Raw genomic sequence first — 144,179 nt, 5'->3', positions numbered from 1 at the left:
GAGACACGTAGACATGACCGAGACACCTCTCTGGCCAATAACCATCAGCGGGGTGTGGATACCCATGGTGGCTCCCACTTGCTCCACCATGATATCATCGGATGAACCACGATGTCAAGGATTCAATCAATCCCGTATACAATTCCCTTTGTCTGTCGGTACAGAACTTGCCCGAGATTCGATCGTCGGTATACCTTTACCTTGTTCAATCTCGTTACCGGTAAGTCTCTTTACTCGTTCCGTAGGACGTCATCGTCTGACTAACTCCTTAGTCACATTGAGCTCATGATGATGTTCTACCGAGTGGGCCCAGAGATACCTCTCCGTCACACGGAGTAACAAATCCCGATCTCGATTCGTACCAACCCAACAGACACTTTCAGAGGTACCCGTAGTGCACCTTTATAGTCACGCAGTTGCGTTGTGACGTTTGATACACCCAAAGCACTCCTACGGTATCCAGGAGTTGCACAATCTCACGGTCGAAGGAAAAGACACTTGACATTAGAAAAGCTTTAGCATACGAAGAATACGATCTAGTGCTACGCTTAGGATTGGGTCTTGTCCATCACATCATTCTCCCAATGATGTGATCCCGTTATCAATGACATCCAATGCCCAAGACCAGGAAACCATGATCATCTATTGACTAACGAGCTAGCCAACTAGAGGCTTGCTAGGGACACATTGTGATCTATTTATTCACACATGTATTACTCTTTCCTGTTAATACAATTATAGCATGAACAATAGACGATTATCATGAATAAGGAAATATGATAATAACCATTTTATTATTGCCTCTTGGGCATATTTCCAACATAATGTTGGGGATATTACCTACGGTATGACCCGTCCTATTGGGTCGGGTCTGGTAAACGACAATTCTACAGTCATGATCAAGATAAGCCTTGGCCCAGGGTCTGAGATGCGTTAGGAGAACTTCAACGAAGAGCCGGCCAGGGCCCATGAGCCAGATGGTGGTTCAATATTAATGGAGAAGATAAGTCGCCGAGGAGGTTTCCTAGCTTGGAAGACACGGCGTCTTAGAGATATGGAAAGCCACAATTTGTAATGTGGCCAGAACTTTGTAAACCCTAGGACCTCGACCTGTATATAAAGGCGAGTCTCTAGGGCATATAGGTTAAGTTAGAATCCATCGAGAGCTAGGTCAGGCGAGTTACACCCTCCTTGTAATGGAATCCACCATCAATATAGACAAAGCAGGACGTAGGCTTTTACCTCCATAGGAGGGGCCGAACCTGGGTAAATCTGAGTCTCACTTCCGCTCACCCCCTTTGAGTCACCACCAAGGTGCGATGACTCCAACACTAAGTCCTTTCCCGAGGACATCTGCTGTGAAAAAACCACGACAGAACCATTCATGGTCCAGGCTGGATTCATGGAAGAATTTTACGCGTACATACGAAATGTTGGCCTTGAAGATTTTGTTTCAGACCAATGCAAGCAATATTATCAACTCACTAATTCCTTCGTGCAGAGGATTGAACTTTTATCCAGGCGTAATATGCATTCTGTTCTATTTAATCTTTATGATGAATCTTATACTATGGACCTAGAAGATTTTAACCATGCATGCAAAAATCCACAATGGGGTAGCCATAGTGATCCTCACAAAACCGAATATAATGATTTTCTTGCTAGCATCACTGTGGAAGAAACTAGAAATATTACACAGGCTACCATGGGGAGCATTCACTTTCCTACCTTACTTTATCTTGCTCTCTTCATAGGTAGATGTATTAACGGCAAACATGAGCATATCCACCTTTGCGTACTTGACCTTAGTATTCTTAAGAGTGCGGTCATGGGTGATAGAAGATATAACTTGGGAGCTATTATTGCTAGGTGGGTACATAAAATGCTAAGGACAAAGATTTCTTTGCTAGAATTTATGCCACCCGTGTAGCTAATTATCTTGATATACCTATAAGGGAGAATGATATGGAGTTACCACTTGCTTTTCTTGATTATGAGGCTATGGTGCGCTACCAGTTTCTTAAGAGAAATGAACAACTCCTCCTATACCGACTAATTTTGATAGACAACATGATGTCCATATTACCCTTCCTGCTCTTGCCTTCTTTAACTTTGAGGAAAAACTGAGGTACTTTATAACCAAAGAGGAGGCAGGCGAGTACGAGAGAGGCGAAAGCCGCTCGCCTCTACGCTGAAGCCGTTCAGGCAGCAGCCGCCATAGCCCAGTACAACCCCAACTATGACTTTGGATATTATCCGGGCGAGCCATGGCCTTAGACCAACTTAGGCCAAAGGCCTAAGCTTGGAGGAGTACGTATTTCTCACCGACATTACATTCATGTTCACACACTCATTCCAGTTGTCGGTGTTAATACTTTTTCATTGTACCATCCATGATAGTTTATTTCTTCTTTTTGTTTTCTTCTTGTGTGTTTTATTAACCTTGAGAAAATCCAAAAAAAAATTAGTTCTAGCTTTACCTTCTAGTTTGTTTCAGTTGTAGTGTTAAAAGAGAACCCAAAAATATTTTCCGTTCTTCTTTTGCTTGTTGGGGGCTTTCCCGTGTAAATAGTTTTTCTTTCTTCTTTGGGTCGTAAGGAGAAGACCACGATGACATGCTGAGTGGATATCATATACAGTATTGTTTGTCTATTAAAGAGCCCATATTACCTTGTCTTATCCTTTGAGTATTGCATGTAGATTCCAGCTTAGTCCAGTGCACGTGCACTCTTATTATTATTATTCACACCTTTCCATCGTGCAAGTGAAAGGCAATAATGACGATATTTGATGAAGTGACGGAGGTGGAGAAAAGGTGGTATGAAGCAAACCTATTTTGTTTTTGTGAATATGATTAGCTCATCGTTCTGGATTCAGCTCAATATGAATTGAACATGTTTGCAATGACAATTAGAGATTATAGTTACTTATGTCATGCTTAATTAGCTAGGAGTGAATAATGGTTTGTCTTGAGTGCCAACATGCATATTAAAATGGTTGTGATGTAGTATGATAGAATGGTATCCTCCTCCGAATGATTCGAGTGGCTTGACTTGGCACATGTTCACGCATGTAGTTGAAACAAAACCAAAATAGCCTCCACAATGTTTATGTTCAAGGTGATTTATATCCTACTCATGCTTGCATTCAATGTTGGTTAATCTCAAAGCATGTTTATGACTGTTGTCGCTCTCTAGTTAGTTGGTTCCCAGTCTCTTGCTAGCCTCCACTTGTACTAAGCGGGAATACTGCTTGTGCATCCCTTTCCATTAACCCAAAAGTTGTTTCATATGAGTCCGCCATACCTACCTATATGTGGTATTTACCTGTCGTCCCAAGTAAATTTGCATGTGCCATACCTTCAAATAAATATTATGTTTTGTATGCCCGAATCGCTCATGTAGTGACTAGGGCATGTCAGTATCTTCCATACTAGGTGGGTTATTCTCAAGATATGTGTTGATTCACTATCATTCACGAGAAAGTTGCTGGTAATCAGGATGCCCAGTTCCATGCTCAAAAGTCAAATCCAAATATAATGAAACAAAACTCCCCCAGGATTGTTGTTTGTATGGACGGTACCCGTGGATTCGGCCCGCCGTGGAGTGTGATTGATTGGTGGAGGGGAAGCAAAAACTTTACTATTCTGTTTGGGAACCGCCTATAATGTATCTAGCATGGAAGATATTGAGATCTCTTAGTTGTTATGTTGACAATGAAAGCATGCCACCCAAAATTTTGATTCATCCCTATTTTAAAAGCTCGAGCTCTGGCACCTATGTAAATCAATGCTTCCCTCTATGAAGGGCCTATCTATTTTACTTTTCTGTTGAGTCATCCTCTTCTTATAAAAAGGCACCAGTTAGAGAGCACCTCTGTCATTTGTATGCTTTGTTATTAATTGATATTGAGTATGAGTATGATTGGATCTCTTTTACCATGAATTACAATGTCTAGTCAATCCTTGTTCTTGAGAGGTGCTCTGCATTTATGTTTTGCGGTCTAAGAAAGGGCTAGCGAGATACAAGTTTATCATATTGTATTATGATTGTTTTGATAAAATTGTTGTCATTCGAGACTTATTATTATTGCTCGCTAGTTGATTATTCCGTTGATATAAGTAAATGTGAGACCTAAATATTATTGTGAATGCGATTAGTCTATAATCTTAGCTGAAGATGTGAACATCAGTTAGACATATTTACAACACCAAGATCAAACAGAGTTTTTAAAAGTTTTTCTTTATCACTTTCAGTTTATCAACTAAATTTCTTGAGGACAAGCAAAGGTTTAAGCTTGGGGGAGTTGATACATCTCCATCGTATCTACTTTTCCAAACTCTGTTGCTCTTGTTTTTTACTCTAATTTGCATGATTTGAATGGAACTAACCCCGACTAACGCTGTTTTCAGCAGAATTGCCTTGGTGTTATTTTTGTGCAGAAATAAAAGTTCTTGGAATGAGCTGAAAAATTATGGAGAATATTTTTGGAATTAATAAAAGAATATTGGAGAAAGAATCAACCGGAGAGGGGCCACCACCTGGCCACAAGCCTGCAGGGCGCCCTCCCTAGGGCGCATCCCTTGGCTTGTGGGGCCCCTGGTGGCTCTTCCGACCTCGTTCTTCTATATATTCCTATTCAGGGAGAAAAAAATCATAGAGAAGAGTTCATAGCGTTTTACGATACGGAGCCGTCGCCACCTCCTGTTCTTCCTCGGGAGGGTAGATCTGGAGTCTGATTTGGGCTCCAGAGAGGGGAAATCGACGCTGTCGTCATCACAAACCATCCTTCAACATCAATTTCATGATGTTGTCCGCCGTTCGTGAGTAATTCTGTCATAGGCTTGCTGGACGTGATGGGTTGGATGAGATCTATCATGTAATCGAGTTAGTTTTGTTATGGTTTGATCCCTAGTATCCACTATGTTTTGAGATTTATGTTGTTATGACTTTGCTATGCTTAATGCTTGTCACTAGGGCCTGAGTGCCATGATTTCAGATATGAACCTATTAAGTTTTCATGAATATATATGTGTTCTTGATCCTATCTTGCAAGTTGTAGACACCTATTACGAGTTATGATCCGCATCCCCCAGGGTAACAAAAGATGGGATTCTTTCCGGTGATTACCATAGTTTTAGGAGTTCATGTATTCACTAAGTGCTAATGCTTTGGTCCGGTTCTCTATTAAAAGGAGGCCTTAATATCCCTTAGTTTCCATTAGTACCCTGCTGCCACAGAAGGGTAGGACAAAAGATGTCATGCAAGTTCTTTTCCATAAGGACGTATGACTATATATGGAATACATGCCTACATTACATTAATGGATTGGAGCTAGTTCTGTATCACCCTATGTTATGACTGTTGCATGATGAATGCCTTCCGATATAATTATCCATCACTGATCCATTGCCTACGAGCTTTCCACATATTGATCTTTGCTAAGTGTAGCGACCCGACTCAAAACGAGTCAAGCCTCTGTGTTTCTGTGCCATCCCTGGATCAGTATGCTGGCACACACAGTACATCAATGTATATATCAAAGTGCAATCACATGTAAATAGCGTAAAACTGATATATACCTTAAATATCTCAGCGGAAGCAGTCAAGGGAGTGGAGTCCCAATAAACACCAACGACAAGTTGAGTGTAGACCGTAACCCTGAATCGTACTCTTACTCGTCGAAGAAAAATATCTGCAACATAAGACGTTGCAGCCGTGTAGGTCAGCATATTGAATATGCTGGCAAGTCACATAAGAGAGGGGTAAAATGTCATCTATACTATATGCATATATGGCAGGTGGGGTTGTAAGCTTTAGCGTAAAGCAAATTTTTCTCCTACAACAAGAGAGGGCTAAAAGCAAAATGTTACTACTTTGTTGGTTCTTAACGAGATGGTTTCGCCAACCAGTTCTCGTACCCGAGTTGTCAATAATTACCCTCATCAAATATATTTAATGGTGTTGAGAAATCCAGATAACTTCAGTTCCTTTGGCTCAAGTTGTCCATGACCGTGGACACGGCTAATCGATTAGGTTTGAGTACTCTGCAGAGTTTTGCACACGTTCCCACAAGATTTGATCGCCTCCGAGTATGTCCTCGCACTTCAAGGTGTTTGAAGACCGGATGATCAAAACATGGTCTTTCAACGGGTCCCTCTGAATCCCTGTCGGTGCCCATCCATTCCTACCGTTCGTCTACATCTGCTAGCACCGCCTGTCCAGAGTCGCCGCGTTGTCCAACCAAGCCAGAGCCCATAATGACTTGTGGCTGTGTAGGTAAGCCTTGGGTCTTGAAAATATCCGTCCGTCCCTTTGAGCCTGGGTGAAGCTTTCCGCAGGACGTCATGGCCGTTCCCAACATCCCGGGCATCCACTGGGTTCTCCAGGGAGCCGATCAACCGTCCTTCACCCAGAGTTGCATTGCGTCCAAGGTCTTGAAAATCTTGTCTTAACCGGTCTTGATTATTTAATCAACCTCGCATCACTCGTGTTATGCACTCAACCGAAATCCCGTCTACTCAAGCATAGCAATATGAAATTTGTCGTCCCGGGGCCAAGTATCGGGGTTGTTGTGTGCCTACCACATGATACTACAATCTATACTAGAATTTCCAAGTACCTACTCAGCATGCAATTGGGCATAGGATGGTAGAACTACGATGCATAAAACATAGGTGATAGTATGATCAAAGTGACTTCCCTAGTGATGTTGACGAAGAAGAATTTCTCGAGAAAATAACTTGATAGACTACTCATCACTCGCCGATGAAATCTATATAACAAACATATCATTCGCATAAGCACTCATACTAGCAATCATTCTAGCAATCAAAACAAAAGAGAGAGCGAATAGGGAACCGAAGGAAACTTCAAATACGACTAGGGAGTCTTCTACTACGTCAAACACTAAATAGTTTTGCCTAACAGAAAATAATAACAAGGAACTAAGGTATAAGTTTAACTAAGATAAAATAAAATATTTTTCACAAAACTATTTGAAAGGATTTCCAAACGGGATTTGAAACAATGCGGAAACCAATTGCAAGTTACTAAGGAACTAGAATTGATTTCATGATAACAAATAAAAATAAAATCAACACTTGTTGCAAAACTACTGTTAACTAACATAAACAAAACAATAATCTTTCTGAAATAATAAAGAAAATATTTTAAAACAAAAATAGAAAAGGAATTAGCCGAAATCCTAAAAGAGGTGAAATAGAAATTGTTTCACATGAAACACTGAGCTAAAATACTCAAACAAATCTTAAATTTTTACCACTGATAAATAAGATCACTAGTGATCAGTACCAAAAGGAATCAAATTAAAAGCTATTTTTAAACTCCTGGAATAGGCAAAACAAGGTTTAAACTAAATCTGATCTAACTTATATTTGAAAATTTCAAACATAGACAAATTATATGTTTTTAAAAACTACAGACAAATTGGAGTCTACTGGAACACGAATCAATATCATTGGACTTCGGGATCAATGGTTATGGCCAAAACAAAACAGAAACTTTTCTGTTTTTGCAATTAGACAGAAAAAATGAAGCTAACTAGCTAACTAACAGGGGGTATACGTGGCGCGCTACGATAGGCTGCGGAGTTGTTTGATGCAAACGTTAGGAGCAAACGGCCTAGTTCTAACCGAAACTACTGGCTAAAGAATAAGTGAAATAAAACCGACGGTTTTCTAATCTAAACCGAAGGGGTATTCTAAGAACTAATCTAACCCGTAGGATATGGATCTAAGGGCTAACAAAACAAAAGAAAAAAAACAGAGAAGAGGAGGGAGTTACCGTGGCTGGGAGGTTGCCCCCGTGGCTGGCAATGGTGGCCGAGGTAGGGGTGGGGTGCCGGTGGGGTGGGGGGAGGGTCCGGCGGGAGGAGTGGTGGAGGGGGGGCGAAGGGTGGGGCGCTCCTGGGAGGGGAGGGAGGCGAGGGGAAGTGAGGGCTGCAGGGGGGGCGAGGTGGGAGGCTGCTGGTGGTGCTGCTGCTGGTTCCAGAGGGGAGGCGAGGTGTGCAGGGGGACGGGGTGGGGTGGTGCGGCAGGGGTGCCAGTAGGGCGAGGTGGGAAGCACTGCGAGTTCTCTGGTTAGTTTCCGGTGACGACTCCGGCGAGGTGGGGCGCGAGTTAGAGGCGAGGAGAGGGGAAGTTTTCAACGGGAATGGAACGAGGAGGTGCAGGGCGTTCTTATAGAGGCGACGGGAGGCGCTGGGAAGGGAAGAGCTTCACGAATCCCGGAGGTGGGGATCTCCTCTCCATGGAAGGAAAACTTCCTGTGACGTGGGGAAGAGAGGGGAGGTAGGAGATGATCTTGTTGGGCCAGGGAAAAGGAAAGTCTTAATGGGCCACCTGGAGTTTCCTAATAAAAATGATTTGTTTCCTATTTTTAAAACTAGGAAACTAAAACGATAAAAAGGAAATCGAATCAATTCGAAATAAAGAGTTTCTATATACTAAAATTATTAGAAAAATAAAATATAAATGATGGGCATTTTTCCACGGTAAAAATAAAAACTTCAGAAAAAATTATTTTCACAAAATTGCCTAAAAGGTTTATTTTCTTTTGCAAATAATTTTCAAATGTCCCTCTAAGTTTTAGGGTTCAAACAACTTTCAAAATGCCCGTGGGTTTGAGGGTCATGTTCCTCCTCTCTTTTCTGTTTGACAGGAAGTATTTCCCGGCATTTCTTGTACGAAGAAAACAAATAAAAATGCAAGAGAATTTCAAATGCAAATATCTCCGTTCAAATTCTTTATAGTTGAAGAAGTCATGTCATCTTCTCTCGTTTCTTTTAAAAGATTGAATTTGAATTCACCGGAGAAGGGGAAAGTCATTTTATTCCCTCTCATTCAAAAGTTTTTGAAAAGTTTCAAATTTCACACAAGTTTCAATCACTCAAGCAAACAAACAAACAATCAATCTAATAATTATATTAACATTCCAAAATTTATAATTTTGGGATGTAACAAACTACCACACTTAAAATGAATCTCGTCCTCGAGATTCGAAGAGGCTAGAAAGAAAAGGTTATGGTTTGGGGGGTTCTTCTAACAAATATAGTCTCCGGCAAGGTGGGATGCTACCACACTTAAAATGAGAGATACTGGTCCCTCAAAATGCTTTAACGATCCTCTGGGGTTTTGACAACTGACATCGCATAGTCTTCATATTAAATCCTTTGGTGATGCTCTCCCGTTGATATAAGCTTCTTCCGTCACTGGGTCTTCTTAACTGACAGTCTCGTGGTCAGTTCTAAATAACATATCGATGGTTCTCATGGTGGTCTACCATTTGTGGGTATCCTGCAGAGAGAGGGGTCTTGGTTTCATTCTCACCGTAAAATTTCCTACGTGTGACAACATGTGCCATGTACATGGGGCTTTCCTAGTACCATTCTAAGGCTTAAACAAAAGCTTCAAAGAACGTCGTCTCTCTATATGGGTAAGTCTCTCAGATTTACCATTCCGAATAGCAAGATAAATGATAAGAGTAAGTCGTCATGGTGATCAATCCATTCCGCACCCAAATCATTTCTCTGTATAAGGTTTAGCGAATCTCGCATTCTAACACTTGGGCATCCTCACAAGCGTTGCAGAATTTCTCTTGCCCACGGACGAAGTTCGGATAATCCATTGGTTCTGCAAGCTGAACAAAACATCTATCGTATCTTCACAACTCTCTGGCTTTCGTATGTTCCTAAGAAAACGTTTGCTGATCCATCATAGCTTCTTCCATAAATCATATTCATTTCATAATCAATCCTTTATTACATCCTTGCTTTCTTCTCAAAAACTTCAATTCAAAAGTACTCTATTACAAATGTTGCCATCCACATTGTTCAGTATGGTCGAGCATTTCTGCCAACTTTATTCATTCGTCTCCCTTGGGGATACTTTAGTTCCACTTGAACTTTCCGAGGTGCTCCTTGAAATCATCCATCTTTTTCTTCATCATGGTGGTCATGAGCTTTATCTCCATCATCTCCGCACGTACTTCACTCAGGTATTCCTGGTACATTCCTACTCAGTGGATCCTGTGGGTTTACCGATTACTACCACATTTAAAATGAAGTATACTCATGCCTGCATAGACCATATTTTCTCATATCCTCATAAATGTTCAGAGATCTTGTTCGAAGAGAAACAACGCATACAGTTTCAACATAGGCAATCATGAGACAATAAATTCCATTTATTCATGATGTTATTACAATCTCAGGGACTTCTGTTACAAAAAAAATTCTCCATGATCTCAATGAAAAACAAGAGTGCTTCGGATCACACTTATTGCCCTGGTCAAAACTTAACTACTCCATTCTAGCTTTCTACCTTTGCGGACAATCGCTAGCAAAATGTCCTGCTTCCTTGCAACGAAAGCAAATGAGTTCTGACAAGTCTCGAGACTTCTTAGCTTTTTCTTTTGCTCCTTGGATTTCCGGCTTCCTTCCTGAGCACATGTATTTGTGGTGGCCAAATTCCATACACTTGTAACATCTGACATGACTCAGGTCTATATCTGCAGAGATTTGGCTCTTCCGAGGGTACTTTTTCTTCTTTCCGGACTCCTTTATTTTGGCCAGTTCTTCTATTTCAAGTGGATCAAACTCCACTTCTTCCGTCGGGAAGTTTCCCAGATACTCTTGGCTTCCCTTCGTGCAATCCCGTGAATAATGTCCTTCTTCTCCACATGAGTAGCATGCATTGGAGAAAAATCTGGTCAGACCTTGTCCATCAGGGTCTTCAATATATTCGTTCATCACCGGTTCTTCTAGAATCTTCTTCTTGAGTGTTTCCTTCATTGCTTCTTTCTGCTGCTGGACAACTTGTTGTACCTTGGGGTAAATGTGACATTGAGCTGGGTAGTGGGTGGTTCCTTCACAAAGGAAACAAGTCACCTGACTACTTGGGCACTCCTCATCTTGGTGATTTTCTTCACAATGAGTGCATCCATCCTTGTGTTCTTCCTGGGTGTGTCCTATTTCTCCACAGACCTTGCATGCACAAGTCTTCCCCTTCGGATTGTCATAGCACTTCTGAATAAGTCGGGATCTTAACAGAGTGTTCTTGAATTCGTCCCAAGTTTCTGCTCCACTAAATCCTTGTATGGCATGGTGCATTTTCCACCAGATTGCAGCACTTTGTGTAAAGTACTGAAGAGCGTGTTCCACTTCATACTTCCTTGAGATCAAGTTGCTCCCGAAGTGGTTCTCCATGTTCTGAATCCATATTTCAGCCTCCAGTTGGGTCATTGGTCCAGAGACTACAAGTCCAGCTTCATACTCCATCTGGTAGGGTTGAGGTTTTGGGGATGAGACGGGTAAGAGAGGGAGGAAGATACACACAATACAAACAATATTTTTGAGAATAGGTTTTATTTGTGGCTATCGGAAAACACACACCAATGACGGCTCACAAATCATCGTATCTAACGTGGGTACATAAAAGGGGTTTGGACTTCTAATGGTCATATAAACATTCGAACGCTTCAGGGTCTTCGAATTCTTCGCGTCTTGAGAGTCTTCAATTGGCGCAGCTTCAATTCTTCAAATACATGATGAAATCCTCTTTACTTTGAAGTAGAACTCCGTTGATTCTTCATGAGGTCAAAGGGGTAAGGGTATTGTCTAACTATTGGAGGTGAGGGAGAACAGTTGATGAAGTCAGAAGAGATGAGAAGTAAAAGGTGTTGTTGAAAATAAAATTTTTGAGAGATCCTTTCCTAAGCAATTTCCAGTTTCTAGGGTCACGTCCTACAGTCAACATGTGCTCTGATACCATTTCTGTAGCGACCCGACTCAAAACGAGTCAAGGCTCTGTGTTTCTGTGCCATCCCTGGATCAGTATGCTGGCACACACAGTACATCAATGTATATATCAAAGTGCAATCACATGTAAATAGCGTAAAACTGATATATACCTTAAATATCTCAGCGGAAGCAGTCAAGGGAGTGGAGTCCCAATAAACACCAACGGCAAGTTGAGTGTAGACCATAACCCTGAATCGTACTCTTACTCGTCGAAGAAAAATATCTGCAACATAAGACGTTGCAGCCGTGTAGGTCAGCATATTGAATATGCTGGCAAGTCACATAAGAGAGGGGTAAAATGTCATCTATACTATATGCATATATGGCAGGTGGGGTTGTAAGCTTTAGCGTAAAGCAAATTTTTCTCCTACAACAAGAGAGGGCTAAAAGCAAAATGTTACTACTTTGTTGGTTCTTAACGAGATGGTTTCGCCAACCAGTTCTCGTACCCGAGTTGTCAATAATTACCCTCATCAAATATATTTAATGGTGTTGAGAAATCCAGATAACTTCAGTTCCTTTGGCTCAAGTTGTCCATGACCGTGGACACGGCTAATCGATTAGGTTTGAGTACTCTGCAGAGTTTTGCACACGTTCCCACAAGATTTGATCGCCTCCGAGTATGTCCTCGCACTTCAAGGTGTTTGAAGACCGGATGATCAAAACATGGTCTTTCAACGGGTCCCTCTGAATCCCTGTCGGTGCCCATCCATTCCTACCGTTCGTCTACATCTGCTAGCACCTCCTGTCCAGAGTCGCCGCGTTGTCCAACCAAGCCAGAGCCCATAATGACTTGTGGCTGTGTAGGTAAGCCTTGGGTCTTGAAAATATCCGTCCGTCCCTTTGAGCCTGGGTGAAGCTTTCCGCAGGACGTCATGGCCGTTCCCAACATCCCGGGCATCCACTGGGTTCTCCAGGGAGCCGATCAACCGTCCTTCACCCAGAGTTGCATTGCGTCCAAGGTCTTGAAAATCTTGTCTTAACCGGTCTTGATTATTTAATCAACCTCGCATCACTCGTGTTATGCACTCAACCGAAATCCCGTCTACTCAAGCATAGCAATATGAAATTTGTCGTCCCGGGGCCAAGTATCGGGGTTGTTGTGTGCCTACCACATGATACTACAATCTATACTAGAATTTCCAAGTACCTACTCAGCATGCAATTGGGCATAGGATGGTAGAACTACGATGCATAAAACATAGGTGATAGTATGATCAACGTGACTTGCCTGGTGATGTTGACGAAGAAGAATTTCTCGAGAAAATAACTTGATAGACTACTCGTCACTCCGCGATGAAATCTATATAACAAACATATCATTCACATAAGCACTCATACTAGCAATCATTCTAGCAATCAAAACAAAAGAGAGAGCGAATAGGGAACCGAAGGAAACTTCAAATACGACTAGGGAGTCTTCTACTACGTCAAACACTAAATAGTTTTGTCTAACAGAAAATAATAACAAGGAACTAAGGTATAAGTTTAACTAAGATAAAATAAAATATTTTTCACAAAACTATTTGAAAGGATTTCCAAACGGGATTTGAAACAATGCAGAAACCAATTGCAAGTTACTAAGGAACTAGAATTGATTTCATGATAACAAATAAAAATAAAATCAACACTTGTTGCAAAACTACTTTTAACTAACATAAACAAAACAATAATCTTTCTGAAATAATAAAAAAATATTTTCAAACAAAAATAGAAAAGGAATTAGCCGAAATCCTAAAAGAGGTGAAATAGAAATTGGTTCACATGAAACACTGAGCTAAAATACTCCTCAACTACGAGGACAGGTACGGAACTGCCATCTAGCTCTGCTCTTGATTTACCGTCTGTTATGAGTAAATTTGCGACACCATCGTGTGCTACTGAATCTAATATGTCGCAAGTAGTTGATGATGCTACTTCTGCTATGCATGTTCCTTATGATGATACTTTCCTTGATACTATTGTGCCACTTGGTGAATTTCTTGATGAACAAATTGCTAGAGTGAATGCTGAAACTAATGATATTTCTGAATCTGGTAAAATTATTCTAGTGCTAGAGGCTTTGATATATCTCCCCCTTTGACTAAAGCTTATCGGAAGCTTTGATATTTCTCCCCCTTTGGCATTAATTTCAAAAATAGGTCAGAGGGTAAGGGATCATTTGAGAGAAAAGAGATCCTTGATTATTCTCTCTTTGATAAGGGTTCCTTGAATTTGACTTTTTCTCCCCATTAAGAATGGATAAGAGTTCCTTGAACTATCTCCCCTATGTTAGGGATCCTAGATGTTTCTCCCTCTTATATTGTGGGATCACTGAGGATTTCTCCCTCTAGAGAAGTTCTCTCCCCCTCAAAAAATTTGGGAAACAAGATTATATCCTCGTTTGGCCAAAATGGAAATGTTCAATATGAGCTTAGGAGGTAATAAAACATGGTATCATTGACAACCGTTCTCCCCCTTAGGCAAAAGGTCCAGAAATATATGAAAATCATAGGAAGTGATAAATGTCGGATTCACCGAGGCAATATGGTTCCATAGAACCAAGTATAATACCAGGCCTCTAGAAGAAATCAGTTAGACCGAGTTTCCCAGATCATGAGACCGGGTTGCAATGAAAATCAATTCCTTAACTCAAAATAGACACAAAATATCCACACAGACTTTGAAGAAGGAAATATCCAAAGATTTGAAAAGAATTAAGAGAAAACATTTTTTGTGTTTTTTTGTCTGAAATATATATATACATATAGATGAGAGTTGAATGGTTCCAAGAAAACATGCAATGAAAAATGTGAACCATACAAGAATCTCCATCTAGATGTAGGATGGTGACTAGGTCACCTATATTAGAGTATATTGACTTGAGGAGTCGAGCAAGAATGCTTGATCATAGGTCATACTCATTGTTAAGCGCAAAATGGGGTTACCATTTTATGATTAAGCTTTTAATGTTTTCATATCACTTGAGTTGCTTTACCTCATGACTTGGTGCAAAGCATTATCAAGGATATGAGTACATACCTTCGAATGACATGGCATGTAGGTGAACTTCTCATGTATGCTCAAATTTGATGATCATCATCTTGAGTTGGGATCAATCCTGGTTTTTTTGGTTCACTTTCCACCTACATTGGTTAAACATGCAAGGAAGAACATAATATATCCAAATGACATGAGTGAATTTCATCATCATATAATTGTCAAGGATATGATTTTGTTGTCTTCTTCCTTCATCTCCCAAAGAGAAGGGGTTGTTGATACTTGGACATGTCAAGATTACTTTTGATGTGAGTTGATGGCAATGTTATGGAGTGTAGTTCTTCCAAGTACCCACAAAAGGTTAGATGCAATACAAGGGAGCATAGTTTTCCAAGATATAAGATAGTGTCATACCAATAGCATCATGGATTGACAATCAAGCTCATGCCATTTGTGGGGACCCCGACTTATAACTCATGATCACAGAATGCACATGTACAGTGATCCCAGAGATCGATGCTCACTGGACACATAGAAGCCGAATAACAAGAGTCTTACATCCATACATATCATTTGATACAAATAGAGACCATTAAGGTCAAGTCTTACACATGTAGAGCCTCGAAAGCCGGCACACCAAACATAACTAGCAGCGAAAATATTGATCAAAAGTATGAACCCAGGCTATCTGCCTTAACCTACAGGCATTCTCACTAGGAAGCGTCCTAGTTCGCGTGTTCACCTTCAACGAACTCTTCTCCATATTCCTACTCTTCCATGCATGGTCAATAAAATAACCAGTGGCAAGCCAATGAGTACTTTGAATGTACTCGCAAGCAACCCATGATGTGGAACAAGGCAGTAACAATGTGATATAGCACTAAGTAGGTAAGTTTGCGGAAAGCTAATTTCCGCAAACTTCTCATGGCATGAGCTTTATCAAGGATATGAGTACATATCTTTGAATGATGTTGATGACATGGCATGTAGGTGAACTTCTCATGGATGCTCAAATTTGATGATGATCATCTTTAGTTGTGATCAATCCTTGTCGTTTTGGTTCACTTTCAACCTACAATGGTCAGACATGCAAGGAAGAACATAATATATCCAAATGAGATGAGTGAATTTCATCATCATATAATTGTCAAGGATATGATTTTGTTGTCTTGTTCCTTCATCTCCGTAAAAGAAGGGGTTGTTGATACTTGGACATGTCAAGATTACTTTTGATGTGATTTGATGGCAATCTTATGGAGTGTAATTCTTCCAAGTACCTACAGAAGGTTAGATGCAATCCAAGGGAGCATAATTTTCCAAGATATAAGATAGTGTCATATCAATAGCATCATGGATTGACAATCAAGCTCATGCCCTTTATGGGGACCTCGACTTATGAGTCGTGATCACCGAATGCACGGGTACAGTGATCCCAGAGATTAATGCTCACTCAACACACATAAGCTGAATAACAAGAGTCTTACATCCATACATACCGTTTGATACAAATAGAGACCATTAACACTACTGGAATCCAATTCTTTGTCGTCAGCCATCCCTTTGTCGTCTGCTGGCTGATGGCAAAGAACCTCTTGGCCGTCAGTTAACACAAGGCGGACGGCAAAGGGATGACAGATGGCAAAAATACTATTTGCCATGTGTCGGTCCTTTGTCGTCTGCCAGCGGACGAGAAAGGGACCAAGGGCAGACGACAAAGAGCATGGGTGGGTCCCATGCCTGCCGTACCCGACGGAATGCTAGCTTTGTCGTGTGTCGGCCTTTGTCGTCTGCCTTTGGGGCCTTTGCCGTCGGGGGGCGGACGGCAAAGGGACCGACCGTGTAACGGCCGTCTTCTCCCCCTCGCGCTCACTGTCACTCGCGCCCGCCGCCGCCTCGCTCCAACCGGCGACCCCCTCCCCGCGGTGACCCCCTCCCCGCGGCCACCCCGGCCCCTCCCCGCGGCCACCCCCTCCCCGCGGACACACCCCTCCCCGCGACGACCCCTCCCTGCGGCGCCCTCCGCCGCACCGCCTCGCTCCCACCGGCGACCCCCTCCCCGCGGCGACCCCCTCCCCGCGGCCACCCCCTCCCCGCGGCCACACCCCTCCCTACGGCGACCCCTCCCTACGGCCACCCCCTCCCGGCGACCCCCCCTGCGGCCACCCCCTCCCCGCGGCCACAACCCTCCCTGCGTCCACCCCCTCCCCGCGGCCACACCCCTCCCGCGGCAACTTCCCTGGTGAGTCCAATTTTTTTCTTTCTTTTTTCATTTCAGTGCATCTGACAATGAAGTTTCCTTGTACCTGACTCTAGATAATTTTACCTTAACCAAAACAGAGGCTATATATCATCTGGTCAACCCCGAATTTTTTGGTTGAATGCTTATGTGCTTTGATCCAAACAGCCCCCTAGCTATTTATATTTGGTCATTCTTCAGTAAACAAAATAAAGATTACATTCCATATTAATATGAAATTTTATTTCCAAGTATTAGTATCAAAGATCAGTAATTTTCAAGCTAATTGTTGATGTCTAGTTCTACCATTACACTGTTATGGTTTGAAAGGCACAATAGTGGGCTGATCTCCTTTTAGGGATAACTATTCGTATGGTGTACTAGGCTGGCCTCTTTGCTTCCATAATAGTGGGTTGATCTCCTTTTATATTTCCTAGAATTTGGGCCTTTTGCGTCCAGTCATATGTAAAGCAATCCACGGGCCTGGTTAAGGGAGGCACAAGGGGGGCAACGCAAGGAACGGACAGTTCCGGTGGAACATATAAGAAATGAAAGTTATCCCGAGATATATGCATCGGTTGCTTCTTTGTGCTTTTGCAATGGTGGTCTCTTCTTTCAAGGAGGAAAGCAAAAATCTAAAAGGTTAATAGAAAGTTAGAGTTATGGAGGCCGAGTGAGGTCACAAGGGATATACAAGAAGAAGAAGAAAAAGAGGAGAGAGGAGAAGAAGAAAGAAAAGGACCCCGACCCCCCCCCCCCCCCCGCCCACGACCCCCGACGCCCTACGCCACCAACCCCCGAGGCCCGATGCCACCAACCCCCGACCCTCGACCCCGACCCCCGACGCCACTGACACCCGACTCCCGACCCCCGACACCCGACACCACTGACCCCCGACACCCGACTCTCGACCCCTGACGCCCGACGCCACCAACCCTCGACGCCTGACGCCACCAACCCCCGACCCTCGACCCCCGACCCCGACGCCACTAACACCCGACTCCCGACCCCCGACCCCCGACGCCCGACACCACTGACCCCCGACCCCCAACTCCCGACGCCCTACACCACTGACCCCCGACCCCCGACCTCCAACCCCCGACCCCCGACGCCACTGACCCTCGACCCCCGACCCCCTACCCCCGACCCCCGACCCCCTACCCACGGGGTCATAATTTTGTAAACTATGAGTTAGGTCACATATTTTCCGATTATGTTAATTATAAAACCATCATATTTGTGTTGATCGGGTGAATTTCAATGTGCAGTTGTTCGACGACCTCCACGTGCGTTGGACGAGCTTAGCCCTTGCGTTTGTTGGTGAGCACAAATGACTTCTCCTCCTACCCCCTTAATTTGCTCTGTCAAGGTCTTCGTGCCGATGAAACTTGCTAGCTATAGGTTTCTTCAATCATGAGTATGCATGACCAGTATGCGTCTCCCGTTCGAAAGGGCAACATCTATAAATATGCATTTCTTTGCATATTTATAACCGCCATCCTTTCGAATTGTCCAACATTATCCATGGACAGCCCGAGTATGTGTAGATTGGGTTTGTTTTCCCGTATGCTGTGCTCCGGATCCGATGCAGAATTTCGTCAGTGCCTCCCCTGTTGTTCTCCGGGTACACATCCTCTCTGCTTATTGCCGAGACGTGTATCAGGAGAACAGCGGGGAGGTGCTGTCGAAATTCTGCGTCGCATCTGGAGCAGAGCATGGGAAAACGAACCCAGTCTACACATACTCGAGTGGGATTAGGACCTATCTTTACCTATTAGCGTGTAGGTTGCATGGACGTAATAAAACTGACAAACTTGATTAGCGTATGAATATAGATGATGAATTATATATTTATTTCTTGTGCCCCCATAGGTAGCTAGGCAACATGAGTGATCGTGCTTGGATGTACACTGGTCACCCTAGTCAGAAAGACATGACCATGAATGGTTAACAAAAACCAGGGGGTTTGTGAGAGCCGCATTTGCAAATGGCCAGCATAAAACATGGTGCCCCTGTCCCAACTGCGACAACTGGAAAAAGCAGACAGAGTTTGAAATGGGTAAACACCTGCATAAGTGGGGTTTTACGCCTAATTATACGGTGTGGACTTTTCATGGTGAGTCTGTGTTGGAATTATGCCCTAGAGGCAATAATAAATGTATAGTTATTATTATAATTCCTGTATCAAGATAATAGTTTATTATCCATGCTATAATTGTATTGAATGAAGACTCATTTACATGTGTGGATACATAGACAAAACACCGTCCCTAGCATGCCTCTAGTTGGCTAGCCAGTTGATCGATGATAGTCAGTGTCTTCTGATTATGAACAAGGTGTTGTTGCTTGATAACTGGATCACGTCATTGGGAGAATCACGTGATGGACTAGACCCAAACTAATAGACGTAGCATGTTGATCGTGTCATTTTGTTGCTACTGTTTTCTGCGTGTCAAGTATTTATTCCTATGACCATGAGATCATATAACTCACTGACACCGGAGGAATTCTTTGTGTGTATCAAACGTCGCAACATAACTGGGTGACTATAAAGATGCTCTACAGGTATCTCCGAAGGTGTTAGTTGAGTTAGTATGGATCAAGACTGGGATTTGTCACTCCGTGTGACGGAGAGGTATCTCGGGGCCCACTCGGTAATACAACATCACACACAAGCCTTGCAAGCAATGTAACTTAGTGTAAGTTGCGGGATCTTGTATTACGGAACGAGTAAAGAGACTTGCCGGTAAACGAGGTTGAAATAGGTATACGGATACTGACGATCGAATCTCGGGCAAGTAACATACCGAAGGACAAAGGGAATGACATACGGGATTATACGAATCCTTGGCACTGAGGTTCAAACGATAAGATCTTCGTAGAATATGTAGGATCCAATATGGGCATCCAGGTCCCGTTGTTGGATATTGACCGAGAAGTCTCTCGGGTCATGTCTACATAGTTCTCGAACCCGCAGGGTCTGCACACTTAAGGTTCGACGTTGTTTTATGCGTATTTGAGTTATATGGTTGGTTACCGAATGTTGTTCGGTGTCCCGGATGAGATCACGGACGTCACGAGGGTTTCCGGAATAGTTCGGAAACGAAGATTGATATATAGGATGACCTCATTTGATTACCGGAAGGTTTTCGGAGTTACCGGGAATGACGAATGGGTTCCGGGAGTTCACCGGAGGGGGGCAACCCACTCCGGGGAAGCCCATAGGCATTTGAGGGGGTCACACCAGCCCTTAGTGGGCTGGTGGGACAGCCCACCAATCCCCTATGCGCCAAGAGAGAAAAAATCAAAGGAAAGAAAAAAAAAGGAAGAAGTGGGAAAGGGGAAGGACTCCCTCCCACCAAACCAACTAGGACTCGGTTTGGGGGGGAGAGTCCTCCCCCCTGGCTCGGCCGACCCCTTGGGGATCCCTTGGACCCCAAGGCAAGGTCCCCCTCCCTCCTCCTATATATATGGGGCTTTTAGGGCAGATTTGAGACGACTTTCTCACGGCTGCCCGACCACATACCTCCATAGTTTTTCCTCTAGATCGTGTTTCTGCGGAGCTCGGGCGGAGCCCTGCTGAGACAAGATCATCACCAACCTCCGGAGCACCGTCACGCTGCCGGAGAACTCTTCTACCTCTCCGTCTCTCTTGCTGGATCAAGAAGGCCGAGATCATCGTCGAGCTGTACGTGTGCTGAACGCGGAGGTGCCGTCCGTTCGGTACTAGATCGTGGGACTGATCGCGGGATTGTTCGCGGGGCGGATCGAGGGACGTGAGGACGTTCCACTACATCAACCGCGTTCTCTAACGCTTCTGCTGTACGATCTACAAGGGTACGTAGATCACTCATCCCCTCTCGTAGATGGACATCACCATGATAGGTCTTCGTGCGCGTAGGAAAATTTTTGTTTCCCATGCGATGTTCCCCACCAGTGGCATCATGAGCTAGGTTCATGCGTAGATGTCTTCTCGAGTAGAACACAAAAGGTTTTGTGGGCGGTGATGTGCGTTTTTCTGCCCTCCTTAGTCTTTTCTTGATTCCGCGGTATTGTTGGATTGAAGCGGCTTGGACCGACATTACTCGTACGCTTACGAGAGACTAGTTTCATCGTTACGAGTAACGCCCTTTGCTCAAAGATGACTGGCAAGTGACGGTTTCTCCAACTTTAGTTGAATCGGATTTGACCGAGGAGGTCCTTGGATGAGGTTAAATAGCAACTCATATATCTCCGTTGTGGTGTTTGCGTAAGTAAGATGCGATCCTACTAGATACCCTTGGTCACCACGTAAAACATGCAACAACAAAATTAGAGGACGTCTAACTTGTTTTTGCAGGGTATGATTGTGATGTGATATGGCCAATGATGTGATGTGATATATTGGATGTATGAGATGATCATGTTGTAATAGAAATATCGACTTGCACGTCGATGGTACGGCAACCGGCAGGAGCCATAGGGTTGTCTTTATACTAACATATGTGCTTGCAGATGCGTTTACTATTTTGCTAGGATGTAGCTTTAGTAGTAATAGCATAAGTAGCACGACAACCCCGATGGCAACACGTTGATGGATGATCATGGTGTGGCGCCGGTGACAAGAAGATCGTGCCGGTGCTTTGGTGATGGAGATCAAGAAGCACGTGATGATGGCCATATCATGTCACTTATGAATTGCATGTGATGTTAATCCTTTTATGCACCTTATTTTGCTTAGAACGACGGTAGCATTATAAGGTGATCTCTCACTAAAATTTCAAGACGAAATTGTGTTCTCCCCGACTGTGCACCGCTGCTACAGTTCGTCGTTTCGAGACACCACGTGATGATCGGGTGTGATAGACTCAACGTTCACATACAGCGGGTGCAAAACAGTTGCGCACGCGGAACACTCGGGTTAAGCTTGACGAGCCTAGCATGTGCAGACATGGCCTCGGAACACATCAGACCGAAAGGTCGATCATGAATCATATAGCTGATATGATTAGCATAGGGATGCTTACCACTGAAACTACTCTCAACTCACGTGATGATCGGACTTGGGATAGTGTAAGTGGATCATGAACCACTCAAATGACTAGAGAGATGTACTTTTTGAGTGGGAGTTTAACATATAATTTGATTAAGTTGAACTCTAATTATCTTGAACATAGTCTAAGTCCACTTTGAATGTATTTGTGTTGTAGATCATGGCTCACGCAAGTGTCATCCTGAATTTTAATACGTTCCTAGAGAAAGCTAAGTTGAAAGATGATGGAAGCAACTTTGTAGACTGGGCTCGTAATCTTAAGCTAATCTTACAAGCTGGAAAGAAGGATTATGTCCTTAATGCTGCGCTAGGAGATGAACCACCCGCTACGGCTGATCAGGATGTTAAGAACGCTTGGTTAGCACGTAAGGAGGACTACTCAATAGTTCAATGTGCAGTATTGTATGGCTTAGAACCGGGACTTCAACGTCGCTTTGAGCGTCATGGAGCATTTGAGATGTTCCAGGAGTTGAAGTTTATCTTTCAGAAGAACGCCCGGATCGAGAGGTATGAGACCTCCGATAAATTCTATGCTTGCAAGATGGAGGAAAACTCGTCTGTCAGTGAACATGTGCTCAAAATGTCTGGGTACTCAAACCGTCTAGCTGAACTGGGGATTGAACTCCCGCAAGAAGCTATCACTGACAGAATCCTCCAATCACTGCCGCCAAGCTATAAAGGCTTTGTGTTGAACTACAACATGCAAGGGATGAACAAGTCTCCCGGCGAGTTGTTTGCGATGCTGAAAGTCGCAGAGTCTGAACTCCGTAAAGAGCATCAAGTGTTGATGGTGAGCAAGACCACTAGTTTCAAGAGAAACGGCAAAGGCAAGAAGGGCAATTCGAAGAAGAGCGGCAAGCCTGTTGCCAATCCGCCGAAGAAACCCAAGGCTGGACCTAAGCCTGAAACAGAGTGCTTCTATTGCAAGGGTATGGGTCACTGGAAGCGCAATTGCCCCAAGTATCTGGCAGATAAGAAGGCGGGCAAAGAAAAATCAGGTATATTTGATATACATGTTATTGATGTGTACTTAACCGGCTCTCGTAGTAGTGCCTGGGTATTCGATACCGGTTCTGTTGCTCACATTTGCAACTCGAAGCAGGAACTGCGGAATAGACGAAGGCTGGCGAAAGACGAAGTGACGATGCGCGTAGGAAACGGTTCCAAGGTTGATGCAATCGCCGTCGGCACAGTGTCACTTCAACTACCATCGGGATTAGTGATGAACTTAAATCATTGTTATTTAGTGCCTGCGTTGAGCATGAACATTATATCTGGATCTTGTTTATTGCGAGACGGTTACTCTTTTAAGTCTGAGAATAATGGTTGTTCTATTTCTATGAGTAACATCTTTTATGGTCATGCACCGAATGTGAGAGGATTGTTCATATTGAATCTTGATAGAGATACGCATATACATAACATTGAGACCAAAAGAGTTAGAGTAAACAATGATAGCGCCATATTTTTGTGGCACTGCCGCTTGGGTCATATTGGTGTAAAGCGCATGAAGAAACTCCATGCTGATGGACTTTTGGAGTCACTTGACTTTGATTCACTTGACACGTGCGAACCATGCCTCATGGGCAAGATGACTAAGACTCCGTTCTCCGGAACAATGGAGCGTGCAAGTGACTTGTTGGAAATCATACATACCGATGTGTGTGGTCCAATGAGCGTGGAGGCACGCGGCGGATATCGTTATTTTCTCACCTTCACTGACGATCTAAGTAGATATGGTTATGTCTACTTGATGAAGCACAAGTCTGAAACATTTGAAAAGTTCAAACAATTTCAGAGTGAATTGGAAAATCATCGTGACAAGAAGATCAAGTTCCTGCGGTCTGATCGTGGGGGTGAATATCTGAGTTTCGAGTTTGGTACTCACTTAAGACAATGTGGAATTGTTTCGCAGTTAACACTGCCTGGAACACCACAGCGTAATGGTGTGTCCGAACGTCGTAATCGTACTTTATTAGAAATGGTGCGATCTATGATGTCTCTTACTGATTTGCCGTTATCGTTTTGGGGTTATGCATTAGAAACAGGTGCATTCACTTTAAATAGGGCACCATCGAAATCCGTTGAGACGACACCATACGAACTGTGGTATGGCAAAAGGCCAAAGTTGTCGTTTCTTAAAGTTTGGGGATGTGATGCTTATGTCAAAAAGCTTCAGCCTGAAAAGCTGGAACCCAAAGCGGAAAAGTGTGTCTTCATAGGTTACCCAAAAGAGACAGTTGGGTACACCTTCTATCTCAAATCCGAGGGCAAAGTGTTTGTCTCTAAGAACGGAACTTTTCTCGAGAAGGAGTTTCTCTCGAGAGAATTGAGTGGGAGGAAGATAGAATTTGACGAGGTTGTCGAACCTCTCATCCCTCTGGATGGTGGCGCAGGGCAAGGGGAAACCTCTGTCATTGCGACACCGGTTGAGGAGGAAGTTAATGATGATGATCATGAAACTCCAGTTCAAGTTTCTGTTGAACCACGCAGGTCGACGAGATCACGCGCTGCTCCAGAGTGGTACGGTAATCCCGTCTTATCAATCATGTTGTTAGACAACAATGAACCTGCAAATTATGAAGAAGCAATGGTGGGCCCAGATTCCAACAAATGGCTGGAAGCTATGAAATCCGAGATAGGATCCATGTATGAGAACAAAGTGTGGACTGTGGAGATGCTGCCTGAGGGCCGCAAGGCTATTCAGAACAAATGGATCTTTAAGAAGAAGACGGACGCTGACGGTAATGTGACCGTTTATAAAGCTCGACTTGTGGCAAAGGGTTTTTCACAAGTTCCAGGAATTGACTATGATGAGACTTTCTCTCCCGTAGCGATGCTTAAGTCCGTCAGAATCATGTTAGCAATAGCTGCATTTTTCGATTATGAAATCTGGCAGATGGATGTCAAAACGGCGTTCCTTAACGGTTTCCTTAAGGAAGAGTTGTATATGATGCAACCCGAAGGTTTTGTCGATCCTAAAAATGCTGACAAGGTGTGCAAGCTCCAGCGATCCATTTATGGACTGGTGCAAGTATCTCGGAGTTGGAACAAACGCTTTGATGAGGTGATCAAAGCATTTGGGTTTATACAAGTGGTTGGAGAATCTTGTATTTACAAGAAAGTGAGTGGGAGCTCTGTGGCGTTTCTAATATTATATGTGGATGACATATTACTGATTGGAAACAACGTAGAGCTTTTGGAGAGCATAAAAGGTTACTTGAATAAAAGTTTCTCTATGAAGGACCTAGGAGAAGCTGCTTACATTCTAGGCATTAAGATCTATAGGGATAGATCAAAACGCCTGATAGGACTTTCACAAAGCACATACCTTGATAAAGTTTTGAAAAGGTTCAAAATGGAACAGTCCAAGAAAGGGTTCTTGCCAGTGTTACAAGGTACGAGATTGAGTAAGACTCAGTGCCCAGCAACTGATGAAGATAGAGAGCATATGCGCTCCGTCCCATATGCTTCAGCCATAGGCTCTATCATGTATGCAATGATGTGCACTAGACCGGATGTTAGCGTGGCCATAAGTATGGCAGGTAGGTTCCAGAGTAATCCAGGAGTGGATCACTGGACGGCGGTCAAGAATATCCTGAAGTACCTGAAAAGGACTAAGGAGATGTTTCTCGTGTATGGAGGTGACGAAGAGCTCGCCGTAAAAGGTTACGTCGATGCAAGCTTTGACACAGATCCAGACGACTCTAAGTCGCAAACCGGATACGTATTTATTCTTAATGGGGGTGCAGTAAGCTGGTGCAGTTCCAAGCAAAGCGTCGTAGCAGATTCTACATGTGAAGCGGAGTACATGGCTGCCTCGGAGGCGGCTAAGGAGGGTGTCTGGATGAAGCAGTTCATGACGGATCTTGGAGTGGTCCCAAGTGCACTGGATCCAATAACCTTGTTCTGTGACAACACTGGTGCAATTGCCTTAGCAAAGGAACCAAGGTTCCACAAAAAGACCAGACACATCAAACGACGCTTCAACCTCATCCGCGACTACGTCGAGGAGGAGGACGTAAATATATGCAAAGTGCACACGGATCTGAATGTAGCAGACCCGCTGACTAAGCCTCTTCCACGGCCAAAACATGATCGACACCAGAACTGTATGGGTGTTAGATTTATTACAATGTAATTCACATGGTGATGTGAGGGCTAGATTATTGACTCTAGTGCAAGTGGGAGACTGTTGGAATTATGCCCTAGAGGCAATAATAAATGTATAGTTATTATTATAATTCCTGTATCAAGATAATAGTTTATTATCCATGCTATAATTGTATTGAATGAAGACTCATTTACATGTGTGGATACATAGACAAAACACCGTCCCTAGCATGCCTCTAGTTGGCTAGCCAGTTGATCGATGATAGTCAGTGTCTTCTGATTATGAACAAGGTGTTGTTGCTTGATAACTGGATCACGTCATTGGGAGAATCACGTGATGGACTAGACCCAAACTAATAGACGTAGCATGTTGATCGTGTCATTTTGTTGCTACTGTTTTCTGCGTGTCAAGTATTTATTCCTATGACCATGAGATCATATAACTCACTGACACCGGAGGAATGCTTTGTGTGTATCAAACGTCGCAACATAACTGGGTGACTATAGAGATGCTCTACAGGTATCTCCGAAGGTGTTAGTTGAGTTAGTATGGATCAAGACTGGGATTTGTCACTCCGTGTGACAGAGAGGTATCTCGGGGCCCACTCGGTAATACAACATCACACACAAGCCTTGCAAGCAATGTAACTTAGTGTAAGTTGCGGGATCTTGTATTACGGAACGAGTAAAGAGACTTGCCGATAAACGAGGTTGAAATAGGTATACGGATACTGACGATCGAATCTCGGGCAAGTAACATACCGAAGGACAAAGGGAATGACATACGGGATTATACGAATCCTTGGCACTGAGGTTCAAACGATAAGATCTTCGTAGAATATGTAGGATCCAATATGGGCATCCAGGTCCCGCTGTTGGATATTGACCGAGAAGTCTCTCGGGTCATGTCTACATAGTTCTCGAACCCGCAGGGTCTGCACACTTAAGGTTCGACGTTGTTTTATGCGTATTTGAGTTATATGGTTGGTTACCGAATGTTGTTCGGTGTCCCGGATGAGATCACGGACGTCACGAGGGTTTCCGGAATAGTTCGGAAACGAAGATTGATATATAGGATGACCTCATTTGATTACCGGAAGGTTTTCGGAGTTACCGGGAATGACGAATGGGTTCCGGGAGTTCACCGGAGGGGGGCAACCCACTCCGGGGAAGCCCATAGGCATTTGAGGGGGTCACACCAGCCCTTAGTGGGCTGGTGGGACAGCCCACCAATCCCCTATGCGCCAAGAGAGAAAAAATCAAAGGAAAGAAAAAAAAAGGAAGAAGTGGGAAAGGGGAAGGACTCCCTCCCACCAAACCAACTAGGACTCGGTTTGGGGGGGAGAGTCCTCCCCCCTGGCTCGGCCGACCCCTTGGGGATCCCTTGGACCCCAAGGCAAGGTCCCCCTCCCTCCTCCTATATATATGGGGCTTTTAGGGCATATTTGAGACGACTTTCTCACGGCTGCCCGACCACATACCTCCATAGTTTTTCCTCTAGATCGTGTTTCTGCGGAGCTCGGGCGGAGCCCTGCTGAGACAAGATCATCACCAACCTCCGGAGCGCCGTCACGCTGCCGGAGAACTCTTCTACCTCTCCGTCTCTCTTGCTGGATCAAGAAGGCCGAGATCATCGTCGAGCTGTACGTGTGCTGAACGCGGAGGTGCCGTCCGTTCGGTACTAGATCGTGGGACTGATCGCGGGATTGTTCGCGGGGCGGATCGAGGGACGTGAGGACGTTCCACTACATCAACCGCGTTCTCTAACGCTTCTGCTGTACGATCTACAAGGGTACGTAGATCACTCATCCCCTCTCGTAGATGGACATCACCATGATAGGTCTTCGTGCGCGTAGGAAAATTTTTGTTTCCCATGCGACGTTCCCCAACAGTCCGACAAACGTGCCAGAGCTGAGGTGATTCGTCGTCGCACCGACGAGCATGGTACCGGGATTGAAGACATGGTGCAAGACTTTGATGATGCTCGTGATTCGGACGATGAGATGGAGGAATCTGCAAAGGCCTTCTATGAAATGTTGGAGTCTTCAAAACGTCCTCTCCACGAGCAGACTGAGCTTTGTCAGCTGGATGCCATCGCGCAAGTAATGGCTCTGAAGGCTCAATTCAACCTAGGCAGAGAATGCTACGACGCGATGATGACGATATTTGGACGCTTTCTACCCAAGGGCCATGTATTGCCTGCAAACCTGTACCAGTCAGAGAAAATCCTCCGTGTACTTAAGATGCTCTATGAGAAGATACATGCATGTGAGAATGGATATGCCTTATTTAGGCTTGAGTATGCAGCCTTGAACTATTGCCCCATTTGCAATTCTTCCAGGTATATTGTGGTAGACAACGGCATGGGTGAGAAGAATCAGACCAAAATCCCCATTAGTGTTCTTCGATATCTGCCAATCGTACCAAGACTTCAACATCTTTTCATGGTCGAAGAGATGGCCAGACAGATTACATGGCACAAATTGGGCAAAAGAACCGAACTAGATGCGGATGGGAACAAGATGCTGGTACACACTTCAGATGGTTTTGCGTGGAGGCACTTCGATGCATTACATAAGGATAAATCGGAAGATCCAAGGCAACCTAGAGTTGCCATCAGCACGGATGGGTTCAATGTGTATGGTATGACGGCAGCACAATACAGTTGTTGGCCTGTATTTGTCATTCCACTAAATTTGCCACCCGGAGAGATTATGAAAAGAAAGAACATTTTCCTGACGTTGATAATTCCAGGGCCCAACTATCCGGGGAAGAATATGAATGTGTACATGCAGCCGCTTAAGGATGAGTTGCAAGAAGCCTAGGATAATGGGATCAAGACCTACGACGCGGCTACCAAAACAAATTTCAAAATGCATGTGTGGTATATGTACTCGACGCATGATTATCCGGCGTTTGCGCTATTCTCTGGCTGATGTGTGCATGGAAGGTTCCCGTGCACCACATGCAAGGCAGCTCTTTAGTTCAGTTGGCTGCAGGCTGGTCGCAAGTATTCTTGCTTCGACATGCATAGACAATTCCTGGATCCTGACCATAAGTTCAGAAAAGACAAGAAGAATTTCATCAAAGGTAGAGTTGTCAAAAACACTGCACCAGCTGCGTTGACAGGCTAACAGACCCATGATCAGTTAAACGCTCTTGAGCCTGATCCTTTGCGTCCAGGATACTTCAAAGGGTATAATACGGAACACGCCTGGACTCACAAGTCATGCTTATGGGATCTCCCTTACTTCAAAGACCTCCTTTGCCCACACAATATTGACGTGATGCACACTGAAAAGAATATTGCGGAGGCCATTTTTGGTACATTGTTTGGCATAGAGGAGAAGTCAAAAGATAATCCTAAGGCTAGAATCGACCTGGAGGCTCTATGTGATAGACCGTTGCAAAACTTGCGACAACGGAAAGGAAGGCAAAGCATAGCGAAGCCAAAGGCATGGTTCAATCTTGAAAGGCCAGCTATGAGGGAAATGCTATTGTGGGTGAAAATGCGGTTGATGTTCCCCGATGGGTATGCTGCGAATCTAAAGAGGGGAGCGAGTCTTGAGAAATTGAAAATATTTGGGCTCAAGAGTCATGATTGGCACATATGGATTGAGCGGGTAATGCCGGTGATGTTGCGTGGCTTTATCCCTGAGGATGAATGGCTAGTACTGGCAGAGCTGAGCTATTTCTTCCGTTCTCTTTGTGCGAAAGAACTATCGCCTGGCGTGCTAGATGAAATGGAAGAGTTGGCGCCGGAGTTGATCTGCAAATTAGAAAAGATCTTTCCACCGGGCTTATTTAATCCAGTGCAACATTTGATTTTGCATCTCCCGACCGAGGCAAGAATGGGGGGCCCGTTCAAAATCGATGGTGCTACTCAACTGAGAGGATGCAGAAGACGCTTCGAGCTAAGTGTAAAAATAAACATAAAATTGAAGCATCGATGGCCGAGGCATTCATTACTGAGGAGGCGGCAAACTTCGTGACAGCACACTACGAAGCCAAAAATCATCATTTGCATAACCCGAAGCCTCGGTACAATGATGGCGATCGAGAAAAAGTTCGATCCAACCTCAGCCTATTCAAAGGTAAGCTCGCACCATCCGGTGCTTCGAAAGGGAAATCATTGGATGTCGAAGAATGGCAGACCATTTCATTGTATATCTTCACCAACCTAACAGAAGTGCGGCCGTACATCGAGTAAGTTCTCGGTAATTTATTGTTCCACAACTTCTAATTGCTTTGATCTACTCTTATTCCCGGATATTTGATATAGTCGATACGTCGCCGAATTCTCGGATGGAGCGGTCATCGAAAAGGATTCTGTCAAAGGGTATGAGCTTCTCGCAAAGCATGGAGGCGACTATCCCGGTTTCATCTCTTGGTTCAAACAAAGGGTAATTTATTACCATTAAGGGCCCATTTGATTTATTGGTCTAATTTGTGGCTAATGCATCCATTCTTTCGTATTAAAATTGTAGGTTGATGCAGAGTCTATGGACGCCGAGTTGAGACAAGTCGCTAATGGTTTTGACTATAAGGTCCGTTCATTTGACAAATACAACATCAACGGGTATCACTTTCGTACCTTTGGCAAAGAGCTATCTATGCCTGACCTAAAGACTACAAACTTTTCTGTCTCTGCTATCGGCGAAGGAGACACCGTGTATTATGGAAGAGTTGAAGCAATTTATGAACTTCTATTCTATGGTGAAAACCCACCGACCGCCGTAGTCTTCAAAAGTTATTGGTTTGAGCCAAGGGAGACTAGAAGGACTCATGAACATATAGGACTAGTCGAAATCAACCAAAACACCCACTTAGATGTTCCCGATGTCTATATTACGGCTCAACAGGCGACACAAGTTTTCTATCTACCGTGGGCCTGCCAAACTGATCCAAATCTCAAAGGTTGGGATGTCGTTTATGAAGTGCCACCACATTTTAGACCACCTACCCTCAATGAAGAGGATTACGAACCTCACATTAACCCAGACACATATGAAGGGGAATTCTTCCAAGAAACACGTATGTCCAAGAAACGTTTCAAGAATCGCTCTACTTCACCCCAGAACATTGAAGTAGACAGCGACAGTGAATCCGTCTTAACCCCTGATCCCGAACAGGAAGAGCTGGAAGAAGAAGAGGTTACTGCTGCGGATGACCTGTCACTTCTTGACCGATTACATAATGGTGGCCTTCCACATGTTCTTCGTGATAGTGATGATGATGATGCATTTATTGATGATAGTGATGATCATGATGCATTTATTGACCCCGAAGCATATATAGACGAGGATGATTGTTATTAGTTCATGTCAGGTATTCAACTATTATACTATATATAAATTTTGAGTTCATGTTAGGTATTCAATTTTTATTAGTCATGTTGGTATTTATGACGATGATACACTTAAATTATATACATTTTATTACTCCTGTTGGTATTTATGTTGTACTCATTTCATTTACTCTTTGTCATGACAGGTGTTGAAAGATGGTGGGAAAGGGTCGAAAGCACTCCGCGGCTGCTTCTTCGTCGGCGGGTGATGGGATGGGTACTTCCATTCCTGCCTCACCTCTTCGGAGAGTGTTGCTCTCTACTGTGCAAGGAGCGCCCCCCGTGACAGGAGGTCGACCCCCCGCGAAGCCGAGAGGCACTAAAGGTACACGTTGTATTCATGTTGGTATTTATGTTGTACTCATGTTGTATGCATATTGGTATTTATATACATTTTATTACTCGTGTTGGTATTTATGTTGTACTAAAGGTACACGTGGCCGCGGGAGAGGTAGGGCTACACGGTCTCCGCCACCACCCCAAGCTGATTCACCTTAGCACAGGACTTCTAGGGTGGATTCGTCTAAGGTGGAGGCTACACGGTCTCCGGTTCACGAGCCTCGGGTCGACGAGCCTTCGACCCACGAGACTCGTGTCCCAGAGGCTTCCTTCCAGGCGACTCCGGAGCAAAGCAGGGATGAGGGTACGTCCCAAGAGACCCAGTGGGATACCTGGCCTGAGGCAAGTGGCCATGCTGGTAGCGACGAGGAGCTGGGTGAGGGGGCTACCGTCTACCAGCGTGGTAGTTCGGGGCTCCCGCTCGTGACAGCGACCCCCGAGCAGAGGTGGTCGATTAGGCCAAATGGGGACAAGTAAGTTAATTTACCCTTATTTAACCTTTTTCCTTCGCATTTTCTCAAATATCTAATGTTTTGGCTTTAATTTGTCATACTGTAGGGGTTGGATTGTTGCCAAGGGTGTCCGCAAGCCCAACAGTGTCCTTGGTGTTCTTTGCCGTCAAAACTTCCCAGGGTTTGTTACGTTGCCCGGTCGGGAGCGAGAGGTAGGAATGACCTGGGAGCACTACTTGGGTGCCCCGGCCCCGCCGGAGGTGGAGATCGACGGTGTTTTGTGTGACACGAGGGCGGACATGGTGATCCGAAAGTTCTGGGTAATTTCTCTTTCACACAATTATAAATCAACCATAGCTATTTATTGTACTAATCGGTGTTGTCTCGTTTGCAGACCTACTACAGGTGTGAGGAGGGATACGAGGAGGACGCGACAAAGGTTATCAAAACCGAATGTCGCCGCGTACTTCAAAACTTTCGGCACGAGGCTCGGGTGCAGGCTGTTCGAGACTACTATGCCACGCGGCGTATTAGGCTTGACAAGGTGAAGTGTCGTGATGCTAAGATGGAGAAGGAGCATTACATGAAGGTAATTACATATTATTAAGGCTTTGTAGTTAGTTTCCTTGATTTGGTTCTTACGCGCTCAAATTTCTCTTAATTAACTTAGGTGCCCCCGAGATGGTGTGTGGATAAGATGGATTGTTGGGAGGCCTTGGTGGATCAGTGGTGCTCCGAAACGTGGGAGGCCAGCCACAACAACGCCAAGGAGAGGCGTGGCACAATGGTTGGCGTGCCACACCATCAAGGGAGCGTCAACTTAATCCAATTTGGCGAGAACTGGGTATGTGGTTTGCTTCATGCCTCATGCAATTCATTCTTAATGCTATCTTGAGCCCTTTACTAATACAATTTTCCTCTCTCTCTCTTTTAGGCGCGTCACAATAAGATGGAGGCGCCACAGATGTACGACCTGTATGCGATGGCCCATACTGCCTCGTACAAGAAGGTCAAGGCATTCTCTGAGTCTGACCTCGAGCATCCAGAAAACTTCACCAACATCTCCTCCCACGACAAGCTCGTGAAGTACAGAGATCACGGGAAGGCGAGGAAAGGGGAGGACTTTAACCCGAGCGAGGGGCCTATTGATCCAGAGCTGGTGATGATAGCTGGCAATGGGAGGCCCCATGGCTCGATCGCCATTGGAGACGGTCTTATACGTTGTCCTAACTCTCTCCGGCAGATAAAGGCACGCCAAACGAGCTCTTGTCCGGAGATAACACCTCGTCCACGGCCAGTCGAGCTCGGCATTGAGGTTAGTTTAATGGACTCAACTATCTTTCCACATTATGTTGTGCGTTGGAACCAATATGATTACATTGCTAACAATGAGTTGTGTTGTAGGCTGCTATTCAGAAAGAGAGAGAGACAATGCAGATGGCTATGGCAGAGAAGGATAAGGAAATTAGGGAGCTGGAGGAGAGGACGACGGCATTGGTGGAGGCGGAGAGGGCACGGAATGATGCGTCTACCAAGGCCATATATGAGCTCTTCGTGGTAAGTTTCTTCTTCATGTTATTTCAAATCTTGCATTTGAATGTCCGTTTCATTAATAAATAAAAAGTTTGACTTGTCGAAACCAAATGTACCGTCTATGTGCGAGAAGAACGGCCAAGTCCCTCCGCCGATGCCAGTCATTAACGTGGCGGGGACAGTGAGTTTCATTTCAGTGGAGTGATCTTAAGAGTGTCCTCATGCTAACTACACATTGCAAACGATCTTTGGTGCAGAATATGTCCCGAAACGCATCGCACGACCCTTCTACAGTCGAGCCTTCTCCAGGTGAAACAAGCCAGAGCCACCGTGCTTGACCCTAACTTAGGTATGTTATTTCTAGTGTTTTAATAAAAGATAGCTAGATGACATAATTAGCTTAGTTACCTCCAAAATGACCTATTTAATAAAAAATGATCTATACTTAGCTAATGATCCTCGAAATGACATAATTAGCTCCAAAAAGGCATTCTTAGCCAATTTAACCCAAAGAAGGGGACAAGAGGAGAAGAAAGAGGAAAAATGAAAGGAAGGAAGAAGAAGAGGAGGAGAAGAAGAAGAAGGAGAGGGAGGAGGATAAGAAGAAGGAGAAGAAGGAGAAGAAGGAGAAGGAGCTCCTCCTTCTCCTTCTTCTACCTCCTTCTTCCTCCTTCTCCTTCTCCTTCTTCTTTTCTTATTATTCTTCTCCTCTCCTTATCCTCCTCCTCCTCCTCCTCCTCCTTCTTTTACTTCTTCTTCTCTTTCTCTTCTTCTACGTAGCTTAGACTCATCCAAGAAAGCCTAAATTGGCTAATTATCCATCTAAATGACATAATTAGCTTAGTTAGCTCCAAAATGACCTATTTAATAAAAAATGACCTATACTTAGCTAATTATCCTCGAAATGACATAATTAGCTCCAAAAAGGCATTCTTAGCCAATTTAGCCCGAAGAAGGGGACAAGAGGAGAAGAAAGAGGAAAAATGAAAGGAAGGAAGAAAAAGAAGAGGAGAAGAAGAAGAAGAAGGAGAGGGAGGAGGATAAGAAGAAGGAGAAGAAGGAGAAGAAGGAGGAGAAGAAGGAGGAGAAGAAGGAGAAGGAGCTCCTCCTTCTTCCTCCTTCTCCTTCTCCTTCTTCTTTTCTTATTCTTCTCCTCTTCCTTCTCCTTCTCCTCCTCCTCCTCCTCCTTCTTTTACTTCTTCTTCTCTTTCTCTTCTTCTACGTAGCTTAGACTCATCCAACAAAGCCTAAATTGGCTAATTATCCATCTAAATGACATAATTAGCTTAGTTAGCTCCTAAATGGTATATTTAATAAAACATGACCTATACTTAGCTAATTATCCTCGAAATGACATAATTAGCTCCAAAAAGGCATTCTTAGCCAATTTAGCCCGAAGAAGGGGACGAGAGGAGAAGAAAGAGGAAAAATGAAAGGAAGGAAGAAGAAGAAGAGGAGAAGAAGAAGAAGGAGAGGGAGGAGGATAAGAAGAAGGAGAAGAAGGAGGAGAAGAAGGAGAAGGAGCTCCTCCTTCTCCTTCTTCTTCCTCCTTCTTCCTCCTTCTCCTTCTCCTTCTTCTTTTCATCTTCTTCTCCTCTTCCTTCTCCTTCTCCTCCTCCTCCTCCTCCTCCTCCTTCTTCTTTTACTTCTTCTTCTCTTTCTCTTCTTCTACGTAGCTTAGACTCATCCAACAAAGCCTAAATTGGCTAATTATCCATCTAAATCACATAATTAGCTTAGTTAGCTCCTAAATGGTCTATTTAATAAAACATGACCTATACTTAGCTAATTATCCTCGAAATGACATAATTAGCTCCAAAAAGGCATTCTTAGCCAATTTAGCCCGAAGAAGGGGACGAGAGGAGAAGAAAGAGAAAAAATGAAAGGAAGGAAGAATAAGAAGAGGAGAAGAAGAAGAAGGAGAGGGAGGAGGATAAGAAGAAGGAGAAGAAGGAGGAGAAGAAGGAGAAGGAGCTCCTCCTTCTCCTTCTTCTTCCTCCTTCTCCTTCTCCTTCTTCTTTTCTTCTTCTTCTCCTCTTCCTTCTCCTTCTCCTCCTCCTCCTCCTCCTTCTTTTACTTCTTCTTCTCTTTCTCTTCTTCTACATAGCTTAGACTCATCCAACAAAGCTTAAATTGGCTAATTATCCATCTAAATGACATAATTAGCTTAGTTAGCTCCTAAATGGTCCATTTAATAAAACATGACCTATACTTAGCTAATTATCCTCGAAATGACATAATTAGCTCCAAAAAAGCATTCTTAGCCAATTTAGCCCGAAGAAGGGGACGAGAGGAGAAGAAAGAGGAAAAATGAAAGCAAGGAAGAAGAAGAAGAGGAGAAGAAGAAGAAGGAGAGGGAGGAGGATAAGAAGAAAGAGAAGAAGGAGGAGAAGAAGGAGAAGGAGCTCCTCCTTCTCCTTCTTCTTCCTCCTTCTTCCTCCTTCTCCTTCTCCTTCTTCTTTTCTTCTTCTTCTCCTCTTCCTTCTCCTTCTCCTCCTCCTCCTCCTCCTCCTTCTTTTACTTCTTCTTCTCTTTCTATTCTTCTACGTAGCTTAAACTCATCCAACAAAGCCTAAATTGGCTAATTATCCATCTAAATGACATAATTAGCTTAGTTAGCTCCTAAATGGTCTATTTAATAAAAAATGACCTATACTTAGCTAATTATCCTCGAAATGACATAATTAGCTCCAAAAAGGCATTCTTAGCAAATTTAGCCCGAAGAAGGGGATGAGAGGAGAAGAAAGAGGAAAAATGAAAGGAAGGAAGAAGAAGAAGAGGAGAAGAAGAAGAAGGAGAGGGAGGAGGATAAGAAGAAGGAGAAGAAGGAGGAGAAGAAGGAGAAGGAGCTCCTCCTTCTCCTTCTTCTTCCTCTTCTTCCTCCTTCTCCTTCTCCTTCTTCTTTTCTTCTTCTTCTCCTCTTCCTTCTCCTTCTCCTCCTCCTCCTCCTCCTCCTCCTCCTTCTTTTACTTCTTCTTCTCTTTCTCTTCTTCTACGTAGCTTAGACTCATCCAACAAACCCTAAATTGGCTAATTATCCATCTAAATGACATAATTAGCTTAGTTAGCTCCAAAATGACCTATTTAATAAAAAATGGCCTATACTTAGCTAAATTCTCTCCTAAATGACATAATAAGGCTTACGTAGCTGCAACATGACCTATTCCCCCTAACTTAGATATTAAATGGCCTATAATTAGCCTAGCTAGATCAAAAATGGCTTAATAAGCATAGTTTGCTCCGGAATGACCTATTTTACCCAAGTTAGCTCCGAAACGACCTATAGTTAGCTAGGGTTCCACCTAAATGACATAATTAGCTTAGTTAGCTCTTAAATGGTCTATACTTAGCTAATTTATCTCCGAAATAACCTATATATACACTACTTCATCTAGTATTATTCTTCTAACTTTCTTATTTGTCATTTTGCAGATTACCTTCACTTCACGGGAAGCTTGGAAAATATTGATGGAATGCTTGAAGATGATTTCTTGTACCATGGGTTGTATTGAAACTATTGTAGTATATGAATATATGAAACTTTGTATGCACGTGGATGAAACTGGTGTAATATATGAAACTTTGTATGCACGTGGATGCAACTTGAAAGCTGGATATAAGAGGTTATTTAAATATGGTTATGAGTACGCAAAGAAATTTATTTATGTCAAATATATATATATATCCTGATTATTGTTAAAAATGCTGGATATAACAAAAAAAAAAGGGGCTGGTTCCCCTCTTTGCCGTCTGCCCCCACATGGCAAAGGGGGGAGGCAGACGGCAAAGGGGGGGAATCTGCCCCCTCTCTCTTCCCTCTTTGCCGTCTGCCCCCACATGGCAAAGGGGGGGAGGCAGACGGCAAAGGGGGGAATCTGCCCCCTCTTTCTCCCCTCTTTGCCGTCTGCCCCCACATGACAAAGGGGGGAGGCAGACGGCAAAGGAAGGAGGCCTGCCGTTAACACTTAACGGGGACGTTGCAATATATGCCGTCCCAGTTAATTTGTCGTCTGCCCCCTCATGGCAAAGTTTCTTTGCCGTCCGCTTTGGGAAAGTCGACGGCAAAGAACCTCTTCACCGGATTTTTTTTACCGTCTACTTTGCCGTCTGCTGACTGACGGCAAAGCCTTTGCCGTCCGTGGTTGCACCCTTTGCCGTCCGCTTTGGCAGACGGCAAATTTATGAATTTCAGTAGTGTAAGGTCAAGTCTTACACAGGTAGAGCCTCGAAGGCTGACACACCAAACATAACTAGCAGCGAAAATCTTGATCGAAAGCATGAACCCGAGCTATCTGCCTTAACCTACAGACATTCTGACTGGGAAGCGTCCTAGTTCGCGTGTTCGTCTTCGATGAGCTCTTCACCATATTCCCGCCCTTCCATGCCTGGCCAATTAAATAACCAGCGGCAAGCCAATGAGTACTTTGAATGTACTCGCAACCAACCCATGATGTGGAACAAGGTAGTAACAATGCATGATATAGCACTAAGTAGGTAAGTTTGTGAAAAGCTAATTTTTGCGTGTTATGACATGATTAATCTTGTAAAAGCATGCATCCACATGTTGCAGATATCCATATGAACAAATTATAGTTATCATCATAAGCAGGGGTTGAACGTCCCACGTTCATTTCCCATACCAAGTCGTCTGACTTATCTCAAGTATCATCTTCCTCATACCATCGCATTTTCCACACACGCACGCTTGGTTTATGTGAAAACATCTAGACGTTGTTTAAGCAAGATTACCCAACTATCTTTGACCGTGGATACAGCTATTCAAATAGTTTGACACTTTGCAGAGGTTGCGCGTTGTACCCATGAGACTCGGGGAACTCCCGTGTCATCCATGACTCGTGGTATATTACATTCCAGAGGTAAGCACCCGAACTATGCCATCCCCTCGCGACAGTAAACAAAGAGTCCACTCGTTTGGTACCCAGCCCACATGATGTACATCATACGAGCTTCGCTCTAGATCGTATCATCCATGAAGGGACCAACGGTGTGCCCGGTGCCTGTGAAAACAGCTCATGGTCGCGCAACCTCGCACGACCCCGTATCGAGAGTGATCACGCCACTCTCGCCACTAGTAATGTGGGCTATTCAAATAGTTTTTGTAAAAAATACACAACTGGTATTATTAAATACTACTCCCTTTGTAAACTAACATAAGAGCATTTAGATCACTAAAATAGTGGTCTAAATGCTCTTATATTAGTTTACGGAGGGAGTACACATTATTCCAATATTTGTGGTGGAAGAATAATTGGATTTGGATGAATATTGGTTTCTATGGAATTTTTGCAAAACAGAGCAAAAAAGTAAAAGGAAAAATGGTCATGCGCCCCCTCGGCTAGAGGCTGCTGACCAAACCGGCCGAGCTAGCGAAGCCAGCCCAGGCAAGGCGCGGGGCGCGCGCTATCAGGTTTGAACCTGACGCGCAGGGCCCAGCGGTCAGTGACACAGAGGGGGAGGCGGGAGAGAGGAGAGGCAGGGTAGTGGCTGACGACCGGGCCCCACTGGCAGGTCGCCGTCAACTCGTGTCCACGGTGATTCTGACGCTCACCTGTTGACCGCTATCACAATTAGACAAACATCCATCCTCTTCTACTATTATTACTCCACCCGTTGACCGCTATCCAGCATGCATCGCAAGGTATTAAGATCATAACAAATAGAATAATGTCTGAAGCATGATGACATAACTCATACATAGTAAGATCAATTCATATATTCGAACCCGTAATTTATCCTTAGTAGCAACAATAAAAATATGTGCCTTGCAACTCCCCCTGTAACAGAGTAAGGACACCACAATTCTGAACCTACTACTATGCACCACTGCCTCTAATGATCTAATCATTAACTTGGCAAAATAAAACACATAGATTGGAAATCATAAATAGCTATAAATCACACATAGTTGACCTGAAAAGACTCAATTAATTTCAATGAATAATCTGATCATAAACTCACAATTCATCGGATCCCACCAAACACACCACAAAAGTTACATCAAATAGGTATGTGAAGAGATCTTTGTATTTCAAATCATCAGAGAGAGAGAGAGAGAGAGAGAGAGAGAGAGAGTCATCTAGCTACTGCTATGGACCCGCGGATCCATTGGGAACTACTCACACATCATCATGGAGCAATAAGGTTGATGAAGACGGCCTCTGTGATGGACCCCCCCCATCCTTAGAGTACCAAAAAAGGCCTCCTGATGGGATCGCAGAAGATCACAGACTTGCAGCTGCGATAAAATTGTTACAGGACCTCCTTCAAGGGTTTCTGGATAGATGGGAATTTATAGTGCTAGAATTAGGTCTTACGAAGCCACAAGGGGGCCACAAAGCACCTAAGAATGCCCTAACCCCCAGGACCCACCCCTGCCTTGTCGCTCCCTTGTGCATCGTCTGGTCTCCTCCCAAAGCTTCCAGGGCCTTCTTTTGTCCAGAAAAAGTCGTCACGAAGTTTCATCGAGTTTGAACTTCGTTCGGTATGGATTTCCTCATAAATCAAAAACTTGTAGAATACAGGTACTGCCACTTGGCACTCAGTTAATAGATTAGTCCATAAAAACATTATAATTGGTTAGTCCATAAAACAATATAAATCATACTAGATTGATAGTACAATAGCATGAAATCAAAAATCATATACACGTTGGAGATGTATCAATGCTCATGTCATGAAGATAGTAACAGTGAAAGTTGCATGGCAATATATCTTTGAATTGTTATGGACATGCCATAATAGATAGATATGGTGACTATTTCGAGGAAGGATATATAAGGCTTATTCGTGAAATAGCGGCTCATTTCATGGGGTTTGGATACCCGACAAAGTTTACACCAAGTTTCAAAGTGAGAACGGACAATGCACGATACGGAAGAGGATAGCAAAATATGGATAGATGGAAGTGCTTATAGTCTAAAACTAGTACTAGTCATAAAGACCTCAAGTATTTATGTGGAAGCCTAGAAGCCCTCGAAGCAAAGGACTACTTGCATGCTCTAAGAAGGAAGGTTGGGAGGAGTTAACTATCGCGAGTCCCCAATCTAGACTACACAAATGATATGAATCAAGGATAAATTATACTCCAACTTCCTAGTCATGCCATACCGATACATTAATGAGTGGGAGATCACAATCCTTAACATCGATATTTTTACTAGACCAAGATTATCAATTAGTAAGCCTTCATATTATCATCTTAATATCGTTTATCAAACACAATATATTCAGTGATCCACATGCAAAATTTTATTATACCACCGTTGTATACCTATTATTTTTGGACCAAACATATTACTAATGCAAATTATCACTACATATTTAAGTCTCAAAAAGACATAAGTGAAGAAAGAAGTGCAATTGATTTCTATAAAATGTATGTATCGCCGTGCTCAAAGGGTATAAGTGAAGTACATAAGCGCTTGTGAGAAAAGATGTAAGTGAAGTATATGAGCATTTGTCTCAACTCAAAAGAGATAAGTGAAGTTCATTGAGCATTCTATAAATTGTGATGAATATGTGTCTCATAATTTGTGTGGTCAGAAAATAATGATCATGAAAACAAGCAAGCAAATAAAACAAAAATATACTATGCTCCAAGCAAACACATATCATATGATGAATAAAAATGTAGAAACATGTGATATAGTTTGATTTTTTAATTTCTTCATCCAAGAAATGACAGTTTGCAATTAGTTTTTTATTTGCAGGACGAGTTGTTAATTTGTACAGCTTATCCACAAAAAAATCCACTGGCATACTGCATGGCACCATGAGCTAATTTTTTAATTGTTTGTCTGTCACTTAATTTTCAAGCCGCTCCATTATGTTACCCAATATATTGAATGGTCTGTTAGAGTAAGCAATCTTTGTTGATGGAGAGAGTGAGACCGGGAGCCCTACAAAATAATCATGAGACTATTATATGTAGCGTCTGAATTTAATTTTGACAGGCATATCATATCCGACTGTAGAAAGAAATATCCCATGCATTCCTGTCTCTAGGTAGCACTCGTACCAACCAACCAGTACGTGCCTTCATTACCCATGTATCCACGCTTGCAGGTAGGCAGCTATTGATCCATTTGACTTGGCATTTCTTGTAGGAGTAATTAGAATCGGTGTATCATATCTGAGCTAGCATTAGTTTATCATGACTGATTAATAATTAAGTTCAGATTGACCAAGTTGATGATTGTCTGTGTACTGAACCTAGATAGAGCCTACCTAATCAAACAAGACAAGATGACAAGTCTGGCATATGTATTGTCAGTAGTTAATTGAATGAGTTGCATGAGTGCATCGAAACAGCAGTCATTGGTTAGCTAAAACAACCAGCTGCCTACACGATTTGAGCCATTGGGGGCAGCAGAAAGCACGTGCATCTTTCCCTATCTATGTACAGTATATGAGCATACCAGTAGTTCTTGTACTATGAGGCTACGAGCATAGTATTACTAGTATCTTGCTTGTGCATTCAACAAAGTGGTGTGGGCAGCTTTATTCTCCCAGGTGAAAGAAGAAGAAACACCCGAAAAGCCAAAGCGCTAATCACTAGCATCTGTTCCCTGATGAGAAAGATGGCCTGTTTGCTTCCATGCCAAGCCACAGCCACAGCGACAGTGGATGAGAATACGTTGCTGACCACCGCTCGACAAGTCGATACAGTTCTGTTAGTAGTAGGTACTGTTGTGAACTCAAGCAAAAAAACTGTGTTATTCGAAAGTAGTAAGTTAATTAGTTGGCCGCTGTGCTGTAACAGTTGCATGATGAAGATGTGCAGTGCAGGGGTGATGTGAAACCGTTTCCTGACCAGAATGCCTTTTGCCCAGGCCGCATCTTTGCTTGCTTGATCTGACGAGCATCCACGTTTTGCTCGAGACGATTACAAGAGTAGCAGAATGGTCAACAGTAGTGCCGGCCGACGTCTCCATCGGCATCTCTCTGTGTCGTCTCGGTCGATCTCTCCACCAGTACTTGTAAGCAGGGTACTACTCTACTAGTAATTGCACCAATCAATCAGGGCCGAGCGAGGCGCGATCTACTCCGTTCCGTCCCCGCTGCGCCTTCCACGCCACTGCTTTTTCCTCGCCGTCGAATCTCTTTCCTGCTCCTCACCGGTCAGGATCACGCCGTTTTTGTCACCTTGCTCCCCTCGATTCTCCCTGCTCCGCTCTTGTTCTGTTTCTTGGAGTTCTCCATCCTTCCGATCGTATGGCTAGCCGATGGGGTGGAGCTCCTGCCTTCCTGCGCTCATATATCTCGCGCTCTCAGGCGATAGCCGTACGCATATACTAGATCCTCGAGAGACGAGGCGAGATGGGCTCGGCTCTGCTCCGTGTCCTCTGCCTCTGCAGCCTTGTGGCGCTCGCCCGGCCGGCCAGGCCGGCCAACGTCTCCATCGGCGCCCTCTTCACCTTCGACTCCGTCATCGGGAGGTCCGCCAGGGCCGCCATCGACCTCGCCGTCGCCGACGTCAACCGCGACGCCGCCGTCCTCAGGGGGACGCACCTCAGCCTCGTCGCGCAGGACACCAAGTGCAGCGGCTTCGTCGGCACCATCCAAGGTCACTGCTCTCTTCTTCTTCTTCCTCTTCTTCTTCCAAAAAATATAATAAAAAATCCTCCTAATACCCCCAAATGTTTGCTGCGATCAGATTAGCAAATACGGAGTACTACAGTAGTCGTCATCACGAACTTTGATTCCACGATTAGATTTTTCGTGTTCTTTACATATTGATATCTTGGCCTGTATGCATCCACTTTCTTCTTCATTTGGTTTGGTTCTCTCTCTCTCTCCTCATTCAGTTGACTCTCGTGGAGGTGGAGGTGGAGCCTGCCTACTGCCTTGGATCTCTCCACATGAACTTTGCATGACGATTTTTTTTAAATAATAATGATAATCTGTTTTTTTTCCTTGGCAACGGATTAGTCAGAGACTACCCCGTCCCGTGCTCTCGCCGTTGCATTTTGTAGCTATTGTCCTGTGCTAATCGACCGGCCGGTATTGATATTGGATCAAAAGAACGTTTCACCTTTTTCTTCGTATAAATGAACAAATGACTAGTACGTACTCCCTCGATCGGTAACAAAAATTACTCCTTTACGGAGGGAGTTATCGCAGTTGACACTGATGTAAGTACGTGTTGATGCTGCAGCGCTGCAGCTAATGGAGAAGAAGGTGGTGGCGGTTGTGGGACCGCAGTCGTCGGGGATCGCCCACGTGGTGTCGCACGTAGTCAACGAGCTCCACGTCCCGCTGCTCTCCTTCGCCGCCACTGACCCGGCGCTCGCCTCCGCCCAGTACCCCTACTTCGTGCGCGCAGCCCGCGGCGATGACTCCTCCCAGATGGCCGCCGTCGCCGACATCGTCGCCTACTATGGCTGGAGGGAGGTCACCGTCATCTACGTCGACAACGACTACGGCCGCGGCGGCGTCGACGCCCTCGGTGACGCGCTCGAGGCCAAGCGCGCCAAGCTCTCCTTCAAGGCGCCCTTCCCTCCGGACGCCGACCAAGCCGCCATCGCCGACCTGCTCCTGCAGGTCACCATGATGGAGTCCCGCGTCTGCGTCGTCCACGTCAACCCGGACTCCGGGCTCGCCGTCTTCGCCGCCGCGCGCTCCCTCGGCATGATGGCGTCCGGCTACGTCTGGATCGCTACCGACTGGCTCGCCGCAGCGCTGGACTCGACGCGCCCACCCAATCCCAAGGCGATGAGCCTCCTACAGGGCGTGGTCACGCTTCGCCAGTACGCCCCGGATTCCGGCGCCAAGAGGTCGCTCACCTCGAGATTCGCCGCCGGCCAGCTGAACCGGAGCGCCACCCTGTCCCTGAATGCGTACGGGCTCGCCGCGTACGACGCCGTGTGGATGGCCGCCCGCGCCATCGACGAGTTCCTGGAAGACGGGGGGAACGTCACCTTCTCGGCCGACCCGAGGCTGCAGCAGGAGGTGAACGGGACCAGCACGCTGCGGCTGGACGCGCTCAGAGTGTTCGACCAGGGGGAGCAACTGCTGCACAAGGTGATGCTCGCCAACTTCACGGGCATCACGGGCGACGTGCGGTTTTCTGCGGACGGCAGGAGCCTGGCCGACCCCGCCTACGAGGTCCTCAACGTCGGTGGCACGGGCGTCCGGCGGGTCGGCTACTGGTCCAACCACTCGCATTTGTCAGTGTCCGCGCCCACTCCATTCCAAGCTAACAGCAGCCAGCAGCAGCAGCAGCAGGAGCGGCGGCTGTACAGCATGATCTGGCCTGGGGAGACGACATCGCCGCCGCGCGGGTGGGTGTTCCCCAACAACGGCCGGCCGCTGAGGATCGGCGTGCCGTACAGGACGACGCAGAGGCAGTTCGTGTCCAAGGACAGCGGCCCCGACGGCGCGAGCGGGTACTGCATCGACGTGTTCAAGGCCGCCGTGGCACTGCTCCCGTACCCTGTCCCCGTGTCCTTCATCCTCTTCGGCGACGGCGTCAAGAACCCCAGCTACAGCGACCTCGTGAACAAGGTCGCCAACAATGTGTTCGACGCGGCGGTGGGCGACGTGTCCATCGTCACGAACCGGACGCGGGTGGTGGACTTCACGCAGCCGTACGTGGAGTCCGGGCTGGTGATCGTGTCGCCGGTGAAGGAGAAGAGCTCCAACGCGTGGGCCTTCCTCAAGCCCTTCACATTGGGCATGTGGGCCGTCACCGGCGCCTTCTTCCTCTTCGTCGGCTCTGTCGTCTGGGTTCTCGAGCACCGCTTCAACCCGGAGTTCCGCGGATCCCCACGCAAGCAGCTCGTCACCATTTTCTGGTTCAGCTTCTCAACAATGTTCTTCGCGCACAGTAAGCTACTGTATATATATATATACTATCTGGCTTCTGCTTCCGTCGCTCTGCATGCGTTCCCAAGAGAAGAAGCTCTGATAAATGGCGGTTTCAATCATTTGCAGGGGAGAACACTGTGAGCTCGCTGGGTCGTTTCGTGCTCATCATCTGGCTGTTCGTGGTGCTCATCATCAACTCGAGCTACACGGCGAGCCTGACGTCCATCCTGACGGTGCAGCAGCTGTCGACGGGGATCCAGGGGCTGGACGGCCTCCTCGCCAGCGCCGACCCCATCGGCTACCAGATTGGATCCTTCGCCAAGAGCTACATGATGCAGGAGCTCAACGTGCCGGAGTCCCGACTCAAGGAGCTTGCCATCGACGACTACGCCGCCAGCCTCCAGCTCGGCCCGCGCAACGGCGGCGTCGCTGCGATCGTGGACGAGCTGCCCTACGTCGACCTCTTCCTCTCCACCAACTGCCAGTTCAAGACCGTTGGACAAGAATTCACCAAGAGCGGATGGGGATTCGTAAGATCCAAACTAAAACTCTGCATTTCTATTCTTCCCATCAATGGCTCTCTTCTGTGAGTTTCTGTTGCTGAATGGATCGATCGATATTCATTAGGCGTTCCAGCGGGACTCACCTCTGGCGGTGGACCTGTCAACGGCGATCCTGACGCTGTCGGAGAACGGCGACCTGGAGCGGATCCACGACAAGTGGCTCAACCCGGGGCAGTGCGACTCCTCGCAGGGCGGCGACGTCACGGCCGACAGGCTCAACCTCAGCAGCTTCTGGGGACTCTTCCTCATCTCCGGCATTGCCTGCTTCATTGCATTGGTCATCTTCTTCACCAGGATACTGTGCCAATACGGCAAGTACCACCAGGGCGATGGCGAGGGTGGAATGCCGCCGGAGGAGTTCCCAGTGCGGCGGCCCGAGCGGCTGAGGAGCATCAGGGATCTGATAACGTTCGTGGACATGAAGGAGGAGGAGGTGAAGAGGGCCATCAAAAGGAAGTCGAGCAACGACCGACGGGACAGGTCCATCGCCAGCTCCGGCGGGGCATCCTCCTTCTCCGCATCCACGGTGTAGCCAGCTTCTTCCTTCTCTTGATTGATCTGGTCGGGTGCATGGATGGATTTCTAACAGCATAGACCGATTGACCGACGATGTCGATCTGAGAAGCTGCACGCCACGGTAAGCTAAGCTAGGACACTGTAATGTAATTAGGCAATGATGATATACATATACAAACAGGACTGCCATGTTGGAGATGGCATAGATAGATTAGATAGATTAACTGCTACTCCCTTGATTCTTAAATATAAAGCTTTTTAAAGATTCCGCTACGGACACATAGAGCTCATTAGCAGAAAGATACTTTCATTCCACCAAAATCAATACTTCAAAGTATTGTCTGTCTATAAACATCCTTATAATGAAATATCTTAAAAGATTTATATTTAATAACGGAGAGGAAGTACTACAACAATACTTTAAGGGAAACGCTACGACGTCCACAGGCGAATTATTTCCAATGATCCGCCACCTTCACAGCCGTTTGATTATCTCCATCCAGTCGATATGTGCGTGGGGCTTCGGTCGGGCATCCAGTAATTTCTGAAACGACGTTCGAGTTTCTGAAACAATCGCTTTGTTGCAGTTTTTTTCTCTTTGCGCGCGCTTCGGCTGGGCACCCGGTAATTCCTGAGACAATGCTCGAGTTTCAGAAACAATCGCTTTGTTGCAGTTTTTTTCTTTGCGCGCGCTTCAACTAGGCATCCGGTAATTCCTGAAACAACGTTCGAGTTTCTGAAATAATCGCTTTGTTGTAAAAAAATCCTTTCTCTTTCTGCAATAGTGGCCGTGTTGCGGAAACAACAACAGAAATAACAGAATATGCATACGAAAGTGTGTGACCAAGCATGGATCAAGCAATCCAACGGCTGCGCGGGTGGCGGAGCTCTCTGCGCGATCAGCCGGTAGAGCGTTAGCGTTTTTCATACTTCAATATGTGGAGAAGGAAGACATTATTTTCTATACACAAGAAGGACCGCAGTTGAAATTTTTTCAATACGCATCTCAATAGAAATGATCAAAAGGCGATAACAATGCTTGATTTTTTTTTCTTTTAACACACTATAGACACAAGGGCTTGTATATATGTACATGCACTCATTTTTATGAACATATATTCACATATTTTAAATTTTACAAAGTCGCTGTAGGCACCTCTTCATCAACGGCGATGTCTCTTTCCACTGAATGCGCGTCGCCGAAAATCCTAAAATAAATCCAGAAATAAATACGAGCATCAGGATTTAAACCTTGATGGAGTAAGGATATCACGGTCCCTCTAATCATCCAATCATAGGTTGGTATGCTTGCTTGATTTCAAGCTAACGTGGTAAAAACAAACAATTTTTTGAGTGAATCTACCAAAATATATCTGGAATCTCGTGTTTTACAAGGAAACTTGGTCATTCTTCATAGAACTAAAAGGGATGGCACGCTCCGCCCCTACCGGCGACAAGAGTATCTCCCCTAATCCCTCCCTAATAATAAAGCAAATTCGGTTTCTGTTCGTCCGTCTTGAAAATTACCCCTAAAATTTGCATTAATTACCCACCATGTCACCGGTAAGTAATAGAAAACGTTTCACAAAGCGAAAAATCTTGGATTGGACCGGCCCATGTAAAAACCTCCTATATTACGCTCTGCACGCTGGGAGAATATCCAGCACACCGTATGGGCCGGCCCATGCACAGGCGCCTGCTTTTAGTTCCGTTTATTTTTTTTATTTTCAGTTTCGTTTTATTTTTTTATTTTAAATAATTTAGAACTTTAAATAATCTTTAAAATTTTAATAAGCTGATAATTATAAATCAACATATTTAATAAATTAAAATGTTTGTGACTTTAAAAACTGCTCGGAGTTTTGTAAAAAACTGCTCGCATATACAATAAAATGTTTGCAATTTTATAAAAATGTTTGTACAATAAGAATAGTCCATGATCTCAAATACAATTCCATGTATTAAAAACTATTAAATGCATTTAACAAAATGCTTTCTAATTCAAAATATGTCCTAAAATTTTAAAAATAGCTAATGCCTGTTTTGATAGTTTCTTTTTTTATTTGAAATTTTCCGTTCCATTTTTGTTTATTTATAATTTAAATAATTTAGAATTACAAAAAGTTTTGCATATTAAAAAATAGGAATTTGGATTAAAATGCTGACGAATTTTTATTTTGAATTAAAAATAGGATTCAAAAAAAGCCCGGGATTTATATATTTTTTTGCAAATTCCAGAACAATGTCCATGAATTTAATAAATATATTATTGATTTATAAAAATGTTTGTTTATTAAGAAAAACTTCATGCATTTCAAAAAATGTTTGTGAATTTAAAATAAAATCCTCCAACATAAAAAATTATGTTCGTCTTTTCTTGAATTGGTGGCCAATTCAAAAAAATATATTTAAATCCGTTCGAAATATAGAAAATATTCACGATTTTTAGTAAATATTTGTAAATTGTAAAAAATGTTCTCGATTTTAAAATCGTTCTCATATTTGTAAAATTGTTCACGGAAGATCTAATATATATAGTTAAACATTAATGCTTCTAAGTCTTTGTGACAATATACCTGTGTGAATTTTGAAGAATTAACTGTTGGATGGATCGGATTATTATTATATGTTTTCTACAAAAAATTCTTGAAATTCAGAATAAATCTTTGAGTTACCAAGATTTCTGACAACAGTGATATATATTTTTTGAAAATGTAAAGATTGCTTCAACTTGTGAATAAATTTAAAAGAAGAAACATTTTTTGCGTTTGTGCACAAAATTTCTAAATCAAGCGATGATATATGAACATAATGTGGTCACCATCATTGGAGATTATGTTTTTTTTCTTCCGTGGTATAGCACGGGCCATTTTGCTAGTAATAATAAACCACGAATCGCTTCTGCCGTACGTTGCTGGCGGTTTTGCAAAAAAGTCCTTCTGTTTTCGGGTATTCAACCCACGGTCCTTTTGTGAGTTAAAAAACGTTTCGTTTTTACGTAAACCCCCTCGCAATCACCATCGGGCACCATGGCTTATCTATTCCTGTCCTTCACAGAGGGCCGCTGAGTGGTGGCGCGGACGACTAGGACGGGGGCGCGCTAGCATCGCCGCCGCCGCTGGACGTCGCTCCCGTCTCCGATTGTGGTGATGGCCTCGCCCCGCGCAGCTTCGCGATGACCTTGTCCCTCGACGCCCACCTCTGCAACGTCGTCTCCCACCTCCCCGTTAGGGACGCCGCCCGCACCGGCGCGCTCTCGCATCGCTGGCGCGGGCTCTGGCGCGCCACCCCGCTCGCCCTCGACGACGCCCACCTCCTCCCGTCTCCGGTCCCCACCGCCGCACTGGTGTCCCGCGTCCTCGCCTCCCACCCAGGCCCCTTCCGCGTCATCCGCATCGCTGAGATCCCCATCGACGGGTCCAGCGAGGACGACTTTCCTCGCGCTCGCGGAGTTGCTCGACCACCTCGCCGACAAGGGCGTGGAGGACCTGACCCTCGTCAACCGCCCCTTCTCCTTCGACGTGCCTGTGCAACATCCCTTAACCCTCCTCCGCTGCGGGGTCTCGCTCCGCCGCCTCTACCTCGGCGTATGGCTCTTCCGCTTCACCACCGACCTCCCGCCCGGCCCCGACGTCTTCCCCAACCTCCAGGAGCTCGGCCTCTGCCACGACATTACGGAGGAGCGCGACCTCAAGTATGTGCTAGCTTGCAGCCCCAAGCTGGAGACCCTGGCGCTCATCTCCAACTACGGCTACCCTGACCGCGTCCGCGTTGGCAGCCGCAACCTCCGCTGCGTGCTGCTCTAGCATTCCCTGGCGGACGAGGTCGCCGCCGTGTCTGCCCCAAGCCTGCAGCGTCTCATTATCTACTGCACGCACACCAGTGAGGCTGACGGGGTCATCAAGGTCAAGATAGGCCATGCTCCCCAGCTCGTCGTGCTCAGCTACTTGGACACGGCCACCCACCAGCTTGAGATCGGCAACACCATCATCAAGGTAGTCCATCCTATTCTCACAAATCTTTCAGCGCTATCCTATATATCTGGTTTGATTTGCTGCATTTGCATGATTGTCTGATTGATTTTGCGATGATGTGCAGGCTGGGGTGACAAATGTTTGCCCGAATACAGTGCTTCCAAGCGTCAAGGTGCTAGCTCTCAAGGTCCGTTTCAGAGTGCCTAAAGAAGTCAGAACTTTGCTCTGTTTCTTGATATGCTTTCCTGGAGTAGATATCTTACACATCATGGCTGTGAGTTTTACTTCTACCCTGTAGCTCTATCTCTCTGCATTCAAAATTAAATTTCCAATTTTTACAGCTTGCATTCCAGCATTAGCTTGCTGAATTGAGTTTTATTGATTTTGCAGTCTAACAACGACACCGACCACTACGATGACCCGGGTGAAGTCAAGCCAGGGGACAAGCTCAACTACACATTCTGGAAGGGGGTCGGTCCGATCAAATGCTTGAAGTCGCGCGTCAAGAAGCTGGTGTTCGACCATCCAATTCAATCTTCATAGTGAATCCCACGTCTTCTCTGAGATTGTGTTTGTTTGCATGAGTGACAGAGATATTCCTGATAATTGGGCATAAAGCCTCATTGCGCAGTTGGAATGAAACTATCTCCATGTTGTTGCCACAGCCTGGAGGTGTGATAGTGGAATCAAGATTGTAACGCGCTCGGCCTCCTTTGATGATTCTATAGGTCTCCTTTGATGATTCTATAGATGATGTTTCATTTTACCAACTTGATGGTGAATTCCATTCCATTCAGGATAGACAAAACTATGAGATGTGCAATTTCTTTGGAGAATCTAGCACTTAACAGCTTGCTTCTATTGTGAGAGAGGCAGTCCTCCGCGCAGCTCCATTGTACACTTCCCTCATGGATCTCCTTAGGTTGGATCTTTTGCAAGAGCAAGATATTGTTTAGGGTCACCACCTGTTCTCTTCTATCAGATATCACGTCTCCATTTTCTGTATTGTCAGGATATTGATTCTTGTAGAGCATAATAACAAACAAGCAGAGACAATGATCTTCAATATGATTTCTCTTGATTGTGATGAGCCTTGCATCATGACACACTAACATCTGCATGTATATAAGAGAATAAAATAATCAAGAGATGATGCAGTTTTCCTTTAACAGTTTATTGATAGTTTAGCCTCTTAGTTCCTTCCTTTGTAGTAGGTTTTTTTTTCATCTTAAAGTTCCTTCTGATACAAGAGGCACACATTTGGGTCTGTATTTCAGAAAAAAGACTGCTATTAAATGACGTGTGGAACAAACGATGGTATAACTTTCGCATCCAACTCTTCATATTCAGCGCATTATGTTTTTTTTTGTTCCTAAAAATCCATTACTATGTACCTTTTGAAGATAAAACAGAATGGGTATGTAAACCTTTTACAATAAATCATAAATAGTAGTTGTTGGAACATTAAAAATAAATGTTTGGCAAATAATAAAATATTCATGATTTTTTTAAAAGTTCATGTGTTAAAAATGTTAATGAAATTGAATAAAATTTTAACAATCCAAGAAATTTTTATCGATGGAAAATATCCTAAAAATTCAAAAACTGTTCGTGACTTACAAAAGAGTTTATTCATTCAAAAAATGATCATGCATTTCGAAAAATGTTTTTAAATTTAAAAAATATTTGTTAAATAAAAAAAATGTTCGCGAATTTCAAAATTTGTTCCAATAAATTTCAAAAAAATGTCCGTCGATTCAAGAAATGTTCGTCAATTCAAGAAAATTGTTTAATTTTTCCCAATTTCGAAATTATCTTCCAATAGTCTTAGATATTCATGAATTGAAAAAATATTCTTACTTATAGAAAATGGTTATGAATTAATAAGTGTTCACTAATTTTAAAAAGTTTCACGCTTTCAAACATGTGCACGATTTTAAGAAACTGTTCAAGATTTCATGAAATTGAAAGTAATAGTGTATCTTGATGATGTAGCAAAATTTATTCGCCCATTGAAGATTATGATTTTTTTCTCCCGTTGCAACGCACGGGCCCGTTTGCTAGTAGGAATATAAATCTCTTATGAGGTTATAACATCGATTGTGTTTGAACTTGCCACACATGGTATGGGGATCCCGACTCATAAGTCGTGATCAAGGAATGCACGTGTACAATAATTCCAGAGATCAATGTTCACTGAACACACATAAGCTGAATAATAAGAGTCTTACATCCATACATAACGTCTCATACAAATAAAGACCATTAAGGTCGAGTGTTACATAGATAGGGCCTCGAAGGCCAACACATTAAACATAACTAGCAAGGGAAATCTTGAACGGAAGTGTGAACCCATGCTATCTGCCTTAACCCTACACGCATTCTGACTGGAAAGCGTCCTATTTCACATGTTCGTCTTCAACGAACTCTTCATCATACTCATGTCCTTTCATGCCTGACCAATTAAATAACCAGTGGCAAGCAATGAGTACTTTGAATGTACTCGCAAGCAACCCATGTTTTGGAATAAGGTAATAACGATGCAAGATATATCACTAATAGGTAAGTTATAGAAAGCTAATTTGAAGTACAATAACATGATCAATATCTCATGAAGGCATGCATCAAGAGGTAGCCGATATCCATATGAACAAGTTACATATATCAATATAAACATGGGGTTTAACATCTCATGTTCACTCATCGTGTCAAGTCATCTGACTTAGATCAAGTATCACACTATCATCTTTCTCTCTCACACACACCAAGTTGTGAAAACATATGGACATAGTCTAAGAACGACCACCAACTGTCCATGATCGTGGACACGGCTATTCGAATAGTTTTACACTCTAGAGAGGTTGCATACTTTACCCACAAGACTTGGGAAACATCCATGTCAATCCATGACTCACGATATTTTCCATACTCGAGGTAAGTACCCGAACATTGCCTTTCCCGTGATGATACTAACAAATAGTCTACTCATTGGTGCCATCCCTCGTGATGTACATCACTAGTATCATCCACGAGGGCATGTAACAGCGTGCATGATGTCTGTGAAAACATCCCATGGTCATCCTTTCCGGCACGACCCCGTATCGAGAGTGACCACGTCACTCCCGCCGCTAGTAATGCGGGCTCTCTGCTAGTACCGACCAAAGTAATCAACAAAGCCCCGTCCCATAAGGGGTAGCGTGGTTGTGCATGTAAGGTTGGGACGGTCAACACATTTTAAATCTAATCCATTTTCGAAAACACACACGCATCTTGCCTTGGTACAACACTTCTTTCTCGAGTGGTTACCTAAATCAACACCATGTGCCTCCGGCATTAGTGACACCCGATGAGGTTTTCGAAAAGTCCTTGAAAACACCATTCTTTCCAACACATGCATAATCCCATCCCATTTGCGTAGCAACAACATAGCATCCTATCTACTTCCCACCCGCACAACCGTCATAGGAAGGTAGTGCCATGCTCAAGTGGAAGTATCAACGAGGAATTACCGGGACAACCCCGTTGGAAATATGCCCTAGAGGCAATAATAAAATAGTTATTATTATATTTCCTGTTTCAAGGTAATCGTTTATTATCCATGCTATAATTGTATTGAATGTAAACATAAATGCATGTGTGGATATATAGACAAAACAATGTCCCTAGTGAGCCTCTAGTTGACTAGGCTGTTGGTCAAGGATGGTTAAGGTTTCCTAGCCATAGACAAGTGTTGTCACTTGATGACGGGATCACGCCATTAGGAGAATGATGTGATGGACAAGACCCAAACTAACGTAGCATATGATCGTGTCATTTTGTTGCTATTTTTTTCTGCATGTCAAGTATACATTCCTATGACGATGAGCTCATGTAACTCACTAACACCGAAGGAATGCCTTGTGTGTATCAAACGTCGCAACGTTACTCGGTGACTATAAAGGTACTCTACAGGCATCTCCGAAGGTGTCCGTTCAGTTAGCATGGATCAAGACTGGGATTTGTCACTCCGTGTGACAGAGAGGTATCTCGGGGCCCACTCGGTAATACAACATCACAAATAAGCCTTGCAATCAATGTGAATAAAAAGTTAGCCACTTGATCTTGTATTACGGAACGAGTAAAGAGACTTGCCGGTAACGAGATTGAAATAGGTATGGCGATGCCGACGATCGAATCTCGGGCAAGTAACATACCGAAGAACAAAGAGAATAATATACGGGATTGTGTGAATCCTTGACATGGAGGTTCAACCGACAAGATCTTCGTAGAATATGTAGGATCCAATATGGACGTCCAGGTCCCGCTATTGGATATTTACCGGAGAGTGTGTCGGTCATGTCTATATAGTTCTCGAACCCGCAAGGTCTGCACACTTAAGGTTCGATGACGTTTTCGGTATAGTTGAATTATTGATGTTGGTAACCGAATATTGTTCGGAGTCCCGGATGACATCCCGGACGTCACGAGTGTCTCCGGAATGGTCCAGAAACAAAGATTGATATATAGGATTGTTGCATTTAGCTTCCGGAAAGATTTCGAGCATTATCGGTAAAGTACCGGAAGTGACAAATGGGTTCCGAGGTTTTACCCGGAGGGGCCAACCACCCGGGAGAGAACCAAATAGGCCCATGGGTGGCGCACCATCCCTTAGTGGGCTGGTGAGGCCAGACCAATAAGGCTATTTCTACCAAAGCAATAATAAAGAAGGAAAAAAGAAAAACAAGAGAAGGAGGTGGACAAGATAGGAAGGAGTCCTCCACCAAACTGAATTGGAGGAGGACTCCTCCCTCCTTGCCTCGGTCGAAGCTCCTCCTTGGTTCCTCCTATATATAATGGAGGGTTTTAGGGTTTTTGCAACTCAAGCCTTTGTGCAAACCTCTATCCCTCCCCTACTTCGTGACACCTCGTAGCTAGATCGGTACGGCACGGCGAAGCCCTGCCGGAGTAGCTCCACCATCATCACCGCCACGCCGTCGTGCTACCGGAGAATTCAGCTACCTCTTTGTCTCTCTTGCTGGATCAAGAAGGCAGAGATCGTCATCGAGCTGTACGTGTGCTGAACACGGAGGTGTCGTCCGTTCGGTGCTAGATCGGGACAGATCGTGGGACGGCGCCGATTTGGATCGCGAAGACGTTCCAGTACATCAACCGCGTTTCTTAATGCTTCCCGCATAGCAATCTACAAGGGTATGTGGATCCGATCTCCCTCTCGTAGATGATCATCACCATGATAGGTCTTCGTGTGCGTAGGAAATTTCTTGTTTCCCATGCAACGTTCCCCAACAATGGCATCATGAGCTAGGTTCATGCGTAGATGATATCTCGAGTAGAACACAAAAGAGTTTGTGGGCGTTGATGTTCAATTTGCTGCCCTCCTTAGTATTTTCTTGATTCGGCGGTATTGTTGGATTAAAGCGGCCCGGACCAACTTTACTCGTACACTTACGAGAGACTGGTTTCATCGACTGACATGCAACTTGTTGCGTAAAGATGACTGGTGGGTGTCTGTTTCTTCAACTTTAGTTGAATCAGATTTTACCGAGGCGGTCCTTGGAGAAGGTTAAATAGAAATTTGCATATCACCTTTGTGGCTTTGCGTAAGTAAGATATGACCATGCTATATAGCCATAGCAACCACGTAAAACATGCAACAACAAATTAGAGCATGTCTAACTTGTTTTTGCAGGGTATGCATGTGATGTGATATGGCCAAAGACATGATATGGTATATTGGATGTATGAGATAATCATGTTGTAATAGTTAAATATCGAATTGCACGTCGATGCTACGGCAACTGATACTTCTTGAGCTTGCGTTGGTTTTTCCCTTGAAGAGGAAACGGTGATGCAGCAAAGTAGAGATAAGTATTTCCCTCAGTTTGAGAACCAAGGTATCAATCCAGTAGGAGTATCAAGATGAGGCACCAAGGCACCTGCGCAAAGACAAACAAACTTGCACCCAACGCGATAAAGGGGTTGTCAATCCCTTTACGATTACTTGCAAAGTGAGATCTGATAGTGATAATAGGTAAATATAAATAAATAAATAAAAGTGCAGCAAGGTATTTTTGTGTGTAGATCTGAAAATATAATGTGTAAAATAGACCCCGGGGCCATAGTGTTCACTAGAGGTTTCTCTCAGGATAGCAAGTATTACGGTGGGTGAACGAATTACTATCGAGCAATTGATAGAATCGCGCAAGGTCATGATGATATCTAAGGCAATGATCATACATATATGCATCACGTCCGAGACAAGTAGACCGATACTTTCTGCATCTACTACTATTACTCCACACATCGACTGCTATCCAGCATGCATCTAGTGTATTAAGTTTATAACAAACAGAGTAACGCCTTAAGCAAGATGACATGATGTAGAGGGATAAATTCATGCAATATGATATAAACCCCATCTTTTTACCCTTGATGGCAACAAGACGGTGCATGCCTCGCTACCCCTTCTGTCACTAGGTGAGGACACCGCACGGTATGAACCCAAAACCAAGCACTTCTCCCATTGCAAGAATTATAGATCAAGTTGGCCAAACAAAACCCATAACTCGAAGATAATTACAAGGTTACGAAATCATGCATATAAGAAATCAGAGGAGACTCAAATAATGTTCATAGATAATCTGATCATAAATCCACAATTCATCGGATCTCGACAAACACACCGCAAATGAAAGTTACATCGGATAGATCTCCATGAAGATCATGGAGAACTTTGTATTGAAGATCCAAGAGATAGAAGAAGCCTTCTAGCTACTAGCTATGGACCCAAAGGTGGTGAACTACTCACGCATCATCGGAGAGGCAATGGTGTTGATGAAGAAGCCCTCCGTGTCCGAATCCCCAGGGCACCAGAACGGCCCCCAGATGGGATCTCACGGAAACGGAAGCTTGTGGCGATGGAAAAGTATTTTCGTGGCTCTCTATGTTGGTTTGGGTATTTTAGGTAATTTATAGGCGAAATAGATAGGGCAAAGGAGGCACGGGGGGCCCACGAGCCTTTTAGGTGCGCCCCCCTGTGGCGCGCCTAGGGGGCTCGTGGGCTCCTCCGTGGCCCTCTGCCTTTGTTCTCAAGTCTTCTGGTTCCCTTCTGTTATGGAAAAAACCATACCGAAGGTTTTATTTCGTTTGGACTCCGTTTAATATTCTTATCTGAAAAAGATAAAAAACATGGAAAAAACAGAAACTGGCACTGGGCACTGAGTTAATAGGTTAGTCCCAAAAATGATATAAAATAGCATTTAAATGCACATAAAACATCCCAAGTTGATAATATGATAGCATGGAACAATAAAAAATCATAGATACGTTGGAGACGTATCAAGCATCCCCAAGCTTAACTCCTGCTCGTCCTCGAGTAGGGAAGTGATAAAGACCGGATTTTTGATGTGGAATGCTACCTAACATATTTGTTCTTTGTAACTTCTTTATTGTGGCATGAATGTTCAGATCCATAAGATTCAAAACAATAGCTTAATATTGACATGAAAACAATAATACTTCAAGTATATTAGCAAAGTAATCATGAACTTTTGAAATAACAAGGCCAAAGAAAGTTATCCCTACAAAATCATATAGTCTGGCTATGCTCCATCATCCCCACACAACGAATTTAAATCATGCACAACCCCGGTATTGGCCAAGTAATTGTTTTCGCACTCTTACTTTCTCAAACTTTTTCAACTCTCACGCAATACATGAGCGTGAGCCATGGATATAGCACTATAGGTGGAATAGAGTGTGGTGGAGTTTGTGAAGCAAAAAAAAGAGGAGATGGTCACATCACCTCGACGTATCAATGGGCTATGGAGATGCCCACCAATAGATATCAATGTGAATGAGTAGGGATTGCCATGCAACGGATGCACTAGAGCTAAAAGTGTGTGTAAGCTCAAAAGGAAAACTAGTGGGTGTGCGTCCAACTTGCTTGCTCACGAAGACCTAGGGCAATTTTGAGGAAGCCTATCATTGGAATATACAAGCCAAGTTATATAATGAAAATTCCCACTAGTATATGAAAGTGACAAAACAAGAGACTCTCTATCATGAAGAACATGGTGCTATTTTGAAGCACAAATGTGGAAAAAGATAGTAGCATTGTCCCTTCTCTCTTTTTCTCTCAATTTTTTTGTTTGGGCTCTTTGGCCTCTTTTTTTTCATTTCATTTTTTATTTGGGCTTCGCTGGCCTCTTTTATTATTTCCTCACATGGGACAGTGCTATAATAATGATGATAATCACACTTTTATTTACTTACGACTCGATACTTAGAACAATAATGACTCTATATGAAATGCATCCGGCAGCGTACCGGGATGTGCAACGATCTAGCTTAGCGTATGACGTTGAAACATCTCGCTAGCTATCTTACGATCATGCAATGGCAATATGAAAGTGATGGCACATGTCATGAGACGGAACGGTGGAAGTTGCATGGCAATATATCTCGGAATGGCTATGAAAATGCCATAATAGGTAGGTATGGTGGTTGTTTTGGGGAAGGTATATGGTGGTTTTGTGCACCGGCAAAAGTTGCGCGGCACTAGAGAGGCTAGCAATGGTGGAAGGGTGAGAGTGCATCTATACCATGGACTCACATTAGTCATGAAGAACTCATATACTTATTGCGAAAGTTTTATTAGTAATCGAAACAAAGTGCTAAACGCATACTCCTAGGGGAAGGGTTGGTAGGAGTTAACCATGCGCAATCCCGACCTCCACACAAAGGATGGCAATCAATAAATCAATTATGCTCTGACTTCCTAACATAGCAGTTCACGATACGTGCATGCTACGGGAATAACTAACCTTCACACAAGTATTTCTAGATTCACAACACCCTACTATCATAACACTAATATTACCATATCCATATCTCAAAACTAATTGTGAGGAATCAAACTTCTCTTTACTAATCAATGCACTTGAATATGAAAGTTTTTATTATATCCTCTTCGGATGCCTATCATATTTAGGACTAATTTCATAACACACGCCAATTACCAAGTTACTTAGAGAGAGCGCTCTCAAAATGATATAAGTGAAGATCGAGAGTTTTTATTTCTACAAAATGTGACACCGCCATGCTCTACAAAGATATAGGTGAAGAACTAGAGCAAAATTATCTAGCTCAAAAGATATAAGTGAAGCTCATGGGAGCAAAACTGCCTAACTCAAAAGATATAAGTGAAGCTCATTGAGTATTCTAACAAATTCATGATGCGTGCATGTCCCTCTCAAAAGGTGTGCAGCAAGGATGATTGTGATAAAACAAAAGACAAAGACTCCTATAATACACGACGCTCCAAGCAAAACACATATCATGTGGTAAATAAAAATATAGCTCCAAGTAACGTTACCGATGGATTGAAGACGGAAGAGGGGATGCCTTCCCGGGGCATCCCCAAGCTTAGGCTTTTTGGCGTCCTTGAATTTGGCTTGGGATGACTTGGGAATCCCCAAGCTTAGGCTCTTTCCATTCTTTATTCCATTGTCCGTAAGAACATCACCCAAAACTTGAAAACTTCACAACACAAAACTTTAAACCGAAACTCGTGATATCATTAGCATAAGAAAACAAACCACCAACTTTTTAGGTACTGTACTAAACTTAATTTCCATTTAGATTGATGTTATATTACTGTATTATCACTTCTCCATGGCTCGTACCCCCGATACTAACCATAGTTTCATCAAAATAAGCAATCAACACAACAAAAACATAATCTTTCAAAAACAGAACAGTATGTAGCAATCTGTATATTTCGTATACCTCTGCTATCCCAAATATTCTGAAACAATTATGAAAATTAGGGAAATTTGCATATCAATCAGCAGAAAAAATAATCAACTCAAAAGATCTTGCTGGATAGGAATTAAAAATAATTTCGTGAGCACAAAGTTTCTGTCTTTTTCAGCATGATTAAACAAATATCACTAAAACTAATCATAAAGGTTCTACTTGGCACAAACACTAATTAAAACATAAAAAACACAATCATAACAGAATCATGATGGTGTGGACTCAACAAAACAGAAAGTAAAAAAGCAAAAATAAATTTATTCATTGGGTTGCCTCCCAACAAGCGCTATCGTTTAACGCCCTTAGCTAGGCGTAAGGCAATAGAATCAAGTTTGTCATCTTTAGTGCTCAAACCATAAGTAGCTTTAATAATGGATTCATAAGGCAATTTTATTTTCTTTCTAGGAAAGTGTTCCATGCCCTTCTTTAATGGAAACTGAAATTTAATATTCCCTTCCTTCATATCAATAACAGCACCAATAGTCCTAAGGAAAGGTCTACCAAGAATAATGAGACATGTCGGATTGCAATCAATATCAAGCACAATGGAATCTATGGGCACATAGTTCCTATTTGCAATAATAAGAACATCATTGATCCTTCCCATAGGTTTCTTAATAGTAGAACCCACAAGATGCAAATTAAGAGAGCACTCATCAATCTCACTGAAACCTAGAACATCACATAAAGATTTTGGAATTGTGGAAACACTAGCACCCAAATCACACAGAGCATGGTATTCATAATTTTAATCTTAATTTTTATAGTAGGTTCCCACTCATCATGAATTTTTCTAGGAATAGATATTTCCAACTCAAGTTTCTCTTCAAGGGATTTCATCATAGCATCAACGATATGTTTGGTAAAAGCCTTATTTTGGTTATAAGCATGTGGAGAGTTTAGCATGGATTACATCAAGGAAATACATTCAATCAAAGAGCAACCATCATAATTAAATTACTTGAAATCCAAAGTAGTAGTTTCATCACTATTCAAAGTTTTGATATCCTCTACTCCACTTTTAGTATTTTTAGCATCAAGATAAATAGCCTCCGAATCATTGGGGTGTTTCTCAATCAAAGTGGATTCACATCCAGGCCCATCATCATTAAGATTGACATTAGAAAACAAGGATTCAATAGGAGTCACACCAAGCATTTTAAGATCTTCGTGATTCCATCACTTATTTCAGGTTTAGCAGCCATTTTATTGACCAAGGTAGATTGTTTATCAGAAATCTGGCCTACCAATTTTTCAAGACGAGCAAATTGAGAATTTAACGCAAGGAATTCTTCGGCCATATCATCAACCTCTTTATTCATATAAGCCATAAAAGAATTTTGCTCCCTTAGTTCTCTACGAAAGTAGCTATTATGATCAAACTGGGTAGACATGAAGCTTTTAACACTAGTTTCAATTTCTTCCAACTTTTTATAGTAAGCATCATAATCATTTGGTTGGGCCACGAGGATAAATAAGATAGCACACACGAGCAAACCGAAAGCAAACAAAAGAAAGGGGCGAACGAAAAAGGCAAAATAAAGAAAGGCAATTTTTTTGTGAATTTTGTTTTATAAGTGGGGGAGAGGAAAACGAGAGGCAAATGGCAAATAATGTAAATGCAAGAGATGAGTTTGCGATAGGTACTTGGTAGATATTCTTCACTTGAATACTCCGCGGGAACGGCGCCAGAAATTCTACCTGCTCCTTCTTGAGCTTGCGTTGGTTTTTCCCTTGAAGAGGAAAGGGTGATGTAGCAAAGTAGAGATAAGTATTTCCCTCAGTTTGAGAACCAAGGTATCAATCCAGTAGGAGTATCAAGATGAGGCACCAAGGCACCTGCGCAAAGACAAACAAACTTGCACCAAACGCGATAAAGGGGTTGTCAATCCCTTTACAATTACTTGCAAAGTGAGATCTGATAGTGATAATAGGTAAATATAAATAAATAAATAAAAGTGCAGCAGGGTATTTTTGTATGTAGATCTGAATATATAATGTGTAAAATATACCCTGGGACCATAGTGTTCACTAGAGGCTTCTCTCATGATAGCAAGTATTACGGTGGGTGAATGAATTACTGTCGAGCAATTGATAGAATCGCGCAAGGTCATGAAGATATCTAAGGCAATGATCATACATATAGGCATCACGTCCGAGACAAGTAGACCGATACTTTCTGCATCTACTACTATTACTCCACACATCGACCGCTATCCAACATGCATCTAGCGTATTAAGTTTATAACAAACAGAGTAACGCCTTAAGCAACATGACATGATGTAGAGGGATAAATTCATGCAATATGATATAAACCCCATGTTTTACCCTTGATGGAAACAACATGATGCGTGCCTTGCTACCCCTTCTGTCACTAAGTGAGCACACCACACAGTATGAACGCAAAACCAAGCACTTCTCCCATTGCAAGAATTATAGATCAAGTTGGCCAAACGAAACCCATAACTCGAAGAGAATTACAAGGATACGAAATCATGCATATAAGAAATCACAGGAGACTCAAATAATGTTCATAGATAATCTGACCATAAATCCACAATTCATCGGATCTCGACAAACACACCGCAAAAGAAAGTTACATCAGATAGATTTCCATGAAGATCATGGAGAACTTTGTATTGAAGATCCAAGGGAGAGAAGAAGCCATCTAGCTACTAGCTATGGACCCAAAGGTCTGTGGTGAACTACTCACGCATCATCGGAGTGGCAATGGTGTTGATGAAGAAGCCCTCCGTGTCCGAATCCCCCTCGGGCAGGGCACTAGAATGGTCCCCAGATGGGATCTCGCAGAAACAAAAGCTTGCGGCGGCGGAAAAGTATTTTCGTGGCTCTCTCTGTTGGTTTGGGGATTTTAGGGAATTTATAGGCGAAAGAGGTAGGGCAAAGGAGGCACGGGGGGCCCACGAGCCTGCTAGGTGCGCCCCCCTAGGGCGCGCCTAGGGGGGGCTCTTGGCCTCCTCCGTGGCCCTGTGCCTTTGTTCTCAAGTCTTCTGGATCCCTTTTGTTATGGAAAAATCATCCCGAAGGTTTTATTCCGTTTGGACTCCGTTTAATATTCTTATCTGAAAAAGGTCAAAAACACGGAAAAAACAGAAACTGGCACTAGGCACCGAGTTAATAGGTTAGTCCCAAAAATGATATAAAATAGCATATAAATGCATATAAAACATCCCAAGTTGATAATATAATAGCATGGAACAATAAAAAATTATAGATACGTTGGAGACGTATCAGCAACCGACAGGAGCCATAGGGTTGTCTTTAAACTAATGTTTGTGCTTGTAGATGCTTTTACTATATCACTAGGTTGTAGCTTTAGTAGTAATAGCATAGATAGCGCGACAACCTTGATGGCGGCACGATGATGGAGATCATGGTGCGACGCCGGTGTCGATGGAGATCATGCCGGTGCTTTGGTGATGGAGATCAAGAAGCACAAGTTCATGGCCATATCATGTCACTTATGATTTGCATGTGATGTTAATCCTTTTATGCACCCTATTTTGCTTAGAATGATGGTAGCATTATAAGGTGATCACTCACTAAAATTTGAAGATAAAATTGTGTGCTCCCCGACTATGCACAGTTGCGACAGTTCATCGTTTCGAGACACCACGTGATGATCGGGTGTGATAGACTAAACGTTCACATACAACGGGTGCAAAACAGTTGCAGACGCGGAACACTCAGGTTAAACTTGACAAGCCTAGCATGTGCAGACATGGCCTCGAAACACAAGAGACCGAAAGGTCGAGCATGAATCATATAGTTGATATGATCAACATGGAGATGTTCACCACTGAAACTATACTCAACTCACGTGATGATCAGACTTGAGTTAGTGAATTTGGATCATGAGACAGTCAAATGACTAGAGGGATGTCTATTTGACTGGGATTTTATTGGTAATATGATTAGCTAAACACAATTGTCTTGAACATAGTCTAAGTAATCTTTGCAAAATTTTATGTTGTAGATCAATGGCTCATGCAGTAGCAACCCTGAATTTTAATACTTTCCTAGAGAAAGCTAAACTGAAAGATGATGGAAGCAACTTTGTTGACTGGGCTCGAAATCTGAGGCTTATCCTCCAAGCTGGCCAAAAGCAATATGTTCTTGATGCTGCGCTAGGAAATGCACCACCTGCTATGGTAGACCCAGATGTTTTGAACGCTTGGCAAGCGCATAAGGCTGACTACTCACTAGTTCAATGTGTAGTTTTGTATGGCTTAGAACCGAGACTTCTAAGACGTTTTGAACATCATGGAGCATATGAGATTGATACGTCTCCAATGTATCTATAATTTTTGATTGTTCCATGCTATTATATTATCAACTTGGGATGTCTTATATGCATTTATATGCCATTTTATATCATTTTTGGGACTAACCTATTAAATCAGTGCCTAGTGCCAATTTCTGTTTTTTTCGTGTATTTGACCTTTTTCAGAAAAGAATATTAAACAGTGTCCAAACGGTATAAAACCTGTGGGATGAATTTTTCCATAACAGAAGATACCCGGAAGACTTGAGAACCAAGGCAGGAGGTCTCGTGGGAGGTCACGAGCCCCCTAGGCGCGCCCTAGGGGGCGCGCGCCTAACAAGCTCGTGGGCCCCCTTGCCTACTCTGCCCTACCTCTTTCGCATATAAATTCCCAAAAATCCCGAAACCTCGAGAGAGAGAGCCACGGAAATACTTTTCCTCCGCCGCAAGCTTCTGTCTCCGTGAGATCCCATCTGGGGACCGTTCTCGTGCCCTGTCGGAGGGGGATTCGGACATGGATTGCTTCTTCATCAACACCATTGCCTCTCCGATGATGCGTGAGTAGTTCACCACAAACCTTCGGGTCCATAGCTAGTAGCTAGATGACTTCTTCTCTCTCTTGGATCTTCAATACAAAGTTCTCCATGATCTTCATGGAGATCTATCCGATGTAACTTTCTTTTGCGGTGTGTTTGTCGAGATCTGATGAATTGTGGATTTATGACCATATTACCTATGAATATTATTTGAGTCTCCTCTGATTTCTTATATGCATGATTTCGTATCCTTGTAATTCTCTTCGAGTTATGGGTTTCGTTTGGCCAACTTGATCTATAATTCTTGCAATGGGAGAAGTTCTTGGTTTTGGGTTCATACCGTGCGGTGTCCTCACCCAGTGACATAGTAGGGGTAGCGAGGCACGCATCGTGTTGTTGCCATCAAGGGTAAAAATATGGGGTTTATGTCATATTGCATGAATTTATCCCTCTACATCATGTCATCTTGCTTAAGGCGTTACTCTGTTTGTTATGAACTTAATACACTAGATGCATGCTGGATAGCGGTCGATGTGTGGAGTAATAGTATTAGATGCAGACAGTATCGATCTACTTGTCTCGGACGTGATGCCTATATGTATGATCATTGCCTTAGATATCGTCATGACTTTGCATGATTCTACCAATTGCTCGACAGTAATTCGTTCACCCACCGTAATACTTGCTATCATGAGAGAAGCCTCTAGTGAACACTATGGCCCCCGGGTCTATTTTACACATTATATATTCAGATCTACATACAACAATACCAAAAATACCTTGCTGCACTTTTACTTATTTACCTTTCATCACTATCATATCTCACCTTGCAAGTAATCGTGAAGGGATTGACAACCCCTTTATCACGTTGGGTGCAAGTTTGTTTGTCTTTGCGCAGGTTCATTGGTGCCTCATCTTGATACTCATACTAGATTGATACCTTGGTTCTCAATCTGAGGGAAATACTTATCTCTACTTTGCTGCATCACCCTTTCCTCTTCAAGGGAAAAACCAATGCAAGCTCAAGAAGTAGCAAGAAGAATTTTTGGCGCCGTTGCCGGGGAGTATTCAAGTGAAGCATATCTACCAAGTACCTATCCCAAATTCATCTCCTGCATTTACATTATTTTACATTTGCCTCTCGTTTTCCTCTCCCCCACTTCCAAAAAACAAAATTTACAAAAATATTTGCCTTTTTCGTCTGCCCTTTCTTTTGCTTGCTTTGTGTTTGCTTGTGTGGGTTAGTCTACTTATCCTTATGGCTAGCCCTATTGCTACGATCGTTACTCCCGAGAGAGAAGTTCTTAATTTTAAACAAAATGAGGGAGAAACTTAAAAGATGCTTGGCATATAATTTGCAATGCTCAGAATAGATCTACTCGTAAGCAATCTACTACCGTTCTACTTCGCAATTTTTATGTGGGTATTTCCCCTTGGAATAGGTATGTTCTTGACACCATCGTAGGCAGAAATTTCTTGGGCAGCCATACCATTGATTCTTATGGTGCTTTAATAAATTTGGTAGGCTCACCCCACTCATGGTTAATGGAACTACTTTAACTTTGGAACATGTGATGCGTAGGCTGGATATTATTGAAAATAAATTTGCTACGATAGAACTCATTGAAAATTTGGATAAAAAGATCCACAATCAAATCACTAAATATGGATCCAAGGTGGGAATGACTTTGAAAAATTTAAAGGAGAAGGAACCCAAAGTTAACGAAAAACTAGATCATGATTCCGCTAGAATTGGCAAAACTAGAGGATGTTATAACCAACTTGGGTTCCGCTTTTGCTGTTGTTCAGAACACTCCAAATTTTGCCGACAATAAGGCCACTAAGTTTGTTTACGTTCCTAGAAACAATCGTAAACCATTTATCAAGAGAGATGAAGATCTTAAAATGTTGAGTGTTCACTCTATGAGTGGTTTGAGCACTAAAGATGACGATACTTGATTCTATAGCCTTATGCCTAGCTAAGGGCGTTAAACGATAGCGCTTGTTGGGAGGCAACCCAATGAATAAAATTATTTTTGCTTTTCACTTTCTGTTTTTTTGAGTCCACACCATCATGATTCTGTTATGATTGTGTTTTTTATGTTTTTATTAGTGTTTGTGCCAAGTATAATCTTTATGATTAGTTTTGGTGATAGTTGTTTAATCATGCTCAAAAAGACAGAAACTTTGTGCTCATGAAAGTATTTTTAGTTCCTATCCAGAAAGAGATTTTGAGTTGATTCTTTTTTCTTCTGATTGATATGAAAACTTCCCTAATTGTCATAATTTTTCAGAATTTTTGGGGTAGCAGAGGTATACGAAATATACAGATTGCCACAGACTATTCTGTTTTTGACATATTCTGTTTTTGTTGTGTTGATTAGTTATTTTGTTGAAAGTATGGTTAGTATCGGGGGGGTACGAGCCATGGAAAATTGAGAATACATTAAAATAACATCAATCTAAATGGAAATAAAGTTTACCACAGTACCTAAAAAGTTGGTGGTTTGTTTTCTTATGCTAATGATATCACGAGTTTCTGTTTAAGTTTTGTGTTGTGAAGTTTTCAAGTTTTGGGTGATGTTCTTATGGACAATGGAATAAAGTGTGGAAAGAGCCTAAGCTTGGGGATGCCCAAGACATCCCAAGCCAAATTCAAGGACACCAAAAATCCTAAGCTTGGGGATGCCCCGGGAAGGCATCCCCTCTTTCGTCTTCAATCCATCGGTAACGTTACTTGGAGCTATATTTTTATTTACCACATGATATGTGTTTTGCTTGGAGCATCGTGTATTATAGGAGTCTTTGCTTTTTGTTTTATCACAATCATCCTTGCTGCACACCTTTTTGAGAGGGACATGCACTCATCGTGAATTTGTTAGAATACTCAATGAGCTTCACTTATATCTTTTGAACTAGGCAATTTAGCTCCCATGAGCTTCACTTATATCTTTTGAGCTAGATAATTTTGCTCTAGTGCTTCACTTAAATCTTTTTAGAGCACGGCGGTGTCATATTTTGTAGAAATAAAAACTCTCGATCTTCGCTTATATCATTTTGAGAGTGCTCTCTCTAAGTAACTTGGTAATTGGCGTGTGCTATGAAATTAGTCCTAAATATGATAGGCATCCAAAGAGGATATAATAAAAACTTTCATATTCAAGTGCATTGATTAGTAAGAGAAGTTTGATTCCCCACCATTAGTTTTGAGACATGGATATGGTAATATTAGAGTTATGTTAGTAGGGTGTTGTGAATTTAGAAATACTTGTGTTGAGGTTAGTGATTCCCGTAGCATGCACGTATGGTGAACCGCTATGTTAGGAAGTCGGAGCATAATTGATTTATTGATTGTCATCCTTTCTGTGGCGGTCGGGATCGTGCGATGGTTAACACCTACCAACCCTTCAACTAGGAGTATGCGTTTAGCACTTTGTTTCGATTACTAATAAAACTTTCGCAATAAGTATATGAGTTCTTCATGACTAATGTGAGTCCATGGTATAGATGCACTCTCACCTTCCACCATTGCTAGCCTCTCTAGTGTCGCGCAACTTTCGCCGGTGCACAAACCCACCATATACCTTCCTCAAAACAACCACCATGCCTACATATTATGGCATTTTCATAGCCATTCCGAGATATATTGCCATGCAACTTCCACCGTTACGTCTCATGACATGTGCCATCACTTTCATATTTCCATTGCATGATCGTAAGATAGCTAGCGAGATGTTTCAATGTCATACGCTAAGCTAGATCGTTGCACATCCCGGTACACTACCGGGGGCATTTCATATAGAGTCATCATTGTTCTAAGTATCGAGTAGTAAGTAAATAAAAGTGTGATGATCATCTTTATTAGAGCATTGTCCCATGTGAGGAAATAAAAAAAAGAGGCCAAAGATGCCCACAAAAAAAAGAGAAAAACTTGTGATAAATATGTGAGTCTTCTTTGAAGTTATTTGTGATTCTTATTTTCAAGATTATTATTTCTTTGTAAATCTAAACTATCTATTAATTTGGTTTGGTGAACTAGATTGATCTATCTACAGTGAGAGGTGTGCATTGTAGTGGGTTCAATATTGCGGTGCTCAATCCTAGTGACACAAAGGGACATGCCATGTATTTGTATTGTTGCCACTAAGGATAAAACGATGAGGGTTAATTCATATTAATTGAGTTCTCTTTGTATACATCATGCCATTGTTATCCAAGCATTACTTTCTTTTAGTTAATACTCTAGATGCATGCTGGATAGCGGTCGATGGGTGGAGTAATAGTAGTAGATGCACGCAAGAGTCGGTCTACTTGCTTATGGACGTGATGCCTATATAAACATAATCATTGTTGTGAATAAATATTGCATAACTATGCGTTTTTCTATCATTTGCGCAAGAGTAATTTGTTTACCCACTGTATGCCTTCGAGAGAGAGAATCCACTAGAGAACAATATGGACCCCGGGTCTATTCACTGATATATTTACAAACACTATTATTTTCTTACTGTTCTCATTTACCTTTTTTCACTTAATTTTTGTCCAACTATCATCCACACTACTCATTTTCTTGCAAGTAACGAGTCCAAGGGGATTGGCAACCCTCTTGCCCGTGTTGGGTGCAAGTATTTGCTATTTTCTGTGTAGGCGCTAAAGATGGGGGTTGTGTGATACTCCTGTTAGTTCGATAACCCTGGTTTTCAGTAAGGGAAATACTTATCTATATTGTGCTACATCATCCACTCCTCTTTGCAAAAAATCCCAATGCAGATCACAAGTATCGCAGCCTTGCGACACTATAGAACTATTTCGTGTAGTGGATAGAGAGATAAATAGGTAGATAGATAGATAAATAGATAGATAGAGAGGGAGAGAGAGAGAGAAGGCTGATCATTGCATGACATTTGGTGAGAGCTCAAAGGCACAACTTGAGTTATCAATGTAGATGTCCTCTCCTCCTGTATATATAGGGTGGCTGCCCAAAGGGACCCACATCACCAATATCAACCTACAAAAGGGGTAGCATGCCCATAATGGCCCCCTCCCTCCTATGGCTCCCCACCTTTGGGGGGCGTAGGGAGGCCCCTCCACTCAACACTTGGCACACATGGGTGTGGGCTCCACCCATAGGGGTCCCCCACCCCAACATTTTCAATCAAAAGGGGGACGAACCCGAAAGGGGGCGACCCACTCAACATGATCCCTCAGAAAGGGCGGTTATGTCCTACATGTGAAGGAAACCCCTTGGAGTTGTGCGGAAAAGTCCGGGAGGTCCGATTACATTTTCAGCACCCTCTAAAAACTCCGTACGTACTCCAAAACTTTTTCAGGATTCATGGTTTACTCCGAAACTTTTTTCTGCTTCTCCGAAACACTTCTCCTTTTTTCTATGAAAGATTTTTAGTGCGTTAAATCTTTTCCACTAACTTTATCATAGGATCCTAACCTAGTACTCAGCAGATAGATGATCCTTAAGCATGTGACCCTAGAGCTAGAATAAGCATAACATGACCCAAACTCTTTTTTGATCAATGATTGATTAGTTCCTTTAGTGATTCGGAAATGGAGCAATTATGATTCTTGCCCCTTTTCCAAGAGGTGACCCTGGGTTACTGAACTCATGAAGGAAGGTGCCCTTTAATATAGGGTTTCCAAGAAGCTTTTGTTATAGTAGTAAATTCCAGTTTTTTCGGATCATCAATCAAGATAACACTCAAAACACTTATAATAAAAACATGCATGGGTATGAGCACTTATGCCTAAAAGCATATATTTGTGTCGGGACCGTGATGACCTTAATTTGTACCCTAGAAATCATCCATTAAGACGTGCTTGTTACATATCGAAGTGGGGGATGTGCCCAAATTATGTCTTGACCGACAAGCGTCCTGCATCAAGAGAGGTTTCTTGAAACAAAGACCGTACCCATTGCACGGGGTTGCCTTCATAATTAATATTACAATAAACATAAAAAAATGATGCGTTTAATGAATACACATCTTGAATCCCCAAGGATAGGATCTCTATTGCCGTAGTAAACCTTTATGATACATGTGTTCAGAATATCACTTCATAGGCTCCTCGCCATTAACCTGTTTGTGACTCGCTCTCCGTGATCTTGGGTACGTGCAAGGATGAGGAACTTGAATGAGATAAGAGACAACTACGGACAAACTTTATGCTACACATACATGATGTTAATTCAATGTACTTCCATTGATCCCTCCAACAAATACAATGGGTTGCAAGTCTCTTCCCTCAACCCATAACCTTACCGAACTACTGACACATGGAAATCAAATCACATGAAGAACACATCATGAACAATAATTGCATATAATATGACTTACAATCAATGTTGTGTGTTATACATGATTAGAAGTATAACAAGATTGTTGAGAACTATGGTGGTTATGAAGGTTGTGTATATGGATATAGTAAGATGGCGACCTCTAGGGTTGTAGATGGGGAATGTGGAGATGACGAAGACTGGCTTGTCCGGCGATGTTGTGTTGTTGCTCAATCAACATCAGGCCTTTATAAAAGTTGCTCGGGTGGACTAGGAGCATCATTTTCCATGACATACGACTGCTCATACGAGTGGCCGTGATCGCATGAATCGATGTATTCTACTTTGTTTCTTCTAGTGCCCATCGCACTTGATATCCTCTACCTTCCACTTTAGTCCTTTCTATGTATTGGCTTGATTTCATCCATAAATAGCCCATTTCATGTGGAAACAAAATAAAGATCGAATATTTGGAATGATTTGCATTCATTAGTGATTAGTGGCAATAGCAGAGGGAATATTTCGGTTTAACAAAATATTTTGGTTTAAAATATGGTTAGATGAGTGTAAAAATAACAGCCATGAACTCATCCAAGATTAAACTTGATTGTCCTTGAGAAATATATAAAGAAATCTGAATCATAAGGAACTCAGATGCTTAAACCTTAATAACAAGGTCTTGGTTCACTTATGATTGGTATGCCTAGATAGCCCTCCTCTTATTGACATGCAAACTTAGTATATTTCTAGTTGTGGCATGGTTTATTATGCAAGTGTTGGTGAAGGAAAGATAATCAACTCAAAGTTCTTGGTCATCTGGATGAAATAACATGGTAGCTCTTAATTCCATCGCCTGTAGTTAACACTTGCTTGCCGGGAATGCACGAAAGAGTTTTTCTTTGAGCAATGAAACATATATTAGGGAGTGAAAGGTCTCTAAAGACAACATGATTCTAGAGTAACTCACTAGCACACCCACGAATGTCTCATCATCAAGTCTCTCAAGCACACGGTTTCAATCATTGCTTGCTGAAACTTTTGTTGTCATGTGATGGGATTATTGTTGGAATTATGCCCTAGAGGCAATAATAAATATAGTTATTATTATAATTCCTGTATCAAGATAATCGTTTATTATCCATGCTATAATTGTATTGAATGAAGACTAATTTACATGTGTGGATACATAGACAAAACACTGTCCCTAGCAAGCCTCTAGTTGGCTAGCCAGTTGATCAAAGATAGTCAGTGTCTTCTGATTATGAACAAGGTGTTGTTGCTTGATAACTGGATCACATCATTAGGAGAATCACGTGATGGACTAGACCCAAACTAATAGATGTAGCATGTTGATCGTGTCATTTTGTTGCTACTGTTTTCTGCGTGTCAAGTATTTGTTCCTATGACCATGAGATCATATAACTCACTAACACCGGAGGAATACTTTGTGTGTATCAAACGTCGCAACGTAACTGGGTGACTATAAAGATGCTCTACAGGTATCTCCGAAGGTGTTCGTTGAGTTAGTGTGGATCAAGACTGGGATTTGTCACTCCGTGTGACGGAGAGGTATCTCGGGGCCCACTCGGTAATACAACATCACACACAAGCCTTGCAAGCAATGTGACTTAGTGTAAGTTGCGGGATCTTGTATTACAGAACGAGTAAAGAGACTTGCCGGTAAACGAGATTGAAATAGGCATGCGGATACTGACGATCGAATCTCGGGCAAGTAACATACCGAAGGACAAAGGGAATGACATACGGGATTATATGAATCCTTGGCACTAAGGTTCAAACGATAAGATCTTCGTAGAATATGTAGGATCCAATATGGGCATCCAGGTCCCGCTATTGGATATTGACCGAGGAGCCTCTCGGGTCATGTCTACATAGTTCTCGAACCCGCAGGGTCTGCACACTTAAGGTTCGACGTTATTTTATGCGTATTTGAGTTATATGGTTGGTTACCGAATGTTGTTTGGAGTCCCGGATGAGATCACGAACGTCACGAGGGTTTCCGGAATGGTCCGGAAACAAAAATTGATATATAGGATGACCTCATTTGATTATCGGAAGGTTTTCGGAGTTACCGGGAATGACGAATGGGTTCCGGGAGTTCACGGGGGGGGGGGGGGGGGGGGGGCAACCCACCCCGGGGAAGCCCATAGGCCTTGGGGGTGGCACACCAGCCCTTAGTGGGCTGGTGGGACAGCCCAAGAAGGCCCTATGCGCCATAGGAAGAAAACCAAAGAGAAAAAAGGGGAGGTGGGAAAGGAAAGAAGGACTCCACCCACCAAACCAAGTAGGACTCGGTTTGGGGGGGGGGGGAGACCTTCCCCCCTTGGCTCGGCCGACCCCCTTGGGGCTCCTTGAGCCCCAAGGCAAGGCTCCCCCTCTCCCACCTATATATACGGAGGTTTTAGGGCTGATTTGAGACGACTTTTCCACGGCAGCCCGACCACATACCTCCACGGTTTTTCCTCTAGATCGCGTTTCTGCGGAGCTCGGGCGGAGCCCTGCTGAGATAAGATCATCACCAACCTCCGGAGCGCCGTCACGCTGCCGGAGAACTCTTCTACCTCTCCGTCTCTCTTGCTGGATCAAGAAGGCCGAGATCATCGTCAAGCTGTACGTGTGCTGAACGCGGAGGTGCCGTCCGTTCGGCACTAGATCGTGGGACTGATCGCGGGACGGTTCGCGGGGCGGATCGAGGGACGTGAGGACGTTCCACTACATCAACCGCGTTCACTAACGCTTCTGCTGTACGGTCTACAAGGGTACGTAGATCACACATCCTCTCTCGTAGATGGACATCACCATGATAGGTCTTCGTGCGCGTAGGAAATTTTTTGTTTCCCATGCGACGTTCCCCAACAGTGGCATCATGAGCTAGGTTCATGCGTAGATGTCTTCTCGAGTAGAACACAAAAGTTTTTGTGGGCGGTGATGTGCGTTTTGCTGCCCTCCTTAGTCTTTTCTTGATTCCGCGGTATTGTTGGATTGAAGCGGCTTGGACCGACATTACTCATACGCTTACAAGAGACTGGTTTCATCACTACGAGTAACCCCGTTGCTCAAAGATGACTGGCAAGTGTTAGTTTCTCCAACTTTAGTTGAATCCGATTTGACCGAGGAGGTCCTTGGATGAGGTTAAATAGCAACTCATATATCTCCATTGTGGTGTTTGCGTAAGTAAGATGCGATCCTACTAGATACCCATGGTCACCACGTAAAACATGCAACAACAAAATTAGAGGACGTCTAACTTGTTTTTGCAGGGTATGCTTGTGATGTGATATGGCCAACGATGTGATGCGATATATTGGATGTATGAGATGATCATGTTGTAATAGATAATATCGACTTGCACGTCGATGGTACGGCAACTGGCAGGAGCCATAAGGTTGTCTTTATACTAATGTTTGTGCTTGCAGATGCGTTTACTATTTTGCTAGGATGTAGCTTTAGTAGTAATAGCATGAGTAGCACGACAACCCCGATGGCGACACGTTGATGGAGATCATGGTGTGGTGCCGGTGACAAGAAGATCGTGCCGGTGCTTTGGTGATGGAGATCAAGGAGCACGTGATGATGGCCATATGATGTCACTTATGAATTGCATGTGATGTTAATCCTTTTATGCACCTTATTTTGCTTAGAACGACGGTAGCATTATGAGATGATCTCTCACTAAAATTTCAAGACGAAATTGTGTTCTCCCCGACTGTGCACCGTTGCTACAGTTCGTCGTTTCGAGACACCACGTGATGATCGGGTGTGATAGACTCAACGTTCACATACAACGGGTGCAAAACAGTTGCGCAGGCGGAACACTCGGGTTAAGCTTGACGAGCCTAGCATGTGCAGACATGGCCTCGAAACACATGAGACCGAAAGGTCGATCATGAATCATATAGATGATATGATTAGCATAGGGATGCTTACCACTGAAACTATGCTCAACTCACGTGATGATCGGACTTGAGCTAGTGTAAGTGGATCATGAACCACTCAAATGACTAGAGAGATGTACTTTTTGAGTGGGAGTTTAGCAAATAATTTGATTAAAGTTAAACTGTAATTATCTTGAACATAGTCTAAGTCCACTTTGAATATATTTGTGTTGTAGATCATGGCTCACGCGAGAGTCACCCTGAATTTTAATACGTTCCTAAAGAAAACTAAGTTGAAAGATGATGGAAGCAACTTTGTAGACTGGGCTCGTAATCTTAAGCTAATATTACAAGCTGGGAAGAAGGATTATGTCCTTAATGCCGCGCTAGGAGATGAACCACCCGCTACGGCTGATCAGGATGTTAAGAACGCTTGGTTAGCACGTAAGGAGGACTACTCAGTAGTTCAATGTGCAGTCTTGTATGGCTTAGAACCGGGACTTCAACGTCGCTTTGAGCGTCATGGAGCATTTGAGATGTTCCAGGAGTTGAAGTTTATCTTTCAGAAGAACGCCCGGATCGAGAGGTATGAGACCTCCGATAAATTCTATGCTTGCAAGATGGAGGAGAACTCGTCTGTCAGTGAACATGTGCTCAAAATGTCTGGGTACTCAAACCGTCTAGCTGAGCTGGGGATTGAACTCCCGCAAGAAGCTATCACTGACAGAATCCTTCAATCACTGCCGCCAAGCTATAAAGGCTTTGTGTTGAACTACAACATGCAAGGGATGAACAAGTCTCCCGGCGAGTTGTCTGCGATGCTGAAAGTCGCAGAGTCCGAACTCCGTAAAGAGCATCAAGTGTTGATGGTGAATAAGACCACTAGATTCAAGAGAAACGACAAAGGCAAGAAGGGTAATTCAAAGAAGAGCGGCAAGCCTGTTGCTAATCCGACGAAGAAACCCAAAGCTGGACCTAAGCCTGAAACAGAGTGTTACTATTGCAAGGGTATGGGTCACTGGAAGCGCAATTGCCCCAAGTATCTGGCTGATAAGAAGGCGGCCAAAGAAAAATCAGGTATATTCGATATACATGTTATTGATGTGTACTTAACCGGCTCTCGTAGTAGTGCCTGGGTATTCGATACCGGTTCTGTTGCTCATATTTGCAACTCGAAACAGGAACTGCGGAATAGACGAGGCTGGTGAAAGATGAAGTGACGATGCGCGTAGGAAATGGTTCCAAGGTTGATGCAATCGCCGTCGACACAGTTTCACTTCAGTTACCATCAGGATTAGTTATGAACTTGAATCATTGTTATTTAGTGCCTGCGTTGAGCATGAACATTATATCTAGATCTTGTTTATTGCGAGACGGTTACTCTTTTAAGTCAGAGAATAATGGTTGTTCTATTTCTATGAGTAACATCTTTTATGGTCATGCACCCAATGTGAGAGGATTGTTCATATTGAATCTTGATAGCGATACACACATACATAACATTGAGACCAAAAGAGTTAGAGTTAACAATGATAGCGCCATATTTTTGTGGCACTGCCGCTTAGGTCATATTGGTGTAAAGCGCATGAAGAAACTCCATGCCGATGGACTTTTGGAGTCACTTGACTTTGATTCACTTGACACGTGCGAACCATGCCTCGTGGGCAACATGACTAAAACTCCGTTCTCCGGAACAATGGAGCGTGCAAGTGACTTGTTGGAAATCATACATACCGATGTGTGTGGTCCGATGAGCGTAGAGGCACGCGGCGGATATCGTTATTTTCTCACCTTCACTGACGATTTGAGTAGATATGGTTATGTCTACTTAATGAAGCACAAGTCTGAAACATTTGAAAAGTTCAAGCAATTTCAGAGTGAAGTTGAAAATCATCGTAACAAGAAGATCAAGTTCCTACGGTCTGATCGTGGGGGTTAATATCTGAGTTTCGAGTTTGGTGCTCACTTAAGACAATGTGGAATTGTTTCACATTTGACACCGTCTGGAACACCACAGCGTAATGGTGTGTCCGAACGTCGTAATCGTACTTTATTAGAGATGGTGCGATCTATGATGTCTCTTACCGATTTGCCGTTATCGTTTTGGGGTTATGCATTAGAAACAACTGCATTCACTTTAAATAGGGCACCATCAAAATCCGTTGAGACGACACCATACGAACTGTGGTATGGCAAAAGGCCAAAGTTGTCGTTTCTTAAAGTTTGGGGATGTGATGCTTATGTCAAAAAGCTTCAGCCTGAAAAGCTGGAACCCAAAGCGGAAAAGTGCGTCTTCATAGGTTACCCAAAAGAGACAATTGGGTACACCTTCTATCTCAAATCCGAGGGCAAAGTGTTTGTTGCTAAAAACGGCGCTTTTCTCGAGAAGGAGTTTCTCTCGAGAGAATTGAGTGGGAGGAAGATAGAACTTGACGAGGTTGTCGAACCTCTCATCCCTCTGGATGGTGGCACAGGGCAAGGGGAAACCTCTGTCGTTGCGACGCCGGTTGAGGAGGATGTTAATGATGATGATCATGAAACTCCGGTTCAAGTTTCTGTCGAACCACGCAGGTCGACGAGACCACGTGCTGCTCCAGAGTGGTACGGTAATCCCGTCTTATCAATCATGTTGTTGGACAACAATGAACCTGCAAATTATGAAGAAGCAATGGTGGGCCCAGATTCCAACAAATGGCTAGAAGCCATGAAGTCCGAGATAGGATCCATGTATGAGAACAAAGTGTGGACTTTGGAAGTACTGCCTGAGGGACGCAAGGCTATTCAGAACAAATGGATCTTTAAGAGGAAGACGGACGCTGACGGCAATGTGACCGTTTATAAAGCTCGACTTGTGGCAAAGGGTTTTTCACAAGTTCAAGGAGTTGACTACGATGAGACATTCTCAGCCGTAGCGATGCTTAAGTCCTTCAGAATCATGTTAGCAATAGCTGCATTTTTCGATTATGAAATCTGGCAGATGGATGTCAAAACGGCGTTCCTTCATGGTTTCCTTAAGGAAGAATTGTATATGATGCAACCCGAAGGTTTTGTCGATCCTAAGAATGCTAACAAGGTGTGCAAGCTCCAGCGATCCATTTATGGACTGGTGCAAGCATCTCGGAGTTGGAACAAACGCTTTGATGAGGTGATCAAAGCATTAGGGTTTATACAAGTGGTTGGAGAATCTTGTATTTACAAGAAAGTGAGTGGGAGCTCTGTGGCGTTTCTAATATTATATGTGGATGGCATATTGCTGATTGGAAACAACGTAGAGTTTTTGGGGAGCATAAAGGATTACTTGAATAAAAGTTTCTCTATGAAGGACCTAGGAGAATCTGCTTACATTCTAGGCATTAAGATCTATAGGGATAGATCAAAATGCCTGATAGGACTTTCACAAAGCACATACCTTGATAAAGTTTTGAAGAGGTTCAAAATGGAACAGTCCAAGAAAGGGTTCTTGCCAGTTTTACAAGGTACGAGATTGAGTAAGACTCAGTGCCCAGCAACTGATGAGGATAGAGAGCATATGCGCTCCGTCCCCTATGCTTTAGCCATAGGTTCTATCATGTATGCAATGATGTGCACTAGACCGGACGTTAGCCTGGCCATAAGTATGGCAGGTAGGTTCTAGAGTAATCCAAGAGTGGATCAATGGACAGCGGTCAAGAATATCCTGAAGTACCTGAAAAGGACTAAGGAGATGTTTCTCGTGTATGGAGGTGACGAAGAGTTCGCCGTAAAAGGTTACGTCGATGCAAGCTTTGACACAGGTCCGGACGACTCTAAGTCGCAAACCGGATACGTATTTATTCTTAATGGGGGTGCGGTAAGCTGGTGCAGTTCCAAGCAAAGCGTCGTAGAAGATTCTACATGTGAAGCAGAGTACATGGCTGCCTCGGAGGCGGCAAAGGAGGGTGTCTGGATGAAGCAGTTCATGACGGATCTTGGAGTGGTGCCAAGCGCACTGAATCCAATAACCTTGTTCTGTGACAAGACGAGTGCCATTGCCTTAGCAAAGGAACCACGGTTTCACAAGAAGTCCAGACACATCAAACGACGCTTCAACCTCATCCGCGACTACGTCGAAGGGGAGGACGTAAATATATGCAAAGTGCACACGGATCTGAATGTAGCAGACCCGCTGACTAAACCTCTTCCACGGGCAAGGCATGATCAACACCAGAACTGTATGGGTGTTAGATTTATTACAATGTAATTCACATGATGATGTGAGGGCTAGATTATTGACTCTAGTGCAAGTGGGAGACTGTTGGAATTATGCCCTAGAGGCAATAATAAATATAGTTATTATTATAATTCCTGTATCAAGATAATCGTTTATTATCCATGCTATAATTGTATTGAATGAAGACTAATTTACATGTGTGGATACATAGACAAAACACTGTCCCTAGCAAGCCTCTAGTTGGCTAGCCAGTTGATCAAAGATAGTCAGTGTCTTCTGATTATGAACAAGGTGTTGTTGCTTGATAACTGGATCACATCATTAGGAGAATCACGTGATGGACTAGACCCAAACTAATAGACGTAGCATGTTGATCGTGTCATTTTGTTGCTACTGTTTTCTGCGTGTCAAGTATTTGTTCCTATGACCATGAGATCATATAACTCACTAACACCGGAGGAATACTTTGTGTGTATCAAACGTCGCAACGTAACTGGGTGACTATAAAGATGCTCTACAGGTATCTCCGAAGGTGTTCGTTGAGTTAGTATGGATCAAGACTGGGATTTGTCACTCCGTGTGACGGAGAGGTATCTCGGGGCCCACTCGGTAATACAACATCACACACAAGCCTTGCAAGCAATGTGACTTAGTGTAAGTTGCGGGATCTTGTATTACGGAACGAGTAAAGAGACTTGCCGGTAAACGAGATTGAAATAGGCATGCGGATAGTGACGATCGAATCTCGGGCAAGTAACATACCGAAGGACAAAGGGAATGACATACAGGATTATATGAATCCTTGGCACTAAGGTTCAAACGATAAGATCTTCGTAGAATATGTAGGATCCAATATGGGCATCCAGGTCCCGCTATTGGATATTGACCGAGGAGCCTCTCGGGTCATGTCTACATAGTTCTCGAACCCGCAAGGTCTGCACACTTAAGGTTCGACGTTATTTTATGCGTATTTGAGTTATATGGTTGGTTACCGAATGTTGTTTGGAGTCCCGGATGAGATCACGAACGTCACGAGGGTTTCCGGAATGGTCCGGAAACAAAAATTGATATATAGGATGACCTCATTTGATTATCGGAAGGTTTTCGGAGTTACCGGGAATGACGAATGGGTTCCGGGAGTTCACGGGGGGGGGGGGGGGGGGGGGCAACCCACCCCGGGGAAGACCATAGGCCTTGGGGGTGGCACACCAGCCCTTAGTGGGCTGGTGGGACAGCCCAAGAAGGCCCTATACGCCATAGGAAGAAAATCAAAGAAAAAAGAAAAAAAGGGGAGGTGGGAAAGGAAAGAAGGACTCCACCCACCAAACCAAGTAGGACTTGGTTTGGGGGGGGGAGACCTTCCCCCCTTGGCTCGGTCGACCCCCTTGGGGCTCCTTGAGCCCCAAGGCAAGGCTCCCCCTCTCCCACCTATATATACGGAGGTTTTAGGGCTGATTTGAGACGACTTTTCCACGGTAGCCCGACCACATACCTCCACGGTTTTTCCTCTAGATCGCGTTTCTGCGGAGCTCGGGCGGAGCCCTGTTGAGACAAGATCATCACCAACCTCCGGAGCACCATCACGCTGCCGGAGAACTCTTCTACCTCTCCGTCTCTCTTGCTGGATCAAGAAGGCCGAGATCATCGTCGAGTTGTACGTGTGCTGAACGCGGAGGTGCCGTCCGTTCGGCACTAGATCGTGGGACTGATCGCGGGACGGTTCGCGGGGCGGATCGAGGGACGTGAGGACGTTCCACTACATCAACCGCGTTCACTAATGCTTCTGCTGTACGGTCTACAAGGGTACGTAGATCACACATCCCCTCTCGTAGATGGACATCACCATGATAGGTCTTCGTGCGCGTAGGAAATTTTTTGTTTCCCATGCGACGTTCCCCAACAATTATGCCAAATAAGTGATCATGCATACAGTTTCGCAGCGGCTTAATTTTTGGAACTATGGACAAATATGTTTGTCTATGTCAAGTTCTTGTGATCAGTCCATTATTTACCACACACACACATATTCAAGAGAAAGCTAAATAACATTTGATTTTAGTGTTTCCACTACGCTTGGTAACAAAATCATAGGCGAAATCCAAGACGAAACTCTTGTGGACTGTTCATTGGCCAGCGGAGTTCTTAGTATAACATAAATAAAGGTAATGAAGCCACTTTTACAAGCGTACACATGCATATAGCAGCAGGGATGTGATACCAACGAGAAGCTCGAGCACCATGTAAGAAATACAACACAAATTTTTGCCACAATCTGATTCACCTTTCAATTAAGCTCTTATAGATAATTTAATCCACAAGTAATGTTTAGTGTATTAAAATTAACAATATGGGGTTGAGTATATCTAACATCATATTCTCTACAAATTTGTCAACAACCAAGTATCTGAAGACTTTCTCTTGTGCATGGTAATTCCTAGTTAAGATCACTTCCTTTAAAAAAACATTCCCATGACAAGTCTTGGTAATTCAAGGTAGAAAAGATCCGGCTCATGCTCACATACAACATTAACTAGACTCAATGCATGGGAATGAGAATAGTGCTCTCTGGTCTCGTGCTTTTAGTAACAGGGTGATGACTCAACATCAAAGTAAATAGATAGGGACTTTGTAGAGGGAAGCATTGATTTGCACAGGTGCCAGAGCTCAAGGTTTTAAAGCAGGATTGAATATGGATTTTTTGCTTGTTGTACTTTGCTGTCAATGTTACGACAAAGGTTTTCAGTATCTTCCATGCTAGACTCATTATTGACGGTTCCCAAAGAGAATTGTAAAGTTTAGTCCTATCCACCATCCATACACAAACCATGGCTGGCCGAATCCACAAGTGCCTGCCAACATACCAATTGTCCCAAGGAGTTATGTTTAATTAATTTTGATTTTGCAGGACTAGGCATCCTTTTGACCAACCTATCTCATGCAATGACGACGAATAAACGATCGTCTTGAGAATAACTTACTTAGCATGGAATATAACGACTGCCTCGTCCCTCCATGAGCGGTACGAGTGCACAAAATAGAAGTTTATTTGAATATTAGATGTGGCACATACAAATTTACTTGGAATGGTAGGGTAATACCGTATATAGGTAGGTATGATGGACTCATGTGGAATAACTTGGTTTAACGATTTTGGATGCACAAGCAGCATTTACGCTTAGTAGAGGTGAAGGCTAGCAATAGGTTGAGAAGCGACCAGCTAGAGAGCAAAAATGGTCATGGGTATGCATTGTGAATAATTTATATTGGACATAGAATGAGTAGGATATGAACACTGAATTTAAACATTATGTAGGCCTCATTGGTTTTGAATCAAGTGCGTGTTTGCACATGGACCAAGTCAAGCCGCTGAATTACTCAAAGGGAAATACCATACTACCAGACCACATCATAACCATTTTAATTCATGTTAACACATAAGATAAATCATTATCCACTCCTAGCTTTTAAACATGGAATGGGAAACTATATTATCTAATTATCATCATAAACATGTTTACTCATGATATACTGAATCTAGATCGAAGGAGCTAAACATAATTACGAAAATGGAAAACAAGAAGGGTTCATACCAACTTCCTTTGCCATGATCACTCCATCAAATATCAGCATTAGTTCCTTTCACTTGCACGACCAAATGATGTGATAATAATAAATGTGCAAGTATGCCACACACTAAGCTGGAATCTACAAGGTAGTTTTATACAAAGGAGAAGACATGGTAATATTGGCTCCTTGTTAGATTAACAATAAAACATATGGGAGCCACTCAACATTTTCATCATGGTCTTCTCCTTTCATAACTCAACAAAAACAGAAAATAAATTCAGAGAAACACACTAAAATATTTTTTGATTTTTTGATTTTCTTGAAGAAAGCAACCAAGCAAAGGAGAAACAAAAACAAGAACTATTTACAAGGGAAAGCTCCCAACAAGTAAAGGAATTTTTTTTGGGGGTTTCAATTTTTTTTCTGAAACTCACAAGAAGGTAGAAAAATAAAGCTAACATGGATATACAATGAAAGAGGATGAACACCGACAATTTATATTAAGTGTGTGGACATGAATGTAATGTTGGTGAGAAATATGTAGTCCCCCAAGCTTAGGCGTTTGCCTAGCTTGGCAACCACCACTTATAATAGCAGTAAGGTCTGGGAAAGTATTGTTGCTGAGGCACCTGAGCATCCCATACGCGGACCTCGTCCTCCGCCGCAGCCAACTCGTTCCGGTAAGCAATTTATCTTCTCGCATAATGATGTATCCATGCCTAGCATGATAGTTAAACAAATAAGGTGCACGCAAGACAATAAAATCACAAATCTTCTCGCAAAATACTAAGTTGTAATGAATGTGTTGTAGTGGATGAGGTTCCTCAGTGAACTGGTGCTCTATCATAGACTAGTGATCAAGATAAACCTTAGGTAATAAGTAGCCAATGGGGCATATGGCGACATTAAAATGCTTTGCTAAGCGTGTGGCATAAATACCACCAAGAACCTAGCCTTTGGTTTGGTTAAGATGCAAGAGGTGCGTGAAACCAGCTCCTAAGTTGTAAGTGTTATCCCCATAAAGTGCATACCGTAGAATAGGGTGGGGGCACAGAGACCACCACCCTACTCCATAGCAGTTACACATTTTCCTATAAATAGAGAAAATTAATGCACAAATGGAAAATTCAAACTAGTGTCTCTAGCGTTTGATACGCCCCTGATTTCTCCCACAGTTAGAGTGAGAAGGAAATCCTCAAATTCCCCAGGCTTAGGATCACGCATTCCCCCATCTAAGGGAGCTAGCATATTTCACATAACTCACCTAGAGCCATTTCATAGTTTGTTGCATATAAATCAAAGCGTACCATGGGAGCACCGGGCGTATTCGAGAAGTAGAAGTTTTGCACAAAGGAATTAATGAGGATATAGTATTGGCCACACTCTTGTGCCAGGAAGTTGGTGAGCCCGGAATTTGCAACGAATTGCATAAATTCTTCATCGAAACCTCCTTTGTCCATGAAGGGTGTATGTGGCCATTCACAGGGTCTAAGCACCGTGTTGCGAGAAATGTTGATGTCGCGCTCCTGGGTCCTCCCAAAATCTCCATTGGTGTTCCGGCTAGAAGAACCCTTCCTTAGGAAATTCATTTCCCTAAGCACAACTTTGTGAAATTTTTGAGCCACAAATTTCTGCCAACAAAACTTTATAATATTGATAGCAACTACTCATATAGGTGCCTAGAGGCCATATCAAGCATTCATACTACTAAGACTCAAAGAATTCAACATGCAAGCTCATTTTGTATAGCACCAAGTGCAATAAAGTATGCAAAATATATATCACAAAAGCAAAAACTAATTCTTCAAAACAATTTTGGAAATGGAGTTCCGAGCAAAGAGATGGAAAATTTCAGTTTCTAGATGAAAAACACGGGAGACAGAAAGCTATAGAATTTTTTCTAGAGTTAAGTGATGTAGTGAGCTGAAGGGATAAGGAAGGGGGGGCATGGGCCCCAAAATCCATTTGGGCATACCGAGGGGGGTGGGCACGCCCTGTTGGCTTGTGGCGCATAGGTGCACCTTCCTACTGTAGTTTTTACATAAAAAATTATTAAATATTTGAGAAAAATTCATGTTAAAATTTTGTGGCCATCTGATACTTTTTATTTTTGGTGAATTTTATTGCAAAGGAATATCAGAAAACAAGTGAATCATGACATTTTATTTTACCTTAACTAAGAATAAGAGAGAGTAGACTTGTGATACACAGAGTTTTGAATACTCAATTCATGAATCACATGTCTTTCAAAAAGGATCCATTAGTAAGGTTGATCAAGTCTTATTAACAACCTTTTCCAATTGACGTCCAACCAAAAAAATCATATAACACTAGCCTCAATGGGGATTTGCATCTCCCCGATGACAAAAGTATAATATCTTTTCTTGGCAGTAGGCAGAGGGATTTTAAAATCTCAAGTGATAACCATGGCACTAGGCACAATGGCATTAATTTTATTAACCAAAGTTTGCTTCTTCGGAAAATGCACGGTATGTTGCTTGCCATTGACATGAAAAGTAACCTTACTTTTATTGCAATCAATAACAACCCCCACAATATTTAGAAAGGGTCTACCAAGGATGATCGACATATTGTCGTCCTGGGGCATATCGAGAAAAACAAAGTCTGTTAAGATAGTAACATTTGCAACCACAACAGGAATGTCCTCGCAAATTCCAATAGGTAAAGAAGTGGATTTATCAGCCATTTGCAGAGATATCTCAATGGGTGTAAGCTTGTTCAAATCCAGTCTTTTATATAGAGAGAAAGGCATAACACTAACACCGGTTTCTAAGTCCCACAGAGAGGTTTTAACATAATTTATTTTAATAGAGTAAGCTATTGTGGGTATACCAGGTTCTCTCAACTTCTTAGGTACTCCACCATCAAAAGAATAATTAGCAAGCATAGTAGAAATTTTAGTTTCAGGTATTTTTATTTTGTTAGTAATAATATCCTTCATATACATAGCATACGAAGGCTTTTTCAATATATGAGTCAAGCGAGTTGTAGGATCCGGAGTATGTCTAGAGGGGGGGGGGTGATTAGACTACTTGACCAAATAAAACTTAGCCTTTTCCCAATTTTAGTTGTGGGACAGTTTTAGCAATTTGTGACTAGTCAAGTACACCCTACACATGCATAACTAAGAGTATAGCAGCGGAAATTATTGACATGCAAATGTAAGTATAGGGTAGGGAAAGGAAGATCAAATGCAAAGGTTGACATGGTGAGTTTTGGCATGGTTTCGATAGACGGTGCTATCGTACGTCCACGTTAGTGGAGACTTCAACCCACGGAGGGTAACAACTGCGGGAGTCCACGGAGGGCTCCACCCACAAGGGGTCCACAAAGAAGAGGCCTTGTGAATTCCACCATGGCTTACGTCCACACAGGACTAGCTTCACTCGGGATAGATCTTCACGAAGTAGGCCATCTCCTTGCCCTTACAAACTTCTGGGTTCAACTCCACAACACGAAGTAGTATGCTCCCAAGCGACACCTAACAAATCTAGGAGGTACCACCCTCCAAAAGTTAATAGATATGGTAGAGCAATGAACTCCTTGCTCTTGTGCTTCAAAAGATAGTCTCCTCACCACTCAATCACTCTCTCACATATTTGGCATGGGTAGAAGAGATTGATTGGGTGCAAAGCAACTTGGGGAGGCTAGAAATCAAGTTTCAAATGGATGTATTGGAATATCTTATCTCAACACATGAGTAGGTGGCTCTCTCTCAGAACAATGGATATGGCAAGTGTGTTTGTGTGTTCTGAGTGCTTCCTCTTCGAATGAGAGGTGGTAGAGGGGTATACATAGTCATCTCCAAAAATCCAATCATTACAACATTATTGCCCAACTCGGTGACGCTGAGATGAATCTTGGTGGTACCGAGTTGAAGTAAATGTGGCAACTTTTGAATTTTTGGTGAGACCGATATAGGAATCACTACAGGAATCAGCTTCTTTACCGTCTGCCATCACACACGATAAAGAGGACTCCACCGACGGCAAAGGTCTTTGCCGTCTACCACCTGTCAGCAAAAATTCTGCATCAGCCTACGACGCCATTGTAGCTTCTTTGCCGCCAGCCTCACCGAAGCGGACGACAAAGAGCTTTGCCGTCAGCTTTTCATAAGAGCACATGGCAAAGAGGTCGAGACGGCAGCCGATAGGCGTTGCCTCCGTTAGGGGCTAACGGAGGCTTTGCCGTCTGCCTCTCCCTCTTCTTTGCCGTCTGCCTCCACCTCCTCCCCCCTCCACTCTTTGCCGTCTTCCTCCACCTCCACTCTTTGCCGTCTACCTCCACCTCCTCCCCCCCTCCACTCTTTGCCGTCTGTCCACCCCTCCCCCCTCCTCTGTGCTCTCTTCTTTGCCGTCTGCCCCCCAGGAAGCAGACGGCAAAGAGACTATATGGACACCGAGGGAGCACAGTTGGGTGCCATGTGGCACCTTTGCCGTCAGTCAGCTGATGGCAAAGGCCTTTGCCATCAACTGGCAGATGGCAAAGAGCCTATATTGTCACATTTTTGTTTATTTTTTCTATTTCACAGCACATATATATATAATTCATAGCACATATATGATAAATAGGTCACAACACATATATGATATACATATAAAGCTCATCAATGCCATTTTTTCATCAACGTACATCCCATATATCAAAAGAACCAACACATACAAAGTTTCATCCATATATACATACATATAGTTGCACATATATTGTTCATCCATATAAACATATACATATAGTTCCACATTGTTCATCAACTCAAATAAAAACGGGAACTAAAGCACTCCAATGCCAGCTTCCATGCATGTAGTACATCCAATCTACAAAATGGGAATAAGAAAGTCAGAAGAAGAAGAACAACAACATATATATGACAAATAAGCTAAATTGAAGAAAAAAGAGAAGAAGCAAGAAGAGAAGAAGGAGAAGAAAAAAGAAGAATAAGGAGGAGGAGGAGGAGGAGGATGAGGAGAAGGAGAAGTAGAAGGAGGAGGAGAATAGGAGAAGAAGAAGGAGAAGAATAGGAGAAGAAGGAGGGAAGAAGAAGGAGAATAAGGAGGGCTCCTTCTCCTCCTTCTCCTTCTTCCCTTCTTCTCCTCCTCCTCCTCCTTCTCCTTCTCTTCTCTTTCTCTTCTTCTTTTTGTTCTTCCTTTTCATTTCTCCTCTTCTCCTCTTCTTGGAGCTAAATTAGCCAACTATGTCTTTTTGGAGCTAAATGGGATAATTATGTCATTATAGAGGAAAACAAGCTAAGTAGATAATATTAATAAGCTAACCAAGGTTCTTATGCCATTTTGAGCTTATAATGTCTTTTTGGAGCTAAATGGGCTAATTATGTCATTTTGGGGGAAATTAAGGCAAGGAGAATATGAAAGAGGAGGAGGAGAATAAGAAGAAGAAATAAAGAAGAAGGAGGAGAAGGAGGATGAGGAGGAGAAGGACTAGAAGGTCCTTGGCCTTCTCCTCCTCCTCCTCCTCCTCCTTCTCCTTCTTCTCTTCTTCTTCTTCTTTCTTTTCATTTTTCCTATTTCTTCTCCTCTTCTCCTCTACTCGGAGCTCAATTAGCTAACTATGTCTTTTTGGAGCAAAATGGGCTAATTATCCCATTTTAGAGGAAAACAAGCTAAGTATATAATATTAATGAGCTAACCAAGGTTCTTATCCCATTTTGAGCTTATAATGTCTTTTTGGAGCTAAATGGGCTAATTATGTCATTGTTGGGGAAATTAAGGCAAGGATAATATGAAAGAGGAGAAGAAAGAGGAGGAGGAGGAGAAGAAGAAGAAATAAATAAGAAGGAGGAGGAGGAGGAGAAGGACTAGAAGGTCCTTGGCCTTCTCCTCCTCCTCCTCCTCCTTCTCCTTCTTCTCTTCTTCTTCTTCTTCTTCTTCTTCTTCTTCTTCTTTCTTTTCATTTTTCCTATTTATTCTCCTCTTCTCCTCTTATTGGAGCTCAATTAGCTAACTATGTCTTTTCGGAGCTAAATGGGCTAATTATCCCATTTTAGAGGAAAACAAGCTAAGTATATAATATTAATGAGCTAACCAAGGTTCTTATGCCATTTTGAGATTATAATGCCTTTTTGGAGCTAAATGGGCTAATTATGTCATTGTGGGGGAAATTAAGGCAAGGAGAATATGAAAGAGGAGGAGGAGGAGAAGAAGAAGAAATCAATAAGAAGGAAGAGAAGGAGGAGGAGGAGGAGAAGGACTAGAAGGTCCTTGGCCTTCTCCTCCTTCTCCTCCTCCTCCTCCTTCTCCTTCTTCTCTTCTTCTTCTTCTTCTTCTTCTTCTTCTTCTTCTTCTTCTTCTTCTTCTTCTTCTTTCTTTTCATTTTTCCTATTTCTTCTCCTCTTCTCCTCTTCTTGGAGCACAATTAGCTAACTATGTCTTTTTGGAGCTATATGGGCTAATTATCCCATTTTAGAGGAAAACAAGCTAAGTATATAATATTAATGAGTTAACCAAGGTTCTTATACCATTTTGAGGTTATTATGGCATTTTGGAGCTAAATGGGCTAATTATGTCATTGTTGGGGAAATTAAGGCAAGGAGAATGTGAAAGAGGAGAAGAAAGAGGAGGAGGAGGAGAATAAGAAGAAATAAAGAAGAAGGAGGAGAAGGACGAGGAGGAGGAGAAGGACTAGAAGGTCCTTGGCCTTCTCCTCCTTCTCCTCCTCCTCCTTCTCTTCTTCTTCTTCTTCTTCTTCTTATTCTTTCTTTTCATTTTTCCTATTTCTTCTCCTCTTCTCCTCTTCTTGGAGCTCAATTAGCTAACTATGTCTTTTTGGAGCTAAATGGACTAATTATCCCATTTTAGAGGAAAACAAGATAAGTATATAATATTAATGAGCGAACCAAGGTTCTTATGCCATTTTGAGATTATAATGTATTTTTTAGCTAAATGGGCTAATTATGTCATTGTTGGGGAAATTAAGGCAAGGAGAATATGAAAGAGGAGGAGGAGGAGAAGAAGAAGAAATCAAGAAGAAGGAGGAGAAGGAGGAGGAGGAGGAGAAGGACTAGAAGGTCCTTGGCCTTCTCGTCCTTCTCCTCCTCCTCCTCCTCCTTCTCCTTCTTCTCTTCTTCTTGTTCTTCTTCATCTTCTCCTTCTTCTTCTTCTTTCTTTTCATTTTTCCTATTTCTTCTCCTCTTCTCCTCTTCTTGGAGCTCAATTTGCTAACTATGTCTTTTGGGAGCTATATGGGCTAATTATCCCATTTTAGAGGAAAACAAGCTAAGTATATAATATTAATGAGCTAACCAAGGTTCTTATGCCATTTTGAGGTTATTATGGCATTTTGGAGCTAAATGGGCTAATTATGTCATTGTTGGGGAAATTAAGGCAAGGAGAATATGAAAGAGGAGAAGAGAAACTTACCGTAGTGGTCATCAAGGAGGAGAAACACCTAGAGAAGGGTCGTGCGATGCCGCTCGGGAGTTATTCTGCAGAAAAGATATTTTGCAATGTCTCAGTTAGCATGATGACACTCAATTATTAATACTAGTTTATAATGAAACTCACCATGCCAATCAAAGAGAAGACGAGCATCGGCGGAGGGGCTTGACCCCTCTTCTCGCACAGACCCTGAAGAGTGGGCCGTATTAGTTAGTAATGAAACAGACATTACACACATGATTTGGCTAATGTGAAAAAAAACTTACCACAAAAAGCTCGTACATGGCCCGTTGACCCGCCTCATTCTAGGCCCTCTCCTCCTCAATCAATCGTGCCGTGGTCTGGTCCCTCTCATCAAGAGCAGCCTGAAGAGCAGCGTGGCTTGCCAATCTCTCTTTCTCAAGAGCAACCTGGTTTGCCGCTCTCTCTTTCTGAAGAGCAGCCCGAAACACCATTCCTCGTTACCACAGTAATGATCTATGGTGACACACATAATGAAATGGATGAAATTTTTTTGAGTCCGTACAACTAACCTCGATGGAAAGATCGACTGGCCGTGGACGACGCGTTATCCCAGGACAGTTGCTCGACTGGCGCACCTTGATCTCCGGGAGAGTGAGTGGACAACGTATTATCCCATCTCCAATGGCTATCGAGCCATGGGGCCTCCTGCCACCAGATATCATCACCAACTCTGGATCCAAAGGTTCCTGGCTCGGGTTAAAGTCATACCCTTTCGTAGCCTTCCCCGTGTCCCTGTATGTCACGAGCTTGTGGTGGGATGATATGTTGGTGAAGTTATTTGGATCATCCAGGTCAGACTCAGAGAATGCCTTTGCCTTCTTGTACGAGGCAGTATGGGCCATGCCATAAAGTTCCTACAAGTGTGGCATCTCCGTCTTACTGTGATGCGCCTAAAAGAGAGGAACAAAATATTAGCATGAAAAATGAATTGCATGAATAATGAAGCAAATCACATACCCAGTTTCGTCCGAACTGAAGTAAGTTGGCGCTGCCTTGATGGTGTGGCACACCAACCATTTGGCTAAGCCGATCATTCGCATTGTCGTGGACGGCTCGCTAGTTGCCTGTGCACCACTCATCAACCAACGCCTCCCAACAATCCATCTTATCCGCAAACCATCTCGGGGGCACCTGTAAGTTATTAGAAAGAATTTTGAGCACTATGCCTATGAATTAAATCAAGAAAACTACGTAGAAGGACTTAAGAATAGGTAATTACCTTCATGTATTTCTCCTTCTTCAGAAACTTTCCGCGACAATCCTTCTTTTGCTTCTTAATACCACGCGTGGCGTAGTAGTCTCGAATAGCCTGCGACCGAGCCTCGTGGCGTAAGTTCTGTAGTAACCGCCTACACCCGGCCTCGAGAACCTTGGCCGCCTCCTCCTCATATCCATCCTCACACCTATAGAAGGTCTGCAATCAAACGTGAAAACACCGATTAGTACAATAATTAGCTATATTATTAATTTTAGATTGTGTAAAAGGATAATTTACCCAAAAGCTCTTGATCACCATCTCGGCCCTCGTGTGGCACAAGACACCATTTATAATCTCCTCCGGCGGGGCCTGTGCAGCCTGGTAGTGCTCCCAGGAAAATCCTAGTGTAGGAACCTGACCCTCACCAGGCAACGTGACAAACTTCAGGAAATTTGTCTGGCAAAGAACACCAAGGACGGAGTTCGGCTTGCGGACTCCACGAGGGTGTGCCCATCCCCTGCAGTATGGTAAGGTCAACACATTAGATATTTGAACAAACTTGAAGGCAAAAGCTAAAAAAAGAGTAAATGTACTTACCTATCTCCTTCAGGTTTAATCATCGGCCTGGGCTCGCGGGTAGCCGGCACGATCGGGAGACGTGTACTACCACGCTTGTACATGGTGGCCCCGTCCACGTGCATATCGCCCTCACTATCCGTAAACTCATCCCCGCCATCCCCGCCCCCTGAGCCACCCGGACACTTATTCCAATCTGGCAACTCGGTCCGATCCGGCCAGGCATCCCATCCGGACCTCTCCACGTCGGGTGAAGCCTCTGGAACCGTAGTCTCGTGGGCCGAATGCACATTGACCCGAGGCTGATCCTGGACCGGAGTCTCATGGGACGAATGCCCGTCAACACCAGGCTCCTGGACCGGAGTCCCTGTAGCCTCCTCTGCAAACGGGTCGACCATAATAGTCCTATGCTCGGGTGAATGAGCTGGTGGTGGTAGCGAGGACGGCTAAACAGTCCTCCTGGATCTTCTGCGGCCACCACCTCTCCCTGTACCCTTCCCCTTCTTGCCTACCCGACCATCACCTCTCCCAGTGGGCAATGCCGCCGACGAAGAAGAACCCACGGGTGGTGTCGACAGACTGTCTGCCAAGGCTCTACGGAGAGATATGGGTGGAAGGGAAGTACCACCCCTTGTGCGGGGCGCCTGGGAAGAACCCGTCGAGTGATCTGGACCAGCGCCCACCATCTTTCAACACCTGGTGACCTGCCATGATAAAGATTAAAAGAAATTAGTACAACATAAAAAAATTGAATAACTGACATGAATAATAATATGTACATTAATAATAAAGATTAAAATATATATAATTTAAGTTGTGAAGCTTACAAACTAATAATCATCATCAATAAATGCAACATCATCATCACTATCACGCATGTCTTCATGAATGACGTGCTCGTCGGGTTCAACGGCGTGAAGTTGTGAAAGACCTTTCTGTAATCGATGAAGCATTGGCAGATCATCCGCATCAGTAACCTCTACGAGTTCCAGGTCTACTTGTTCGGGCTCAGGGGTGGAGTCGGATTCATTGTCGATGTCTACTTCCATGTTCTTGGGTCAAGCACGGCGGTTCCTGAAAAGTTTCTTGGAAAGACGTGTTTCTTGGAAGAATTCTCCATCATATGTGTCTGGGTTAATGTGAGGTTCATAATCCTGTTCATTTGGGAGAGGTGGTCTGACATGTGGCGACACTTCATAAACAACATACCAACCTTCCAGATTCTTATCCGTTTGGCATGCCCACGGTAGATAGAAAACTTGGGTCGCCTGTTGAGCCGTAATATAGACATCGGGAACATCTAAATGGGTGTTTGGATTGATTTCGACTAGTCCTATATGTTCATGAGTCCTTCTAGTCTCCTTCGGCTAGAACCAATAATATTTGAAGACTACGACGTTCGGTGGGTTTTCACCATAGAATTGAAGTTCATAAATTGCTTCAACTCTTCCATAATAATCGATAACACCTTCGCCGATAGCACAGACACCACAATTTGTAGATTTCTAGTCGGGCATAGATAGCTCTTTGCCAAAGGTACGAAAGAGATACCCGTTGATGTTGTATTTCTCAAATGAACGGACCTTATAGTCAAAACCATTAGCGACTTGTCTCAATTAGGCATCCATAGACTCTGAATTAGCCTACAAGTTTAATACAAAACGATTGTTGCATTAGCCGCAAGTTATACCAAGAAATGAAATGGTCCATTATTGATAATTACCGTTTGTTTGAACCAAGAGATGAAACCGGGATAGCCGCCTCCTATCTTTGACACAAGCTCATACTCTTCGACAGAATCATTTTCGATCACCGCTCTATCAGAGAATTTGGCGACGTAACGGCTGTTTGAAATATCCGGGAATAAGAGCAGTTCAAAGGAATTAGAAGTTACGAGAAAATGTGCCGAGAACTCACTCGATGTACGGCCGCACTTCTGTTAGGTTGTTGAAGATATACAACGAAATGTTCCGCCATTCTTCGACATCCAACATTATTGGTTTCGAAGCACCGGCTGGTGCAAGCTTCTCTTTGAATAGGCTGAGGTTGGACCCACCTTTTTTAGGGTCTGCATCATTGTGCCGAGGCTTCGGATTATGCAAATGATGATTTGTGGCTTCGTAGTGTGCTGTCACAAAGTTTGCCACCTCCTCAGTAATGAATGCCTCAGTCATCGATGCTTCAATTCTACGCTTATTTTTACATTTAGCTCGTAGGGTCTTCTGCATCCTCTCAGTTGCATAGCACCAATGATTTTGCACGGGCCCACTCAATCTTGCCTCGGTCGGTAGATGTAAAATCAAATGCTGCATTGGATTAAAGAAGCCCGGTGGAAAGATCTTCTCTAACTTGCACAACAACTCCGGTGCACACTCCTCCATGTCTTCTACCATGCGAGGCGACAATTCTTTCGCACAAAGAACATGGAAGAAATAGCTCAGCTCCGCCAATACTAGCCATTCATCCTCAGGAATAAAGCCACGTAACATCACCGGCATTACCCGCTCTAGCCATATGTGCCAATCATGACTCTTGAGACCAAAGATTTTTATTTTTTCAAGACTCGCTCCCCTCTTTAGATTCGCTGCATACGCATCGGGGAACATCAAGTGCATTTTGACCCACAAGATAATTTCCCTCATAGCTGGCCTTCCAAGATTGAACCAGGCCTTTGACTTCGACCACTTCTGCTTTCCTTTGCTTTCTCGCATGTTTTGTAACGATCTGTGACATAGTGTCTCTTGATCGACTCTAGCCCTAGTATTATCCTTTGTCTTCCCATCTATGTCGAACAATGTACCAAAAATAGCCTCTCCGATATTCTTTTCAGTGTGCATCATGTCGATATTGTGTGGAAGAAGGAGGTCTTTGAAGTAAGGCAGATCCCAGAAGCATGGCTTGTGAGTCCAGGCGTGTTTTGAATTATACCCCTTGAAATACCCTGGACGCTCTGGATCAGGCTCGAGGGCGTTTAACTGATCCAGGATCTGTTGGCCTGTCAACGCAGGTGGTGCCAAGTTTTTGACAACTTTACCTTTGGTAAAGTTCTTCTTGTGTTTTCTGAATTGATGGTCAGGATCCAGGAACTGTCTATGCAAGTCAAAGCAAGAATACTTCCGACCCTCCTGCAACCAATGAAACTGAAGAGCTGCCTTGCATTGGGGGCACGGGAACCTTCCATGCACACACCATCCAGAGAATAGTGCATACGCCGGCAAGTCATGCATAGAGGACATGTACCACACATGCATTTTGAAGTTTTCTTTTCTAGCGGCATCGTATGTCTTGACCCCATTATCCCAAGCTTCTTCCAATTCATCCTTAAGCGGCTGCATGTACACATTCATATTCTTCCCCGGATAATTGGGCCATGGAATTATCAACGTCAGAAATATGTTCTTTCTTTCCATAATCTGTCCGGGGGGGGGGAGATTGAGTGGAATGACAAATACGGGCCAACAACTATATTTGGTTGCCGTCATGCCGAAGGGATTAAAACCATCCGTGGCGATGCACACTCGATGATTCCTTGGATCTGCCGCTTTATCCTGATGCAATCCATCGAAATTTTCCACGCTTCCCCATCCGATGTGTGTACCACCATCTTATTCCCATCCGCATCTAGTTCGGTTCTTTTGCCCAATTTGTGCCATGTCATCTGTCTGGCTGTCTCTTCGACCATGAAAAGACGTTGAAGTCTTGGTACGATTGGCATATACCGAAGAACACTAACTGCGATTTTGGTCTGCCTCTTCTCACCCATACCGTTGTCTACCACAAGATACCCACAAGACTCACAATTGGGACAATAGTCCAAGTGTGAATACTCCTTCCTAAATAAGACACATCCTTTCTCACATGCATCTATCTTCTCATAGGGCATCCTAAGTACACGAAGTATTTTGTCCTACTGGTACAGGTTTGCAGGCATGACATGGCCTTTGGGTAGGAAGCGTCCAAATAGTGTCATCATCGCGTCGTAGCATTCTCTTCCCAAGTTGAACTGAGCCTTCAGAGCCATTACTTGTGCAATTGCATCCAGCTGATAGAGCTCAGTGTGCTCATGGAGAGGACGTTTTGAAGACTCCAATATTTCATAAAAGGCCTTTGCAGATTCCTCCATCTCAGCTTCCGAATCCCGAGCATCATCAAAGTCTTGCACCATGTCTTCGATCCCGGTACCATGCTCGTCGGTGCGACGACGGATCACCTCAGCTCTTGTGCGTTGTATAGACTCACCATGAAATGTCCACGCCGTATAACTAGGCTTAAAACCCCTCCTCTGCAGGTGTTTAATCATTACAGCCTCTGTCATCTTTTTATTGTTGTCGCATCCAGGACAGGGGCAATAGTTTCTTTCCTGGCCATTTGCGAATGCGGCTTTCACGAATTCCTTTGTTTTTACAAACCATTCTTTCGTCATCTCTTTCTGACTAGGGTGACCGGTATACATCCACGCATGATCACTCATCTTGCCTAGCTACTAAAGACAGAAGAAATATATTTATATATAATTTAGCATTTATATTCATCGGTTAATCAGGTTCGCCATTTTTATTACGTCCAGGCAACCTACACGCTAATAGGTAAAGATAGGTCCTAATCCCACCTGAGTATGTGTAGATTGGGTTTGTTTTCCCATACTCTTCTCCGGATCCAACACAAAATTTTGGCAGCACCTCCCCGCTGTTCTCCTGATACACGCCTCCGCAATAAACAGAAAGGATGTGCATCCGGAGAACAGCAGGGAGGCACTGACGAAATTCCGCATCGGATCCACAGCACACCATACGGGAAAACGAACCCAATCTACACATACTCGGGCTGTCCATGGATAATGTTGGACAATTCGAAAGGATGGCGGTTATAAATATGCAAATACATGCATATTTATAGATGTCGCCCTTTCGAACAGGAGACGCATACTGGTCATGCATAATGATAAATTAATTTAATTACCTAAATCTAGAAAGTTTCATCCGGAAACCGAGACACAGTAAATGAAGGGGGGAGGAGGAGATGAAATTTGTACTGACCCACGAATGCAGGGGCGGAGCTCGTACAACGCACGGGGGGTCTTCGCACAGCAGACCTCACAGCGATGAGACAACTATCACATGTAAATCCACCCGATCAACACAAATATGCTAATTATGTCATTTTAGAGGAAAACAAGTTAAGAATATAATATTCATGAGCTAACCAAGGTTTTTTATGCCATTTTGTAGCTAAATGGGCTAATTATCTCATTGTTGGGGAAAATAAGGTAAGGAGAATAAGAAAGAGGAGAAGAAAGAGGAGGAGGAGGAGAAGAAGAAGAAATCAAGAAGAAGGAGAAGGAGGAGGAGGAGAAGGAGGAGAAGAAGGAGAAGGTATTTTTCTTCTCTTCTTCTTCTTCTTCTTCTTCTTTCTTTTCATTTTTCCTATTTCTTCTCCTCTTCTCCTCTTGTTGGAGCTAAATTATCTAATTATGTCTTTTTGGAGCTATATGCGCTAATTATGTCATTTTAGAGGAAAACAAGCTAAGAATATAATATTCATGAGCTAACCAAGGTTCTTATGCCATTTTGGACTTATTATGGCATTTTGGAGCTAAACGGGCAAATTATGTATTCTTCTTTTCTTCTCTTCTTCTCTTCTTCTTCTCTTCTTCTCCTTCTTTTTTTTTCTTCTCCTCTTCTTCTTCTTCTTCTTCTCCTCCTCCTCCTCCTCCTCCTCTCCTCTTCTCCTCCTCCTCTTCTTCTACTTCTTCCTCTTCTTTCTATTAAGCTAACTAACTAACTAACCTAACTAACCAAGCTAACTAAACCTATCACTAAACCTATACAACACTATACAACAAAAAAATAACAAAAACATAATCTACCACTAAGTAACTAAAAAAGAATCTAGCTACCACTAATTAACAAAACATAATCTACCACTAAACTACCTACTAAATCTACTAATTAACTAACTCAATCTACCAACTAACTAAACTACCAACTAACTAAAGATAATCTACCAACTAACTAAACTACCACTAAATCTACTAATTAACTAACCTACCAACTAAACTATATATACCACTAAATCTATTAATTAGCAAAAAAAGTAAAAAAATCACCTTGGTTAGTAGTGGGCAGCTGGGGCGGTGACTGTCGGGGCGGTGGGTGACCTGGCCGGAGATGGTGGAGGAGGGGGCCGCGGGGAGGAGAGGGCACCAGGGCGAGGGGTGGTGCAATGGTGGATGAGAGGGGGTCGCGGGGAGGAGGGCACCAGGGCGGTGGTGGAGCAGGGGCATGGAGAGGAGGGGGCGGTGGTGGAGCAGGGGCACGGTGGTGGAGGAGGGGGTCACAGGGAGGAGGAGGGGGCGAGCTCCGGTGGCGGATCACAGGGAGAAGGGAAGACGAGCTCCAGCAGCGGCGCAGGGAGAGAGAAGGGGGCTGTGGTGAACCGTTATGGGGGAGAGAGAGGGGGTGGGGTGGGGGTTGACGACGTTAGGTCTAGTTGCCTCTTTGCCGTCTGCCCCCGACGGCAACGTGGTAATAGGCTGACGGCAAAGTGTTGGACCATTATGGGTTAGAGGGCGGTGTGGGGTGGGTTCTTTGCTGTCTGCCTGCATGTGCTTTGCCGTCAGCTGGCAGACGGCAAAGAGTACACTTATGGCAAAGAGGATGTTTTCCATCAGCCTTCTCTTTGTCGTCAGGTTTTGGGTAGCTCATGGCAAAGAGTGTCTTTGCCATCCGCCAGCAGACGACAAAGAAGCAGCAGATTGCAAATTCTCTGATTCCAGTAGAGAATCTCGGTGGTACCGACACGGTGGCCTAGGACAGTTTCCAAATCTTGGTGAGACCAATTTGAAAACTCGGAAATTCCTATTCTTGACATCGACATGCCGGAAAGTTGGTCACCGACTTTCGATGGCACCGATGTGAAAGTTGGTGGTACCGAGATATTAGGGTTTGACAAAGGTTTTATCTCTCGAAAATTGATAAGACTGAAATGGAATTCTTGGTAGCACCAATTTTTGATGTATAGGCTTTGGACAGAGATTTTGTGGGTGAATGGTTGAGTATTTTTGGTGGCTATCTCTAAGCACTTGAGCAACCAATTATAGATACCTCACCCCCTTTTAATAATGTTGGCTTTCCTATGGACTAAAGTGTGATTTCTCACAAATATAAAATTGTAGAGTCTTCTTGCTTGAAGCTTGGACAATCCTATTCCTTTCCTTGCAGCAAGGGGCTTCTCCTCACAATCCTTTAGCCAATGCATCTCTGAACTTCTCTGAAATATAATTGGATAGAATCATTAGTTTAATGACACATATGTTGTTATTAATTACCAAAATCACCTTAGGGAGCAATTGTGCTTTAAATCTCACCCTTTTGGTAATTGATGACAACATATAGATCAAAGCTTCGACAAAAGATATAATCAATGATTAGAATCGTCGCTTTGAGAAGTATGTGAAAATCAAGAGCTCACCCTAAGTTTGTGCATTATTTTAAGTTTTCATTTGAATGAAAATGCATAATCGATTAGGATCATGGGTCACTCTTCCATGTCATATACATATTGGTGGTGCACATAAATGATATGAGTGAATAGTAATGCACATAGCACCAAACAGATGAGTGAATGATCATGATGCAGATAGCTGAAAGGTATAACGTAGTAGCATCAACACTCAAAGCGTATGAACAAACACGAAAGTTCAGTCATCCAAAATACCACATGCACACTCTCTCGAAGCCCTAAATGATCTATATACTTCTCCCTCTTCGGCAACAAGTTACCAAAATTCAAAGATCTAGAACTAAACGTCGTTCTGGGCCGATCTCCTCCGGTAGAAGTTGAGGAGTGGACTTGTGAATGCACATATGATCCCTTGGTGGTTTTGATAATTCATGAAAACATACATTGTCTCTTGGACTAACACTTTTACCTGGTATATTTCAGGTATATTCCACAGAGAGCATTGGCCAAAGGATTGTGAGGAGAATCCCCTTGGTGTACCAATAGGAATGTTGGTTGTACCGAGATGGCGGGTTTGGCATATGATCTGTCTAAGTGTAATATAGGTATAATCGAGTAGGATCTGTCTAAGTGTGAAATGGGTTTGGTGGCACCGGTTTTGCATTTTTGGCTTGGGAGAGATATATTTTGTGGGAAAGTGGCTGAGTATTTTTGGTGGCTATCTCTAAGCACTTGAGCAACCAATTCATCATAATACCTCATCCCCTTTTAATAGTATTGTCTTTCCTATGGACAAAAAGTGATTTCTCACAAAGTGTAAAATGAAGAGTCTTCTTGCTTGAAGCCATAGCCAATCCTATTCCTTCTTTGCATCAAAGGGGCATCTCCACACAATCCTATAACCAAAGCATCTTTGAACTTCTCTGAAATGTACTTGGATAAATTCATTAGTCCAATGATGCATATGTTGTGATTAATTACCAAAAACACCTTAGGGAGCAATTCTACTTTCAATCTCCCCCTTTTTGGTAATTGATGACAACATATAGATCAAAGCTTCGGCAAAAGATATAATCAATGATTAGCATCAACGCTTTGAGAAGTATGTGAAAAGCAAGAGCTCCCCCAAATTTGTGCATTATTTTAAATTTGCATTTGAATGCAAATGCACAATCGATTAGGATTATGGGTTACTCTTCCATGTCACATATAACTTGGTGGTGCGCATAAAAGATAAGAATGAATAGCAATGCACATAGCACCAACAAACAAGTGAATGATCATGATGTAGATAGCTCAAAAGTAATAACATGGTAGCATCAAACAATCAAAGTGTATGATAAAACACACACTAAACGGATAATGGCATCCAAAAGACCAAATAAAGTGTTTAAAACCAAACAAGAGCAAATAAAGTCAAAAGCTCTACCTCTCTCGAAGCCCTATTGATCTATACACGTGTCCCCTTTGGCAACAAGTACCAACAATTTCAAAGTTCTAACCCAAGCGTCTCTCTGGGCACGATCTCCTCCAGTATCAGAAGTTGGAGTAGACAACAGAGCATTGACAAAGGCTTCGGTAGATGTCGATGGAGCAAGAGTTGCCCGTGTAGACACTAGAGGTGCTGGGGCAGGAGCTGAAGCTTGATATGATGAAGACGGTCTATCTTCTGGTAATGGCACAACTACTGACCTGGTCTGGGTCGTGAACTGTGTGGTAGTACGAAGATGTGAATCATCATCATCATCGTCATCATCATCTTCATCATTTGAGCATGGAATCTTCACTGAGTCAACCTCATGCTGAAGATGCTCAATAGTGGAGGTCAACTCCATTACCTTCACATCTAGGTCATGGAATTTGGTCTCCACGATCCTCTCTAGGCTCTTCTGGTTTAGCAAAATCTCTGAAATATTGTTGTGCTGACCAAGAAGGACATCTATTCATCTCTGGTTTTGAGCTAGGGTATTGGAGCTGAGTATTTCTAGCAGTGTAACAGCCCGAGACCGACACTCCAAAAGATTTCCCTTTTATTCTCTTGCCACCCTATGAGTATTCGTTTGTCACATTCATCATGTCATCATGTCATTAATATTTTGCAACTTAAATAAATAAATTGCATAAATCTGTTGGTCTATTTAAATCGAGGGACATTCACATGGTGATGTCTCTTTATAACTTATAAACATATCCCCCCAATATTTTAGGGAGCTACAATAAATATTCCATTAATCGGAATCACCCGAACACACTTCTAGTTCAAATCATATGCCTTTCCTACTTTAGTTTCACCTTCAAACCTTGCCTTAGTTCAAACCATTTGAATTGATTCAAATGAGTTTGTTTTCCAAACCCCTTCAACTTTTCTCTTTGCAAATTTGTTGGTTCAACACAATTTTGTGAGTTTAGGGAAATAACCTCCTATTCTCAAATTATTTCCTAATACTCTCTTCCTTTTCTTCATTCAACATTATTTTTTTTCCTTTCTTTGTTTAATTTATAGAGAGGGATTTGTGAGACACAGGCCAACATGTAGCAAGCTGGCCCTAGGCCCAGACACCCCACCACCGAAAACCATAGCGCTAGGAGCCCAATCCCCATCTCTCCCTCTCGTTCCCACCTGCGCCGCATCTTCGTATCCTTCCTCTCAATCTCTCCCTCGACCTTGTATCCTTCTGCGCGTGCCTGAGCTCCTCTGCCCCTCCAGAGATGCCCAGCACCGCCCCTGAACAAACCCCCAGCGCCCCTTCCACCTTAGACTCTTCCCCAAAACTTGTGCCCCGCCGGAGCCCGTCAACCTTGTGCGCTGCCCATAGCTCGTCCCTGAGCTCCCGCTCACCTGTCGCATCCGCCTGCTGACCCCGTAGCTTCCCGTTGCCAGGAACGGGCCCCTCTGCATGGATCCGTCAAACCCCGTCGCCTCCTGATGTTTAATTCATCGCCGGAGCTTCCACAAGATGCCGCTGCATCTACCTCGCCAACAAAGCACCCCGAGGTCCTCTGCTTCATGGTTGCCTTGGCCATGTCCTGCATCCCCATATCACCGAGCGCTCGAGTGTGTCCTCGCCCTTGTAGTTCGCAGCATCAAGCCTCGCCTCCGTTTGCTCTGTCGTAGTACTGAGGCCGAACCTCATCTGATGGGGGGGGGGGATAACCCCTAGGTAGGCTCATCGAGCATACTCCTTTGCCTTCTACCTTGAAGAAACAATACGACTCATTCTATGAAGCCCAAGTGCCCTTGGTCGGCTAGGAAGCTCCTGCCGGCTGGGGGCAAGACGACCGAATTTCTCTGCCCGACAAGGAAGCTCCTGCCTGCTAGAGGCGATACGGCTACCTCCCTCTAGCCGTCTAGGCCACGCCGGCCAGCTAGAGGCGAGATGGCTGTTCCCAGGTCGGCTGGTTAAGCAACTAGCCGGCTAGGGAGCTCAAGTCACATCAGACCGTAGGTCATGACGAGATCCTACGGTTAAAGGTGGCAACGCGTTAGCCAAGGTACTGGATTGGAGCATGGTAGGTACATCGTCCGCGGCCATGCCGCTGACCTACTCCGGCTCCGATGCATCATCCTGCAGAGTGTCGGCCCGTCAAACTCCCACTACATGATCACACTCGGCGTGGGAACAATGGAGACGGCCGTACTGGCAACCAATGACGAATCTCGCAAGACGACGCCGGACGTACTACACGTGTCCTGTGTCGGCCTTACTGGCTAGCTGGCGGGTCCCATAGCCAGATGGGACCTCGCAGCCGGCGGGCCCCTCCAGCGACAAGACAAGACCCCCGTGGGCCCCCTGGCCAGCCGGCGAGGCTGCCAGCCGGGCCCCACTCATGTACTTTTATCCTTATTGTAGGTCGGTGGGTTTGTCTATAAAACCCCCCGACCCCCTCCATGCAAAGGGTCAGTCAATCCTTCACACATACACTCATACATGAGAGGTACACGCGAGCCGGCTGCTCCTTCTTCCTCCTCCGTAGAACAGCTCCAGGAGCACATTGTAGCCTCACTCATCCATTATACACTCCGGTAGGATTAGGGGTGTTATCTCTACGGAGAGCCCTGAACTTGGGTACATTGTGCGTTCCATGCTTGTACCAACTTCGTCCCCAACGCCCACCGGTGTCATTTCGGTTCCCACCATCTTTTGCCTACCCTTGGCATATGTTGTGAGTAAACACCGACATTTGGCGCCCACCGTGGGGCAGTCCGCGGCATCGACTGGATGTACACGCTAGGCGGGGCCCTTCGCTTACACCGCCGGATGCTTCGCGTCTGGACCAATCACCATGCCCCTGGAGCCTGCTCTTGAGGAGGCTTCTGCGGTATTGATCGATGTCCCAGTCCGTCTCATGGATTCTGATGGCGAGTCTGACGACGAGTCACTGCTACTTCTCAAACAACATCTCCAGAATTTGACACGTTGACAGAGACTTGCTTGCGTTGGTTTTTCCCTTGAAGAGGAAAGGGTGATGCAGCACAGGAGTAGTAAGTATTTCCCTCAGTTTGAGAACCAAGGTATCAATCTAGTAGGAGAATCTCGTCAAGTCCAGAGTACCTGCACAAACACAAAAGAGCTTGCACCCAACGCTTTAAAGGGGTTGTCAATCCCTTCAAGATTGTTTGCCAAGTGAGATCTGAAGGCGGAAAGTGCAACGAAGTAAAAAGTGTAAGGTTGAAAATATGGTGTGCAGTAGACCCGGGGGCCATAGTGTTCACTAGAGGCTTCTCTCAAAATAGCAAATATTACGGTGGGTGAACAAATTACTGTCGAGCAATTGATAGAACCGCGCAAAGTCATGATGATATCTAAGGCAATGATCATACATATAGGCATCACGTTCGAGACAAGTAGACCGATACTTTCCGCATCTACTACTATTACTCCACACATCTACCGCTATCCAGCATGCATCTAGTGTATTGAGCTCATGACGAACAGAGTAACGCCTTAAGCAAGATGACATGATCTAGAGGGATAATCTCAAACCAATGATAAAAACCCCATCTTTTTACCCTTGATGGCAACAACATGATTCGTGCCTCGCTACCCCTTTTGTCACTGGGTGAGGTCACCGCACGGTATGAACCCAAAACCAAGCACTTCTCCCATTGCAAGAATCATAGATCTAGTTAGCCAAACAAAACCCACAACTCGAAGAGAATTACAAGGATATGAAATCATGCATAAGAGAGATCAGAAGAAACTCAAATAAGATTCATAGATAATCTGATCATAAATCCACAATTCATCGGATCTCGACAAACACACCGCAAAAGAAGATTACATCGGATAGATCTCCAAGAAGATCATGGAGAACTTTGTATTCAAGATCCAAGAGAGAGAAGAAGCCATCTAGCTACTAGCTATGGACCCATAGGTCTATAGTGAACTACTCATGCATCATCGGAGAGGTCATGATGTTGATGAAGAAGCCCTCCGTATCCGAATCCCCCCTCACGCAGGGCACCAAAACGTGCCCCAGATGGGATCTTGCGAAGACAGAAGCTTGCGGGGGCGGAAAAGTACTTTCGATGATCTCTTGATTTTTTATGGAATTTTTGGGAATATATAGGCGCAAAACCTAGGGTAACGGAGCCTCGGGGAGCCCACAAGCCAGGGGCCCGTGGCCTCCCCCCTGGCCGCGCCGTGAGGGCTTGTGGGGTCCCTGGTGCCCCCCTGCCCTGATTCTCCGGCTCTCCGATCTTTTTCTGTTCTGGAAAAAATCTTTTTGGCAGTGTCATTCCGTTTGGACTCCGTTCAAAATCCTCCTCTCAAAGGGGTCAAAAACATGGAAAAAATAGGAACTGGCACTTGGCACTGAGTTAATATGTTAGTCCCAAAAATATATATAAGGCATACAAAACATCCAAAGTTTGACAAGATAATAGCATGAAACCATCAAAAATTATAGATACGTTGGAGACGTATGAAGCATCCCCAAGGTTAACTCCTGCTCGTCCTCGAGTAGGGAAGTGATAAAGAATGAATTTTTCATGTGGAATGCTACCTAGCATAGTTGTCCTTTGCAACTTCTTTCACGTGACATGAATGTTCAGATCCGTAAGATTCAAAACAATAGTTTGCTATTGACATGAAAACAAAAATACTTCAAGCAAACTAGCAAGGTAATCATGAACTTTCAAAATAACAAGGCCAAAGAAAGTTATCCCTACAAAATCATATAGTCTGGCTATGCTCCATCATTCTCACAAACCTAATGTAAATCATGCACAACCCCGGTATTGGCCAAGTAATTGTTTTCGCACTCTTACTTTCTCATACTTTTTATAACTATCACGCAATACATGAGCGCGAGCCATGGATATAGCACTATAGGTGGAATTGAGTGTGGTGGTGGTTGTGAGACAAAAAGGAGGAAATGGTCACATTGACTCGGCGTATCAAAGGGCTATGGAGATGCCCATTAATAGATATCAATGTGAATGAGTAGGGATTGCCATATGATACGTCTCAAACGTATCTATAATTTTTGATGGTTTCATGCTTATATCTTTTAGAGCTACATACTTTTGTGCTTCACTTATATCTTTTGAGCTAGATACTTTTGCTCTATGTGCTTCACTTATATCTTTTAGAGCACAGCGGTGTGTGGCTTGCTAGTTGATCTATGCTTTGAAAGTAGCCTCAAAAGGGGTAGTTATCCAAAGGGATACGAAAACTTCCACCTGCATGTGCATTGAATAGTTAGAGAAGTTTGATTCATCTCAATTAGTTTTGAGTTGTGGTTATGGTAGTATTGAAGTTAAGCTAGTAAGGTGTTGTGGATCTCGAAATACTTGTGTTGAAGTTAGTGATTACCGTAGCATGCACGTATGGTGAACCGCTATGTGATGAAATCTGAGCATGATTAGTCTATTGATTGCCATCCTTTGCGTGGCGGTCGGGATCGCGCGATGGTTTATACCTACCAACCCTTCCCCTAGGAGTATGCATTGAATGCTTTGTTTCGATTACTAATAAATTTTTTGCAACAAGTATATGAGTTCTTCATGACTAATGTTGAGTCCATGGTTTAGATGCACTTTCACCTTCCACCATCACTATATTCTTAGTGCCGTGCAACTTTCGCCGGCGCACAAAACCCGCCATTAGCCTCCCTCAAAACAGCCACCATACCTACCTACTATGGCTTTTTCAAAGTCATTCTGAGATATATTGCCATGCAACTACCACCATGACATGTGTCGTCACGTCTACATTGCCATTGCATGATCGTAAGATAGCTAGCATGATGTTTCCATTAATGTCTATGCCATGCTAGATCATTGTCACTGTACACTACCGAAGGCATTCCATATAGAGTCATAGTTGCTCTAAGATTTGAGTTGAAAGTGTGATGATCATCATTGATGGAGCATTGTCCCATGTGAGGAAATAAATGAGGCCAAAGAAGCCCACCAAAATAAAAAATAAAAAAGGCCAAAGAGCCCAAAAAAATGAGAGAAGGGATAATGCTACCACCTTTTCCAAACTTGTGCATATTAAGCACCATGATCTTCATGATTGAGAGTCTCTCGTTTTGTCACCACCATATAGCTAGTGGGAAATTTTCATTATATAACTTGGCTTGTATATTCCAATGATAGGCTTCCTCAAAATTGCCTTAGGTCTTGGTGAGCAAGCAAGTTGGATGCACACCTACTAGTTTTCTTTAAGAGCTTTCACATACTCGTAGCTCTAGTGCATCATTTGTATGGCAATCCCTACTCATTCACATTGATATCTATTGATGAGCATCTCCACAGCTCATTGATATGCCTAGTTAATGTGACCATCTTCTCCTTGTTTTATCTTGCAACCTCCACCACACTCCACACCATCTATAGTGCTATAACCATGGCCCACGCTCATGTATTGCGTGAGAGTTGAAAAGGTTTGAGAAAGTAAAGGTGTGAAACAATTACCTGGCCAATACCGGGGTTGTGTATGATTTAAATTCGTTGTGCAATGATGATAGAGCATAGCCAGACTATATGCTTTTGTAGGGATAACTTCCTTTTGGCCTTGTTATTTTGAAAGTTCATGATTACCTTGCTAGTTTGCTTGAATTATTATTGTTTCCACGTCAATAGCAAAATATTGTTTTGAATCTAATGGATCTGAACATTCACGTCACATAAGAGGAGTTACAAAGGACATCTACGCTAGGTAGCATGAAAGCATAAAAAATTCATTCTTTATCACTTCCCTACTCGAAGACGAGTAGGAGTTAAGCTTGGGGATGCTTGATACGTCTCAAACGTATCTATATTGTTTGATTGTTTCATGCTCTTATCTTGTCATCTTTGGATGTTTTATGTACCTTTTATATCTTTTTTTGAGACTAAATTATTAATTCAGTGCCAAGTGCCAGTTCCTGTTTTTCTGTGTTTTTGGCTCTTTTCAGATCTGATTTTGGAACGGAGTCCAAACGGAATAAAATCCCTGAAATGATTTTTTCCCGAACAAAAGAAGATCAGGGGGCCTGTGGGCCAAGCCAGGAGGGCTACAGGGAGCCCACAAGCCCCCACTCCGCCACCAGGGGGGAGGCGGCGGTGGGCAGGCTTGTGGCCTCCCTGGCGCCCCCCTGACCTAGATCTTGCGCCTATATATTCCCTAAAAATCAGAGAAAAATCAAAGGAGCCACGAAAATACTTTTCCGCCGCCGCAAGCTTCCGTTTCCGCGAGATCTCATCTGGAGACCCTTCCCTGTGCCCTGCCGGAGGGGACTTTGGAGTTGGAGGGCTTGTTCATCATCATCATCGCCCCTCCAATGACTTGTGAGTAGTTCACTTCAGACCTACGGGTCCGTACTTAGTAGCAAGATGGCTTCTTCTCTCTCTTGGATCTTCAATACAAAGTTCTCCATGATCTTCATGGAGATCTATCCGATGTAATCTTCTTTGGCGGTGTGTTTGTCGAGATCCGATGAATTGTGGATTTGTGATCAGATTATCTATGATATATATTTGAGTCTTTGCTGATTTCTTATATGCATGATTTGATATCCTTGTAAGTCTCTCCGAGTCTTGGGTTTTGTTTGTCCAACTAGGTCTATGATTCTTGCAATGGGAGAAGTGCTTGGTTTTGGGTTATTACCGTGTGGTGACCTTTCCCAGTGACAGTAGGGGTAGCAAGGCACACATCGTGTGGTTGCCATCAAGGGTAACAAGGTGGGCTTTGTCGTAGATATGAGATTGTCCATCTACATCATGTCATCTTGCTTAATGCGTTACTCTGTTCTTTTGGACTTAATACACTAGATGCATGCTGGATAGCGGTCGACGTGTGGAGTAATAGTAGTAGATGCAGAAAGTATCGGTCTACTTGTTTTGGACATGATGCCTATAGATATAATCATTGCCATAGATGACATCACGACTTTGCGCAATTCTATCAATTGCTCGACAGTAATTTGTTCACCCACCGTCTACTTGCTTTCATGAGAGAAGCCACTAGTAAACACTACGGCCCCCGGGTCTATTCACGCCTATCGTTTTCACTTTCGCTTTTACTTTGCTTTGTTACTTTGTTGCTTTCAGTTCTCACTTGGCAAACAATCTATAAGGGATTGACAACCCCTTCATAGCGTTGGGAGCAAGCTTTTTGTGTTTGTGCAGGCTCTTGTGATACTCCTTCACTCGATCGATACCTTGGTTCTCAAACTGAGGGAAATACTTACCACCGCTGCGCTACATCACCCTTTCCGCTTCGAGGGAACACCAACGCAAGGCTCCAAGGCCATGGGGGAAATCCTTTGCATATTTGCCTAGGAAGTCCCTTAAGGCGTAGCCGTAGCAGAAGGATTCCTGGTGCCATCGACACATCTATTTCTGGCACCATTGGAAGGTCTTTTGTTGCAGTAGCAGAAGTATTTCTGGCGCCGTTGCCGGGGAGGAGGATTGTTTGCCGAGGAAGATCAAGACAAGAATAATCTCCCATCAACGTGCCAATTTCTGGAGCCGTTGACGGGGAGGAGAGATCTATCCAAGTAGGTCTCACAAACTCATCTCCTGCATTTACTTTTGTTGCCAGTTGCCTCTCGTTTTCCTCTCCCCCACTTCACATTTTCCGTTTTCATTTGCCTTTCTCCTTTGCCGTCTTCTTTTGCCTTTGCCGTTTTCCTTTGCCTGTTTTCTTGCTTGCTTGTGTGCTTGTTTGTTTGTTGAAGTCATCATGGCTGAAAACACCAAACTTTGCGACTTCTCGAGCACTAATAATAATGATTTTATTAGTACTCCGATTGCTCCCGCCACTAGTGCGGAATCGTATGAAATCAATGCAGCTTTGCTGAATCTTGTTATGAAAGAGCAATTCTCTAGCCTTCCTAGTGAAGATGCCGCATCCGATCTCAATACCTTCATTGAACTTTGTGATATGCAAAAGAAAAGAGATGTGGATAATGACGTGATTAAGTTGAAACTTTTTTCCTTTCTCGTTGCGAGATCGCGCAAAAACTTGGTTTTCTTCTTTGCCTAAAAATAGTATCGATTCTTGGGATAAGTGTAAAGATGCTTACATATCCAAGTATTTTCCGCCGGCTAAGATCATCTCCTTACGTAATGATATCATTAATTTCAAGCAACTTGATCATGAACACGTTGCACAATCTTGGGAGAGGATGGAGCTTATGATTAGGAATTGTTCCGCTCATGGCTTGAGTTTGTGGATGATTATACAAAGCTTTTACGCTGGCTTGAATTTCGCTTCTCGCAATATCTTGGAATCCGCCTCAGGTGGAACGTTCATGGAAATCACGTTAGGAGACGCTACAAAACTCCTAGACAATATCATGACCAACTACTCTGAGTGGCATACTGAAAGGTCACCTGCTAGCAAAAAGGTACACGTTATAGAAGAGATTAACTCGCTTAGTGCTAAGATGGACGAGTTGATGAATTTGGTTGCTAGTATAAATGCTACAGTAGACCCTAATGACATGCCACTATCTTCTTTGATTGAGAGTAGCAACGCTAGTTTGGACGTGAATTTTGTTGGTAGGAACAATTTTGGCAACAACAATGCTTTTAGACGAAACTATGTTCCTAGGCCTTTTCCTAGTAACCCCTCTAACAACTATAGCAATTCCTACAACAACACTTTTGGAAATCCCAATAAATTACCCTCTGATTTAGAGAGTAATATCAAAGAGTTCATCAACTCTCAAAAGATTTTCAATGCGTCCATAGAGGAAAAACTACTCAAAATTGACGATTTGGCTAAGAGCGTTGATAGGATGTCTTGTGATATTGATGCTTTGAAAGTTAGATGCGCTCCTCCCAAGGTCAACTTGGATGAAACTTTGAAAGCTATGCGTGTCTCCATGAATGAGAGAAAAGAAAGAACCGCCCAAATTCGCGCTAGGCATGAATGGTTTAAAAGGGTGCGTTCTAGTGATGCAAATGACCAAGATCTTAAAGTGCTTGGTGTGTCTCCTCTTGAATCTTTGTTTTCGCGTGTCAAACCTATTTATGGAGGGGCTGGATATGAATCCACTTTGGTTGAAAAATGCCCCAATGATTCGGAGTCCACCCATCTTGATGATAAATGTGTGGAGAGTGGAGTAGAAGAAATCAAAATTATGGGTTGTAATGAAACTCCCACTTTGGATTTCAAGGAATTTAATTATGATAATTGCTCCTTGTTTGAATGCATTTCTTTGATGTAATCCATTGCAAACTCTCCACAAACTTATAGCCAAAGCAAAGCCTTTACCGCGCATATCGTAGATGCTATGATGAAATATCTTGAAGAGAAGCTCGAACTAGAAGTCTCTATACCTAGAAAACTTCATGATGAGTGGAACCTACTATCAAAATCAAGGTCAAAAACTATGAGTGCAATGCTTTGTGTGATTTGGGTTCTAGTGTTTCCGCGATTCCAAAGTCTTTATGTGATATTCTTTGTTTTCATGAGATTGAAGAGTGTTCTCTTAATTTGAATCTTGCGGATTCTACTGTCAAGAAACCCATGGGGAGGATCGATGATGTTCTTATTATTGCAAATAAGAACTATGTACCCGTGGATTTCATTGTACTTGACATAGATTGCAATCCTTCATGTCTCATTATTCTTGGTAGACCTTTCCTAATGACCATTGGTGCTATCATTGATATGAAGGAAGGGAATATTAGATTTCAATTTCCTTTAAAGAAGGGCACGGAGCACTTTCCTAGAAATAAAATAAGATTGCCTTATGAATCTATGATGGGGGCTACTTATGGTTTGATTACCAAAGATGACTATATGTGATTCCATCACCTTTTGCCAAGCTAAGGGCGTTAAACAAAATCGCTTGTTGGGAGGCAACTCAACGAATCTATCCTTTTTCTTTCTGTTTTGTGTTTTCCACACTTTCATAATTCTGTTATGATTGTGTTTTTTGTGTTTCTTTTTGCGTTTGTGCCAAGCAAAACCGTTATGATTAGTCTTGGGGATGATCGTTTGGTCATGCTGGAAAAGACAGAAACTTTCTGCTCATGAAAAGAATTTTTTTTTCTGTAAGATCTTTTGAGTTGATTCTTTTTGCTGCTGATTGCTACGCAAATTCTTCAGACAGTCGTAAGTTTTCAGAATTTGTGAAGTAACAGTGGTATACGAAATAAACAGATTGCTCCAGACTGCTCTGCTGTTAACAGATTCTGTTTTTGTTGTGTTGGTTGCTTATTTTGATGAAACTATGGATAGTATCGGGTGGTATTAGCCATGGAAGATTGAAAATAGAGTAACCCAACATCAGCATAAGTAGAATTTAAGTTTGCTACAGTACCTAAGGAAGTGATGGTTTGCTTTCTCATACTAATGTTATCACGAGTTTCTGTTTAAGTTTTGTGTTGTGAAGTTTTCAAGTTTTGGGTGAAGTTCTTATGGACAAAGAGATAAAGAGTAGCAAGAGCTCAAGCTTGGGGATGCCCAAGTCACCCCAAGAGATTCAAGGATGCCTTAAAAGCCTAAGCTTGGGGATGCCCCGGGAAGGCATCCCCTTTCTCGTCTTCAATCCATCGATAACGTTACTTGGGGCTATATTTTTATTCACCACATGTTATGTGTTTTTGCTTGGAGCGTCTTGTATCGTAGGAGTCTTTTGTTTTTGTTGTGTCAGAATCATCCTTTCTGCACACCTAGAGAGAGAGAGACATGCACTCACCGTGATTTTGTCGAGCTTCACTTATATCTTTTGGTAGACAATTCAGCTCACATGTGCTTCACTTATATCTTTTGAGCTAGATACTTTTTCTCTATGTGCTTCACTTATATCTTTCAGAGCACAACGGTGCGTGGATTGGTAGTTGATCTATGCTTTGAAAGTAGTCTCAAAAGGGGTAGTTATCCAAAGGGATACGAAAACTTCCACCTTCATGTGCATTGAATAGTTAGAGAAGTTTGATTCATCTCAATTAGTTTTGAGTTGTGGTTATGGTAGTATTGAAGTTAAGCTAGTAAGGTGTTGTGGATCTAGAAATACTTGTGTTGAAGTTAGTGATTCCCGTAGCATGCACGTATGATGAACCGCTATGTGATGAAATCTGAGCATGATTAGTCTATTGATTGTCATCCTTTGTGTGGCGGTCGGGATCGCGCGATGGTTTATACCTACCAACCCTTCCCCAAGGAGTATGCGTTGAATGCTTTGTTTCGATTACTAATAATTTTTTTGCAAAAAGTATATGAGTTCTTCTTGACTAATGTTGAGTCCATGGTTTAGATGCACTTTCACCTTCCACCATCACTATCTTCTTAGTGCCGTGCAACTTTCGCCGGTGCACAAAACCCGCCATTAGCCTCCCTCAAAACAGCCACCATACCTACCTACTATGGCTTTTTCAAAGTCATTCCGAGATATATTGCCATGCAACTACCACCATGACATGTGCCGTCACGTCTACATTGCCATTGCATGATCGTAAGATAGCTAGCATGATGTTTCCATTAATGTCTATGCCATGCTAGATCATTGCCACGGTACACTACCGAAGGCATTCCATATAGAGTCATAGTTGCTCTAAGATTTGAGTTGAAAGTGTGATGATCATCATTGATGGAGCATTGTCCCATGTGAGGAAATAAAAGAGGCCAAAGAAGCCCACCAAAAAAGAGAGGCCAAAGAGCCCACCAAAAAAATGAGAGAAAAAGAGAGAAGGGACAATGCTACCACTTTTTCCACACTTGTGCGTATTAAGCACCATGATCTTCATGATTAAGAGTCTCTCATTTTGTCACCACCATATAGTTAGTGGGAAATTTTCATTATATAACTTGGCTTGTATATTCCAGTGATAGGCTTCCTCAAAATTGCCTTAGGTCTTGGTGAGCAAGCAAGTTGGATGCACACCCACTAGTTTTCTTTAAGAGCTTTCACATACTCGTAGCTCTAGTGCATCATTTGTATGGCAATCCCTACTCATTCACATTGATATCTATTGATGAGCATCTCCACAGCTCACTGATATGCCTAGTTAATGTGACCATCTTCTCCTAGTTTTATCTTGCAACCTCCACCACACTCCACACCATCTATAGTGCTATAACCATGGCTCACACTCATGTATTGCGTGAGAGTTGAAAAGGTTTGAGAAAGTAAAGGTGTGAAACAATTACTTGGCCAATACCGGGGTTGTGCATGATTTAAATTCATTGTGCAATGATGATAGAGCATAGCCAGACTATATGCTTTTGTAGGGATAACTTCCTTTTGGCCTTGTTATTTTGAAAGTTCATGATTACATTGCTAATTTGCTTGAATTATTATTGTTTCCACGTCAATAGCAAACTATTGTTTTGAATCTAATGGATCTGAACATTCACGTCACATAAGAGGAGTTACAAAGGACATCTACGCTAGGTAGCATGAAAGCATAAAAAATTCATTCTTTATCATTTCCCTACTCGAGGACGAGTAGGAGTTAAGCTTGGGGATGCTTGATACGTCTCAAATGTATCTATAATTTTTGATGGTTTCATGTTGTTATCTTGTCATCTTTGGATGTTTTATGTACCTTTTATATCTTTTTTGGGACTAACTTATTAATTCAGTGCCAAGTGCCAGTTCCTGTTTTTTCTGTGTTTTTGGCTCTTTTCAGATCTGATTTTGGAATATAGTCCAAACGGAATAAAATCCCTGAAATGATTGTTTCCCAAACGAAAGAAGATCACGGTGTCTGTGGGCCAAGCCAGGAGGGCTATAGGGAACCCACAAGCCCCCACTCCGCCACCAGGGGGGAGGCGGCGGTGGGCAGGCTTGTGGCCTCCCTGGCGCCCCCCTGACCTAGATCCTGCGCCTATATATTCCCTAAAAATCAGAAAAAAATCAAGGGAGCCACGAAAATACTTTTCCGCCGCCGCAAGCTTCTGTTTCCGCGAGATCTCATCTAGAGACCCTTCCCGGTGCCCTGCTGGAGGGGACTTTGGAGTTTCAGGGCTTCTTCATCATCATCGCCCCTCCAATGACTCGTGAGTAGTTCACTTCAGACCTACGGGTCCGTAGTTGTAGCTAGATAGCTTATTCTCTATCTTGGATCTTCAATACAAAGTTCTCCATGATCTTCATGGAGATCTATCCCATGTAATCTTTTTTGGCGGTGTGTTTGTCGAGATCCAATGAATTGTGGATTTGTGATCAGATTATCTATGATATATATTTGAGTCTTTGCTGATTTCTTATATGCATGATTTGATATCCTTGTAAGTCTCTCCGAGCCTTGGGTTTTGTTTGGCCAACTAGATCTATGATTCTTGCAACGGGAGAAGTGCTTGATTTTGGGTTCTTACCGTGTGGTGACCTTTCCCAGTGACAGTAGGGGCAGCAAGGCACACATTGTGTGGTTGTCATCAAGGGTAACAAGGTGGGCTCTGTCATAGATATGAGATTTTCCATCTACATCATGTCATCTTGCTTAAGGCGTTACTCTGTTCTTTTGGACTTAATACACTAGATGCATGCTGGATAGCGGTCGACGTGTGGAGTAATAGTAGTAGATGCAGAAAGTATCGGTCTACTTGTTTTGGACGTGATGCCTATAGATATAATCATTGCCATAGATGATTTCACGACTTTGTGCGGTTCTATCAATTGCTCGATAGTAATTTGTTCACCCACCGTCTACTTGCTTTCATGAGAGAAGCCACTAGTAAACACTACGGCCCCCGGGTCTATTCACGCCTATCGTTTTCATTTTTGCTTTTACTTTGCTTTGTTACTTTGTTGCTTTCAGTTCTCACTTGGCAAACAATCTATAAGGGATTGACAACCCCTTCATAGCGTTGGGAGCAAGCTTTTTGTGTTTGTGCAGGCTCTTGTGATACTCCTTCACTGGATCGATACCTTGGTTCTCAAACTGAGGGAAATACTAACCACCGCTGCGCTACATCACCCTTTCTGCTTCGAGGGAACACCAACGCAAGGCTCCAAGGCCACGGGGGAAATCCTTTGCATATTTGCCTAGGAAGTCCCTTAAGGCGTAGCCGTAGCAGAAGGATTCCTGGTGCCGTCGACACATCTATTTCTGGCGCCATTGGAAGGTCTTTTGTTGCAGTAGCACCATACAAGGGATGCACAAGAGCTATAAGTATGTGAAAGCTCAAAAGTAGAACTAGTGGGTGTGCATCCAACTTGCTTGCTCACGAAGACCTAGGGCAATTGAGGAAGCCCACCATTGGAATATACAAGCCAAGTTATATAGTGAAGATTCCCACTAGCATATGGTAGTGACAAAGCAAGAAGCTCTCAATCATGAAGAACATGGTGCTATTATGAAGCACAAGTGTGGAAAAAGATAGTAGCATTGTCCCTTCTCTCTTTTTCTCTCTTTTTTATTTGGGCTCTTAGGCCTCTTTTTTTTTTTCTCTTTTCTCTTATTTATTTATTTTTGGGCTCTTCGGCCTCCCTTTTTTTTATTTCCTCACATGGGACAATGCTCTAATAATGATGATCATCACACTTTTATTTACTCAAATCTCAGAACGATTATGACTCTATAGGAAATGCCTCCGGCAGTGTACCGGGAAGAGCAACGATCTAGCTTGGCGTATGACATTGGAACATCTCGCTAGCTATCTTACGGTCATGCAATGGAAATATGAGAGTGACGGCACAAGTCATGATACGGAACGGTGGGAGTTGCATGGCAATATATCTCGGAATGGCTATGAAAATGCCATAGTAGGTAGGTATGGTGGCTGTTTTGAGGGAGGCATTTGGTGGGTTTGTGTACCGGCAAGAATTGCGCGGCACTAGAGAGGCTAGCAATGGTGGAAGGTGAAAGTGCATCTATACCATGGACTCACGTTAGTCATGAAGAACTCACATACTTGTTGCGGAAGTTTTTATTAGTAATCGAAACAAAGTGCTAAACGCATACTCCTAGGGGAAGGGTTGGTAGGTGTTAACCATCGAACGATCCCGACCTTAACACAAAGGATGACAATCAATAGATCAATTATGCTCCGACTTCCTAACATAGCGGTTCACCATACGTGCATGCTACGGGAATCACTAACTTCAACACAAGTATTTCTAGATTCACAACACCCTACTAACATAGCTCTTAATATTACCGAATCCACGTCTCAAAACTAATTGAGAGGAATAAAGACTTCTCTTTCTACTCAATGCACATGAAGATGGATGTTTTTGTATCCTTTTTGGGTACCTATCACCTTTGGGACTACTTTCATAGCATAAGCCAACTACCAAGTCACACACCGCCGTGCTCTAAAAGATATAAGTGAAGCACATAGAGCAAAATGGTCTAGCTCAAAAGATATAAGTGAAGTACTATGAGCATTCTAGCAAAATCACGATGAGTGCATGTCTCTCTCTCACTCAAAAAAGGTGTTCAGCAAGGATGATTGTGACACAACAAAAAGAAAAGACTCCTACGATACAAGACGCTTCAAGCAAAACACATATCATGTGGTGAATAAAAATATAGCTCCAAGTAATGTTACCGATGGATTGAAGATGAAAGAGGGGATGCCTTCCCGGGGCATCGCCAAGCTTAGGCTTTTTGGTGTCCTTGAATTTGGCTTGGGATGCCTTGGGCATCCCCAAACTTGAGCTCTTTACACTCTTTATCTCTTTGCCCATGAGAACATCACCCAAAACTTGAAAACTTCACAACACAAAACTTAAACAGAAACTCGTGATAACATTAGCACAAGAAAACAAACTACCACCTCTTTTGGTACTGTAGGAAACTTGAATTCTATCTATACTGATGTTGGGCTACTGTATTCTCACTTTTCCATGGCTAGTACCCCACCCCGATACTAACCATAGTTTCATCAAAACAAGCAACCAACTCAACAAAAACAGAATCTGTCAAAAACAGACCAGTCTGTAGCAATCTGTATACTTGTGGTATCTCAAAAATTATGACAAATTACGAATGCCTGGGCAAAAGGCATATCAACCAGTATAAAAAAGAATCAACTCAAAAGCTATTTCTGAGAAAAAATAAAAAATCATCTCGTGAGCGAGAAGTTTCTGTCTTTTTCCAGCAGGATTAAACAACCATCACCAAGACTAGTCATAAAGGTTTTGATTGACTCAAACACAAAAAGAAACACAAAAGACACAATCATAACAGAATTATGATGGTGTGGACGCAACAAAACAGAAAGAAAAAAAGCAAAGATAAATTCATTGGGTTGCCTCCCAACAAGCGCTATTGTTTAACGCCCTTAGTTAGGCATTGATAATTCAATGATGCTCACACAAAATACAAAACTTGAAGCACAACGAGAGCATCATAAAGCATGTGAAAATCACATCTAAGTCTAACATACTTCCTATGCATAGGCATTTTATAGTAAAACAGATTGTCAAGACAACCAATAGTTACCATATGCAAGGAAGAAGAAAGAGACAAACGAGAGGTAATTTGGTAAGATGAAAGTTTCTACCACAATATTTTCCTCTCTCAAAGCAATTACATGTGGGATCATAATCAAATTCAACAATATAGCTATCACAAAGGATATTCTTTTCATGATCCACATGCATGCAAAGTTGGCGCTCTTCAAAAATGGTGGGATTACCATCAACTAAAGTCATGACTTCTCCAAACCCACTTTCAATATTATTGCAAATATCATATTCATCATGAGGCTTAAACAAATTTTCAAGATCATAAGAAAAATCATCACCCCAATAATGATTATTGCAACAAGTAGTGGACATAGCAAAACTAGCATCCCCAAGCTTTGGGTTTTGCATATTTTTAGCATGATTGTCATTAATAGAAATTATAATGAAATCATTGCAATCATGCTTTTCATTCAAGGAGCCCTCATGAATCACTTCATAAATTTCTTCATCACAATTTTCAGATTCACGCATCTCAAGCAAAACTCCATAAAGATAGTCAAGTGCACTCAACTCACCAGCAATTGGATCAACATAATTGGATCTCTTAAAGAGATTAGCAAGTGGACGAGGATCCACATCACTAGATTTTCAGCAAGAGAAGATGCAAGCATATTGAAGGCACATAGCACACAAGTGAACAGAAAGCAAACGAAAGAAAATGGCGAACGAAAAAGGCAAACGAAAAAGGCAAACGAAAAAAGAAAATTGGTGAAGTAGGGGAGGGGAAAATGATAGGCAACTAGCAAACAAAGTAAATGCAAGAGATAAGTTTGCGACACTTACTTGGATGAGTTCTTGACTTGATCCTCCCCGACAACAGTGCTAGAAATTCTTCTGCTACTTTCAAACAACAGCGCCGGAATTTGACATGTTGACGGAGACTTGCTTGCGTTGGTTTTTCCCTTGAAGAGGAAAGGGTGATGCAGCACAGGAGCAGTACGTATTTCCCTCAGTTTGAGAACCAAGGTATCAATCCAGTTGGAGAATCTCGTCAAGTCCAGAGTACCTGCACAAACACAAAAGAGCTTGCACCCAACGCTTTAAAGGGGTTGTCAATCCCTTCAAGATTGTTTGCAAAGTGAGATCTGAAGGCAGAAAGTGCAACAAAGTAAAAAGTGTTAGGCTGAAAATATGGTGTGGAGTAGACCCGGGGGCCATAGTGTTCACTTGAGGCTTCTCTCAAAATAGAAAATATTACGGTGGGTGAAAAAATTACTGTCGAGCAATTGATAGAACAAAAGAAGATTACATCGGATAGATCTCCATGAAGATCATGGAGAACTTTGTATTGAAGATGCAAGAGAGAGAAGAAGCCATCTTGCTACTAGCTGTGGACCCGTAGGTCTATGGTGAACTACTCACGCATCATCGGAGAGGTCATGGTGTTGATGAAGAAGCCCTCCGTATCCGAATCCTCCCTCCGACAGGGCACCAGAACGTGCCCCAGATGGGATCTTGCGGAGACAGAAGCTTGCGGCGGCGGAAAAGTACTTTCGATGATCTCTTGATTTTTCATGGAATTTTTGGGAATATATAGGCGCAGAACCTAGGGAAACGGAGCCTCAAGGAGCCCACAAGCCAGGGGGCCGCGGCCTGCCCCTGGCCGCGCCGTTAGGGCTTGTGGGGTCCCTGGTGGCCCCCTGCCCTGATTCTCCCGCTCTCCGATCTTTTTCTGTTCCGGAAAAAATCTTTTTGGCAGTTTCATTCCATTTGGACTCCGTTCAAAATCCTCCTCTGAAAGGGATCAAAAACATGGAAAAAACAAGAACTGACACTTGGCACTGAGTTAATAAGTTAGTCCCAAAAAATATATAAAAGGCATACAAAACATCCAAAGTTTGACAAGATAATAGCATGAAACCATCAAAAATTATAGATACGTTGGAGACGTATCAGTCACTCCCCAGCGTCGTCATCACTGCTGTTGTGAACCTCGGCGTTCTCTTCAGCGACGTGCGCTTCGACAATGGCCCTCGCTACCCTGGCGAGGACATCGACGTCGACACGTTGTGCTCCAGCTTCAGTAGGCTCTCCCTCGCGGAGACGCGTGCACTTGATGAGTATCCCAGCGACGTGCTCGTCTTCGACGGTCCACCATCATCTACGGGGTGTCTTTCCCCATATCATGTCGTCGTCCTCTCCAACGTCATGGAGGTGATGGTGATTGGTGCCGGCACCAACAAGGCTCACGGCAAGGCGTCAGCAGATGCTGCTGATCCCTCTGTGATATCAGCCGACACGCTTCGTGCGACGCCCATTGCCACTTCGACAAACCCCACCGACGCATGAGCCTCGCTGGAGGAGGCTTGCATGCAGATCCTAGAGGAGGGCATTGTCATTGCTGTGGCCAAACGCCAGATGGAGGCCGCGCAGTGCGAGTATAACTCCGCTTATGGCCTCACTTCGACTGCTGATGGTCCTAGCTAGCTCGGCGCGGTCCGCAGCCGCGGCCGGGTCGTTGCCGATATCCTAGGCAGCAAGCAGCGCATCTACGAGACCCCTACAGCCAACTTGTGGGCTGCTCAGGCGGCCATGGCAGAAATGCTAGGTTTGGAGGGCGAGGAGCGCGTCCTTCAGGAGAAGCGGGTCAAGGATCTCCTTGACGCTGCAAATGAGTAGCAGACACTGCTTGACCCTAGTCAGGCACAATCGGAGTCTCCGGGAGCTGATCCCGGAGCACGCCGTAACCCTAGCGGTCGTCATGATGCCGAGGGATCTTCCTCGCACCGCCCTTCCGACCGGAAGGGCAAGGGCATCCAAGACTGACGTTCTTAGCGCTAGAGCGAGCTGACTTCAAGCCGGCATCACAGAGATGGTGGCGACGAGGGGGATTCAGGGCGTGATGTTCGTCCTCTGAGGCATCGGGGGGGAGAAACGCCACGAGTTCCCAAGACACCCTTCAAATCACGGCTCAAATCAGCCCTCACGTCCCACACGGCAACAATGATGCTCGTAGACGCCTCAACATCCTCGCACAGTCGGCTCTCCTAGAAGAGGACGGTCCCATCGGTCTGGCATGCTTCGCCCCCCGGATCCGAGGGGAGCCGTTTCCCCGAGGCTTCACTCTCCCTCGGGACACCCCCAAGTACAACGGCACAGCCAAGCCATAAGACTAGCTGATCGACTGCACCATCGTCGTTGGCATCGCTCGGGGCAACAAGCGCGTAACCGTCCGCTACGTGCCTCTCATGCTGGCCGGCTAGGCTAGAACATGGCTTAACAGCCTTCCAGCCGGCAGTGTCAACTCCTCGGTTGACTTCGAGGAGGCGTTCGTCCGCAACTTCACTGGCACCTACAAGCGCCCTGGCCGGCCTCGCGAGCTCGTCATGTGCGTCCAGAGGCCCGACGAACCCCTTCGCGATTACGTCACGCATTGGACCGAGCTGCATAACTCCTGCGAAGGAGTGCATGAGGTACATGCCATTCAATACTTCATTGACGGCTGCCGAGACGGCATTCTACTCAAGCACAAGCTCATGTGCTCCGAGCCCACCTCTCTGGCGGTGCTCATGTCCAAGGCGGACAAGTACGCCACGACTGACTCCGCGATGCGGGTCAAAGTGACCGCCTCGGACAAAGTTGTCCCCATGCCGGCTACTCCCAAGCCAGCTGGCGACAGTCGAGGCGGCCAGAACAACAAGCGCAAGGCGGATCAACTTGATTCGCGCTCCAATAGCAAGCAGGTGGCTAGTGTGGAGGAAGACGCGCCGGCTACTCAAGCCGGCTCTCAGCGGCAGCGGATCGGCAAGAACAACTGGCAGCCCAAGCTCACCTTCGAGAAAATGCTCGATGCGCCATCCAAAATGCATACTGGGCGAAGCCGGCTACTCACACTCTCCGACAGTGCAGCTTTGCACAACAACTATCGCGAGGAGAGGGCCTACCGGCTCCCCCAGGTGCAGCTGTGGCGCCTCGTGCTCCGGCTCCTAGGACGGCTCCGGCTCCACCACCGTTGCCTCACAACGACGGTCGTCTCCACGACAACTACCCTCATCAAGATGGAGCTTAAGTCGTCTTCACCAGCGAGGGTGATGACAAGCACAACCAACGACAACGCGAGCGTGAGGTGAACTCCACGGTCCCCCAGTTCCTCAATTCATGCATTGGTTTGAAAAGCCAATTACATGGAGCCGGGTTGACCATCATGTGGTGATGCCAAATCCTGGCTCATACGCGCTCGTCCTCGACCCCACTTTCGCCTCCAAGAGGCTCACCTGCCGGTTCTCCTGGGTGTTGGTCAACGGCGGCAGCAGCATAAACATCCTCTACCTCGACACCTTGCTCAAGCTTGGGCTAAAGGAGAAGGACCTCCAGCCGACCAGCACTGTCTTCCACGGCATTGTGCCAGGACAGTCCTGCTCACCGATCGGCAAAATACAGTTGGACGTCCTTTTCAGTGACAAGGCGCACTTCCGTCGAGAGCCAATATGGTTCGAGGTGGTGGATCTCAACAGCCCGTATCATGCGATGTTGGGTAGGCCGGCTCTGGCCAAATTCATGGCCATCCCCCACTACGCCTACCTCAAGATGAAGATGCTGGGTCCAAAGGGCATCATCACCATAGCTGGCGACTATAAGAAGTCGCTCGAGTGCGCACAAGACAGCAACCATCTGGCCGACGCCATGGTGATTGCTGAGGAGAAAAGGCAGATCGACCGGCTCGTGGCTCAGGCTACCAAGCAGCCGGCGATCCCTACTCCATCATCCCAGTCGGCATGCGAGGGCTCATTCAAGCCGGACAAATAAACCAAGCAGGTGCCACTCGACCCTACGAACCCCAAGCAGTGCGTCACCATCGGTTCCAATCTCAGCACCAAATAGGAAGGCGAGCTCGTCGACTTCCTTCGTGAGAATCGGGACATCTTTGCTTGGTCTCCAAAACACATGCCAGGGGTTCCGAGGAAGTACGCCGAGCACAAGCTTCATGTGCGGCCGGATGCTAAGCCGGTGAAACAACCCTTGCGCTGATTCGCCGAGGGGAAGCGGCGCACAATTGGAGAAGAGGTCGCCTGGTTGCTCCCAACCGGCTTCATCATGGAGGTTTTCCACCCGGATTGGTTAGCCAATCCAGTCCTGGTGTTGAAGAAGAACAACACATGGTGAATGTGTATCGACTACACAAGCCTGAATAAGGCGTGCCCGAAAGACACTTTCGCCTTGCCCGGGATAGATCAAGTGATCGAATCCACAACCGGCTACGAACTGCTGTCATTTCTGGACGCTTATTCAGGCTATCATCAAATCAAGCTGGATCCAGCTGATCGCCTGAAGACTTCCTTCATCACCCCCTTCGGGGCCTACTACTACACACTATGACGTTCGGTCTGAAGAACGCTGGTGCTACGTTTCAGCGCTGCATGTAGCAATGCCTCCTGCCGCAAATCGGCAGGAACATCCATGTCTATGTGGATGATATCATCATCAAGACCAAGCAGCACTTCAGTCTCCTTGAAGACTTGCGGGAGACGTTCGCCAACTTGCGAGTACATGATCCGGCTCAACCCGGAGAAATGCGTCTCCGGGGTTCCAGGCGGCAACCTCTTGGGGTTCTTCGTGTCAGCTCGTGGCATCGAAGCGAACCCTGAGAATATCGAAACCATCGAGCGGATGGTGAAGCCGGCTCGAATCCTCGACGTACAGAAGTTCGTCGGCTGCCTGGCGTCCCTTAGCTGGTCAATAGCCGGATGGGCGAGAAGGCGCTTCTACTCTATCTACCGATGAAGAAAACAACCAAATTCTAGTGGAACGACCAGGCGGACGAAGCCTTCCGCGACCTCAAGCGCGTCATCTCAAGACTGCCAATCTTGGCGGCGCCGGCTGAAAGGGAACCCATTCTCATATACATTACAGCGACCACTCGCATGGTTAGTGTGGTTTTGGTAGTAGAGCACAAGGAGGAGGGCAAGGTATAGTTAGTGCAATGCCCTATCTATTACCTCAGCGAGGTCTTGTCCGCCTCCAAGCAAAATTACCACCACTATCAAAAAATGTGTTATGGTGTTTACCTTGCCGCAAGAAGTTGAAGCAATACTTCCAAGAGCATGCCATCACTGTGGTGAGCACTGCTCCACTTTCAGAAATCATGGGAAACCGTGATGCAACTGGCCGGATTGCCAAATGGTCCATCTCCATGGCCGACCACGACATCCGCTACGAGCCGCACACTACCATCAAATCTCAGGTGCTGGCCGACTTCCACGTCGATTGGGCCGAAACCCAATTTGCGCCGCCGCCTCCAGACTCCACTCATTGGCAGATGCACTTCGACGGCTCGAATATGCGAACTGGTCTGGGAGCCGACATCGTCTTGACATCTCCAAAAGGATACCAACTCAAGTATGCTCTCCAGATACACTTCGCCGCCTCCAACAACGTCGCCGAGTACGAAGCGCTCGCTCATGGCCTCCGGCTTGCCAGAGAGATTGGCATCCAGCGGATCCTTTGCTTTGGCGACTCGGATCTCGTGGTGCAGCAAGTCTCTGGTGAATGGGACGCCAGGGACGCCAACATGGCGAGCTATCGCTTCCTCATCCAACAGCTCAGCGGCCCTTTCGAGGGCTGTGAGTTTCATCATGTCCCCAGGGCGGACAACGAGGCGGCGGTTACTTTGGCCAAGATCGTCTCTACAAGGAAGGCAATTCTAGCGGGCGTCTCCCTCGAACAATTGCATAAGCCCTCCATCAAGCCGTCTCCGGAGTCGGCGTCGATTTTTGTGCCGGCAGAACCTTCAGTACCAACGACATCGTCTATGCCAGCAGCGCCGACTACAGCTACTGTGCCGGCTACGTTGGCTCTGCCAAGTCCAACTGTTGTGCTGACTACAACTACTTCGCCGGCTACGACTACTTCGCTGGCTACAACAACAATTCCGGCTACGCCAAGCCTTGAATCTTGTCGGCTCAACACCATGTGGGTGGCCATCATGGAGGTAGACGGCGTGATGGCTACCACAACGACACAAGAGACAGAAAGTCTCGAGCCTGCGACTGCTTCATCAAGTGCGGGGGCTGCAAAAGCCCCTGATACTCAGGTCAAGACGGAGCCAGCCCTTGTGTCGGCTCCGTCGTGGGCTCAACCCATCTTGGCCTTCCTTCTTCGCGGCGAACTTCCTCAACTGAGGCGGAGGCAAGGCAGATTCAGCGTCGATCAACAGCCTATGCCATCATCAATCGCGAGCTGGTTCAACGTAGCGTGACTGGCGTGTTCCACCATTGCGTCAAGTCAGAAAAGGGGCAGGAGATCCTCAGAGACATACATCAGGGTGAGTGTGGGCATCATGCCGCCTCTAGAACCCTGGTGGCCAAGGCGTTCCGCCACGGATTCTACTGGCCAACGGCCCTCGAGGAGGCCGTGGAGTCAACAAGTGTGAAGGCTGCCAACGCTTCGACACGCAGAGCCACCTGCCGGCTTCAGCTCTCAAAACCATACCCATGTCATGGCCGTTTGCCGTCTGGGGGTTGGATATGGTGGGGCCATTCAAGACCGCTCGAGGCGGCCAGTAGGCAATGATCTGACTTGGGCGACGGAATGTGTTTTACAATAGTTCCAACGTTTCCGAAAGAACAAGCAAGGGATGAGCGCACGGGAGCGAAATCCGTTGCGCCCACGCGCATACGTTTTCTTGCTGGGTAATTTCTACGCACCTCTTGGTGGCTATCGACAAATTTACTAAATGGATTGAGGCTAGGCCCATAAAGAAGCTTGACGGCCCCATAGCCGTTAGGTTTATCAAGGACATTGTTGTCCAGTACGACGTCCCCTACAACATCATCACTGACAATGGCACCAACTTCGCCAAGGGTGCTTTGGCACTCTACTGCTCCAAGGAAGGCATCCGGATCGACTTGGCTTCGGTGGCGCACCCGCAATCCAATGGCTAGGTGGAGAGGGCGAACAGCCTGATCCTGGCCGGCATCAAGCCAAGACTGGTGGCACCACTAGTCAGGTCAGCGGGCTGCTAGATCGAAGAGATGTCGGCTATGTTGTGGAGCCTCGGCACCACGCCAAACCGGTCAACCGGCTTCACGCCATTCTTTCTAGTATATGGGTCCTCGGCAATCATCCCCATGGATGCCGAGTTCGACTCGCCTTGGGTCACCTTATACATAGAGACAGAAGCGAAGAAGGCAAGAGAAGACGACGTCGATCTGCTCGAGGAGGCACGGGATCTAGCCTTGAGCCGGACGACCATATACCAACAGAAGCTGAGGTACTATCACAACAAGAAGATCAAGCCTCTCTCTTTCATAGAGGGGGACTTGGTGCTCAGAAGAAACCAGCAAACAGCCGGCCAACACAAGCTCTCTTCCCCATGGGAGGGACCCTTCATCATCAGCCGGGCATTGCATAACAATGCATACTACTTGATCGACGCTCAGAAGCCAAGGAAGTGCAAGAGAGACGACTCTGGCCAGGAGACGGAGCGTCCATGGAATGCGGCATTGCTTCGCCCGTTCTGTTGCTAGAATGCAATTGAGAAAAAAGAAAAGAGCATGTACGTATGTATCTTTCTTCCTTTTTTGGGATTTCCAATGAATGCAATGGGTGTTTCAAGCCGGTGCTTGGGACACACCTCTTTCAGATTCATGGCAAGAGTTTTTCACTCATTTGTGAGTCCCTTGGTTCGGCACCATGGGCTCGGGGGCTCGCTAGCCGGCCCAAACAATTTCCTTAGTTGTAGATGAGTGTATAGTGTATGCTGGGTCGAACCCTTGCCGTCTCGCACAAGCTACATACCGGCTCCCGGCTGTCCGGCTAACGAGGCAGTGGCAGGGAAGGCTGGTTGCATGAAAAATTCAACTATAAAAGGGTTGCAGTCTCGGGTTGGTTTGATCACTTTCGATCTTATTATTCTAGCCGACCTCTGCTGGCTCGTTTTTGAATCTTAAAGTCTTGATGGGTTCGAAAAATCTAAGTCCAATATTCTCAAAGACAGAAGCCTCGTCCCAGTCACAGACTGGCTCCCGGCTGTCAGGCTGGCCAGGCGGATGTTAGAGAGAATAAAGGAGTTGGAGAAAAAAGGAGTCAAACAGGAATCAAAAGATGAAAATACCAGTCAGCAAGCATGGTGTTTACGAATTTAATACAGAATGGAATAACATATGTTACATTCAAAAGCATTCAAAAGGCCCACGACCGAAGTTCATTACAATAAACACCCCCAGTGGGTGGAACTGTTGGACTGACGATACAATGTAGACAACGAAACAACAAAAAAAGGACCGGCTAAGGGGCGGTGGCTCCGTCTGTTGCCCCGGCTACAACTCCTGAAGTGGTGGCTTCACCATCGCCGGCTACGCCCGAGGAGGATGCGCCGTCTCCACCACGAGAGCCTCTGGCTCCGTCCCTCGCGGCCGAGTCCGCATAAGCCTCGCTGCTGGAGTTGGCAGCCTCCTCCTCAAGGGTCGCCTCGGTAGAGATGCCATCAGCATCATACGACTAAAGATGGAACTAGTCCTCAGGGATCACGTTGCCATCTTCATCACGCTCCAAGTTGAGCTCGTCCCAGGCGGCGAAAGAAGCAATGTCGTTGGCTCTCATTTGCAGCTAGTCCACCATGGCCTGCAGCTCCCCCTCCGAGTCGTCACGCTGGCCTCTGAGCTTGCCCAAGTCCAGGTTTCAATACCAGGACTTGGCCAAGCGAAGCCCCAAGTATGAACCAGCGCGCGCGGTTGAGGCGCGCCAGGCGTCGAGGCGGGCGCTACCGGCTTCAAGCCAGCGGGACATCCGGCTCATTGACGCCGGCTCCATGGCTTCGGGCCAAAGCACCCTTATCATCGATGCGCGTGCGCTCTGTAGCCGCTCCGGGGAGTTGGCCAGTATGAGCAGGTGGGCCCTGATCCCAACGGCAATCTCCTCCACAGACCAGCCGGCGTCGGCATCCACCTCCTCACCAGTAGAGCGATGCTCCTCGCGGCTGGTCTCCACAACCGTTCCTTCTGCTTCCAGTGTCCCAGGAAAGATTCCTGGGGTATGGGAAGTGGTGCGAAGAGGAATAAGAGGGGATGCCAACGAAGAAGAAAAGATCAAGACAAGATAAAGAAAAGCTTACGGTTGAAATGGATGTCGGTCTCGCGAGCCTCCTCCAGGGCCTCGCGCTCCCGCACCGTGCTCTCTTGAGTCACGCGGGACAGCTCATCTCGAAGTGCCTCGGCCGCCTCCATCGCCTTAGCCAACTGCTCCTGCCTTTGGATCAGGGCATCCTCCTTCTCCTTCAGGGCAGTGTCCTTGAGCTTCATCTCCTCGAGATGAGCCATCTTGAGGCGCTCCGTGTCGGCTGCGCGGGAGGTGTCCTTCTCCTGAAGGGTGGCACGCAGCTACTCCAGTTCGGCCTGAAGGGCCGCCTCACGATCCTTCTTCTCCGTCTGGAGAAGACTCGGCTGCTGCCGAAGCTGCTTGTCAGCTTCGTGCAAGGCGTCTCGCTCCAAGACGACAGCGTCCAGCCGGCTCTGAAGATCACCGACTTGGCCATCAGCTGCCTGGTTCTGGGCTCGTAGCATGTTGTACGCCTGCACTTGGGCGTCATGAAGCTCCTACGAGCAAGACAAATAAAGCAAGAAGTAAGATTCGCCCCGGCTAACTCTTAGACGGCCCGATTCTCGGGGGCTACATCCAGTGGGTGCGCTAGCACGCCCCCACTAAAAAAGCAAAGAGGAACATAGCTCAAGGAGATTCGGCCCGGCCAATGCTTGGTCGGCCCAATTCTCTAGGGCTACACCCAGTGGGTGCGCTGACACTTCCCCACTGATTCAAGAGCAGAAAAATAAAAAATCCAAACCAAGGCAGAGAAGATGCAGAAGACAGAAGACTCACCCTGGTTCGTTCTTGAAGGCGTTCCAGGTCGCACTGGGCCACCAGGGCCGCCTGCTTCACCTTGTCGTGGCTGTTGGAGAATAGCGCCACCAGCTCCGGTACACAGCTGAGCTCGGTGCCTGGGGGCAATGCTGCGTGCTCAGCATTGGCGACGTGCCAAGTCCTCATGGGCCGGCTCCCGGCGATGGGGTCGGCTCCAGACGGTGGGTTCGCGGCCGGCTCCCTTGACGTCCCGGCTGGCGCCGTTTCCGCAGCTGGGGGTGGATCGGCCGTCTCCGGTGCATCCATGGTCACCTCCAGCGCCTCCATGGTCATCTCCGGCGCACTGTCTACATCAACTTCCGGCGTGTCGGGGATCACCTCGAGGTCCACTAGCGTAGAAGGCGGCCGACTCGGCGGAATTGGCTGGCTCGGCCCCTTGGGCGCGCTTCGGAGCGCCATTGCTAGTTGGTTCCTCCACGCGCGCTCGCTTGGCGGGGTCGTGCTTGGCCTTCAACCGTTTCTCCTTGGGCTTCTCGGCACGGCTGGGCTTAGATTGGCCAACGTCCGTCTTGTTGGCCACCGATTCCCAGCGAAGGGTGGACTCGTCGTCCAACGCCTTCTTGGCAGCATCAGTAGCCGCCCAACCGGCTCGCTCGGCGGCGGAGGCGGTTTCTTCCTCCACGTCTTCTGCCTCCCTGTCATGTACTATTTGAAGAACCTATCCTCGCACAATGAATCAAAAAGAGATAACAAAGGACTCTTACCCCGCCACGACAAGCACCCACTTCCTGCCGGCGCCGGCGCGATGCTTCCGGGCGCCGCCTCCGCGTCCTCCAGCTGGAGGTCCCATTGCGGCACGCTTGGGGCCCGACTTGGATGTGGCTGCCCCCTTGCCCTTGTTCCTGATCATCTCGCCAGGTGTTTCCGTCTCACAAGCCTTGTGGCGGCCCCGCGTCAATGGAGGGCTGGTGACTTCCTCCAGATCCTCTGGATCCTCCCCGAAGGCTGCATCAGGCGGAGTATGTGGTGTCTCGTCATCATCCGTCCAGTCAAGAAGGGAGCGCTTTAGGTGCTCACCAGGCGGTTCGGAGCCCTCCGACTCGAGCGCTTCCTCCGAACCTTCGGAGGCGGCGGCTCGCGGCTCGATCACCCCCTCACCCTCGATTTCCGAGGAGTCCAACGTCTCCACGTCGGCGGCGGGCGGGTTGAGCACTTGCAGGCTCTCGAACAGCTAAGCAATGGAGTCGGCAGCCGGCTCAAAAGAGAGAACAACAAGTTCAAAGATAGACAAAGCAAGATTCGGGAAGATACTTACCACTAGAGCCGGATGGGCTCGGTCCTAAGGGGTCATTCCCCATTCCGAACCTCCACCTTCGTCCATATTAGTGGAGGAGATCAGGTGCACATTCTAAGCCATCGTGCCTGCTCGGAAGTACTTGGTGGAGAGCCGGCATGGATCACGCCGGCCGCCCATATGTCAGATCAGATGCAGCCGCCTCTACACAAGCAAGATCCGGCGGGTCATCATGGTGGTAAGCAGGTCGCGGCCCAGGAGGCCGTGAGTCTTCATGGTCTCGAGGTAGGTATATATCTGCTCCAACTCGGCGATCTACTTCGGATACAAAGCCTTCCAGTTCCTCCTCGTTGTTGGAGGAGCGATGACGAAGGACGGCAGGTTGAGGCCGTCGTGGGAGGGTTCGACGTTCTTCACATTGAAGAACCTCCTCTTCCACAACTTGATGGAGTCCTGGAGCGGCATCTGGGGAAGCCGCATGTCGTCCGATGATGCACCTGCGCCGCGCCGCATGGGGTCATGGGCGGGGGCCCTTTAGCTTCTCCACCTCGGCTTTGTCCATTTTAATGGACTGCTGCTTGAAGAAGAAGAACTTTTGCCAGAGGTCGAGGCGGGGTTCAATTCCCAGAAAGCCCTCGCACAGGACGATGTAAGCAGCAAGTTGAAGAATGGCGTTAGGCGCCAGATGGTGCGGCTGCAAGCCGAAGAAGATCAGGAAGTTGGCGAAGAAATTGCTCGCCGGGAGCCCGAAGCCGCAGTAGAAGTGTTCATCAAACACGACTACCTCTCCCTTGCTCGGCGGGGAGTTTTCAGCTCCTGGCACCCTTGCCGCCACAACAGACACGGGAGGCAGCACGCGGCGTTAGTGGAGCGCCTCAATATGGCCGTCGCAAATGTAGCTGTCGAGCCAGGCCGCGTTGTGCTGACCCTTCTTGGGGGCGTGATACGTCTCCAACGTATCTATCATTTTTGATGGTTTCATGCTATTATCTTGTCAAACTTTGGATGTTTTGTATGCCTTTTATATCTTTTTTGGGACTAACTTATTAACTCAGTGCCAAGTGTCAGTTCCTGTTTTTTCCGTGTTTTTACCCTTTTCAGAGGAGGATTTTAAACGGAGTCCAAACGGAATGAAACATCCAAAAAGATTTTTTCCGAAACAGAAGACGATCGGGAGACTTGAGAACCAAGGCAAAGGGTCACCACGGACCCCACAAGCCCCCTAGCCACGGCCAGGGGGGCCCACGCCTCCCAGGCTTGTGGGCTCCCTGGGCCTCCTCTGCCCTAGGTATTTCTCCTATATATTCCCTAAAATCCCAGAAAAAATCAGGAGAGCCACGAAAATACTTTTCCGCCGCCGCAAGCTTCTGTCTCCGCAAGATCCCATCTGGAGCACGTTCTAGTGCACCATCGGAGGGGGATTCGGATACGGAGGGCTTCTTCATCAACACCATGACCTCTCCGATGATGCGTGAGTAGTTCACCATAGACCTACGGGTCCATAGCTAGTAGCTAAATGGCTTCTTCTCTCTCTCTTGGATCTTCAATACAAAGTTCTCCATGATCTTCATGGAGATCTATCAGATGTAATCTTCTTTGCGGTGTGTTTGTCGAGATCCGATGAATTGTGGATTTATGATGAGATTATCTATGAATCTTATTTGAGTTTCTTCAGATCTCTTATATGCATGATTTCATATCCTTGTAATTCTCTTCGAGTTGTGGGTTTTGTTTGGCCAGCTTGATCTATGATTCTTGTAATGGGAGAAGTGCTTGGTTTTGGGTTCATACCGTGCGGTGACCTCACGCAGTGACAGAAGGGGTAGCGAGGCACGCATCATAATGTTGCCATCAAGGGTAAAAAGATGGGGTTTTCATCATTGGTTTGAGTTTATCCCTCTACATCATGTCATCTTGCTTAAGGCGTTACTCTGTTCGTCATGAACTCAATACACTAGATGCATGCTGGATAGCGATCGATGTGTGGAGTAATAGTAGTAGATGCAGAAAGTATCAGTCTACTTGTCTCGGACGTGATGCCTATATGTATGACCATTGCCTTAGATATCGTCATGACTTTGCGTGGTTCTATCAATTGCTCGACAGTAATTTGTTCACCGACCGTGATATTTGCTATTTTGAGAGAAGCCTCTACTGAACACTATGTCCCTCGGGTCTACTTCACATCATATTTTCAGCCTTACACTTTTACTTCGTTGCACTTTCCGCCTTCAGATCTCACTTTGCAATCAATCTTCAAGGGATTGACAACCCCTTTATAGCGTTGGGTGCAAGCTCTTTTGTGTTTGCGCAGGTACTCTAGACTTGACGCAATTCTCCTACTGGATTGATACCTTGGTTCTCAAACAGAGGGAAATACTTACCGCTCCTGTGCTGCATCACCCTTTCCTCTTCAAGGGAAAAACCAACGCAAGCAAGTCTCCGTCAACGTGTCAATTTTCTGGCCTTGTTGTTTGAGAAGCAGCAGGGCGCTGCTCGACATGAAGGCGGACGGCGAAACCTTGAGGTGGTTGGTGGCGATGGCCTGCGTGACGACGAAGCGAAGCTCTTTCTTTCTCTGGGCTCAGGGAAGGAAGGGGCGCAAGTGCGGGGCGAGAAGTTGGCGAATGGCCTCCTCGGTACCCCCGCACCCCATTTAAACCCACACGATGGATCGTGGGGAGGGGATCCGATGCACATAGGGCCGACCTCCCCCGATTATTATGGGGACATTAACGACTCCTGAAACCCAACCGTCACGGAGTAAATCCGCAGAGGATCCTTCGTGCGGGGGCCGAGGGGGCGTCGTGGCGGGACCCAGGGTTCAGGCCCAGTCCCTTCATCTGAGCAAACCATCATCACGTTAGGCCACGGCCTGGCACATGGCGCAATCTGCACCACTTACGATGAAGCCCATGCGTCTCTTGTAAGCCAGCCGGCTTCCAAGTCGGCGTCTCTTGCTGCAGGCGGCGGAAGGACATCAACAGCAAATAACTCAAGCCGGCGAGGCCACCCACTCCGAGGCGGCAAGCCTCCCCTGCTTCAGGGACTACTGACGGGGGATAACCCCGGGGTAGGCTCATCGAGCATACTCCTTTGCCTTTTACCTTGAAGGAACAGTACGACTCATTCTATGAAGCCCAAGTCCCCCTCGCCGGCTGGGGGCAAGACGGCCGAATTTTTCTGTCCGGCAAGGAAGCTCCTGTCGGCTAGAGGCAAGACGGCTACCTCCCTCTGGCCGTCTAGGACATGCCGACCGGCTAGAGGCGAGATGGCCGTTCCCAAGCCGGCTGGTTAAGCACCTAGCCGGCTAGGGATCTCAAGTCACATAAGACCGTAGGTCATGACGACACCCTACTGTTAAAGGTGGCTACGTGTCAGCCAAGGTACTGAATTGGAGCGCACGGTAGGTACAACATCAGCGGCCATGCCGCTGACTTACTCCGGCTCCGATACATCATCCTGCATAGTGTCGGCCCGTCAAACTCCCACTCCATTATCACACTCGGCGTGGGAATAGTGGAGATGGACGTACTGGCAACCCATGACGAATCTCACAAGACGACGCCGGACGTACTACACGTGTCCTGCGTCGGCCTTACGCGAGAGCCTTACTGGCTAGCCGGCGGGTCCCATAGCCAAATGGGACCTCGCAGCCGGCGGGCCCCTCCAGTGACAAGGCAAGACCCCCGTGCCCCCCATGGACAGCCGGCAAGGCTGCCAGCCAGGCCCCACTCATGTACTTTTATCCTTATTGTAGGTCGGTGGGTTCATCTATAAACCCCCCGACCCCTCCATGCACAGGGTCGGTCAATCCTTTACACACACACTCATACAGGAGAGGTAGACGCGTGCTGGCTGCTCGTTCTTCCTCCTACGCAGAACAGATCCAGGAGCACATTGTAGCCTCACTCCTACATTATACACTCCGGCAGAATTAGGGGTGTTATCTCTACAGAGAGCCCTGAACCTAGGTACATCGTGTGTTCCATGCTTGTACCAACCTCGTCCCCAGTGCCCACCGGTATCACTTCGGTTCCCACCATCTTTAGCCTTCCCATGGCATATGTTGTGAGTAAACACCGACATCATTTGCTCGCACCTTCTGCATCTGCTCGACCCCTCGTGGTCTCATTTTGCAGAGCCCTCACCAGCGTCAAACCACCTCCTCGCCGTCGCGAAGACCCCCTCCTACGAGCCCAGCTGCGCATGTACTCTGCTCCACGACCACGTCCCTAGCCAATACTCGTGCCTCCATGTCGCGGATGCTGCTACGGGCTGTGACCATAGCTGCCTTGTCCACCACCTACACTATCTACATAGCCATTGACCAACCAGGCTGCTGAGGATGGCTACCCGCGAAGTGTCTCGTTGCCCTGGCTAGCTTCCTTTTTTTACATTGCCAAGACCACCGATACTTTGGTTCATCAAGACCCACAAGTCCGGCCTCGAACGATCGACCATTAAAGGACTACCTCGACCATGTACCACTATGTCGCTACTTCCACGACGACCGTGTACGACTACGGGCGCGAGTACCACTACTTCCACTATGACTCGAAAGAATATCAGATTTGTCAAGTTCGTCACCAACTTGTATGACTATGTCGCCGAAGACCCGTGTACCACTACTTCAACTACCGTCGTGGGAATGACTATTTCCACGCCGTCCACGATGACTCATGTACATCTACACTACAATGACTCGGTCCGCCTCGAAGGTATAACCGCCAAGACGATACTGCTGCTGGCTACGCCTATAGGGATTTCCTTGGAAATATGCAAAGGATTCCCCCGCGGCCTTGGAGCCTTGTGTTGGTGTTCCCTTGAAGAGGAAAGGGTGATGTAGCACAGCGGCGGTAAGTATTTCCCTCAGTTTGAGAACCAAGGTATTAATCCAGTAGGAGGATCGCGTCAAGTCACAAGTACTTGCACAAACACAAAGAGCTTGCACCCAACGCTATGAAGGGGTTGTCAATCCCTTATGGATTGTTTGCAAAGTGAGAACTGAAAGCAAAAAGTAAACAAAGCAAAGTAAAAGTGAAAGCTGAGATGATAATTGTGAATAGACCCGGGGGCCGTAGTGTTCCCTAGTGGCTTCTCTCATGAAAGCAAGTAGACGGTGGGTGAACGAATTACTGTCGAGCAATTGATAGAACCGCGCAAAGTCATGACGTTATCTATGGCAATGATCATACATATATGCATCACGTCCAAAATAAGTAGACCAATACTTTTTGCATCTACTACTATTACTCCACACATCGACCGCTATCTAGCATGCATCTAGTGTATTGAGTTCATCAGAACAGAGTAATGCCTTAAGCAAGATGACATGATGTAGATGGACAATCTCAAATCTATGATGAAAGCCCATCTTGTTACCCTTGATGGCAACAACACGATGCGTGCCTTGCTGGCCCTTCTGTCACTGGGAAAGGTCACCGCACGGTATGAACCCAAAACCAAGCACTTCTCCCATTGCAAGAATCATAGATCTAGTTGGCCAAACAAAACCCAAGACTCGGAGAGACTTACAAGGATATCAAATCATGCATATAAGAAATCAGCAAAGACTCAAATATAATTCATAGATAATCTGATCACAAATCCACAATTCATCGGATCTCGACAAACACACCGCCAAAGAGGATTACATCGGATAGATCTCCATGAAGATCATGGAGAACTTTGTATTGAAGATCCAAGAGAGAGAAGAAGCCATCTAGCTACTAACTACGGACCCGTAGGTCTGAAGTGGACTACTCACGAGTCATTGGAGAGGCAATGATGTTGGTGTAGAAGCCCTCCAGCTCCAAAGTCCCCTCCGGCAGGGCACCGGGAAGGGTCTCCAGATGAGATCTCGCAGAAACGGAAGCTTGCGGCGACGGAAAAGTGGTTTCGTGGACGCCCTGATTTTTTCTAGGATTTTAGGGAATATATAGGCCAAAGAGCTAGGGCAGGGGAGCTCCACGGGGGCCACAAGCCTGGTAGCCGCGGGCCCCCCTGGCCGCGGCTACACGGCTTATGGGCTCCTTGTGGGCCTCCTGCCTTGGCCCTCAACTCCCCCGATCTTCTTCTGTTCTCGAAAAATTCATTTCGGGGATTTTATTCCGTTTGGGCTCCGTTCCAAAATCAGATCTGAAAAGAGTCAAAAACACAGAAAAAACAGGAACTGACACTTGGCACTGAATTAATAAGTTAGTCCCAAAAAGATATAAAAGGTATATAAAACATCCAAAGTTGACAAGATAACAGCATGAAACCATCAAAAATTATAGATACGTTTGAGACGTATCAGATACCCGTAGACCGAATGCATTGTCTAGTGAGGTCTGATGTTGTTCGTCACGTAGATGCCATGTTAGCTGCACATTGTCCCACTTTTGTCATGCCACCGACACATGGGAACCAGGTAACCAGGATCACCCCATCATTCTTGGCATGACACGTACACGCTCCCAATTCGTTGGCACCAGTATCTCATCGAGTTTTCGGGACCGGAACGTTGCCGTGGAATCGTTTCCGTGTTGCCACCATGGTTCCATTTCGTTCCCCGTGGTAACACATGCTTCATATCCTTCTTGCTAGTGTTTTCACAAAATTGCATGCATGTAGTATTCATGGCATAATATCATGTGTTGCACGTATCTTAACCGTAGCTCTGTTCAATGTTCTTTGGTGTTAACCAACTAGAATGTTTTGTGGAATCACATGCTTCACCTCTTTCCATGTTTATAAACATTTAATATTACCGTGTACCTAAACAAGAGCGAACTAAATAATTTGTATGTGGAGTTTCGTCAATATGCAACACGTTGCATATTGAGCTTCACTTAATGTGTAGTGTTTGACGGTTGTGAGTTGCCACGCCATTCCTTGCATATTTAAACTGGACATGCATCATATTATGTTGTGCATCATTTCATGCATGTGCCGTGGTGAATATCGTGTGTGGATTCTTGTTTCCGGTTTGCTTCGTCTCGATAGAGTTCCGCACGCGTGTCGGAATGTGAGGATCCGTTCGACTATGTCGGTTCGTGTACTTCACGGATTTGTTCTTCTTCCAAGGGGGATCACATGCAAGATGACCATTTCCCTAGATACCATTACTATCAATGCCATGCTAGTTGTCTCGTTTCTTTCGTTATGTCTCGCCGCCTACCACCTATTAAATGTCAGCCTCTCAACATTGCCATGAAACCTTCAACCTTCCACAAGTTAGCAAACCACTGATTGGCTATGTTACCGCTTGCTTAAACATGTGTTAGCATTGCTAGTTGTAGGTGCAGTTACTTCCATATGATAACATGGGTTCCTTGTTGCATTACCATATTTAATGCTATTTAATTTAATGCACCTATATACTTCGTAAAAGTTGGAAGGCTTGGCCTTTCCAGCCTGGTGTTTTGTTCCACCTTTGCCGCCTTAATTTCAGCTACCGGTGTTATATTCCAAAATTGAGCGCAAGTAACACTATCGGGGTTGTTAGGGGGACCCCCTTGATAATTCGTCTTAGTTAAAGCTTGTCTTGCAAGGCTTGACTTTGGTACTACATTTGCCTAATAACTAATAAATAGCATAGGGACCCGCCGGCACCTGCGGATAATTAATCAACCCCCGGGCCAGTGCTCCTCATGAGTGTTGGTCCACCCACCTAGCAATCGGCGGTGCTACCTCGGAGCAACTCGAGTTGTTTGGCTATCATCCACTATGCAAAGACGATTGTATCCTGAGAACGAGATATGTGGCTCCTATCTGGTTCGTCGACACACCGAGTGGCCATGCCGGATTAGTTTTACTTTTTATGAAACATCTTGTTCATCGGGATTCTGGTGATGCTTTGGGCTATCTCAGAGTTGAGGTTTTCCACTAAGGAATCCGAGGAGATCACGAGTTCCGTGATCGATGATTTCTATGCGGCTTGTGGTAATTTGTGATGGACGAGTTGGAGCACCCCTGCAGGGTTAAATCTTTCAAAAAGTCGTGCCAGCGGTCATGTGGCAACGTAGAAAACTTTGTTTAACATCAAGTTCTAGATAACTTGAAGTAAGATTAATTAAAATGTGCCAACTGAGTGCATAACCCTGACTGTCTCTTTCGTGAGCTCCTTCTCCGACCGAGGACAGGGTGGGATTATGTCTAACGTAAGTACGTATTCAGGATCATTCATTTGATCATCAGTAGTTCACGTCCGCCATGTGTAGATCTTCCCCCTCGTTTATTCTTGTACTCGTAAGTTAGCCACCAAATAATGCTTAGACGCTTGATGCAGCCTCACCACTTAACCATACCTCACCCATTAAGCTTTGATAGTCTTGATACCTTTGGAAATAAGATTGTTGAGTCCCTATGGCTCACATATTACTACAACATCAGTTGAAGGCACATGTAAAGAGTTACATGACGTGAGCGCGATGATTTTTCATTTGGAGTTTCTTCTTCTTCTTCGTTGATCTAGGATGGGTTCCAGGCCGGCAGCCTGGGATAGCAAGGATGGATGTCATTCTTTTATCGTTTGTTTTCGTCCGTAGTCGTACCCTGCTCTTCTTCACGATGACTATATGTATTATACTGTTGTGACTCTGATGTAGCTTGTGGCGAGTGTAAGCCAACTCCTTATACTCATCTGTTCAGTACATGTACTTGTAATGATATCCATTCTTGCGAAACGACGAGATGCGTTTCTATCCCTATCGAGGCCCTCACACCAAAAATAAGGATAGGATAGCATCTTGGGCGTTACAAGTTGGTATCAAAGTAGTACCGACCTAGGAGCCCCTTGATCGTTCGAACTTGGCTGAATCGAGTCTAGTGAAAAGCTGCTTTGAGTCTAGTTATATATCGGACAGTAGGATTCTTTCTTTCTCCTCTTCTATGCTCTGGTGAGGAATCTTGGCGTAGGAATTTTAATTCTACTCCTCTTCCCACTCAAAAGAAATTAGGATCATGCGGATATTTTTGGAATCTATATGATGTCGATGTGACGGAGTTCTGACTTGGTGCCACCTGCTATGTTGATTTTATTCTGGGGAGTTGAGCTCCAAGAGATTCTTGAGAACATCGTTATCATTCAGATTTCTTAGTATCTCAGGATGGAGGATGTTTGAAATTGCTTCAATACTAGTAGTGGCGAGATAACCCCGACATCCCCAGTACTGGTGCAGAGAGTTTGGGGGTACCGCTATACTTAGTATCGTTGTGATTACGAGGGTCTGAGATAGACGAGTTTCTGAGATCTCTGGTTATGTGGACGGATGTGATACACTGGACGGGTAGTGTTATTGCTAGGAGTTGAGTGATGGATTTTACTCCTTGTATCCGTGGACCTGATTGCATGACCAGAAAATTTCGGGAGTTCTTAAGTGGGAATTCAAGTAGTCACTTACAGGATAATCTTCCAACAGATGCATGATGTGAGGTTGGGGTTCGAAATCTAGTGGATTTGTTTGTTCACGATCGTCTTACAACAGCTCTCGTTGTGTCTTAAAGACTCCTTGTAGCTTGCTACGACTCGGGGATGCTTCGTATGTCGTGTGCACTTCCTTGTACATGATGGCTACTGTAGGATAGAGTCCGTGTGAACCTATCCACGAAAATTTTGGACGAAATCTGTGTCATGAATTTGTTCCGGCTTGTTTCGTAAGCCTCATCGTTTGTTTTGCTGGAGTATAGTAATTCGAGTTACTTCGATGTCAAATGGTGATTTCATATCTTTTCCAAGAGGTGTTCTTATATTTTTATGGGAATGCTGATTCTTTTGCTCAATCAAGTTGTCTTTTCAATTCTTTTCAACCGGAACCGTCATGTCAATTCTCTTCATCCAGTGTGCTTCTCTTCAAGTCAATTCTATCATTTTCAAGATTTGCAAGATTAATCTCTCATTTCTTCCTGAAGTTCATCTCATCTGTCCCAAGTTGTCTTTGTTTTCCCCGCCTTTTTTCTTCAATGTTTCAATTATCATCCAATATCTTCCTTTCATTATTGCATCCCCTATCTTTTCTTTTCTTTTGTTCCCGGTGATTGACTGTGAAGATTCTCAGGAGTTTCAAATTCATCATTTCTTATTTCTTATTTTCTTCTTCGGTGAATTCAATTCAAGCTCTCCGTGTTCATCATATCTTTTTCATCCTTTAAATTCTTTCCCATGTTGGAAATTCTTATCAAGTCTTTTTTTTGTTTTTCATCTCTCTTTATTCTATCCGGAGTGTTGAAGATATCTCAGAAGTTTCCTATTTTCAATCCTTTCAATTATTTCGTGGTTCCCAACCTCCTCAAGTTTTCAGTTATACCGGTGCAATATCTCTCTTCCTAAGCAATCGATTCAACAGTGTTTTCTTTTGAGTGGCCCCATAACCCACAGGTTCTTTCCCAGGATCTTTCCTGGCTCTTCTAATCTTTCCTGGTGATCGCTAATTCTTTTCAATTATGATTTAAGTATGAATTTCATGAGTCGTATTCCTTCTCCAAGATTGCTTCAAAATTAATTCTCATCTTTGGATCAACCTTTCATTCTTCATTATTCTGGAGTGTCTCAATAATTCTTGATGGTGCTTCTTGCCATCTTTTCAGCTTGGAAGACCGAAGGAGTGTTTTTCTCAATCTTGGTCCATTCTCTTGAAGATTCATCATTTCAACTTTGTGTCATCATCTTCAATTGTTTCCAATCATGAGTAATCCCTTTATTTCTATCCGATGCATTTCAGAATTGTTTTCATTCTCGATCCTCCGAAGGGAGTCATTTCAGAAGATTTCTTCGCTCTTGCTTTCAGCTTTCATTCCCAGATTCTTCTCAATTGTTGTCTCTTCATTCGTCTCTCAAATATTCCGGTGCCTTGTTCAAGTTTCTTCTAGGTGGATCATGATCTATTCATTCTCAAGTTGTTCTTCAAGATTATTGTGGGAGAACCTCAAGTATTCTTGGTCTTGCATTTCAAAGAGCAATTCTTCCTCCTTTGTCCTTTGAGGTGGTATTATAGCATTCTTGTTAGTGGAGGAGTCTTGAAGAGAATTAATTTCAAGAATGAGATAATTTAATCCCACCAATTCTTTGATCATGGGGTATTTGCAACTCATGATTTCTTCATTGAGCTATCTTGGGTTGTATTTCACCTGAAAGATTTTCCTATGGATTGTTGCTATCATGGTGCTTGTCATTAAGCCAACTTCTCAATGTTTCCTCTTGGTGAAAGAAGTTTTCTCATCTTGTTGCTCCCAAGCAATCCCTGTTCCGTTAGTGGCTGGTTGTCAACTCATTATTTGAGATGGTTTTCATAAGTCCACAACAAGCTTATTCTTTTTGTTGTTGGCTTTCCAACAACTCCGTTCAATTCTTTTTGCAAGGCTGCTTGTCAAATTCAATTGTGATAGTAGTATCATTCTTTCTTTCCAATGGTCTAGTTTCTATTCCCTTTTCCGGAGATGTTGTGATGTTGATCTTTTTTTATCAATCATCTCGAGTTGTCTAAATCATGTTCTTTCCTTGCTTATCAATTTAGTTTGTTTGTTGTGAATCTTGTCAAGATCTTTCCATCTTATCAAATTTTTGTCCTCAATTTCCTACTGAAGTGCTACCGAAATTTTGTGTGAATTCCTTCTTGTTTCTCATGTCATTCTTCAACCTCCTTGCAACCTTCAAGGATCGTTGGTTTCACTCGTTTGTCAAAGAAGCAACTAAGTTTTACCTCTTGCTCTTTCTCATCCTCTTCCCCTTTCATTTCTAGATCTCGGGGCGAGATCTCTTATTATTGTAGGAGAGTTGTAACAACCCGAGACCGACGCTCCAGAAGATTTCCCTTTTATTCCGTTACCGCCCTATGAGTATTCGTTTGTCGCATTCATCATGTCATCATGTCATTAATCGTTTGCAACTTAAATAAATAAATTACATAGATCTGTTGGTCTATTTAAATCTAGGGACATTCACATGGTGATTTCTCTTTATAACTTATAAACATATCCTCCCAAAATTTTAGGGAGCTACAATAAATATTCCATTAATTGGAATCACCCCAACACACTTGCAGTTCAAATCATATGCCTTTCATATTCCAGTTTCACCTTCAAACCTTGCCTTAGTTCAAACATTTCAATTGATTCAAATGAGTTTGTTTTCCAAAGCCCTTCAACTTGTCTATTTGCAAATTTGTTGGTTCAACACAATTTTGTGAGTTTAGGGAAATAACCCCTTATTCTCAAATTCTTTCCTAACCCTCTCTTCCTTTTCTTCATTCAACATTCTTTTGTTTTTTCCTTTCTTTCTTTAATTTAGAGAGAGGGATTTGTGAGACAGAGCCCAGCATGTAGCAAGCTGGCTCTAGGCCCAGCCACCCCACCACCGAAAACCCTAGCGCCATGAGCCCGATCCCCATCTCTCCCTCTCGTTCCCACCTGCGCCGCACCTTCGTATTCCTCCACTAGATCTATCCCTCGACATTGCATCCTCCAACAATGCCCAAGCTCCTCTGCCCCGCCAGAGATGCCTAGCGCCGCCCCTAGCCAAACCCTAATGCCCCTTCCTACTCAGCCTCTTCCCCAACTCCCGCGCCCTGCCGGAGCCCGTCAACCTCGCGCGTTGCCCGTAGCTCGTCCCTGACCTCCCCGCTCGCCTCATCTGCTCGCACCTTCTGCATCTGCTCGACCCCGCGTGGTAGCATTCTACACAGCCCTCGCTAGCGTCAAACCGTCTCCTCGCCGTCGCGAAGACCCCCTCATGCGAACCCAACTGCACATGTCCTCTACTCCACGACCACGTCCCTAGCCAACACTCGCTCATCCATGTCGCGGATGCCGCTATGGGTGTGACCGTTTTGTCCACAGCCTACATTAGCTACGCAGCCATATACCAACCAGGCTGCTGAGGTGTTTCGAATGGGTGCCCACGAAATGTCTCGTTGCCATGGCTAGTTGCCTTTTTTATACATTTCTAAGGCCACCAATACTTTGGTTCATCAAGACCCACAAGTCCAGCCTTGAACGATCGACCATTGAAAGACTGCCTCGACCATGTACCACTACATCGCTACTTCCACGACGACCTTGTACGACTACGGGCGCGAGTACCACTACTTCCACTATGACTCGAAAGAAATATCGGATCTATCAAGTTCGTCACCAACCGTGTACGACTACGTCGCCAAAGACCCGTGTACCACTACTTCAACTACCGTTGCGGGAACTACTACTTCCACGACGTCCACGACGACTCATGTACATCTACACCGCAACGAATCGGTCCGCTC

General features: G+C 44.5%; 1 protein-coding gene and 1 pseudogene across 1 annotated transcript; both read left to right on the top strand.

Moving 5' to 3' along the window:
• The first annotated feature begins 42,733 nt into the window (after positions 1-42,733).
• Positions 42,734-47,032, top strand: LOC123426377 (glutamate receptor 3.4-like). Its single transcript, XM_045110197.1, has 4 exons — positions 42,734-43,437; positions 44,029-45,699; positions 45,807-46,210; positions 46,308-47,032. The coding sequence occupies exons 1-4, from the start codon at positions 43,191-43,193 to the stop codon at positions 46,773-46,775; spliced, it is 2,790 nt and encodes a 929-aa protein (XP_044966132.1). The 5' UTR covers positions 42,734-43,190; the 3' UTR covers positions 46,776-47,032.
• A 2,902-nt stretch (positions 47,033-49,934) lies between these two features.
• On the top strand, positions 49,935-125,738 carry LOC123427485 (annotated as a pseudogene).
• The last annotated feature ends 18,441 nt before the right edge of the window (positions 125,739-144,179 follow it).

Source organism: Hordeum vulgare, chromosome 2H, assembly GCF_904849725.1.
Source record: "Hordeum vulgare subsp. vulgare chromosome 2H, MorexV3_pseudomolecules_assembly, whole genome shotgun sequence".
Lineage (NCBI taxonomy): Eukaryota > Viridiplantae > Streptophyta > Magnoliopsida > Poales > Poaceae > Hordeum > Hordeum vulgare.
The sequence above is the reverse complement of the archived record's forward strand: the minus strand, read 5'-3'. Positions and strand labels throughout refer to the sequence as shown.

Excerpts from the sequence above, each read along its gene's own strand:
- LOC123426377 (XM_045110197.1), top strand. The coding sequence starts at position 43,191 with ATGGGCTCGGCTCTGCTCCGTGTCCTCTGCCTCTGCAGCCTTGTGGCG. Across the intron at positions 43,438-44,028 it reads CTTCGTCGGCACCATCCAAG|CGCTGCAGCTAATGGAGAAG; the intron begins GTCACTGCTCTC and ends TTGATGCTGCAG. Across the intron at positions 46,211-46,307 it reads CCAAGAGCGGATGGGGATTC|GCGTTCCAGCGGGACTCACC; the intron begins GTAAGATCCAAA and ends GATATTCATTAG.